Here is a 144179-nt window from a genome sequence, read left to right as displayed (position 1 = left end):
TATCTATCTTTCTATCTTTCTATCTATCTATCTATCTATCTATGAGAGAGAAAGGGAGGGAGGGAGGGAGAGGGAGAGATTATATGTACATGGAAAGGAGGAAGGGTGAGAGACAGAGTTTGCAGAAAATATTTAACAAGTAAAAAATCACTGTCAACATGTCTAAGCAATAACAGGTCCTTTTTTAAAAAAATGTTAAGACATTTATAGAGAAACAACTGCTAGATCAGTAGTTCCTTGGCTAACCAGAACCTAAATGAATGCCCATTATAGAAATCAACATGAGAAAATGAGAAAGTGTCACATTCAAAAGCTCATAATGGGATTTTCTCCTGGAAATCCAGAGAATTATTCTATAGTGGTCTGTTTTCTTCCTAATATAAAAGTACCAAAATATGAGGTGGGATTGGGAAAGGGGGCAGATCAGGAAGAAGCATTCATCATAGCTTCCAAAAAAGAAAAATTGGGAAATGTCAGACTCCTCTTTTCTCCAGTTAACTCCTTCTGACTTTTTCCTCGCTAAGGATGGAGGATGACGCCCTCCTCTGGCTAAGAAGTCCCTTTTCATCAATCATCAGATCAGGAATAAAACCTTCCTTTGAACACCGAGGCAGGGAACTGGAGGCAATTACTTTGTGATTGATAGTACTAAATATGAAACTTCACGTATCTTGGAGGCATATTGTTAGTGGGGGAAGATGAATGGAACTGGAGATAACCTTGGCAAATTAAGCATATGTTAGCATTAAGCTTTGTCAGTAAGTAGACTAAAAAATTACAGGCATTTTAACTCCGTAAACTCTTCTAATGAAGTGAATGACAGTGATAATTTAATGAAGAATGTTAACAGTCCTTTTTGGAATTTAGTCCAATTTCTGTTGTGTGCAACAAGCCAAATTATAGCACAGTAGATTGGAGATGGAAGTTCAGGACCTGGCTGGACATTCTAATCATAAATTTGTACCACCTTCTTCACATTTCATGCCTGTTTTTACAAAGAGCAACTAATTCAGAATTCCTTTTCAGATGACTTAATTAGAAAGAATGGAAAAATGGGGGGGAAAGTTTTTGTGCATTCTACCATTATTTTCTCTCCTTGTATGATTAAACTAAATATACTGAAGTAATAAGACACAACCTGCAGTGCCTTTTGTACTATTATTAAACCCAGTGTGAGGCAGTATGAGGCATGAGGCTAGAGGCCGACTGACTTTAATCACCTGAGAAGTGCAGTAATCCCTTCCAATGCACGGCCTGTGGTGTCTTATTGCTATTATGAAATTGAATTTATACATAAAAATAAGAGTCTTCTGTATTTATTGCCTGGTACTGACAGAATTATGACCGGAGACAGCTAAGCCAGATTTCACAAGCCATTTTCCAATTTATTCTCTATTTCAGTCAGACTTCCATTTGGAAAAGAACTAATAAATGTATGCTCAGGTAAGGGTAAGGTAAAACCTAAATTGGTCAATATGATAAAAATATTGGAGGAGTTATTTATATTGGAGTAACAGCAACAATAAATTGTCCTGGGGCAGTGAAGGGGCGGTCTACATATATAGGGTTGGCTCTAGAGTTTGAAATCTGGGTTTGCTTCAAGCAACTTATTTATATAGAATAGTAAAAAAAAACCCTCATCATTAAAACACATTTCCCCACTTAATACCTATTTACATTCTGCAGTGAGATGTAACTTACTGCCCATATATACTTAGAGTATAAATTATAATTTACTGGAGCATAAGTTTCGAGGGAACAAAAGCCACAGGTGGATTGAACCGTGGCATACTGCATTATTGTGCATGCAGGAGTTATGCAACCAAGGCTGAAAGAAGGTAGCAGAGTAAAACAATTAACCTGGATGTGCCTTGAGGTGAAAGTGGAAGCAACATCCAATTGAATTTACGCTGAAATAGATAATTCTGCTGCCCTGTGCTGGGTGGTTTCTGTACAAAATATTACCAGATCCTTCTCTTAGACTGGGAAATGTTTGTCTTGAGCAAGGTTTTAAACTACATTGACACTCAGGTTCTGAGTCCAAAGCTTACTTGATGACTTTGGGTTGAACATGATTAAAGAAACAAACTAACAATGTTTTAGCATTGCTAAAGTAAAAGGAGAAATGTATTCTCTACTCTACATACCTTAGAGCAGGGGTGTCAAACTCCCAGTCTGTGGGCCGGATGCGTCAAGTGCTGGCCCCACCCTCTCCTGGTTTAGCGAAGGGGGGGGAAAGTCCTGATACGTCATGTGATGATAACACGATGACTCGAGTTTGACACTCCTGCCTTAAAGAATGGGTGGACCCTACTACAACTACTACTACTATTAATGTTCAGAGTTCAAAGCCTTTATTGTCATTGCACATCATGTATACAATGAAATTGGTTTAGCCTCTTCTAGTATACTCCATACAAGAGTACAAGACAACATGAATAGTATAAAGAATAATCCTTACACAAGTAGTTAGGAAAAAAAACTAGTCATATGTTTCCAAATGTATGCCATATTTTGTGCAACATGTATATTATTACTCTGGTGTATGATCTTATATCATGGTATATACTGTACATATTACATAATACACCAGTGAAATTCATCATATTGTCTGTTTGTGGTGCTATATTGTGTTTAGGAGTCTGACAGCCCATGGGTAGAAGCTGTTTTTAAACCTGTTTGTCCAGCTGGCTATACTTCTGTGTCTTCTGCCCAATGGTAAAAGTGAAAAAAGACGCTATTCAAATGTGGTACTTTCAAATACTATATTATTTAAAAGATCACAGGGTCATATTTCAATGATAAAACAGCTAAAAATCTAAATCAAATAATACACCATAAAATAAATGTCTGACATATTATTTTGGGCTACGAGTGTCATGCAAGATGGAGTTAAGAATTTTATCAAAACATGAATTTGCATGTCTCCAGATTGTGGCAAAAACACAATTAAATAAATAAACACTGGCTGTAACAAATAAACCGTGGACTCAGTTAAACTTGAGCTATATTAATTGTGACCATAAGCACAACTTAGTATGGGTCTGCTGTACCTCAAGAATCACACACACATACTGGAGACAAACATACATACATAAAGCTATCTAGCATATAAGAAGGTTGAGATCTTTGTGGTACAAATATAAGATCCATATTTTTCAAGTATGCTTTCAGGTTAAGTGTGCTTTGTATTTTTAGTTTGGGGGTAACCACTGGAATGATATTACATCACTGGGTACATTTTATATATTGTTTCCTATTTTTTAGGATTGTGAAGGCTTTTTATAATTAGGACAATTATAGAAATATCATGTCGTGTATTTTAGTCAAGTAAAAGGCTTCAATGCATTTGTCCTCCTTGTACATCCAAACCCTGCCATGCATACTACCTGCTTCTGAAAAAAAAATTTCTAATAGAACTTCATTATTTGAGCTTACACAATTAATTTCTAAATTACATGTATGCTGACAAAGCTTTACATAAGAATATGACCTTTGAATAATATTAGTTCCTGTTTTGAAAAAGATTATTATGACCTCTTCCTTTCTATCCATTTTCTTAATGGTTTCTTCATGACAAAAGCAAAACTGAAAGAAAAATGCATGCCTTTGAAAGATTTGGAATTATATTTTCCTGATGAAAATCAATAAGAAATCAAATCTAAAAGCCTAAGTCTGTTTTTTACTGTCTATCTGTCTTTTGCAATAATCCATCATCAAATCAATTTTTATATTTAACCTTTGGAATATTTGAAGGCATTATATCTAGCTAGATTGATAAATGTATCCTATCTTGCACATTTTAATGCTTTGATCAGCAATGGAAAGAAACAATGTATACTAAGATGTTACAAACCATTTATATATTAAAGATATCCAAGTAGATAACTTATAAAGATCAGTTGTAATAGAGTGAAATAATGGTAATACCTGTAGTATGGTATGATCAGGCACATAAGTTGTTGTTGAAGTTTTCTAGAATATTATCTTTATTTTTGGTTTATCACTAGTTATCACTAATTAGCTTATGAAAAGTCTAAATTCTAATTAATTTCTCACATCATGAGAGGAGAGCTTTAAAATGCAATATAAGGAGAATTGAACATATTTTCTATTCAGTGGTTTTCTCCACGGAAGTAGCACTAATATCTGAAGATTACTGAATGTTAAATTGCATATCATATTGAACCTGAATATATTTTCTTGATGTTCAGTTAGTAATGGAATGAAAGCTCAATCCCTGAGATTTTACACAATGATTTATGGAATTTAAACCTAAACATTGAGTTTACTCAATAAGCTAATCCTTACAATAAACCATGGCTTAATGCAGCATGCAAGTTCAGCCCCTCAGTTTAGGAGAATGCAAGATAGCCTCCAGTAGTCCTTTAAGTCAAGGATGGACATAACCCTTGAGCTGCATCTAGCTTTGTAGCCCCCATTTGTACATTGCAGAGCCCTCAAGAGCATAGAGTCAAACCTGTACAGAGTCAAACTTGTACAGAGTCAAACTGTGTGTGTTTTATGGGTTTTATGGCTGAAATTGTACAATTAAGCTATGCAAAAGCTTATGATAGCATTACACTCCATTCATATAATCTCGGGCAATTTTCCCCCAATTTTGGAGGTTATAAAGCAACAAAATAGGTATCTTATGTCTATACCTATGTTATGCCTTAAAATTACTGTTAGATCTGGGAGGATGGTTCAAGAACGGAGGCAAGACTCAGATAACAATAACAGCTCTTTATTAGTGACGGGTGGTATAGCGCTGCTGGCCATGTCGCCAATGTTGCGCTCTGTCAGCCACGTGCTCCTTCAGCTAGCTTGAGTTCAGTAGACTTTGTTGCCTCTGCATCCCATCCTCGTCGCCAGTGTTAGATCTGGGAGGATGGTTCAAGAATGGAGGCAAGACTCAGATAACAACAACAGCTCTTTATTAGTGACTTCAGATCTGAGCAAACCATCCCAGCCACAGCAGCCCCTTATATAGGGCTGGCTGCGGCTAGGCAGCCAATGAAGGCGATTTGAGTATGCCGCTCTTGGCTGGGCCAATCGCGGCAGCCCGTTTACTAGCCAATTGCATCAGTCTGTAGTGACCAATCACGATCTGCTATTCGCGGGCCAATCAGAGTTGCAGGCTTTCGAGCCTGCTAGTCCGGAACACCCCTCCCCTCTCGGTTCCATTTAAGGGGTGGAGTTATATAGTCTCGCAGGTAGGCAGGTCTTCGTACCTGTCTACCTGACTTACGTAATTCCAATTGTTCGTGTTCAAATTCGGGTTCAGATGGACTGCTTGCTGGATCTAGTTGGAGCGGTGAACCGGTGCTATAGTAGGGACTCTCTCCTGATGCCCTCGGGGTGGTTGAGTCCTCAGCTTCGTTGCTACCGCTATGGTTTCCCGGACTCTCTGAACCTGTTTGGCTGCTGCTTCTTGGTGAAGAGTTCGTCTGTCCAGGTTCAACTATGGCTGGTGAGTATTGCAAGCTATGGTGTGGTGATCTCAGGATTAGTTCTGAGAGAACAGGTGTTGGTTCTATTTCCAGGCTCGCGGCTTCCCCTCCCCCCTGGTGTCGATGCTGGGGTCAGGGATGGAAGTTGTGGTCAATCTGGAGTGTAGCTGGTCAATGTGGCATTTCCACGCTCTGCCATCAGTGGTCAGTAGACGGTAGGAGCGGGGACCCGTGACTTGAGTTATTTGAGCAGGAATCCAGAGGGGATCCCCTGAAAATTTTTTGCAAATACAAGGTCTCCTACCTTAAAGGCGCGATGCTTGCTGCTGGAACCCAGGGGCTTTTCCGGGATGTAGGCAGGGTGTAAGTGGTCTAGAGGCGATCTGAGTTTCCTGGCCATGAGGAGTTCAGCTGGGCTCTTGTTAGTTGTGCTGTTAGGTGTGATGTGCTGGAGAAGCAGCATTCTAGTGACTTTATCGTGGATATTACCTTGTTCCATTTTCTGTAGGGTTTTCTTTGTGAACCGAACCATTTGTTCAGCCCTACCATTCGCCACTGGATGAGCCAGCGATGTGAGTGCGTGTCAGATGCCCCGTTCAGCTAGGTATTGTTCGAAGGCTAAAGCAGTAAATTGGGGCCCATTGTCAGAGACCAGGACATCGGGTAGGCAATGTGTGGCAAAGAGTCTGTTTAATTTCTTGATGACTGCATCTGTAGTGGTTGTTTTCATTTTATTGACCTCGAGCCAGTTAGAATATGCATCAACAGTTATTAGAAAAGTGTGTCCTTTGGTAGGACCCGCAAAGTCAATATGAATGTGCGACCAGGGACCTCTGGGTGTTTCCCATTCTGCTGGTGGAGCTTTTGGTGGGGCTGAGTGGTTTTCCTGGCATCTGTTACAGGAGGCGACCCAGGTTTCAATTTGTTTGTCCATATCTGGCCACCAGGCGTAGCTTCTTGCCAGCGCTTTCATACGCACAATGCCCAGGTGTTCATCGTGTAGCATTTGAAGGACTTTATTTTGTAGTTTAGTTGGTATGACGACTCGGTCTCCCCATAAAACACACCCTCTTTGTGAGAAGAGTTCTGTCTGTCTGTTTTTGAATGGTTTAAAGGTTTCCTTGGGCTCGTATTCTGGCCATCCCCTCTCCACCCAGCCAAGAACTCGTGCCAAACATGAGTCTTTTTTGGTTTCAAAGGCGATGTCCAGGGCTGTTAGTGGAGGTGAGAGAATTGTCTCGATTTGTAGTATTGGTAGCGTGGGAGCTGGGTCATCCTGCAGTTCGGGTAGTGGAGAGCGGCTCAAGGCATCAGCGTGAGGAATAGATTTTCCAGGGCGATATCTTAGTTGATAGTCATAGGCAGCTAGGAATTCCGACCATTGCGTCATTCTGGGGGAAAGAATGTGTGGGGTAGGTTTGTCGCCCACCAGAATGCCAAGTAATGGCTTATGATCTGTGATAATGGTAAATGATCTCCCATATACATATTCATGAAACCTTTTAATTGCAGACACAATAGCAAGGGCTTCCTTAGCTAGGTGGCTATAGTTTCTTTCTGTTTTTGACAAAGTTCTTGAAAAAAATGCAGTTGGTGCTTCTGAACCGTTTGGTAGGACGTGGCTCAGAATGGCCCCCACCCCAAAAGGTGAGGCATCACACGTAACAGTCAATGGGAGTGTCTCGTTATATTGTACTAGTACTGCATCAGAGGTGAGGAGGTCCTTTACTTGCTGGAAAGCATGTTCCGCCCGTCGTCCCCAAATCCAGGAGGCCCTTTTATCGAGTAGTCTATGAAGGGGTTCAGCAACAGTCGCCTTCTGGGGTAGGAAAATGTTATAAAAGTTAATGAGTCCCAGGAAGGCTTGAAGGTCAGTTTTGTTTTTGGGTCTTGGGGCATTTTTGATGGCTGCCAATTTCTTTTCTGTAGGGTGGATTCCTTGTTTGTCAAGAAGATAGCCAAGAAATTCTACCCTTTCTGTGCATAACTGGCACTTTTCCTTCTTAACCTTGAGGCCAACATCTTTGAACCTTTGTAGGACTGTTCTGAGGTGTTTCTCTAATTGACTTTTTGTTGGGGCTGCTATCAGTATGTCATCAAAATAGGGCATGACCCCTTTTATGCCTTGCAATAGTCTCTCCATCAGGCTTTGAAAAATGCCTGGCGCTACGCTTACTCCAAACTGGAGCCTGTTACATTTGAATGCACCACGACGTGTAACTATAGTTTGGGCTTCTGCAGTTTCGGTAACAACTGGCAGCTGTTGATACGCTTGGGCCAGATCTAGTTTTGCGCATATTCTGCCACCCCCAAGTGAATGTAGGAGATGCTGAACGACTGGTACGGATAGGCGCTCTGTTGCTGTGTGTGATTGAGGGTGGCCTTGTAGTCTCCACAGATTCTCAAGGACCCGTCAGGCTTTATGGGGGTGACAATTGGTGTCTCCCATCGGGCATGGTCAATGGGCTCTAACACACCTTGTGCAATTAATTTGTCCAGTTGCTCGTCAATTTTGGGTTTGAGAGCAAAAAGGACTCGGCATGGTTTTAGGCGAATGGGAGCAATGTCAGGGCAAAGATTAAACGAAATAGGGGACCCCTTGTACTTGCCTAACTTTTCGCTGAAAACTTCTTGGAAGTCATGGATGAGGGCCGCTTCCCAGTCATCGTCTTCAGTATGATGGATGCCAGCCATTCCGATTTCTAATGGCGTGAACCACTGAAGGCCCAGTAGACTTGGCCGCTCTCTGTCTACAATGGTGAGTGGTAGTATTGCATTATGTCCTTTGAAAGAGACCTGAAAATGGCTGGTACCTGCGACTGGAATCCAGTTGCCTTGATAATCTTTCAGTATGAGTCTCTGACTGCTGAGGTCTTGGCATCGGATGTTGGGAATCAGTTGCTTGAGGGTTTTCCAGGATACCATGGATAGTGAGGACCCAGAGTCGACTTCCATGATGCAAGGTTTATTTTCGATGGTAACTTTTACACACATTTTCTTTGCATCTAGCGATGAATCGTGGCCGATGGTGATGGTTTGATGAGCCTCTTCTCGTCTGGGTGTGCCATTAAACCTTCGGGGTCTGTTATACTGGTTCCACTGGTTGCTAGGGTGGTCCCTCTGTGTGGTGGGGTTGCCATCGGTTCTTTTCGGGCTGCTCCCTCTCCATCTGGGGCTGGAATTTCTTTTGTTTCTGCATACTTTAGCAATATGCCCACGTTTTTCACAAAAACGACAAATGGCGTCTAAGAATCTGCACTCGGATCGAGGATGGTTCCCACCGCATCCAGCACATTGGTAGTTGGGTTTATGACCCCGCTGGTCCCGTTGCTCACATTCTGACCGGAGCCTGTGGACTTCTTTCTCCTCGCTGTCTGAGGATGACTCGATATCTTCATAATGGGTGGCCGATGTGTACTTGTCTGAAGGCTTCCCAGCATCGTTGGTGGGTTGGCGGTTGGTTCCACTGGTTCAGCACATTCGTGCTGCTGATTTACGAGTGGCTTCAGCAGCGGTGGCATCTGCTATGGAATCTGCAAGTGAGATGTCTCCTTTGGCCATGATCTTGTTCTGGACAGTTGGATCTCTAAGGCCAAGGACAATTCTGTCTCTCATGGCTTCTTCGAGATTAGCGAAGCCACATAAACCACCCAGGTTTCTCAGGTCTGCCACGAAATCCCCGACGCTCTCACCTTCACACTGGTCCCTCTGATAGAACTCGTGTCTGCAAATGAGAGTCGGTACTGCGGGGGCGTAGAGGTTGCGCAGGATGGGAGCAAGGGTGTCCCAATCCATCGTTTTAACTTCAGCTGGTTTTGCTAGTGCTTTAGCCATTTTAAAAATGGCAGATCTGCAATGCATTAGAAAAACGGCTCGTTTCTTGCTGGGCGTGGCATCCTTGAGGTTGTTGGACTCTAGGAACATTTGAAACCTGTCCATATATGAGTCCCAGTCCCCGCTAGCTGGATTGAATGGGGCGGGTGGTATAGCGCTGCTGGCCATGTTGCCGATGTTGCACTTTGTCAGCCACGTGCTCCTTCAGCTAGCTCAAGTTCAGTAGACTTCATTGCCTCCGCATCCCATCCTCGTCGCCAGTGTTAGATCTGGGAGGATGGTTCAAGAATGGAGGCAAGACTCAGATAACAACAACAGCTCTTTATTAGTGACTTCAGATCTGAGCAAACCATCCCAGCTGCAGCAGTCCCTTATATAGGGCTGGCTGCGGCTAGGCAGCCAATGAAGGCGATTTGAGTTTGCCGCTCTTGGCTGGGCCAATCGCGGCATCCCGTTTACTAGCCAATCGCATCAGTCTGTGGTGACCAATCACGATCTGCTATTCGTGGGCCAATCAGAGTTGCAGGCTTTCGAGCCTGCTAGTCCGGAACAATTACTCCCAAATTAAGTCTTTTTTAACATATCATACTGCTGTGACCTACAGGTTCAGCAGAAAATTATAACTCAATCCCAAACAGATGTCCCACTCTTCCTGTACATAGTGACAATCTACTTATTTTTGAATGTATAGTGGAATATTATACCTGCAGTTGTGAATATCTATGTTGTATGTTGTACCCCACTGCATATATTTCCTTAGGAACATAAGAATCTTTCTTATACCAGATCAGATCACTGCTCCATTTAGCTTAGTACTATCAACATTGATTCCCAGAAGTTCTCTGGGGTTTTAAACCAGAATCTTTCCCAAACCTAGCAATACTTGTATTCTTTTAATATTACCTCTCCTTTCGCATACAAAGCATGTGCTATATCACAGTGCTACAAAAATAAAGCTCTATGTATCTTGGTTCTCGGCAAACTAATAATTCTATCATAAGCATTTTGCAACCACTCTCTCTTACCTTCTAGAACATATTTTTAGTTTTTTTAAGTGGGATTTCAGAACTATTGAAAACTGAAAAGCATATTGCTTCTATTTTAAAAACCACATGGAAAAAAAATAGCCTGTGGTTAGTAAAAAAAGGCTTCATTAATTAAACTAGGAACTACAGCTTCTGAAACAGCTTGTAAGAAATTAAGAAGAGTTTTGAACACATTAAATATTATCACATAGTTACAGGTAATTTTTGAGTCATGAGAGGTCTAAGAAGCAAGGTTAATAAGAGATAAATACAGAATATACTGTATGCAATTTCTTCCTATTTTCCCTTTCAGCATTAACAGTTACAAAGCACTGCTGAAAAATTGACTGTAAAAAAAGCAGTTTGAGTTACTGTATACTGAGCTCTATATTTTATTTATAACCATAATAGTTTCCACGCCTTGATCTTCTGCATGTTATAAGCAAAAAGTTAAAGGTGCCATATATAATACATTTTTGTCATGTGATTTTTTTTTACATTTAATATTTGCCTATTCCATCTTCGTATTTTAAAAAGTTCCATACAATTTACATTACTATTATTTACATATCTAAATAAATACAGCATCCTTAGATTGTTTCCTATGCTGTAAAAATTAGACAATGTCTTCATTATGAAAATATAAATTTATTTTTACTAAATGCAAGGAGGAAATGTGCATTGTTCCATATCATTCCAATTAGCTTCTATCAACTGTTTCTCTTAAACTTTTTTTTAATAAATGTCATCTCAACTAGTAGCTAGGCCAAACCCTTAGTTATGGAATATCATAACTAAATGATGTGTGATATCTTCATACTTAAAAACTGCATTTAGTTAAAATGCTTTTTAAGCAGATATCCTATTTAATTCATGGGTGTCACATTAGCCTTTTCATTTGTAGCCCTCTGAGTTTTCCTTTTTTTTTTTCTGAAAAAGGAAGTTCACTGAAGTGTGAAAGACAAAATAGCTGCATTAAGCATTTTGATTTGTAGTGATAGCTGTCATCCATCTGGAAACTCCTTAAGTTGGTTGCATGTAATTCTTAGTCAAGTCAATGTGACTAACATTCTATATTGATTTTAATAAAATCTAAGTGCAACAAACTTACAGCGGTTTTAACAATTATAGATAGATCTACAAAAATAGATATAGATAAATGAGTTTCTACTCTGGCACTATATTCATTCAAGCCCACAATCGTTAATGCATAGAAGAAGAAGAAATATATTGCTAAAGGCCAATGCTAGAACCCTATCAGTTTATAAATCAATCAGAATAGAGCTGGAAAAGTCCTTGGAGGTCATCTAGCCCAACCCCCTGCTCAAGCAGGAGACCTTATACCATTTCAGATAAGTGGCTGTCCAGTTGTTTCTTAAAAACCTCCAGTGATGAATCCCCTACAACTTCTGAAGGCAAGCTGTTCCAGGTTCTCCTTAATTCCAGGTTGCTTCTCTCTTTGATTAGTTTCCATCGATTGTTTCCTGGTTTGCGCTCTGGTGCTTTGGAAAATAAACTGAGCCCCTTTTCTTTGTGGGGGCTCCTCAAATACTGGAACACTGCTACCATGTCATCCCTAGTCCTTCTTTCCTCTAGACTGGCCATATCCAAATCGTGCAACCATTCTCCCATACAGTATGTTTTTGTCTCCGTGTATTCTTTTTGTGGAGAGAAGCATATATTTTTAAAGAAAAAAATGCCATAATCTGCCAGAGAATTGTACAGTTAACATGTTTTACATTGAGCTGGATGGTTGAAAGGATTCATACCTTAAGGGGCAGCAATGCTTAACTTTAAATTGAAGGGAATAAGGTTAATGTTATTTCATATTTCCTAATGTTCTTGATACTCCACTTTTACATTCTGTATCCATTTCTTTGTGCTTGGTACTAATTTCAAATTTTCCTTCAAGCCCATCCCTGGGGAGAAAAAAAAAATCAAAAATATCTCGTCTTCGATGGAATTTCACTTGATGCAACCAGATAATTCGAAATACTGAACACAAATGTGCAATTAAACAATTTGGCACTAAATCTCAGGTAAGATATTTATGGTTATTAATTAAAACAAATGGTCTGCAAAGAGTATCAGCAGCCTCTGTCTGAGCAGGTAAGAGCTGAATAGTTTCAGCTCTGCCGGAATGGTAAGTACGCCAGCTCTGGCAAGCACAGCCTGAAAAATTAGCTCCCAAACATTCCCATCAAACATCCAGACTCTTGAGAGTCTAATTATATAGTGCAAAATGTACATGTACCGTGTACATATCTTTAATCTATATGTCTGCTATCTCACTCTTTGCTCTCCCTGAGACCTATGATTTGTAGTCTACATCCATTTTGGAATGAAGTTAATCTTAGGCTACACCACTATGTATAAAACAAGTGACATCTTCAAATGGGTGAGAAAAATGAGCCAAAAGACTCTGAGTCATTAAGTGCACATTAACTACATCTTGTCACATTAACTATAGGGTGTAACACCAATTTTCTCTTCTTTGTCATGATCTAACACTATCCTTCTGTGTGTACACGCTATATACCCACTGTACCATTCAGGCAACATGGTAGCCTATTCTCCATTTTAACATTTTAACATTTATGGTTGGTGCTCTTAATGATTTGCTACAGAGACATGTTATCTACCATGCTACCTCTCACTGAATCAGAGATCATCAAGAAAATGCATCCAAATTATATTTGTTGGAGCAAAATAAATATCAAGTTTCAATTAACTGCATAGGAATTTCTTTAGGCTTTTACCTTTTTGTTTACTGCCTGCTTAGGAGTCACTTAGAGATAGCCCTCAACTTACAACAGTTTATTTAGTGACCATTCAAAGTTACAACGGCACTGATAAAAGTGACTTATGACCATTGCAGCATTCCCACGGTCACATGATCAAAATTCAGATGCTTGGCAAGCGGTTCATATTTATGATGGCAGCAGTGTCCTGGGCGGGGGTCACAAGGGGGTGTGCATAAGAGCACCAATGTGCCTACCATCCCTGTCCTATTGTTTCTTTTGTTTGTCTTATTCTTATCCATTTCATGTATTCATAATCATGTTTCTACTTATACCTGTTATCTAATTATCGCTTGACAAAATAAAATAAATAAAAATAAAATGATCAGCTTTTGCAACCTTCTGACAAGCAAGATTCACTCAACGACTGTGTTATTAACTTAACAAATGCAATGATTCACTTAACAACAGTGGCAAGAAAAGTTGTAAAATGGGGCAAACTCACTTAACAAATGTTTCCTTAGCAACATGAATTTACCTGTACAGACTTTTTGAAGGGTAAAATTACATAGAAAATGCTTACATACCATAGGGCTATTAGATGGGCTTCCAAAATCATAAGAGTCACTAGAATAGTCAAACGGACACATGAAGAGTTAATAACTCTTGGCTGTCAACTAGATGTCATTCAGATTCCTGCAGCCTAAATCTGGTAAGCTAAATGTATGGAGAAATACTTTCTAAATACTATCTCTATATAGTATTTAGATACTATACAGTATACTGTATAGAACAATTGTCACAAAGTATTTATTTAATGTAAAAATAAAAATGTTGATTTTAAACAGCTCCTGCCCAAAGTCAAATAAAATTACTGAAATCTGTTCTAAAAACCTAAACTGGCTTTCAATTTAAAGATGCCTTTAAACCTTGCAAGTTACCAAGGTTGAGAAACACTTCTCTCTCTCTCTCTCTCTCTCTCTCTCTCTCTCTCTCTATATATATATATATATATATATATATATATATATATACTCACAAACGAACACAATACAGAAGCCTGATGATGGCAGATGAGATTCTGCCGAAACGTTGCTACAACTTTAAATGCACAACTACAATGACGTGGGAAAATACCTGAACAAAGCTGAATGCCATATATATATTGTAGGCTATTGCAATTCGGATATGGCAGGATATATATATATATAATATAAGTGTGTGTGTGTGTGTGTTTTCTGAGGTTTTCGCGGTTTTCATGATCTTTGGTTATTCGGGTTTTCTCCCACGTAAAATTGGAAGCATCTAGGTGACGTTTCAATGAAGTCTCATTCATCATCTTCAGGCTTGTGTCTTCGGCTATGTGCTTCTTGGAGTAATGTGAGCTTGCAGCTGCTTCTTCCTTTTAACTGCTAGTGGGAGTGTGACTTGATTGGTGGGGCCTTGGCTGTGTTCTGATTGGCTGGGGGTGTGTTCTTATTGGTTGGGGGTTTGGCTGTGTTCTGATTGGTTGGGGGGTTGGCTGTGTTCTGATTGGCTGGGGGGGTGTTCTGTTCAGCTGGGGGCTTGGTTGTGCTCAGGTTAATCTTAGTTGCTGGGGGATTTGAGCTGGTGAGCTGTGATCCTGCTGTTTGGCTTCGCGTTAGTGGTCGTGCCACATCTTCATGGTGGGTGTCAGTTCACTTCATGTATGGGTCGGAGGGATTTGAAGTGGGTAGTGATGCAGCTGCAGTACGGCTTCTGGTCTGTGGTTGTGTCTCATCTTCTGTGTGGGTGTGAGTCTGCTTTCTACGTGGAAGTGTGGTGGTAGCATCTTGTGTGGCCCTCGTGCATGTGGATCTGGTGTCATTCTTCACGTTAGGTACTTGTTTGTTCATGAGGGCAGGTTTCCAAATGGCTGGTAGGCGGGAGGTATCATCTCATTTATTCATGCTGTGTGGACGTTTTTCTATCTCTATGGCTTCTCTGATTATTCTGTTGTTGAAGTGTTCAGTTTTGGCGATAGTTCTGGTATTTTTAAAGTCAATCTCATGTCCTGTGGCTTTGAGGTGTTGGACCAGGGAAGAGGTCGGTTCTTCTTTTTTGATTGAGTTCTTGTGTTCTTCAATGTGTGCACTTATTCTTCTGTTAGTTTGTCCGATGTATGTGGTAGAGCAGGTGGTGCAAGGGATTTTGTATACTCCTTGGTTTTCTAACTCGATTTTGTCTTTAGGGTTTCTTAGGATGGTGGATATTTTTCTGTTTGTGCAGAATGCTGTTTTAATGTTGTGTTTTTGGAGGAGTTTGCTAATTTTGTCTGTAGTGCCTTTTATATATGGGAGGAGGGCTTTGCCGTTCTCTTCTTCTCTGTCTTGGATTTTGGTTGGAGTTTCTTTTTGGATTAGGTGGTTAATCTTGTTTCTTTGGAATCTATTGGCTGTTAGTATGTTAGTGAGAGTGTGTAGTTCGGTTTTTAGGTGTTGTTCGTCAGCTAAACATTTTGTTCTGGAGACGAGTGTCTCAGCTACGGAATTGATCTGTGCTGGGTGGTGGTGTGAGAGTGCGTGTAGATAGCAGTTTGTATGTGTTTTCTTCTGGTAGATGGTGTGTCCTAGGGAGCCATTGGATTTTTTGTATACTAAGACACGGGAAAGAAAAACTGAACAATTTCCTCACACGCGTCAACAGCCTACACCCCAAAATACAATTCACCATGGAAACAGAAGCTAACAATCAACTTCCCTTCCTAGATGTCTGGAACACACTTCCTCACTAGTCCAACACATGAAAGCCACAGGTCATAGCATCAACTTCAATGGCACCAAAACCCTAGCCACTATAGAAAACCCCAGCCAGAGAATTATCAGAGAAGCCATAGAGATTGAAAAAAGACCTGAAAGCATGAATAGAACAGATGATTCCACCAGACCGTCAATTATTTGGAAGCCTGCACTCACAAACAAAAAAATCTCCACACCACAAGCCAGGCAAACACCTGGGCACAAAAAGATCCCCCCTGATACCTCCAGCTCAAACACACCCCAACCAGGCACCCAGATGAAACCTAGCTTCCTAACAAATGATAGCTGTCCATTTACTTGGAGCCAAGCTGCACTAAAAGCCTCCAATACAAGAACACAATGTTGCCAGCCAATCAAGACACAAAAAAGCCACAAAACAAACAGATGATATTAGAAACACCAATCAAGCAGAACACAGACCAAGACTCCCAACCAATCAGGATGAAGAAAAAACCATTCTGGCACAGCAGTAGGCTAGCCCCAAATTTAAAACTGAAACAACTGTAAAAATCTGACTCACAGACAAACACAATACAGAAGCCTGATGGTGGCAGATGAGATTCTGCCGAAACGTTGCTACAACTTTAAAAGCACAACTACAATGACATGGGAAAATACCTGAACAAAGCTGAATAACATACATGTAAGTACCTGCGATAACTTAAGAAAACAAATATATATATATTTGTTTTCTTAAGTTTTCGCAGGTACTTACATGTATGTTATTCCGCAATATATATGCTATATATGCTATTGCATATATAGCATATATATATGCTGTTGCAATTCGGATATGGCAGGCTTAATCCATAGAAATTGTCCTATCAAGATGCAACAAAGGAGAGGCAGAACCATGAATCTGCTTGGCTCATTTGGACTACTCCTCTTCTTGAATTATTCAAATAACCACAATACAAATTATGTGGAAGAGAATTTGGTTCATGACATGGTCATTTTTCTAACTTCTTCATCTTGCTTATTCTTTTGTGTCATGGGATTTAGATAGTAAACTTATAAGGAAGTTTAAATTTTCACTTTAAATTTTGTAAAATAATTCAAGGTTTCTTTCCTCCATTTTCCTAAAAAAAGTAAAAAACACCTGCTTATTTCCCTTGCAGCTTCTTATTCTCCAGTGTTTTGCATACTAGCAGGTAACATGAAACAATCGTCTTAAATAAGGATTGAAGGACAGTTTTCCAGGACTGCTGCTTATGGAAGATTAAAGTTCCAACATGGCACAACACATGCTAACATCATCTCTGGGTGATAAGTCATGTCTTTCTATTAGTATGTTCTTAAGTATGCACTAACATCCCTTTAAAAAGTAAATAAACTGTAATTTTAAAAATATTTTTTACATTTTTTTATCTTGGCTTACTTGTTACAGGCTTATTTGAAAGGGGAGGGATAGCTAAAGAGAAATTTAAATGAAGAGTACAGGGAACTAGAAAAACTCCCCAAAATATCACAAATAACTCACTAAATAATAGTGTAGTTTTCAATGCTAATAGAATGTTTTAACACCTGAATACATTCGCATGCCTGATTAAACATTAACAACATAAACCCATAAAAGAAGATTATAAGTTCCAATATCTCTTTTCAAGAAACAGCATATTAACTACTGTTGTGTACCTTTTCAATTACATTTCTTTAATTTATTTCTGTTGCAGAAAACATAATATTATACATTACTTCTATTTCAAAAACAAAAGATTATATTACATTTAGTCAATTGGAAACTACAAGTCGGCAAGTATATGTTCAAAGATTATCTCGGTGCAGCTAAAGTAGTAATGTTTTCATTAGTCTGCCCTTATTGTGAAATCATCTTTGCAAATATAGATTTCATAATTGTTTCTGCACTCGCTACTCCTACCTGATTTCTCGTCTTTTCTCTTTTTTTCTAAGCATATTTATCCTGTCTGATTAGATAAAGACAAAAGCCTCCTTTGACACCAGATAAGTTTGATCTTAATTGCAGAAAATTAGCTGAAAGGTTCCTTATTCCTACATATTTTATTTAGTGTTTTAAGCTATTTATGAATTATATCTGTCACTGTCCTCTCTCTGTACTGGTGCTTCATATTAAGGAGCATCTTAATTTTATACCTACTGTAATTTTCCACCATGAAAACCTAACACACAAAACCAGGTGAAGTCTAGATTTCTAGGAAGGAGGGGCTGAACAGCAGAGAACCAAAAGCAGCCAAATTTAGATAGTTTGGATAGGAGAAAGAGGGTAGCTCCTGTCGTGCCCTTGTTGGAGTCTGATTCTGAGGGAGATTGAACAACTGACAGGGAGTGTGAGTGTGGCTCCAGTGGATGTGGAAGAAACAGGGGAAGGGCACAGTCCAACTGGATACCCAGAGGATGACCCAGGGCCACCCGCTCTTCATCCTAGGGCATGCAGGGAGGAACGGAGAAGAGGGCAACATGGCTTACGGGAGAGAGAAAGACCTTGATCCCTTTCATTAGTTGCAGCTGGGAGAACAGGATATAAGAAGGGTGTTTGCACACAGCACCTTGCTGGAAGCAAAGCGTACATTATCTTTGTCAAGGCTTATCTGGGTTTTGGCGTCCAACTGTGTGTGCTTCGTTATCTTTTGGAAGTCTGCAATTTATTATCCTGGCCTGTCGTATTGATTACTTCCGCGTGGTTTGTGTTGGTTTTTTTATTTCTAATTTATCTGTACTTTGGGTTCGGACCGCATTTCTTCCCTTCATAGACTGTTTTTGGAAGAGTTTGATCTCCAGCCGAGGATAACTGGACATTGGGGGTCAAGTTGGAGGTATTAAAAGGGACTTTACCTATTTTTGTGACTTTGTTGCTTTTGTGCCATGCCCTGGGTCATCACAGCTCCTCCCTAGGACTTCTCAATGTATATCTTTAAGGATGCAGTATAACATTATACAGCAATAGTTCTTTAATGTTGCTTTAGTTTGTCAAGATTTCTGTCTATAGGAGAGGAACAATAAAGTAAACCTCTTAGAAGTAACTACACATCTTTCTTGATTTTGGAGGCCTGATACCAGGACAATGTCAATATGGTACTGGAAAACTACCATGGTCCTTGCCCAATTGGATATAATCCAAAGAATAGAAAGCAAATACAAGTAGCACTGGGGTTTACAATTGGACTAAAGCTAAAAGAACATCCAGCTGGTCAGATACCCAGAAGCAAAACAAAAGATCAGTAAAAAAAACTTTAAAAAAAAGATCTATACCACTGTTACATGGAATATCAGAACTATAAATCAAGGCAAACTTGATGACTTCAGAACAAAACTGTCAAAATTGAACATTACTGGGAATTAGCAAACTAAAATGGTTACAACATATGAGAGGAGCATGTTATGGTCTGCCAGCGGCCTGCAGAGCTGGCAGCAGAATCAGACAGTGGGGAGGAACATGGACCAGTCCTGGAGTCTGGGAAGGACTCAGATGAGGGACCTGTGTCTGACACAGAGAAGGGGCCAGGCTATCTGAGAGTTAGGTGCTGACTCCGGAGCCTCCAGAATCTGACATCAGCGAGGCAGAAGAACAGCATGTTCCCAGTGCAAGCTTGCGCAGAGCTGCCAGAAGGCAAAAACAGTTAAGACGAAAGGGGCGACTTGGGAATAAGGCTTGGAGATGATTGGCCCCTCCCATAAGACATAAAGGAGGAGCAAAGGGACATAAGCCTTTGCAGGAAGCAACTTTGTTCATTCTGGCTGGTTTAAAATTTGAAGCTCCGTGTTGACTTTGTGCTCTGTTTGGCCTTGTACAGCTAATTAGCAATTTAGTCATTGGCAGCATTTCAAGGGAGATAAAAATGGGTACTTCTCAGCCTTATCCTGAAAGACTGTGGCAGACTTCTGTTGGACTATTCAAAAACTGTTTGGGACTCCTTTCCGGCTGTGAATGCATATAATTCACAGCCATTGAAATAAAAACAAGGTTTTTGGGAACATCATGTGATTGTTACTGTTTCAGGAAGCCTTGGTCAGAACAGAGCATTACTTCTTCTATTCCCCCCCTCACACACAAAAAATATCACAGAATAAATGGAGTAACCATCATTATTAACAGAAAGGTGATAAAATCAGTGTATGGGTATAACCAAAGAAATGGAAGAATGATCCCGATTGGAGGCCAAGGCAAACCAATCAATATTATGGTAATTCAATCTATGCTCCAGTCAGAGAAACAAAGAAAACAAAAGCTGAACACTTCTATGGAGTCTTTCAACCCCTTATTGACCCAACAACATTGTATTAATTATAGGAGACTGAAATGCTTAAGCTGGAAGTTAGATAGTATCTGAAGTACTGCAGAAAATGAGAAACAGAAGTCAGACTAATAGAGTGAAGCCAAGAAAATTCACTATTTGTAGGAAACACCTTCTTCCAACAACCTAAGACAGGGATGTCAAACTCAAGGCCCCATGGGCCAAATGTGGCCTGAGGGGTGCTTAGATCTGGCCCACAGGGTCACCTTGGAAACAGCGAAGGATGGTCCCATGGTGCCTCTGCCATCGAAAACAGAGCTCAGGAGGGCCCCCACGCAAGCCCCCCCCGAACTCCATTTTTGCTGACAGAGGACTGTAGGAGGCCATCGCAGCAGAAAATTGGAGTTCAGGAGCCCGTTTTTGCTAGCAGAGTGCTTGGGCCACCACAAGCGCCCCCCCCCCCTACATAAGTGACATCAAGCTGGCCTCACACACCCTGGCCACACACACTCCAGCTCCCGAAGTCAATCAAAGTCCTGATAGGCCCTCAATGAAATTGAGATTGACATCGCTGACCTGTGATGGTTTTTCTGATGGACAACAATGAATGGAGAACACTGAAATCAACCTATGCAAGCAAAGATAGAGGAACAAAAACAAGACTAGGTGCTGACTGGGGCTGGGATCAAGAACTCTTTGCAAAGTCACAATGTAAAAAGAAAAAAAAAAACTATCAAGCCCCCCACAAAATATAATTTTAGCATATGATGATGATAAATATTTCATCAATATATTCTTTGTTTCTCACATTAAATGTGTCCTTTTAAAAATTAATGATGAGCCAAACAAAAATATTTAAAGTGCAAAAAGCAAAAAAAAAAAAAAGAAGGAAGGTAGTCTTTGATTTATGGCCACAATTGAGTTCAAAATTTCTGTTGCTAAGTGTTAAGTGAGTTTTGCCCATTTTACAACCTTTCTTGCCACAGTTGTTAAGTGAATCACTGCAGTTGTTAAGTTAATAACATGGTTGTTAAGTGAATCTGGCTTCTCCATTGACTTCGATGGTCAGTAGGTCACAAAAACATGACCTTGGGATACTGCAACTGTCATAAATATGAATCAATTGCCAAATGTCGGAATTTTGACCATGGGGATGCTGCAATGATTGCAAGTGTGAAAAACAAACATGTTACTTTTTCCAGTGCTATTATAACTTTGAAAGGTCACTAAATGAACTGTTGTAAGTTGAGGACTACCTGTATTAGGTTGTCCACTGATATACTGAGAAAAGCTGAAAAAAAAGTGGAAAACAAAAGGCAAAGGATATAAAGGACATTTGTTAACTTTCTGAGTTCCAACAAAAGCATTTGTTTGTTTGAATTTATTGGCCAACCATCTCCAATGGATGCTATGCTGTGTACAAAACTAGAAAATAGAGTAACAAAAGACAAGAGCTATCTAAGTTGGCCTCAGTCCAGCTGCCTCTTCTGCCTTCATTATATTTACCCCACTGCCTTAGCAAGTGAAAACATATAACTAAACTTGTCAATTTCAGCAGCTTAGCAATGACAGCCTGCTCAGGATCTGCATTAGGAGGTGGGAGTTAGGGGTAGGGAGCAATTTGGAAATACTCTGAAGGAGGTGGTGGCAGAGATGAATCCTGGCATGTATTTGCTGCTTCAAATAATTGCAACCCTATCCAGACCTTTCCAGCCCCCCAGCCATGGGCTATATCAATGTGTAATGCTTTCCTCTTATTGGGATTCAAGCAAAATCCAGCAAACTACAACATCAAGACACTGGCAAAGCATTTTCACTACCAAACCGGAGTTTGATGACAGAACGAATTAGACTGTGTGTCATTAGCATAGTGACAGGATCCAACCCCTGATCCTCAAATGATCTTACTCAGCTGCTTCATTTAATTGTTCAACAATAAGGATAATGAAATGGGACTATTTTAAGACCCCGTAGCTTAGTAAACAGGGAACTAAGCAGAAACCCCCCGAGGCTATCCTTTGGGGCTGACACTAGAGGTTAAAGTAGAAACAATGAAAAACAAAGCATCCGGCTTCAAGAGCAGATAGATGGCTAAGCAAAAAATTACAGCTGAGCAAAAAAGGACAGGAAACAGGAGTTGGCTAGTAGAGTTCAATAGGAGAAAGAAGAAAAGAGAAGGAAATAATTAGAGAGAACATGCGATTTCAAGGGTTATGTGCTCATTAGTGAGAGATTTTTAAAAATATTATTTAAAAAAATATTTAATATATTTATATGATCACCCATCTTGCAATTACAACTTTGTGCACAAAATATTAAAACTAGTACAAAAACCTATCAAGATAGAAACAGCCTGATGTAATTGAGGCCAGACCACAATAATTCTACATAGACCATTCCACCCTACTCTTAACACCTGTGGGAAAAGACACTCTTCAAGTCCCTATAAAAAGCCAGCAGGGCCAACACTATTCTGACTACTGCCAAATCATTTTATGGAGGAGACCCAGAATATGCCCTCTTCTTGGTGGGATAGGCAGATTCAATAGGGGACAGGTGCTCCTACAAGTAGCCTACACCTGTGCCATATAAAGCGCTTTCTATGTGTTAACCAACACTATGAAGTGCGCCCAGAAACTTACTGGGAACCAGTGCAGGTTCTCAAAGAGTGATGCTACAAGGGGGTATTATGATCTTACATATGCTACTGCATTCTGGACCACCTGTAGCTTCTAAATAGTTTTGAAGGGTATCTGCCCAATCCAATGATTTAGTCAGGTCTTCATTATTATTATTACTTTTTACTGTCAGAGTACAAGCATTTTCCTCGCTCTTCTAAGGCAGAGAGCCCTAGCGATGTCATCTAGTGGTATCAGGGAACAGCCCACAATGTTTTGTGCTGTGCTCACCACCCTCTGTAATGTCTTTCTATCCACGGCTGTCAAACCAGCATACCACACTGCAATGCAATATGAGAGGACGCTTTCTACTGTGGACCGGTAAAAGGAGGTCATCAGTCATTGTTCTACTTTATTCTTTCGCAAGACCCTAAGGAAATCTGTCTCTGTTGGGCCTTTCTGGCCACCTGGGTTGTGTTGATTTTCCAGGTAAGATCTTCGCTGAGGTAGACTCCCAGGAATTTAAAGAAGGAAACTTCAGGACATTTCTGCCCAGCAATGTGTATCCCCAGCCTAGGGTGGTACCTGAAGACCCCAAACTACAAATAGACACTTTTCTTACTAATGCTGCTTTCACCAGTAAGAGGGCTGAAAATGTTCTCTATCCCTACTAAACTGTCAACATACTGGGCATGCATAGCACTCCCCTTCACCTCTCACCCAAAGGAGAGAGGATCAGCATCTCAATGGAATTTCAAGGGTAACTATGGTTGAGCAAAAGAGAGACAGAGAGATTGCCAGAAGAAAGAAAGAAAGAAAGAAAGAAAGAAAGAAAGAAAGAAAGAAAGAAAGAAAGAAAGAAAGAAAGAAAGAAAGAAAGAAAGAAAGAGAAATGAATAAGAAAGAATATGTCTCTTGAAGCATTGTGTATTCAACAGTGAGAGGTGAAAACATCATCTTCCAAACAGTTGATAATAAGTTTGTTCTAAAACTATAGACTGCTCATATTACTAAACAACTTGTGCTGAGGAAGCAGAGACCGTACAGAAAATATATGGCAGCCGTTCCATAAGCAGGCATACTGAGTCAATGAACAGGGAAACCAAACAAATTTGCCAATGATGAGAAAAATTAAGTGGAAGTCTTTACAGATTGCCTTTTTAAGACCAGGTAATATAAGAGCATGAGAAGAAACAAGAAAAAATAGAAGTCTTGTTTGTAAAATTTTAAACAAGAAAAAGAATCAGTAATCATATCATAATTTTCATAATCAGACTGTTTCTGCCTTTGATTAAACTATCATACAGTATGTTTGAATTAAGTGCAGGTTTATGTTAATTCTTGAGGAAAAAGTCAAAGGATCTAAGCAGTAAGTTACTACACTTCAACTAATGAAGATGGTGGCTTCTCAGATTAAACAAAAGAGATCCTACAAAGGAATCTGATAAAAGAAGAATGCTCCATAATAATGCAGTGCAAGAAGAACGTCTAATGGGGGTGGGGTGGGGGTGTCAAACTCGATTTCATTGAGGGCCGCATCAGGGTTGTGTTTGAACTCATGTGTGTGTGTGTGTGTGTGTGTGTGTGTGTGTGTGTGTGTGTATGTGTATCCTCTTTAAAAAAAACACACCTTAGTTCCTAAACTTTAGGAGAAGAGAAAATACACTCTGAAACAAGAGACAATGTAGTAGATTCCTTAAAGGGAATACAAATGGCTAAGAGAAGAATTATGTTAGATATATTAGTTTTTTTAGACACTACTACAAGGAACTGGAACAAATGTGGGCCCATTAAATCTATTGGCTCATGAAGTGTGCTGTTGGCTGGGAGCAAGGATTAGGAATATCACAGAACAGCTTCTAACATCCACTGATAATTATCCCTTTTAGCTAATCCATGTGAAGACAACTGACAGTTACATCCATATCACTATACTGCATGTGTATCATGGATTATTTAACAGGTTTTGATGGGAAAAAGTGGTTTGTGGAAGATGCACTGTTTGCACAGGATCTACGTGTCACAAGATCTAAAATGTGTCAGCTTCACTAGATAGATCAGACCAGGAAATCAACTCCATAGATAGGCTACAAAACTTTTATTGGCTGCAATAACAGCACCTTGCAAGTCTGATTGTCCTATACTACCTTCTCCTTGTAGTTCAATGAACGAGGGAGGCATCTTCCTGAGTGCAATATTATCTTGCTATGGGCTTAAAAACTATTTCAGTCCCTTTTGCGTAAGCAACAGATCCTGCGGTGTATCTCTGTGAAGGTCATCTTCTTTGCTCCCTATGATTGTTTACAGCACAGTGAGTTTGAGCAAGAGGATTTTCCAATAAATCCTATAGGGAATGGAAATGAAAACTATAAAGAAAGGACCTCATTAGTACTATAGAAGGACAGTTCTCAATGGAATCTATTGTAGTGGAAAAATTAACCCAAACAACAAAATGGAGACTGCACCCTTTTCTTTCTCCTGCCTTTTAGATATTACCAAGGTCAGACTAGATTCTCTCTTTTCCTAATCCCATCAGATCCAAATTGACCCTCTCTGCTCCATTCAAAGCCCCCTGCATTCCCATCTAAACCAAAGAATAGAAGCCTCCACAACAGCCCAAGGGCAGCCCTTACATGGAAATTGCAAATCCAAGGTTAACCATTCATTCTCTATCAGTTGATGACTTCAGCATTCCATCTCTTCATAATGGACTTCCCTAGCTTTGCTGTCCTCTTGAAAGAAATCATTTTGCCCAATAACAGAACTCACCCCAAGTACACTGATTAGAATCTGTCCAATTTTTCCAAATTGATCAGCGAATCAGATCCCTAGGATTCCTGCCTTGTAGCCCTCAATTTTATATTAAAACATCTGCTTTCCCATTGTTCAAAGTCTCTTTTTCTTGTAAAGCAGGAACCCAGTGACCATTGCAAAAAACACAGGGGGCGTTTTTCTTCAGCGTTCTCATCCTTACTTTGGGAAAATGCACAGGCACTCTTATTGGCCATTTATTACTACTATTCTTTTACTTCTTTAAAGGATTCATATTACAACCAAACATACTCAAGATACTTTGATGAAGAACTTTGTCAAAGGCCTTTTGAACATTCAAATATATGAAGTCAGCACGTTCTCTCACCAATTTTCCACAATAGACATTTACCTGGCTGTCTCAAGATTATCTGGATCTCTCTGGGTCTATTAAAAAAATGATATTGGTTACCTCTGATTCTGAGCCCAACTCAAGAGAAAAATTAAATATATATTTGTTTATGTGATCAGAAGTTTGATATTGGGTGTGTACAATAAGTGTAATTTCTCAAGATGTCTTGAATATATAAATAAGGGGGCATACCCCATAGTCCCTAGCACTGGTGATGTTACCCAGTCAGGTAGTGAAACAAATGCAAGCAAAGAACCAACTTCAGAGAACACCAAGTTCTCCACAATTTAGAGTAGAGTAGAGTAGAGTAGAGTAGAGTAGAGTAGAGTAGAGTAGAATAGAATAGAATAGAATAGAATAGAATAGAATAGAATAGAATAGAATAGAATAGAATAGAATACTTTATTGGCCAAGTGTGATTGGACACATAAGAAATTTGTCTTGGTGCATATGCTCCCAGTATACATAAAAGAAAACACACATTCATCAAGAGTCAAGAATCATAAGGTACAACACTTAATAATAGTCATAGGGTACAATAAGCAATCAAATCATACTAGGAAACAGTCAATATAAATCATAAGGATACAAGCGACAAAGTTACAGTCATACAGTCACAGGTGGGAGGGGATGGGTGATAAGGAGTGATGAGAAGATTAACAGTAATAGTAGTGCAGACCCTGAGATACATCTATTGTCTTCTTTTAGAATTTATAGATATGCCATAGATTTTTACAAATTCTGACTTTCTCAGTATTAACAAAAAACCATGTCACTAAACTATCTGTTACAAAATTTTCAAGATTTTTTTGGGAGGGAAATATTTAACTGGTAGAATTTCCATAATGAATAAATAATGCTATGGCAGAAAGTCCTTTTCTTCTTATTTCTTCTTATTTAACACTGGCATAATGCATAAATGAATATGCATTGTTTGCATTTTTCTTGCATGTTTGTATGCATGAATTTATGTGTGAAGTTAAAATCATATCCCATGATATTTAGAAACCCAGACAGAGGGCAGAAAACCTCACCCTTTTGGAATCTGACAGAATACAGGATATTAAAAGCTTCACACAAGAGCCATTTTGAACTTTAATTACACTGAGAGTACTCAGGATATTCTTTGTTATTTAGCATTTGAAAATAGCTTTTGGTGCCAATAAAGTATTTGTGATCCTTGGTGCTTTCTGGGCTTGGTAAAAGAGCTTTCAGTAAAAATCAAGTTTGTCTAAAAACAAGTTGAAATAAAACATCATCCTCCACATTCTGCTTCTTCGGCAGTATTAGAATGCTTTTTTCTTTGTACACATCACTTACACAGTAATAATTGAAGGAAGAATGCATGCCTTCTCTTTTTCTAGTAGTTTTTCAATTATTAGAACCATTGATAAAGCAAGATAATATTCAGTCATCTGCTGGATAGAAGTATCTATTATGCCAATTTATTGCTGTAGGAGAAAGAGTTTTAAGATTAGAGGAAAATATTTTAGTCTGAGCAGCCTGGTCTATAGCTCTGAGGCAGGAAGCCGAGTGAAGCCAAACTCCTTCTTGTGCTTTTCAGGAGTATTTCAAATTTTCCAATCTTTCCAAAAAGTTTTGTTCAATCTTATGGTGAGCAAACAGTATTCAACTGCAGCAATTCTGGGTCTTGCTGAAGTCAGAAATAATTAATAACCGCTGGAGAGTCCCAAAACTGCTTTTTCAGGAGGCAACTGGACTTTCTTGGGTTTTGGTTTTTTTTTTTTGAAGACGTTTAACTTCTCATCCAAGAAGCTTCTTCAACTCTGGCAGGATAGTGGGGAATGGAAGGATTTATATTCCTTGCCGATCCTTCCATATCCCCACTATCCTGTCAGAGCTGACGACGCCTCTTGGATGAGAAGTGAAATGTCTTCAAAGAAAAAAACCAAGTCCAGTTGCCTCCTGAAAAAGCCCCTTTGGGACAACCATGACCTGGATGATTGAGACTGAGACTGGAGTGTCGTTTCTACTCTGGGTGTGTTTTAGAAGCTCTTTCTGCTATCCCGAGAAACGCGTTTCTCTAAGGGGGAAAAAAAACCGCCGCTTTCCAGCTTCTTCCAGGATCACCTTCGAGCTGAGCAGACGAAGAAGGGAGCAAAACTTCGCCTTTTCTTGGCTCCCACTCGGGCCGCCTGGCTCTCGCCAGCCCTATAAAGGCTTCAGACTGAGGGCGCCCTCAGCCTTGCGCTTCGACCCGGGCAGGAGAGCGCGACCGAGCGGCCTACGCACACGTGGGAATGAGGTCACAGAGCAAGCGAGGGTTCTGCCGCCGCCGCCCGCGTCTTAGCGACCGAACCCCGAAGAAAAGGAGAAGGGATGTTCGGAGACTTTCCAGGCTCCTACAGCAGGTGGTCGGCTGGAGACCATGGCGCGCTCTGGCACCGGTACAGCGTCCGCCTATCTTCTCCTCATCCTCGCTTTTCTGCCCAGCCGAGAAAGTCAGCCGGGGCTTCGACTGGGGGAACGTGACCCAGGTAGCGTGGGTCGGGCTCAGGTAGGGTGGGTCTGCGGATGTGGGGACCTCGTCGGCTCTGACGAATTGCTATTTCGGTAACAACTCTCCATAGTGCTTCGTATCACGTTATCGGTGCTCTTCACGATGAAATGGTGGGGTTTCCGTTCGCTGTCTGATTTGACAAGCAGACAATAAATTATTTTCTCAGGCTTGTAGAGTGAGGCCAAGCACGGAAGAGAACCTGAACCCAGGTGTGCAGAGCCAGAGGCTTGGTCTTCCTGACTGTTTAAACCAGGGGTCCCCAAACTTGACAACTTTAAGACTTGTGGACTTCAACTCCCAGAATTCTCCAGCCAGCTGGTTTAAACTCATCCACACTCTTTAGATCATGTACTGTCACTTTATGGTACATTAGATGCAATTGTGGTCAAAGACCGGAAAAATCCAACTTATGCTTTTTGGCATCCTGTGAGCCAGGTTCTCTGGAGCGAGAGACTCAATATTATTTTCTTAGTACACCATTTGTGTCTTATCAAGCTGAATTGGGCATACGCTAGTCACATAGTTTGATCCATCAGAACCAGAAACATTTAATGGTGTTCTGGTTTTTGCCCCAGGCAATGGGTTGAAAAAGAATCTACAAGTGATTGCTCATAGACTGATTCTTCCTGAAGTCTCCAATCATGGTAGCAAAGTTTCCTGGTAATTGCCTCCCTCCTTCTTACCCTTGGACATTGTCTCATGATGGCCTCTCATCTTATCTCCACCTGAAGCAGCTTAAAATCACCCTGACTTAAAATGGAATGTTTGCTTTTCTCCCAATATTCTTTGAGTTCTAGAATATGAACTGCTATTTTCCCCCAACCATTTGATGGCTAGACAGTCAAGGGTTTAGGACCTGCCCATGTGGCTTCTATTGGCCACTTTAGGCTGCTGCCAGTATGCCTGCTTTCTTCTAGTTACTGAAACTAAATCCCACCCTCTGTTACCATTTCGACTTGGCCATGGAACATGGCTGCGGGGTATCTGGCTTCCTCAGAGGCATTTGCTGGCATAATGCCTGATTGGTACTTTCTGTAGCACTTGTAAGGATTTAAGCAGGTTCCTTATAAGTATAGGTTTAGTGCTATTTAGTGGTGTTTTGAAAAAGCATTAAACCTATGTTTAAAAAGGAGGAAAAAGGGACAAGTGCTATGCAGCAGAGAAGATTAATTTAAATTGAGGAAGGAGGCTCAGTTTTGTCAGCAATCTGTTGCTAATTCTGTTATCTGATGAGCTCACAGGTTTTCTGCTGCCTCTCTGGACAAAGGGTTTCATTTTCTTTTATCATCACTTTGATGCGAGGACTGTGCCATTTTGCTTACTTCATTCTGGCTTGGGTGGCAGTAGATGCTTTTAGCATATGGTCGGAACTTGATATTCTGCCCATTTGCTGCCAACACTGCCATAGCTTTGGAGTACTAGTCAAAGGTGGACTTTCCTCATTATCATTGCCTCTTGTTTTACACTGCACATCTCCATGCCTACTGCATGTTCCCTTGGCTATTTATGAACACAGGTTTAGTGTTTTGTCAGAAAAAACTCTAGATCTGAGTCCAGAAAAAGCTCTACTGACAGATTACAGTTGTGTGTTAAGAAGTGGTTAACCCTGTTTTTCTAAGCACCCATCTACATAGGCCCAATACTGTCCCATTAAGGAGAATGATTGTTGCTTTTTCCTGCCAGGAAAGGGAAAGGAAAACATAGTTGGGGGAATATAGCAATCCCTTTACTTAATTTGGCTTGCAGTAAGAATGTAAGACAGTGTCCTTCACCAGTCCCTTATGTTTGCAGATCAGGGATCAGCAATGCAAACAGAACAACTCATGTCAGTACACTTATGTGCCAGCTCAATAATTTGTGGATAGCAGCTTAGTGTAGTTTTCTCGAAGAGCCCTCTCTTTGATTTAATGGAAACTTAGGGATCCAAGAAAGCAGAGAACAAAAGGGAGACCTGGAAAATGAGAAATAATGAAAGGTAGTGCTGAAAACCTCAGCTGTTTCTGTGCCCGTGCAGCACATAAACTAGTATTTCTCAAGCTTGGCAACTTGCAGATGTGTTTATTTCAACTCCCAGAATTCCCTGGTCAATGTGCTGCCTGGGGAATTCTGGGAGTTGAAGTCCACATGACTTCAAGTTGCCAAGTTGATCCCAGGCCTCGCAGGGCTGAGAGGAGGTGGGTACAATGAAGGTTGGTGAGGAGATAGCCTCGCCCTGCCTAATGAGTTGTACCAGTTGGCAGCTATTTAATTCAACAGGCAGAGCAAAGCGACACTGGAAACAACTCATCCATTTTGTGTGGCGTGTTTGCTCAACCATTGTGATTCTTGTCATGCCATCGTGATTATTGCTGTGGGTTGAAACCTTGACTCTGCTCCTGGAGTTGGACTTTGCTCTTTGGATTTTGAACTTTGCCTCTTGAATCTTGGACTTGGATTTTGGTTTTGGTGCTTCATGTTCAGACCATGGATTTGTCCTTTGATTTCAAAATTGGTGGGTAACCTACGGACTTCTATGTTTCTGGACTTGGGAATTGGACTCATTTCATTTTATGCTGGTTCCTGCTTGGGATGAATTTTGGGAAATACTATTCAGGGCTGGCGAAGCCTCAATAAAGACTTAAAACCATGTGGTGTGTGTGTTTGTGAGTGCGACAGGACAAGGACCTATGCTGTGGTAATACATGAAGCATAATACTCCCATTCACCGGTGGTATCTGAGGAGAGCTGCTACAGTTGCTATAGTCTTAATCTTAATTTAATTTAAGTAATTGGAGTCAATAATGGCCAACAGTTCCTAGGGTTCATTTCCCATTTTGAGAAACATGGGAGAAACAAGAGAAACAAGATTTTAGCATCATTTCTTCCCTTGCCATTATTACCAAAAACATCAAAATATAGTGTGATATTTACTACTTTAAAATACAAGCATATAGCTTTTACATTCCAATTTTAGAAGTAGGGATATGTTTATTTTATTGTTATACAATTTCTGATCAATAGGCAAAGAGTCTACTTCAGTTATTTTATTTGCATTTATTTGGTGGATACTTTATAAACTTGTCTATGCTGCAATCGCTAGCAATTTGATTAAATGTGCAATAGTACTTTAGTAACTATGTATGGTATAATAATATTAATATCATTGAATAAATAATAGAAGCTGGAAGAGTAATGACCAAGCTGACATTTGACAGTGCTGTTAAAAACCATATAGTTGTTTTAAAAAACTTAAGTATTTACCGCCTAAGCGTACTTGCTTCCTCCCACATTGTTTTCAATCATAATTATGGCACTGACACTGAATACAAAAAGAATATTTTTAACCAAGTGTTCAGATGATGCAGCTGTACTCATTCTTAATCACCCATTAATGTTTCCTCAAAAAAGTACTGTATTTTTTGTTTGTTTCATTTACCAAAGGTCAGCATACTTGGAAGCAATTGTCATGCACCATTACAGACCTTTTTACATATTTTTCTTGTATTGTTCTAAGCTATCATGTGCGCAAATGAGTCAATTGGTATGCAGATTGTCTGTCATTAAGACCATTTGAAAATCAGCTTTGTCATTGCTTTAGAGTTGGAACTTTGGATTCATGCATATACTTTTTGAATATGTTGTGGCTTTCAGAATCGCTCTGATGATGGATGGTCATGCCAGAGTGAATAGTTCTGTAGACCATAGCCAGTCTAAGTGACTAGTGATTTATTGTTCTTCTATCTCCAAGTAGAAGTAGGTTGGGAACAAATATTAGTTCTTAAAAGAATCAAATGTGGTATTACAGAGGCATTGTTGTATTTTAGTATATTCTCTTATTTCATTTTTTTTTAAGTTTGTGCCACTTTGCACCAAGAAGCTAAGACTGGGAGCCATACTAATTTTTCCAACTGCCATAGATACCCTGTTTCCCTGAAAATATGACCTACCTCAAAAACAAACCTTAGCCTGGTTTTTTACGTATGCACCTAATATAAGCCCTACCCCCCAAAATAAGCCTTAGTGAAGGAGGCATGGACAGCATAGGAGGTGGTGAGTGCATGTGGGCCGACGATGTCTGGCAGTAGCTGCAGCCCATGCAACACAGGTGAGTTGAGTACCTGTACAAGCAGCAGGCAGAAGCAGAGGCAAGGGAGGCACATGGGTCATGGGAAAGCCAAGTAGCAGTGGGCTGGAGTGGCAGGCAGCCACAGTAGACTCATCTTCATGTCTCTCGGCTTAACTGCAGCCTACATGGCATGTCAAGATCACCTGCCTTCCGTGCCGTGCCTTCTGCTTTGTGCAGCCCCAGAGTGCACTGACCAAGGGACAAGCACGCTCCAGCTGCTGCCAGATTGCATCAGTCCCCCTGCACTAGCCATCTCTTGTGTGTGTGCTGGGGGGCAGGGCGCCCAGCCAGGCTGATCATCCTGAAATCGTGTTTCCCCTAAAATAAGCCTGGGTCTTATTTTCAAGGAAGCACTGTAGTACCATGGTTGGACATCATGGTGTTATTAGCATAGGTTGGTGCTTATTTTAATTTTTTAAATATTTTAATTCATATTATCACATTTTTATTGTTTATTTCTATTGTTCTCATTGCTTTATTTATTTACATTTTAAATATTTTTTTCCGTTTTATTGTTGTAAGCCATGCAGGCCTGGTGACAAGGCCATATATTTAAGACCTTTTTTGTGGGATGGGCTCAAGGAACAAAATGGATGCTTTTGGCTTGGCTCAATTTTAAGGCATCTTATATCCCTGGTTGGCCTGGTTTTTGTTTTTAGGGAACAAGTAAGAGGTGAAAATGAGTCTCTTAGCCATCTACAAGATTTATTTTCAAAGTGCATTTTTGTATGTTCATTTAGTAGCCATTTTCTACATTCTACAGTATAAACAAAAACTGAAATCAGGGATCTATTGGAGTTTTATGGGAACCAGGTATCCACGTCATGAGTGCTTCTAATATTTCAATTAGATATGAAGTAACATCTTATTTTTAGTAGTTCTTTTTTTTCTTCTCTTGAGTTATTTCCCAACTCTTCCAGTAATGGCTCCATTTCAGAAAAGCTCTTAACACTGAAAATTCTCCGTTTTTTTTCCCATTAGAGGTTAATGGAACCTCTTTGTGGAATAACACACAAATTCAGGTTTGCTTTCTAGTTGTCCAGTTTGAATTCTTGAGATTTTCCTCACCTTTGCATGTTGCCCAGCTTAATTTACTATTCATTAGTCTAATCAAAATAATACCCATTTGCTTCAAAACAGTTTACACAAGAAAATATTTCCTTGTGCTCAATCTGGGGTGGGTTTTTTGGCAGATATAAACTGTGAATTAAAAAGTCACCCACTTTTATTATTTTGTTCCTTCCCCACTCTACCCCAAGACTTTGATTTCAGTGTTCTACCATTTCCGAAGGCTAGGAGACTGCACCAGGTCAGAATTTGTAGTTTGAATAAATATCACGAATCTAATCACTATCACACAATTTGCAATGCCATAGTTAAAAATGGCTTGAATTACAGGTTGAATAAACTATGAAAAAGAGGAGCTTAGAAAGAATATGGCGCACTTTTTCTTAATGTATCATGTTTCTCTCTAATCAGAAAATTTGATTCTATCTTCTGCCAAGTTCAGTGAGTACATATTTTGATATAACATCCCCAGAGTTTTCAGAATGTTTTAGTATTATTGATTAAACTGATGTAAAATAATTAAACATGAACTTATTGTTTATTTATTGCAGATGATCATGCTTCAGCAGATTCAAAAAATAATCTTAAAGAAATTATTAAATTCCTTGGTAAGCAGCCATTATCTGGAAGCATAATAACATGACATATTACAATACAAAAGTGTGTGGAATGTTTAGTTTGTATGTGTATTTAAAATATAACTCATAACCTGAACTCTCTTCCCTTCAAAATAATTAAAAATAATTAATTGTGTGTTAATATTTTATTCATTTATATTTATTTATTATGGATTTGGGATAGCTTTCATATTTTTTCTGACAACATCAACTACTAGTTTTTGTCAATGAATTCTTAACTGTTGTAATCTTATTGCTGCCTTAGTTGTTATTTTCCTATTTCTCTCCTTTTATTAAACAGAAGATTTCTGGAGAAAGTCCTCCTGCGTATTCAGTTTTTTTCCCATTTATTTTTTATTTATTCAAAGAAAAGTACAAAACTCCAAAATGTTTTTAAAAAACATACAAAAAATTAAGACATTAATAAATGAATTAACACCCCAACATATACACACATTATCTCCCTAATTGAATACTGATTAATACATTACTACAACTTAAGTTCCCACTCCTTGTAAAACAGCCCCTCCCCAAATTTTTGAACTAGCAAATCCATTAGTAAATTATGGACCTGTCATCTATATACTACAGTAATGACAAAATAATAGTTGTTAATAATAATTAATAATAATAATAATAATAATAATAATAATAATAATAATAAACAAACTGTTATTGTCATCCTCTCATAGAAAATTTGCCACAGATTTTATCTGTCCCAAATCATCCCCCGAATTAAGCGTAATTCATCCTGGATCAAACATCCATGTTTGCTTCTTAATGGCATCTCTTATGAATTGTTGTCTAATTAAATATAATAAATGCAGTCTCTATAGTAGGTCTATCTTCCCAACAAAGTCCAAATGGAAGTGGTTTCAAATTAAGGGTAATAAATCCATTCTCCAATCTCCCACAGTCATCCTAGGAAATACGATTTGTCATTTTTCTCTTCAGGCAAGCTTCTAATTCTAAGTTACTTCTCCGTTTGTGAAGTCCATATATCTCTGGTACGCAACTTTCATATTAGAGTCCTTTTGTGAATTTAATTTATTCAAAGCTGCATGCTTCTGCATATTTTCCATTATCATCTCATCAAACTTTTAAAAAAACTTTCAGCTTAAAGTTACACTTTACCAGAGAGTCTTTTCAGCCACCTTGCTTGTCTGTAATTGTGATACATTATTGCTCTGTGTAGTTTGATCTGGGAACAGAACACTGAAGATGAAGGAAACAGAAATATATTTTCTGGATATTTCTTTTTTTCAAATTTTAAAAATAAACTTTATTAAAGATTATATATATATATGCACACACACAATACATAATACAACACATTTCATTAAAAATGAAACCAATGAGAAAGACAAAACCAATAAACACAAAACATATATATTTCTAATTATTTAGAATAATTTTCTTGATATTTCAATCCAAGACTGAAAGAAAAATTCAAAAGAGATAAACTCCAAATATTTTGCAAATACAAAAATGCAGTAACCCTGTGGTGATAATTCAATATTAGTGTAAATCAAATGTAAAAACTTCACCATCCCAAAACATACTATGCTTTCTTACGGGGAAAGCAAAAGCTATTCAAAACAGCAATATCAATCAAAAAGAAGAAAAAGCAGTTAGGAGGTTAAAATAAATCAGCATTCAATCAGTTGATCAGCTTTTAAAAGCAAAAACCAAAGTAAAACAATACATTCAAAAAGTGAAAGTTAATACGCAAGTTCATTTCGAAAATAAATTGCTCAAAGGAAGATATATTTGCCCAATGGCTTTCCCACCCCTCCCACAGGAAACTGGAATCTTCAAGAATCTCCTTCCCAGCTGAGTCCATGGATGTCCAAAAGTTATCTTGGGTCATTCCTAAGTGCTCCCATTCAAATCCAGGGAGCAGCATTGCTAGAGAACCAGCTAAATCAACAGATTGTCAGCGAGAGAGAAGAAAAACTCTTACCGTGCAGCAGCCATCTTGGGAGGAGTCCTGCTGCCTCTGCAGTTTTTGACCATGAGAAATACAATATCCAGTTGGCCATCATGTGGTCTGTTAATACAGAACATTGCCTGAAACATACCATTGTGGAGATAGTTTACACTTCATACCCTACAGGCCACTCCAGAACTAAGGCAAAGCTCTTTGGGGAATGGCAGAGACCTTGCAATGCGTCTGTGGTGCATCAGAACAAACTATAGCAGCTATAGTTCAAAAATGTCTCCTCAGGAAATGTCAAGGCACCTGGGATGACCTCATGGCAGCCACACCAGAAGCAGTTAGATGATTAGCTTCCTTAGATATCAAATTATAACATCTATCCTATTGCAACTATGATACCATATTATAGCAATTTTCTCAGGGTTTTATCCAGTAGTGGGATTCAATTTTTTTTACCAGCAGTTCTGTGGGAGTGGCTTGGTGGGCGTGGCAGGGGAAGGATACTGTAAAATCTCCAGTCAGAGGTGGTATTTGCAGGTTCTCTGAACGACTCAAAATTTCCATTACCAGGTCTCCAGAACTGGTCAGAACCTGCTGAATACTGCCTCTGGTTTTACTCTAATTTAATAATTTATCTCATCTATTGTATTGTGCACATACTTTATATACACGTAATTGTTGATGCTTTGAACTTATATTTGTGTTTGTACTTATAATGTGTTTTATCAGTGTTGTATATAAGTGATTGCATGGCCTCTATAGATGCCATATACTAAATAAATAAATAACCACTCGTTTGGTGGCTTCCAAAGGGAATGATTTACATTCATGGTGAATGGATCCATCAAAGACAATAGTTATAATCACCATGGGTATCTTTCAGGCAGGATCTACACCAGAGGTGTTCAACTCAAGGCCCGTAGGACGGATCTGACCCATGGGGTGCTTACATCTGGCCCATGGGGATGGCCTGAAAATAGCAAAGGACCGCCCCGCAGTACCTCTGCTAGCGAAAACAGGGTATATGGAGCCCACACATACCATTTTGGCTGGCAAAGTGCTACAGGAAGCCATTCAGGCCAAAAATGGGGGGTGCAGGGGGGGCCACGCATGGCCCGCTGTGCCCCATTTGGGCTGGCAGGGTGCTGCAGGAAGCCATCCAGGCCATGCACAACCCCCACCTGTGCCCTGTTTTGGCCGGCAAAGTGCTGCAGGAGGCATCCATCTCGTCTAATCCCTCCTGGCCGGCCCATGGAGGAGAATTACAATGCTGATCTGGCCCTTGAAGAAATCTAGTTTGACACCTCTAATCTACACCAAAGTTCTTTTCAGTTCTGTGACACCACTAAGTTTTTTGTTTTTGTGAAAATTAACTCTCAGATTGCTTCTCTCCCAACTGCACAACTTGTTTAATATTATTATTTTTAAATATATTAAATTGTTTGAAAGTTTTCATGCCAGCTACAAAAATGCAAGCCTCTATCAACAATTATTGTTGAGTGTTTGAAGGTTTAATTATACACCTTAAACACTACAGCTAGGAATGGAAACCTATCATTTTGCATTGATGTGGTATTACATGAAATAACTGCCACTTATGGATGCAATCTTGAACAAATGGTATGGTTTTAATAATTCAATAGGACTCAGTACAAATAAATATATTTATGAGTTCAACTATAATTATAAATTTCTCCAGGCAGGGCATGCCCTGTATATTGAAAAACATTTTGTAAGAATACTTCCTTGAGTTTTATAATTTGCAGTTTGTTATTTTGCTTTACTTCGTACAAACCAGAAGTTGGTAACACTTATTTTTAGTATTCTTATAGCATCCTGGAAGACTTCACATGCATTATATTCAATATCTCATGTGCAAATTATTGAGTATGTCCTTATTAGAAAACTGATGAAAAGGGTATTCAAGATAATAACTTTCTTAAAGACATATTTAACAACAGATTTAAAGTAAATATTTTCTAGCCAATGAAAATATTTTTGACTAGAATAGTTATCAAATCATAACACTTTGAATTACTGTTATGCTTTAATTTGTATGTCTTCACTTATATGTATTCTTACTGATTATTTCATTTGCAGATCAACAAATCCAAGTTCTGCACCAAAAGAATTTGATACATGAACATGAAATCACAGAAAAACAAAGCAAAACATTCACTGAAAACCTGAATTTGGTAAAAGGCAGGTAGTCATTGTGGTGGGCATTTGTGATCTTTCTGTGGAAAAGGCCATTTATTCTCAGTAACACTACAGTTGTGTTTTCACTCTGGGACACCTTAATCTAAAACCCAATTACTGGAAACCTGTCCCTGTCATATGTTTTCCATGCAAAATACCCGAGAATCACAATATCAGTAATGTTTCATGAATTATATTTGTAAACTGCATGATTAGCAGAGAGTATTCTGCTGGAATTTTTAACATATACAACTATATTTTTTCAGGATCCTCTGTAAAAGAGAAGGCAAGTCCTAGTAGTCTAACAGCAAAAGAAAGACTCTTCCCCAGTAGCAATTCAGCACTGATGGGTAACAAGGCTTACAAGATTTCCCCAAATATTCTTATGGATACTCCAGTGAGACATAAGAAAGTGAAGGGTGGAGGATCTGAAGAGGATGGCAAGGAAGGGGCTTTGCTTCCTGACTTCAAACGGGACAAAACGGCTGGTAATAATGGTGGCAGATCATTAAAAACAAGTAATATTACTGTAAGATTTCATTCTCCCGACAATTCAAGTGAAACTCAGATTGACATTTACAATTTAAAAGATTCAAGAGAGGTCCCTGAAGTTCATGTTGTAGCCACCAACATTATTAACCAAGGCCTTAAAATGGATTCGGTAGCATTAAAAGACAATGGTATGCAAGTGATAGTAAATAGTTCAGTGGATAAGAAAATGAAGCATATTAAAGGGAGAAGAAAAACTCCAATAAAACTTCATGGTGGAATTACAGGAGAGAGCCTACCCAGGAGCAGTAAGACAAATCACCCAAGAACAGGTAAAGACTTCTTTTTTATTTGGATTCACCTTGAAGGGATGATAGAGTTGCACTATTATAATTGTTGCTATGGTATTTTGGGAATAAAATTGAGCTGAATGCAATTATACATTTTGTTATATAGCTTCTAATAGGAGTTCTTATTACAATATTGCTTATGTCATTCTTTTTTTTACAACAGTTTTATGAAGTATTGCATTATGATGACTCTTATTACTGTGGCATTGGATCTGAAACGGAATTGCTGAAAGTTTTGCTATCACCATCTGCTCACTAGGATCCTCAAAACACAACTTAAAAACATAAATGCAACAATGTAGTAAAATCAATACATTTCAAAAGCAAAAAGAGAAATCGACTCTTCCTTGAAACTAGCCAAAGAAAAACATTTAAATCTCAGCAAAACAACCATTTTAAATGCACAGAGCTGGCCACCATGTTTTAGTTATGCCTTCTGAACATTATTCAAGAAAAGTCATTTAACATGATTAATGATATATCAAAAATCATGTTCAGATTATGGTGATCTTTCAAAATTTACTTGTACAACCATCTGTCTCCTATGGTTTCTGCCCACCTTTCTAGATTTGACAATGTGGGTATGCTCCAAATCTCCCGGAGATGCAGTGTTGCCTAGTGAGCCCTTGGAAGCCTGACTTTTCTGTCATAGTACATGCCTTATAGAACAGCCTCCCCTTGACACCCCCTGGGTGTCTTAACTTCATTGAGTGCCACATCAGGGTTGTGTTTGACCTCGGGGGGGGACAGGGGGGTATGGCCAGGGGACGTGGTCACCTTGATATCACTTGTGTTGGGGGCGTTCAGCCCTCCCAAGCTCTGTTTTCACTGGCAAATTGTTAAATATATTAATTTATTTTTATTGATAGTTCATATTTTAACTAGGCAGTATTATCAATAACATGAAATGTTAAAATCAGGATAATTTAAAATTAAAAGTTTTAAAATGATAAAAACAGCATTATAAAAATTTCAGAAGGTGAAGAATTCGAAGATGGGGAATTAACAATTGTTAACAGGTGGTGCTGGTGGGTGTTTTTCATGAAGTCAGCCAGCCCCGTGGTTGTGTGGGCCTCTCTGTCCCCCCATGCAAGGTTACATAGCCAGATTTTGACTGGCCAGAAGATTGTGGGCTTTTCTCACCTCTGAAGGGAAGATGTTCTATAAAGCAGGGTCAATAGCAGAGAAGACCCTCTTCTTAAATCCCACCAGTTGAAATATTTTGACTGATGGAGTCTGTAGCCCATCTTTCCTGCCTATTAGGTAGAAATCCAGAAATCTCCACTTTAAATTCTTTTAGATGTGAGTTTACCAAATAGTCTGAGTAGAATAAGAGTTGGAAGGGACTTTGGAGGTCTTCTAGCCCAACTTCCTGTTCAAACATGAGACTCAGACAAATGACTAATCTCTTCTGAAAAACATCCAGTGATGGAGCACCCACAACTTTTGAATGCAAGCTGCGTCATTTATTATTTGTTCTCACTATCAGGATATGTCTCCTTTTTTCCCCTCCTTATTTCTAGGTAGGTTCTCTCCTTGGTTATTTTCTGTTCATTGCTTCTTGTCCTGCCTTTAGGTGTTTTGGAGAATTGGTTGGCCCCTTCTTCTTTGTGGCAGCCCCTTAGATATTGGAAAACTGCTATCATGTCCCCCCAAGTCCCTTTTTTTCATTAAACTAGACATACCCAATTCCTGCAACATTCTTCTTATGTTTTAGCCTCCAATCCCCTGACCACCTTGTTGCTCTTCTCCGCATTCTTTCTAGAGTCTCAACATCTTTTTTTAACATTGTGGCAATCAAAACTAGGTGCAATATCCCAGGTGTGGTCTTACCAAGGCATTATAAAGTGGTTCTAGCACTTCATGTGATCTTGATTTTATCCCTCTGTTAATGCAGCCTAGGACTGTGTACTTTTTGGCAGCTGTACACACTGCTGGCTCATATTTAAGTGATTGTCCACTTGGACTCCAAGATCCGGCATTCAACTACTGCTATTAAATGCACAGTTACTACCTATCCTATACCTGTGCAGTTAATTTTCTGTCCTGCTTTAAGAATAACACCTGATCTTATCAGCTATTGTAAAAGCTATTGTACCGTATTGTAAAACTGTTGAGATCATGAATGTGATGATTGTCCACTTGTAAATGATTTTATATAATTATGAGATTATTCTATGGCAGATATAACTTGCAAATTTTGTGTCTAAGACTGCATGTTCATCCATTTGAATAAATTTGCTTTGTATGAGTAGATGCCAAGTGTGTGAAATAAATATAAAATCATTTTTTCTGAAGAAAATGTAATGCAGTTCATTAATTATTACTATCTTTTTCCTGTTACTCTCTACATTTTTCATGCAAGTGCAGTGCCTTGAACTACATTAACAAGATCTTTAGTACAAAGAGTTTATTAGTGGTATATGTGTGTAGGATGAAGGTTACAGTAAATCTACTTGTCCTACATGTACATGTATTTGGAAACATTTTAGAAAAATATTCAAGTCTATTTGCTAAAGATAGCAAGTCACAAAGATTAGAAAAACATTTGAACAAGCATGAGTTTTATACTCATTTCTCTACCTCAATATAGTTCAATCACTCTTATAATTATTTTTAAAAGATGGGCATTTGCCATCTGATGGCTGATTTTGACTTGGATATTTCTGTGGCAGGCTTGGGAAACTTTTCAAGTGTTAGGCTATTTGTGTCCTAGATATAAATAATAAACAAATAGTCAAAATCTAATAAGGCATGGCAGATTGAAAAGTTTAACCCATTAACGTGTAAATTGTGCTTAATTGAAGGCAATTACAGACACTATCTACGGTTCTTGCCCATACCACATGTTCCTACTTTGGTCCTCTTTCTCTATCCCATATCTTGTACATATGATTTTATTACTTGTTATAACAGAAAAAAGATAGGCCAGACCAGTGCTTCTCAAAATTGTCAACTTGCTGACTTGGGAATTTTGGGAGTTGAAGTCCACATTTTTTTAAAGTTGTCATGATTAAAATTGTCATACACGTGCACATATTTTCTTATATTATTTTTCCCATAAAAGCCATATACAATTAATGGATTAGCTTGTGTTTTATTATGTAGTGTGCATTTCAGCAAGCAGTTAGTCATCTGCCTAGCTCAATTTACACTACCTTTTATCAGATCAAATTATTCTGTGTTACCTATAAGTTCTAGTAAGGAAACAATTTATCTGGATGCTTATAAATCTTTTCTATTTGTATACTATACTGTTTATATTCCTTTGCAGAATTATTTCCTTTTACAGGATTCTCAAAATGCCTTTCTTCATTATTAGTCAGTGTCACCTTTATACATTTCATACAATTATAGTATTTTTACAATTTACAAAAGTATTCTTTTTAAAAAAAATCCTTATAAGAGTGAGTCTTAATAGTTTATATTTATATTTTATTTTAGATGTCCCTGAACCTTTTACTTATCAGATGATGGTATTAAATCAAATTCTACAATCACTGAGAGGTAAATATGGATTCTATTGAGTAAATTTTTGGATATTTTGTGTAATCAGAATTAGACAGTTTTCATTTTTGCAATTTACAGCTCAAAATGCACACAGAGACCATTCACAAAGCACAATCAATGAACAGTCAAAAATCTCTGTAAAAGAACTGGAATATATATTAAATGAACAAAACAAAGAGACTGGTACGTCTTTGCTTTCCTTTGTATAAAAATGTATTCTTAGACCTGATTTTATTCTATAGTAAAATCAAATGGTTTTCCAAAGATTTTAAACTAGGATTTCATTAAAATATATATCAGCCATAAATTATATTTTGACAAGCAATTCAGATTAAGGGGCTTGAAGGTTCATGTTATGCAATACATTGAATTTCAGGACTAAAGACAATTTCTGATTTACTTATTTTGACTAGTTAGTTAGATCGGTGCCATTGAGTTTGTTTCATCTCTTGCTTGGCTCTGTGGACAAATGATCAACATTTAATCTGTTTTTAGCAGTGACAGGTTTCTGTTTGAAAAGATGTCCAGTAATCTCTTTAATTCTGACCCTAACACTAACTTTCTCCATTGTCTTCTCTTTCTTGTATTTCCTTTCACTTTGCCAAACATTTTTTTTCTAGCCAATCATCTGGTCATATCATACGTCCAAAGTATGAGTTTCTGTTTGCTGTTCATCACCTCAAAGGAGCAATCAGCCTTTATTTAGTCAAAGATTGACTGGTTGTCCTTGCAATCCATGATACTCTTAGTAATTGTCTCCAAATCCATAAGTCAAAGGCATCCATCTTTCTCTTGTTTTTTCTTAGTTACCAACATTAAAGGCCATACATTACCAAGATCATTGCTTTAACTATTCTGATTGTATTGTCATTGAAATATCCTTATCTCCGTGATCTTGAATGAGTTTGTCATGACATCCTTCTGCAGGACTAATGATCTCATTATTTCTCCATCGCACTATCCATTCTTGGGTAAGAAAACAAAACTATATATCCCCTTTATTTCTTCATTCTCAAATGTAAGTTCAGGAAGTATACTTTGGTATTATTATTTGACATTATCTTCAGTAGTTATTTTGTCTTAACATGGATTTAACTTTTTTTAAATTTTCATAATGAGCTTTTCTATTTTAAGCTGACAAGGTAGTCAGCTGACAAGTTGTATAATCTATATACTGTATAGTATAGCAATTTTTTCCTATCTACAATTTTTTATTTCAGATGATATCTCTTCCAATTCTGTTATTCTTATATTTATTATATAAATTAACCTGAAATGCATACTTTTCTCACTCCCTTTTCTATTCTGAATCCCCCTGTCAGAGCTAACCTCACAACTAGAATTAAACCAGATTGATTAAGAACAAACATCACCTCTATTTTGCTAGGATATAGTTGTAGACTATTAGCATGTCAATGTTACCTCAAAATCAATAAACAACCTTCTCCAACAGTTTCATGTAGCTGCTGAAAAACATGGAGGAACTATCTGAACCCTGTGGTATCTCACAATGGAGCCAAACACAACCTCAGTAATTTCATCCTCCCTAAATAAAGGAATTTAAAACTGACATTGGGGAAGATCGGAAAGACTACTAAGAGGGAAGGAAGAAAAGAGTCATTAAGGAGGGACTTGAAAAAGAGATTACACAATCTGGAGAGGGAAGGATACTGTAAAATCTCCAGTCAGATGTGGTACTTGCTGGTTCTCTGAACTACTCAAAATTTCTGCTACCAGAACTGATCAGAACCTGCTGAATACCACCTCTGATTCATACCGCTAATGCTCTCAGAGCAGGTGGTATTACTTCTGTCCTCAAGAAGGAAAGTATTCTTCTGATGTCCCTCTGCCATATTTGAAGCCTATTTCATTTCATTCTTCAGTTAATGGCCATGCTCTTTGCAAGATCTAAAACAAAGCTTTGCCTGTATGTGGAATAAACTGGCATTGTATTGTCCCCTTTTTTATAGATATATCCACCAATTTTGCAAATGCCTAGGCTATATTCCATTTAATTCTTCAGTTCTCTTACAGCTTTAAAAGAGTTCCGTGGGCCTAATATTTTCATATTTAATAGATGTCTAATTCTAGTTTTTCCCTAATTTTTGAGCAGAATCAGTTCCTGAATATATTCTCTGCTTACAAATGCTTGTCAGGTTATAATCCCATTTGTAAAGGGTTTTAATGTAGTCTTTCCATCTTTCTTTAATCTTCTTTGCCTCAGCTTTCTTTCATTATTTCTCTTGAGTGTTCCTAACTCTGCTATAAATTTTCTTCTGATTTTTCAGTTCTTAACAAGAACTCTTGTTTTCCTTTTCTGTGATAAATTTCTCTATTTGCTGACATTGAGTGAAATATATTTGGTTTGTCCTTTCTTGCTTGACATTGAAAGACGGTGTTTTTAATTATTGTATGCCATTTTCATTGCCCAGGGCTTTCATCTTCTGTCTTTCCCTGGTTATCATGATAGCTTTTTCTGAAAGCCACTTGGATCTGTTCCTTTTTAGTATTCTGAGAATATATTTTTCTGCTTTGGTATTCAGGATATTGATTTCTTTTTCTTTTTTACTTTTACCTTCTCCATAGCTTTCTTCACAAAGTAAGCTTACTAAATCTATTCCTAGCTTTGTCTTTACATTCCAAATGTCTTATCCAGGTAGCATCTTGCTGACACACTTATGTGTAAAATAATTCTTATTTTACAATCTGAACTTTGAAGTGTCCTGGCTAATTACACTGTGTCCTCTCTTTTCTGTCCCCTATTTTATAGGCTTCTTGATTTAGTTATAGCACATCCTGTTATGTCGAACTGTCAGATTTGTACTTGTTTCTGCTATGCATACTTTTTGAGTAAACCTGCTTAGGTTTGTACTGCTAAATTCTTATATATTAAGATACATTTTAAAGTTAAAATATTTGTAGAATATTTTTAGAATGTTTAAGTGTAGTGTCTGGTGTACTTCTGTATAGCAAGTAATATTTTAAAATTATTTATTGTTATAGGACAGTTGATGGCAGTTGATGCTTATTTAACTAATATTGTCATTCTTACTGAGCTTAATCAAGTAAAAATGAATGTTAATTTAACTTTTGATGTTTTGAAAATCGAAGACCAGAAGCCTTTGTCATCCAGTGAGGAAATGCAATCATCAGTAATGAAAAATATTCTTCAGGAATTAACGAAATATACAGGTAAATCTTATTGCACAACCTAATATTATAGATAATTGTATATTTTCTTACTATATGTAACATATTAGATATCAAGGACTGTCCAAATGATGAAGGAAAGGTCTACAAAGCAATATTTGTTTTGATGGTGGGAAGACGCTACAGTTATTACCTGTATATTTCTAAATGAGTATGGAAATTCAATTAATATTTAACAGTACTTTCTTAGCTTGTCACGTTAGTTTAAGCAAGCAAGTAAACACTTGGATACTGAGCTAACGTAATTGTACTGTTTTCTCTCCTGTTCACTGTGCCATGGTTTGTAGTTGTTACTTAAAGCCTGGTTTAACTAGTTAGAGCTATTTTCTGCTTAATACAGCTGTTCTCTGCCTCCATAGAAGTGATGGAGGTGATCACTTCAACTTGGATTTTATTTTTATTTGAGGTTGGGCATTACGTCTATAACTCACTCTGTTCATTTCAGAATTCTTTTCAAAATCTGCCTCTGATACACAGTTTAGGAGCTCTGCCAAGCTGCAAGGCTTAAGGCATCACCACAGCAACTGCAGGGCTTGTTTGTGTAAAATGCCTTGATGAGGTGTGGAAGAAAGGGGGTGTTATAGAAATCAGTGAACAAATCAGAGTTACCTTTGCAGTCAGACCACATATATCACCCCATTTGTAGCTTTTCGGATAGGTGTAGAGGTCATGGGAAGAAAAAGAGATAAACGATTTACTCTTGCTTGTATTTTCCTTCCTCCCCATTATTATCCAGAGTGATTTTGTGTAGTGACACTGACAACAGGGTCTTTTGTGAACAAAAGGTGATTGGTTTTTTTCGTTTTCAATTTCATAACTTCATTCCCCCTATACTTGGTTTGCTTATCCAACTTCCCTTTTTCATTTCCCATTCTTTCTCATTTCCATAACAGTAAATACTTCCTAAGCTTTCAATTGTATTCAGTTAGTTTGCATTTAGACCCCTTTCCTAATTAATGTTTCTGTCCTAGAGTTATAATTGTTCAGTAACCAGATTTAATAGCTGTATATTATTTTGTTCTTTCTTCTTGTCTTTTGCCCTTACAAGCAGTATTTTCCACCATCCTACTTTGTCAACTAATAGGTATCTTATATGGTATAAATATAGATTAGACAGTGCTATCTGAGATTTGGGATGGTTGCGAGCAGATGTTAATCACATGATGTTGCCATCATATAGATAGATAGATAGATATAGATATGTAGATATAATTGCAGTTTATTTTGCATTGTGAAATATTGTAATCCCAAGTTAAGTGTCACTATTGCAAAATCAGTAGTCATATAAATTGATTAAAATAAATGAGCAATGCCCATTAAAATTTATTGAGAGCACTGAGAAATGGAAAAGTGTTCAAAGTAAAAAGTTGATTAGAGCAAAATAAAGTATACTGGAAACAGCCAGCACTGATTTCTAATAAATGTACTTCACGCACTTATAAATTTTCCATATATTTTAATCCAATTCCAACAAAGAACAAAGCACTGCAGGCACTTTAATAACCCATTTTAAAGACGAGTGATTCAAGATCTACTTTACCAATGTCTATGAAATGTGAACAATTCATGCCCTTGTGATTGACTAGCTATTCAAAACACTTTACATCATTCTGATGAAAAGCAAAATAAACATTATTAGGCATCTGTGTTTTTCCATGTTGGATAATGGGAAGGAGAACTCTGAATCACATTCCAGAACTACTCTCTTGAGCCTGACTTTAAGACAAGCAGCCTACATAGGGGTGTCAAACTCAGGTCGTCACGGCAGCATGACTTAATGTATCGGGACTTTTTTCCCCTTCGCTAAACTGGGCATGGGCATGGCCACTGCATGACGCATCCGGCCCGCAGGCCATGAGTTTGACAGCCCTGGCCTACACAATTTAGAATAAAGTCACTGTTTCAGGGTTTCCAGGCCAATTTCTCCCTTTCAAGTGATCTTAACTGCAAATCATGGATTCCACATGGAGTTCCTGGTATTCTCTGAGCTTGGTTATTCGGTTACCCTTACAAAATATTTTTATAATATCTCTTAGAAAATACAGCTGAGCACTATCCACTATTTACTGATGAAAGGATTATTAAATATTGCTTATTTCTTTCAAGGGCAATGCTAGAACAAAATGAGACAGCTAGTTTGGTATAGTAATTAAAGCATCAGGCTAGAAACCACGAAACCATGACTTCTAGTTCCAACCTTTAGCATCAGGCCAGCTGAGTAACCTTGCGCCAGTCATAGTTTCTCAGCTCTAGGAAGAAGAAGGCAATTGCAAGCCAATTCCGAAAAACCTTGCAAAGAAAACTGTAGGGACTTGTCCAGGCAATCACCAGGAGTAAATCAACACTGACTTGAAGGCACCTAAATCAATCAATCAATCAATCAATTGGTCAGTTAGTCAGTCAATCAATTAATCTTAGTAACTTTCCAGAGTGGGTGCTTAAATGAATCACAATTTCATCTCTTGTTAATGCTGAAGTTCAGAATTCTCCACCAGCTGTTGAAAGCAAGGCACAGAGGCTTATGGAACAGATTCCATCAAAAGAATCTCAAGGTCCAGGTAAACTCATTTTACGGTGCTGCTGAACAGATTTCTAATAATGCTCAGTAGTGAAACGTTGTCATGTTATTCCCATAAAATGATTAGGGTTGGGGCTGGAGTTGCCAAAGCTAAAGAAGTGCAAGGGATGTACAAAAATGAAAGATTCCCACAGTCACATTGATAATTGAACATAATTTGTTATGCATGGAACACACATGAAAAGGGGCAGGGCTGCTGCCATCTTTTTGCCACCAGGATGATTTTGCCTCTGTGTGCAACTATCGTTTCAGTGGGAATTGTTTTGAAATATACTGTACACAGCTGAATATATTACATCTGCTGTACTCATACGGACTTTGTTAGTTCATAATCAATTTACATTTTTATCTTGACAAATCTCAAGATCCCCCTTTTGCATGCATGATCCAAGGGAACAGGGTTTGCAATGCAATGCTACAACACTGCTCTTATCATTTAATAAAAGTAATGAGAAACTGAGGCCATCGTTGCCAAGGGTTATCTTTATGGGCACATGCAAGAAACCTAGGAAAGCCTTCAAAGTAGCATGGCCATGCTGTGAAACACCTATCCCAAATGTCTACAATTATATGTTTGTAGTCCCAGGTTAAGACATTGCTTTTGTTCCATGTTTCAAATAATTTAACTCTAGAAACTCCACAACCAAATAGTTGACAGAAGCACTATAAAGAACCAAACATGAGAGCTGAAGAACACACCCTCTAAATCTTTTGTCATCGAGTAATATCTGTATGTTACACAAAAAAAAAGAAAAGCAAAATTTCTGTACTTGCCTAGAAAAATCCATTTTGTTGGCAAAAGCTGTACAAACGTGCAGATTCTAATTTCCCTTGTTCTGTTCAATCCAATGAAAAAAGATCTCTTTGGGTCTTTTCCTTGATATATGTAGATTAGATTTTATAAAATTGCAAATTAGCATTATTTTGTAGAGATATTGTTTAGAAATACTTCTACATTTCACACTAATAACTATAGTATTATTTAGAATTCTTTTTTTGGACAACGTTCATAGAATCTTCTACTGTCAATGTTTTGTCCCCTTGAATTAAAGAGAGACCATTGAGTGAAAAGGAAAACACACCGAAGGAATCGTCCTCAGAAGAAGGTCTTATTCTACCTGCTTCCAGTGAAACATCATTGATTTTCCCGCTTAAATCAACTCTTCCTCAAAGTAAAATCATTATCTAATGTTCTATGCCATTTTGTCTGAGGTAACATCTGCCCAAATTGGTCTTTTTAACTTCCTCTGTTCCTATTAAGAATGATTGAATCAAATTAGTCATTAAGAGCAAGGGTTTTCTACCCAAATCCACATTTGAAATTAATGATAAAGATTCCATAAATGAAGTACCTGAAATGGAACAGCTTATTTGGGTTATAAATAAGAGGTTATTTATTAGAATATGCCCTTGAGGATGGATGGGATAGATCATTTGTCAGAAATACTCTACTTTAAATCAGAAATATAAAAAAGCAGCAACTAGGAAGTAAGGTGGAATGATGTACTGCTAGGTCACAATTAACACCAGTTGAAATAATGTGATATTAAATTTAGTGTAAAATTGTAAATTGATACATTATGTTTAATGCAAATCAAAATTCAGTTTATGTGAGGCAAGTGTGTGTGCAGTTGCCATTGGGGTTTTAGACATCACCAATCTTTGTGTCTGTAAAATGGGAAAAAATGATCTCCTCAGAGGAAAACTCTACAAGCTCAAAAAAGATCGTTATTACATTAGAGCAAAAATTTGATGTAATTGAGCAACATGAATGTCATAGCAAAATTAAAATAGAATGGGATGTTGGAGTGCCTGAATGTACAGTATGCATTATTATAAAGCACACATGGAAAATAAAAGGAAAAGTTAAGGTTGCGCCAAAATTTGTCATGGCAAACAGTGGTGCTTAAATTTGTGAACTTGCAAAAATATGATCTAAAACATGATCTGTTCTGTACACAGTCATAAAATAGATTAGAACTCAATTAAACAAATGAGTAAAATATTATACTTCTTCACGGATTTATTGAGGACAATTATCTAAAGCTATACTGTATATTTGTGGGTGGCAAAAGTATAATCTTTGCTTTCAACAACTGACATGGCCCTCTCCGTAGCAATAACTGGAATTAAATGTTTACAATAACCTGAGCAGTCCTGCACATGGACTTGGAGGAATTTCAGCCCATTCATCGTAATAGAACAATTTGGATTTTGGGGAGCTTCCTCATATACACTGCCTGCTTCATCCTTTCACATTTCTCTAGAATTAAGGTCAGGACTTTGACTTGGCCATTACAAAATGTTAACTTTCTTCTGCTTTAACAATTCTTTGGTGATACAAACTCATATGCTTTGGATCATTGTTTTCTACATTATGCACTCACTGACTTGAGCTTTTTGTTCATGGATAGATACTCTGATATTTTCCTGTAGTATTTGCTGGTATAATTCATAATTCATAATCAACAAGCCATCGTAGTACAAATACAACAAAGCAAGGCCAAACCATGACACTCTCATCATCACCATGTTTCACAGATGGGTAAGTTTGTTATGCTGGAATGTAGTGTTTGCCTTTCACCAAACATAACACTTTTCACTAAAGCCAGAAAGTTCTATTTTGTCCTCATCTGTCCACAGAACATTCTCCCAATAGTCTTCTGGCTTATCCAAGTGATATTTCACAAACTGTAGGTGCAATTTATTTTTGGAGTATAGTGGCTTTTCTTGCAGCCCTATCATGTACTTCATTGTTGTTCACTGTTCTCTTGACGATGATTTCAGGAATGTTAACATTCAGCAATGTAAGACAGGCCTTTAGATCCTTAGAATATTATCCTGGAATATTTTGAGACCTCCTGGCACTTTGTCTGCCTCACTCTTGGTATGATCTTGATTGGCCAACCGACCTGAGGAGGGAACTGGTATTGAAAATCTCAATTTGTACATTTGTACATAGTCTGCCTGGCAGTGAACTGGTAGAATCAAAACTCTTTGGAAATAGTTTTGTAACCTTTTCTAGCCTGGTGAGCATTAACAAGCCTGGTGGCATGCTACCGATTCAGCCCGGTTCAAGTGAACCGGTTGTTGGAAAAAAAAAAAAAAAGCCTCCCATGATCAGCTGAGAGGAGGAAAAAAAATCCTTCAGAATCAGCTGAGAGGAGAAAGAAGAGAAAGCACAGGATCGAGGGGCCCACCCGCCCCTGCGCTTTTCTCTTCTTTATCCTCTCAGCTGATTGGTGCTGCAGGCCTCAGCTGGTGTGGGGAAAGCTGCACACGTGCGTTAGGTATGCATATACACACGTGTGATCACCGAACCAGTAGTGGAACACATAGGATCCCACTGCTGCAAGCAATGTATCACAGGCTCAGTCCTAGGCCCTGTTCTGTTCAATGTGTTTCTAAGTGATATAACGGAAGAATTGCTAGGTAAGATTTGTCTTTTTGCTGATGGCACAAAGGTGTGTAATAGAATTGACATTCCTGGAGTATACATAACATGGAAAATGATTTCACATTGCTGGAAAATAGATTTAAAAATGTGGAAATCCCTGTTCAGGATGCACTTTGGGAAAAAGAATCCTCTGGCAGGGGTTCAGTGTTAGACAAGACAACAGAAGAAAAGGATTTAGGTGTGGTCATAGCAGATGACTGCAAAATGAGGTAACAGTGTGGCCAGGCAGCTGTGAAGGCAAATAAAATTCTGGGATGCATCACTAGAGTTCTGGAGAAACCACTTAAAGGTACTAATAAGACTGAGGGAATTTGGAGACGGGCAACAAAAACGGTGCAAGGTCTGAGGGACAAAACATATGAAGATAGACCAGAGGAACTGAACAGCCTGGAGGACAGAAGGGAAAGGGGTGACATGACTGAAACCTTCAACTATATTAAGGGTGTGAATAAGGTTTTAGAAGACAGTTTTTCAATGCTTTCTAACATTACATTTGAACTTCCCTCCTGTCACTTTGAGGTTATGTCCTCATGTTCTTGATTTTTGCTTAATATTCTGGAGATTAAAAAAATATTTTCAATATTAAGCAAAAATCAAGAACACAGGGACATAGCCTCAAACTGACAGATGGAAAGTTCAAATATAGTGTTAGAAAGTATTACTTCACAAAAAGAGTAGTGAAAACTTGGAACCAACTTCCAGCAGAGATAGTGCATCAGTGGTGGGATTCAATTTTTTTTACTACTGGTTCTGTGGGCATGGCTTGGTGGGCCTGGTGTGGTTTGGTGGGCTTGGCAGGGGAAGGATAGTGTAAAATCTCTATTCCCTCCCCACTCCTGGGGGAAGGTTACTGCAAACTCCCATTCCCTCCCCACCCCACTAACCTGCTTTCCAGCTCTGTTCTCCTGTGCAGGACAACAAAACAAGACTCAGCCAATCAGCTGGGACTCGAGAGGCAGAGAATAGATAGGGCGGGGGCAGTTAGAGGTGGTGTTTGCCGGTTCTCCGAACTACTCAAAATTTCCACTACCAGTTCTCCAGAACTGTTCAGAATCTACTGAATACCACCTCTCTAGTGGATCAATCATAAGTCAACTGAGTTTAAATATGTTTGGGATAAATACATGTCCATCATTTGACAAAAATTTAAAAAAGTAAAAAAAAACTCTGAAAAGGCAGATTTAATGGATCACCAAGTCTTTTTCTGCTGTTAGTTTTCTATGTTTCTATTTTGTCAGTATAAGCTTACATTTAGGAATGATATTTAAAATTTTATTTGTGTTTATTTTGCTTTCTATAACTACAACTTTGTTAACCATAACTTTAAATCATAAGTATATTAATTTTATCTTTTACTGCAATATTGCATCAATATACATATACACATTTATGTTTAAAATTTTTCATGGCTTATTTTCATATAGCTGGAACCAATGACCACTTTTTCCATAGAAATATCACTTTGAATAATGCAAATTCAAATAAAGCAATCATTTTGTGGAATTCATTATCTGTACTAATTGAGACCTAGCTGTACAATCAAATGCCTTCTTAGCTGTCAGATCAGTCTAATATTGCAGTTCCATAACCCTAATCCTTGAGGCCACCAGGTTCTTTATCTTTCTATTTTTTAAATGTTTCTTTTAATGAAAAATAAAAGCTAGTATGCGATAGAGCAAAGCCTCCAGAATCTACAATTGCTATACTGATGAAGTATGGAAGTTTAAAGTGTAAGATAAATGTTTAAAACAATAGGAATATAATTAAAAACTACTTAAAACCAATTTGGCACATATCTTTCTAGCATACTTCAAGTAGAAAAACATTGTTTGGGGCAATTATTTGGCTGACAAGCTATGATATTTCAAGATAGGAAGATCCTTTCTGTGTAGGATTCTATGTCTTACTTGTTAATATTAAAAGGCTTCAGTCCAATGTAACTGAAACTGGAATTATATTATGAAAGATTCTCTACTTGCAATTAATGTGTTTTTAGTTAGTTCTCTCTGTGCCTGCTACATCAAAAGTTGAATTCATTGGCTAAAACAGATTAGGAAATCTAGTATGCATGGTGGTTTATCCTACTTATAAGACTACTGGACAGGTAGTCCTCAACTTACAATAGTTCATTTAGTGACTTAAGTTAGTAAGCACTGAAATAAGTGACTTATTACTGTTTTTCACACTTAAGACCATTGCAGCATCTCTATGACAACTGACTCATATTTATATTGGTTAGAATGTCCCAGGGTCATGTTATCTCACCTTTTATAACCTTCAGACAAGCAAAGTCAATGGGGAAGCCAGATTCACTTAATAATCATGTTACTAAGTTAGCAACTGCAGTAATTCACTTAATAATTGTGGCAAGAAAAGTCATAAAATTGAGCAAAACTCATTTAACAAATGTCTCACTTAGCAACACAAATTTTGAGCTCAATTGTAGTCCTAGGTCAAGGACTATCTGTATAATGAATATTCATGGACAGAACAACTTGATGTTTCCCTGAATTGAAAAGATTGCTTACTACAAAGATAAAAGAATCCCATCTCTTTGACTCTATTTTTATCTCTTCTTAATCCCTTTGCCCACTCCGAACATAAACATGACATTTTTTTAAGAAGCGAAATGATAGATGTTAAGAAATCCTATATAACATATATAAAACATGTTATATATCAAGGGTTAAATAAGCAATAAAGAACACTCAACAAACCCCAATTAGCATAATTGTTTTAAAAGGCTCTTTGAAACAAAATAAAATATTTTTATTTTCCACTTAAAAACCAACAGGACAAAAAACTATTAAATCTATTTTTTGGTTTTTAGGTGTAAGAACTGAAGTGACAAATGAAGATGTGAATGATGCTAGAAGATTTGAATTTTTTGAGAAGTATGAAGGTAAATAAAATAAGCTTTTAGGTAAGGTAAACTTACACCAAGTTAAAACAAATGATATTCCCTGTGCATCTTCTGGGTTCTGTTGTTTGGTGAAAAAAAGAGTATTACCTAATACATCAGGACTATAATTTCAGCTCTGTTGTCCTGTGTTTGTTGACATAGCAAACTGCAGCTATCTCCATTCTATTTTTAATCACTTGATTTATGGTTTTCTGTTAGGTTTGTTCTACTAAAACCTATTTTGTGTGTGTTCAGCTGAAAAGAAACAAACATTTTTTCTATGGCTGTGGCAATTTGTTTGTCTAGACCTCAATTACAAAATTAACAAGGCAGGGTTTGTTGCTGTTGTTTTTGTTGGATTCCTTAAACCAAAGTTTAAACCTCTAATAAAGCATGACATATAAAGCTCCCAATAACAATATGCAGATAACAACATAAAGGTACTTTCTTTACTTTTTAATTTTGTGAACCAGTGATGAGATGTAGTTTCAAAATTCATTGTTGAAAAACGTATTATATGAAGATTTTTATTTTTCAGATCATTATCCATTAGCAGCACTTGATGTGGTAATTAAAAGAAGCAGATAAATAAAGCAATGGATTGCTCTATGAGACACTAATGTATAATAAGACAAGGAATTTTGTTCACAGCCCAGTGAAACCTAAAATAAATGGCAAAAATGGCTTAGCCCTAACAGAAATATTTCATCGATATAGTCAGCCTCTAGTGAAAACATATTTTTAATAGCATTAGTATTTTTGTCATGAGATAAAAGCTACAACCCCCAGTGTAAATGCTGGTTTTTGGATGCCAGAGCAATGTGGCAGTACCATTCAAAGGCTTAAGGGCTGGCAAGCTTTGGGGTATTGCTACTGCATGCCAGATTTAGTGAATATATGCCCAGCTTTGTGTGTGCTGGTTTCTCTGGGCTTCTGCTGCTTGGATCTGAAGCCAAGTACTCATGGAGTACTGTTTCCAAATTCTAGATGAAGCCTGCATCCCTTGGCATTATAGCCGCCAAGTTTGGAATATGGGGAATCAAGCACACAGCTTTAAGAATAGCAGGGTATCTCCTTAACTACCTTTTCCTAAATACTTAATACAAGTGATTACTAGGGGAGAATTGCCATTTTTAACCTCTACCCAGAAGAGAAAAGTTAACATGGATTTTGGGGGTTGGAGGGAAAGCTTTTTTTCTGCATAGTGACTGCATCTTCACTTTAGGAGAAAGAAGGAGAATATAGATCAAGAATGGGAGGAAATCTGTTTGGGGATAAAGGGGAGAGATACTGATGAAAGGGCAAAGTGATGAGATATTGTAAACTACATGTAAGCCAGCAGCTTTGCATCACCCGGGGACATTGCTAAAGTGAAACTCACAAATTAATTGCAAAAAGCTTCTTAAATTTAAAATGTTTTCCCTCCATCTTGAGCTGGAGAAAACTTATACTATAAGTTTACTATAAGGTAGTTTGGATGGATGGTGAAAAGCAATAAGGCACGCACCTGTAGTGTTGCCAGTGAAACTGCTCTTAACATCAGTCATATATTATTCTAACTCATTTTTAGAAAGCTGAAAACAACAGATTTAGATTATCAAATGATCACTGCTGGCTACCTGCATGCTTTCAAGCAATAAGTGTGATATTTTATATTAACTGAATACAAAAATCATGCAAGCTCTGTTTATGTTCTGTATAACATCAGAGACTCAAACCTTCTCCATTTGCTAACTGTATTTGAAGGACGAAGTACAATCCTGAGCAGTGAGTTAACAAGGAATTTAAATTTTTTAGATACTTGCAACATGAAATGCGAAAATCAGGACTATAACCAATGGAAGATATTTAAAGCTTTTTTCCATTTCAATAGAAATCAAGTGTAAATTTAAGCATAAAGGGTGTCAGCTTAAAAATGTAGAATTTGTAAGAATCCAGAATTGAATAATCTCTTGATCCTTGTTTATGTACAATTTGTTGTTAATATCCAAATATTTGTGTACTGCCAAAAGAAATGTAGGAGTTCTTATAATAAATTGTGCATGGTAAATGTGTTAAATGGCAAATTGTGCATGGTAAATTTATTGTAATAAATTGTGTATGGTAAAATGGACAGTTGTTTATAGGAGGCCCTTCTGAACTCTTTCTCAGAATGCCACAATTGTTCAACCTTATTGGCACTGCAGTGATTATATTACAATTCATTATGCATGCTGGCTTAAGCTTTGGCTCAAACTTCGGCATAAGCTTCTGAGCTTCCTAATGCTCACATAACAACTGAGATGAGCATCAGAATTCTGATTCTCTTCCCTTCCCCTATTCTTTTCAAACTGTAAAAGACTTTGCAGCTAAAGAATTCATCTTAGAAAAGTTCAGTAAAACCAGTCCAATAAAAGACAGCATTAAGTCTTTCCAAATGACATGTTTTTTGGCATTAGATTGTAAAAGAAGCCTCTCTTTACAGCATTTCTCAGGTAAGGCTACAGAAGTAATTATGGTATTTTGTGAGGAACTATTGATTTAACTTAATAATGAAGCTGTTATTGCTGTGGAGATAACTAGTAAAGTTGACTTTTCAATTATACGCTACTTTAATGCTACTATTCAGGATCCAAGCTTTTAAACTATTCTTGGAAGCGGAAACATCTGAGTGAATACTGCAGTGACTGATTTAGAAAAGAAATGGTTTGTGTGCGGGGGAATCTTAAAATAAGCTTCATTCCTCAATCATTGGCCACAATTGGGACTGGTAGCTTCTCTAAGCAACTTGTGAAACAGTACTTGACCATGCACCCAAATTATGACATCGTTTCTAGTTGCAGTTGTGAAGCAAATCACTCACAATGTCACATGATTATGACTTGTCTTACGCCTTCCAATTTCTGCATTGACTTTGCTTGTTGGAAGGCAGCTATAAAGATCACAAACATAAGGCTGCAAACTGAAGAACTGATTATAAATCTTTTTCAGCACTGTTGTAACTGTTGAACAATTGCTGAATGAGCAGTCAGTAAACAAGGATGGTTTGTACTATTTTTCATAGCTGTATTTAATAACAAAGCAAAGAACTGATACCATAAAGCACATTGCTTTACATCAGCAGTCCCCAACCTTTCCAGCTTGGTGAACCAGCAGGAGTGAGTGGCAGATGCAGGTGTGAGCATGTGAAATTCCATTTGTGCAAATGGAGCTTTGCATGCCAGCACCTACCATTCACACAAATGGAACTTTGCACACATAAGCACCCATCGCTCATACAAATGGAGCTGCACATGCTCACCTGCCAAATGGGCCATGACCCAGTTTTTGGCCACGGCCCAGAGGTTGGGGGCCATTGCTTTACATGAAGTGAATCAAATGGGTGATCTAACTTCTAATGCTTAAATGTATCAGCACGTTTTTTACAAAAAATGTTTTCATGAATTACAGCACATGTATGATAGCTTATGTTACATTATGGAAAATATTATCTACTATTCTGTGTAAACTATTATATCCTTTTAGGTATTCAGGATAAAAAAAGAGCAAAGGCTGCAGATCTTAAACAACTACTAAAACATATCATTGTTGCCTGTGTAGCTGTTTCTGGTTTGATATTAGCAGTGATAGTCCTTGTACACATATACAATTCATTGTTTATGAAGAAGCAGTAAGTTATTGTTTCATTCTCTTCTCCCTTCCTATCACTGTCATTCTATATCATAACAACTTCCATCCTAACAACTTCTTACCATTTATATATTTTTAACATAGTTATAACATGTTAGGTCAAATTAATGCAACAGTAGAGGCTGTCGATTAAATGCAATTAGCCATGTAAGAATCAGACATTGAGACTGAATATCCTGTAGAAGGAGGACATCTCAGTTCAGCCATGATGCTCCCTTCTAGGGCCTTGAGTCTTGTCTCTTGGCCTAAACTTCATGATGTTAAGTATATAAAGCTAAGTCTCATGAGACACGGGAAACAAGTATTTTGTATGGGCTTATTAAATGTTTATCCATCCATCATATAATTCTTGCATGTCAAATGCAATAATTCCTTCTTCCTTATGGCTGATAATGAAATGGGGGAATCGGTAAAACAGCAACTTGATTAAAGATTACCTCCCTTTCTTGAAAAAGACAGGGAAAGATAATGTTTCATTATTTGTAATCTATTCAATAATGGTCTTTTAGCTGAGGTTGTTCCAAAATTATTATAAGAATTATTTATAAATAAGTTTTATTTAAAATTATTCTTTTACCATTTTAGGAAACCAATTATAGCAAATGCTAACACTGACAAGAAGGAAGAATCTGTCAAAAATAAGGAATCAGACCAACATAAAGAATCTGAAAAAATTGAGGAATCAGAAACAAGCATTATGATACCACTGGAGCCAAAAACATCCATCTCCAACACTATTGACATAGAAAATCACAACAACAATAACTGTCCACCACCAGGAATTTTTCTTTCAACACATGGTGAAGATGTTACAAACTCTTTAGAGATTCAGTCTGTTTCTTCCCCTAGCTGCCCAGCAAAACAAACAGAATTAATGCCCCCTGCTGAATCATTAGAGGAATCACATAATTATAGTACACTTAAGAATTTCAAACTACAATCTAAACCTTCCAAATTGAATAGCACTTCCTATAATAATTTAGAACAATATAATACACCCAGGAATCAGGACTATGAAACATATCAAAAGAAACATAGTACTTCTCACAGAAAAAAACCTGACTATTATTTATCCTCCAGGAGAAGTCCAAAATCCACACAACCCAAAAGAGCATACACCGCTTACTTATCTAAGCATCAATATTACAACAGTTTAAATTGGGTTCATGATCCTTCATCAGATAATTTCATTGCTCCATATACAAACAAAAACTTTAATGAATCAAAAATGTCCCAGTTTGATGGCACAGAGTGTACATGTTTTCAGCATCACAAATACAGTTCTGGTACAGATTCATACTCTGACTAGAAAAGCAAATTAATAGTAAGAAGTTATTTATTCAATTTAACCAATGCCCAGAAGCATTTAGACTAAATGTTTTTACCAAGAGTAATCATGATGAAACCCTACAGTATGCTGATCAATCATACTGCAATCATGCTTAGGAATAATAAAAGTAGATTTTATACTTTTGAGTTATAGGAGTTGCTAATCTAGCTTCTTGGGTTTGCCCAATTAAAGCAAAAGTTAAGTTTAGTATTTGCTCAAATTCTTTATCTGGCATTTTTCAAATTCCTAATTTGAAAAAGTGGGCTTAAATAGTGTAATGCACTCTGCAATGACAAATAACTTTTTGTGACATGTAAACCAAAGTAAAACTGCACACATATTGAACACTTTGGACAAACTGAAACACCTGTTGAACAAAAGATGGATATTAACACATCTGATAAATGTGAGCTGGAAAAAGAATTGGAAATATAAGGAATACAAAGGTTTTTTTCTATTTAAAAATACCCCTACTATGAATAAAAATAATTCAGGAAAAATACTTTTTTTCAGAGAATCAAAAATAATAATGAGATACCCTTGGCTCTGTAGCCTGTGATACTGAAATTCGACTCATCTAGGAAACCCATACAGAGGCCTCAATATGAATTCACTTTGGAATCAGGCATTCCTATTTTTGAGACATATTATGTATTCTGAAAAGCTATCAGACAAGGTAAAGAAAAGAAGGGCCTATACATTCAAAACTAATTTTATTATATAATTACTTTTTTAAGAACAGGCACTTTTCCAGTAGAAGAAACAGATAAAGTGTTTGAAAGATAATTGTGTTTATTTTCTAAGATTTTACTTGTGAATATAACAAATGGATAATTGAATGACTTGATATATAGTGGCTTCTTTACAAAAGTGTTTCCCTGTAATATTTGGACAGCAATATATAAATATTTACAATGAAAAAATAGGCAAGGAAAGAGAAATAAGTAGTCTTCAATATCCAAATTAATTTTGCATACATCCGATTTGAACACAAAATACTTCATTCACATCTATTTTATATTTACAAGTTTAATTATTTGAGAGCACTGAATTCTTTATTTTAGGATATTTGTGCATGTTATGTGTCTAATGTTTCTGTATAAGTTAAAAATTTTCTGGAAAAATAAATCATTGCTTTGAAAATGTTGAAAATATTGATGTAAGTAATTTATGTGACATATTTTCCCCACTTAAAAAAAACCCAAACAAACAAAAAATACCTTGGATTTTTAACCACCAGCAAATTTTCATAAAACTGGTTTCCAAGTTCAAATGGAAACCTGGGAACACTGCTTACTATAAGTGGAAATGATGTCCTAAAGACAAATATAAAATTACAGTGGATAGTTCCTCAGGAGGTCCAAACAAAATATAGTGATTTTTCAATATCTTAACAAAACTGAAACAATTTAAATCCATTTAGTTGTAACACTTATTAAATACAGGAATAAAGGAAACTTTTTTGCTTTCTCTACTGGTGTTGCACAACCACATGACTGAAAACAGGTTGTTTGCAAGAATGACAAACACTACTGCATGCCATTTGGTTTCATACTGTCAACCATCACAGCTACATCCAACAACAGTTACACTTTGAGTGATCCAGGTGAGTGATCCTGGTTATGTTTGCTGCAGAAAAAAAAAATCATATGTGTGAATTACGCCGCCCTCTAGTGCCCAAAGATACCCGAAGTCTCGGTTCTCTGGCTTTATAATGTTCATTGAAATCCAGTCTAAAGCTAAGAAATTGGAGGCTTTCATCAGAATTGGTGGTCAGGAGCACCAAGAACTGCTGTACAATGCCCTGAAAGGAAAAGGGGGAAAAGATCAGAAGAAATTGATAATTTTAATGTCATAGTGGTTGGTACTAAATACTACCCTAAAGCAGGTCATGCACAACTTTTCAAATCAAGGGCCTTGTACCGAGTGTCAGGTTAATAGTCACATTTCAAAAAGTATTAATCACATTACAAAAATCATAAAACATAAGCTCATTTTAATTTATTTAATGAAAGCTCATTCAATTCCTTTCTTTACTCATGAAAAACCAACTGTACTGTTCTCTCTCTTCCCCACCCAATTGTGTTACCTCAGATCCATATAAAGAAATAAAGAGGAAAAAAATTATTTCCAAGTTAAAAAACGGATTGGTGATGGCTGTAAAACCAATAACTCCTTCAGAGAAATCCCTGGCTAAGAGGATTTGGTTTTATTTTTTGAAATGAGAAAGAAAAATAAGGAAAACCAGAAAAGAGGGCATGCAACATGTGGTGACTTCCACAGGGAGGTTTTGAGCTGTTAAACTAGACATTAGTGACCCAAAAGAAGAGCTCAGTGGAAAACAGATTAATTGCACAATTTGTGAGAGAAAACTTGTTGGAGACACTATAATTGGAAAGGACAAGGACAGAAAACAGGTCCTTGACATTCGACCTAACAATTATGGAAGTCTTATCTTGGAGAATGACCAAGGCAGCTAGAAGGTGAAGAGAAAGGCTTCCTTTTTCAGAGTGAGGGCAAAAGTGATGAGGCTTTTTCACCAAACAAGCAACATTGCTGGAAAGTGTACAGAAAGAGGTGGGGAACTGAGAGAGGGAAGTGTTTAGGATATCCAAAGGAGAACCAGCATAGCCACAGCCAGTCGGATTACTTCCAACAAAATAGAAAAGCTGAAGGAGCCAGAGGAAGAGATATGAGAGGGAAGTGTTTCAATTAGAAGCAGAACATCCTATTAAAATCACGCCTTAAAGACTTTATCTCATACTTTCCTGAACAGTATTGAAAAAGCTGCTAAGAGAAAGTTCAAAAAGAGGAATTTATGAAATTTATTCCATGAGAGGTTAGCAGAAATCTGCGAGGAAATCTAAAAAGGAACAAGCTGATTCTTCAGTATTCAAATTATCAGTTTATAAGCAATTTAAAATGAATTTTGATTTCTTTAGAACAGTGGTTCCCAAACCCAGCTATATTAGGATATTAGGTTTGTTTATTTGTTTTTGAGGTAACAACACATGAACACATTACACAATCACAACAGGGACATTTAAACTGACTTTTACCTACATTGAGTAAAAAGAACTTTCTAATAAGTGGTTTTGGGTAATGAAGGAAAAAAGCTTGGGAAGCACTGCTTTAGAGAAAACATTAACATCTTACATATAATCTAAAGTCAGAAAATTCATCAACTGTTGAAAAAATGGACAGACAGGGCTAAGGAGAATTTCCTTTAGAAGACAATGAAATGTGGGCCTAGATCAGGTCTACTCATAGCTGCCTCAGGAGATGGAAAGTTAAAGAGTCTGTTCTAAACGCTATTTTAAATGGAGCCAAGATAGCAGATTAATTTGTTTTAAATAATCCCCATATTAAATTAATAGGAGATGAAAGATTATCTCAAAGAAAGAGGGTATCTCAAATAAATAAATAAGCCTTAAGAAAACATGTAACTTTTTTGGATAGGGAAAAGGGCCAAAACAGTGGTTAAAGAAAAAGAAAGAAGTTTCTTTAGTGAAGAAAAAAGAAGCCACATCAAAACTTACTGTTACTTAAGAAAAACTCCAATGAAAAGAAACCAGAAATGAAAAAAAGAATTAGAAGTTGAAGAATGAGAGCAATGTTCAAAAGTATCTCACCAATGTTGGAAGAACAAATGGTTCCTTAAGAGAAACAATGAAGGTTGGTCAGAAGCCATTGGTTGATTATAGTAGATAGTACTGCTAAACTATGATTTTGATAAAGGTGGTTTTGATTGATTAAAAATAATTCCATGGTTTGATTATTTGGAACATGGAAAAATATGAGAGGATTGCATGAGTGACAATTATGGAAGATTCCTTTACATCCTTCATTATGGTAAGAGATAATGGGATCTATTTTTTCAACCAAGGGCTCAAAATAAAAAGAATAAAGAAACAGAAAGGGCAGGGATATGTAGGATTTAAGACTGGTTCTGAAGTTAATTTAGCATATCATGATTAACTGCCATCAAGCATCTGAATATCATTTCTAAGGCCTTCAAGTTTTAGAATATGTTAGTGTTAGTTTACGGCATAGTTCTTGATTTCTTGTTCTTTTATTGTTGATGGCTGATCCTACAAGGCAAAAACTATCCACAACATCACTGCCAACATCAAGACTGGTTGCTGTACCTGTTGTCATTAGTTTTCTCTTCTTTATATTTAATTTTAGTTTAATTTTTTCACTGTGTTCCTTATTAGAGCTTGCAGATCATTTACATTTTCATTATCATTGGTATACTATGTGCAGATGAAAAATGAATATCTAATGCAGTGGATATAAAAAATCTACACACCCCGTTAAAATGCCAGGGTTTGAGATGTGAAAATTCAAACGAAGATAAAAATTTCAGAATTTTTTTTCACTTTTAATAAGCTTTATAATAAATGCCCATCTTTAAACTAATACTCTGTTGAAGCGCCTTTTGATTTTATAAGAGTGTTCAGTCTTTTGGGGTAGGAGCCTATCAGCATAGCAATCTTGCCTTGGGAATCTTGGCCCACTCTTCCTTGTGAAAGCGCTCCAAATCTGTCAGATTGCATCTACTGTGCTCTTTAGATCTCCCTACAGATTTTCAATTGGATTCAGGTCTGGGCTCTGGCTGGCCAGCCCAAAACTTTGATCTTCTGGTGAAACCATTATTTTGTTCATTTGGGTCCTTCGGGTCATTCCTCTTCATCTTCAGTGTTTTAACAGAGGTTTGAAGGTTTTGTGCCAAAATTGACTGATATCTGGAACTCTTCCCTCCGTGTTGACTAAAGGACCAGTTCCAGCTAAAGAAAAGCTGTCGAAAGCATAATGCTGCCACTACCTTACTTCAAAGAAGTACTTTTGGTGATGCATAGTGTTGTTTTTGTGCCAAACATATTTTTGGAATTGCGGCTGAAAAGTTTAACCTTGGCCTCATCAGACCATTACACATTTTCCCACATGTTTTTGTCAGACTTCACATAGGTTTTTGTAAAACAAAAGGCTTCTGTCTTGCCACTCTACCCCACAGCCCAGACATATGAAAAATACAGGAGATTGCTGCTGCATGTAGCACAACCAATACTAGCCAGAAATTCCTGCAGCTGCTGTAGGTCTCTTAACAGCCTCTTGGACCAGTTTGCTTCTTCTTTTTTTCATCAATTAATCCAAAATTTCTTCGTAATGTCACTGTTGTGCCACCTTTCCTCCACTTGTTGAATGCCTTCATTGCATTCCATGGTATATCCAATGCCTGCAATTTTTTATACCCTTTTCCCGCTGATATCTTCCAACAATGAGATCCCTTTGATGCTTCATAAGCTCTTTGTAGATCAGGCCTTTTGCTGTAAGAGGCAACTGAGTAAACGTCAGAAAAATTCTACTTGAATGGCTGATCTTTGTATGGTGTTGATCAGAATTGCTTTAATTGATGGCAGGTATGTATTGACTATTATTTGACATCAGTTTGAGTGTGCTTGGTTAATTCTGAACAGAGTTACATCCCTAGTTATAAGAAGATAGGCAACATTTTATTGTACATTTTTCTCCCTGCTAAAATATTTCAGCTTGTAGGTTATATTAAAGGTGGACAAAATTTGAAATGATTTATCTTAGTCTGATTTTTTTTACATCTCAAAACCTGGCATTTTAACAGGAGTGTATAGACTTTTTATATCCAGTGTACTGTATGTATGTATATATCTATATATATCTATATGAGGTCAGAAATATCTCCCTTTTATATTGAAAAATTCACCATGACAACCAGTCAAGTTTTGAAAGTTGTCAGAGGATTTTAAATATGAATTACAAATTGAAACAAGCCATAGGTGCTATCTGAGAGATTCAATGGAATTTTAAAAACTGTGATAAAGATTTATTTGGCATAAGGCTCAATGACTAGCATGACAATTTTTAATGGTTTGCCAACTATGAAGCACCTCAAGAATCTATATATATTTCACTTTTTGATCTGATGTTTGGAAGGAAAGTGGTGAGCTAAGAAATAATTTACAAAACTGATTCAAAAAGCCAAATGCGTATTTCAGCTGATCAAAAGATCGGTCTTGGGGAATTCCAGGCAAGGATGAAGTTATTTTATTGGTTTCCTCTTAAAGTCAACAAAATGAAGATTGCATGGAAGCCCCTTGCAAGAAAGAGCTGATGGAAGAACAGCAATTTGGGTAATTACTGATCTACTGAGATTTGACCACACTATATCACTATTGCAGGAACAGTTAGCTTTCAGGTGCAGTTGGAAGTTGCTGGTTGTTGCTTTAAGCCCCTTAGGGCTCAGGGCATAGATATCTATATGACTGCCTGCCTGGATGGAATGCCATCTTCAGGAATTCTAAGTTCAAGCCTTCTTAATGCTGTGATGCCCTAAGTACTTTGGAACAACCTATTAACAGTTATCTTAACCACCTTTTGTTATCTAAACCACCAGTTATCTAAACCACCATGCGTAAAAGCATGCCTCTTCTGAAAGGTGTTTGAGGACAACATCATGCTGCTCTGAAGGGGTGTGTATGAATCAGACTGTTTGGTTCTATTTATTTTAACTGATTTCCCTCCTAATCTTCTGTATCAGCATTGTTAGCTATTTAAGAGTCCTGAAATGAAGCTGAAGTAATAAGCAAAGTAGTTTAGTAAAGTGAGAGAAGGTAAATTGTAAAATTAAGGAAATCCGATTTAAGCCATTTTAACTTATTTAATAAAAGTCAATTCAGTTTCTTCTTTGCATATTGAGACCATGACTGTTATTATTCATCCTGTTATGTTTCTCATTCATTCATCTCTATTCATATTACATGAATGCAGGTATATATGATTGCATACATAGCCTCTGTGTGTATGCATGCACGTGCAAAAAAAGATATTTCAATTGAGGGATCTAAAGCATCTGTTGGTTTTATTATTTACTGATTTTGAAATTCTTCCATACATACATGCATCTCTCAAAAACTGTGATTTAAATTAAATTAAATTGTGATTTAATTTTAAAGAAAGAAAAACAAGGAGTTCCATAAAAGAGTAGAAATGTGTATTATTATATTAAATACCTAAATACGCTGAAATTTTCCCTTTTTTCACATTAAAAATTATATTTTTGTGCCAACATCTGGAATGGCTCTAGAGGCTTCATTCAAAGTTCTTAGTGAGTGACACAAGGCCCTCTGCATTAAAAAGGTGCACTGTTTGTCAGCCAGCCACATATATACACCAACTCTACCCACCTTATTCCCCAGTTTCCTCCCAATGTATTTGAGGGGTGCTGGGATGAAAAACAACAACACTTCATTGCTTCCCAGAGAACTGCTTATAGATTTCTGGCTTCTAATGGGAGAAATCCCACACTCCCTAAACTGAACTTACGTCTCGTTCAAGCAATTTTGCTCAGGTTTGCTGGTTTCCTGCTACAAGTAACTGCAGCGAATCAGCAATCTTGAATAGGGTCATAGAAAGGAGGAGCATGCAACAAGATTTTTTCCTTTTTCTAGCATCTTCATGGAGATTCCCCATTTTCTGCTATTATAGCAGTGGAAATCAGCTATTCAGCTAACTGAAAGATGGGGAGGATATTTTTACGCTAGTTGATTGACCATCTAATCAAAAGGAGCAGACTGCTGGTTTCACACTATCATTAGATCTCAGAAAGCTGAGAAACTGTTTTCTCTGGGCATGGTTGCAGAAGCAGCTAAGGGTTCTTGTGAGATGCAATTTATTCCTATTTATTCCTATTCTACAGCAATCTTTGAAAATTCCCCTCTTAAGCTTTAACTGGAAACTGATAATCTGTAAAGGACAGGTAAATATTTTATGTCCATGCATTACAATTGGAACAGTTGTACAGTTTTTAATGTAGAAAAGCAATTCAAGAAATAGCAAAGTTAACTCAATGAAATTAGTGCCATGGTGGTTATGCTATCTATTCCAGGAAAACACTACAAGGGTGATATAGTAATGTCAATCTATGGCAGAAATGATCTGATGTAAATCCATAATATAATGAGTTATATAAACAGTCAGATATATGAACAATCTCTGTGATGTTTTTGTGTACTCTTCTAAAATATCTTGTTTACCAATTTTATCAGTCATCATGGAATTATATAGCATGAAGTTTTACTATTTCCATCCAATTACAAATCATAAAATGGTCTGAATAATGCTGCATTAAAATATTATTTTAGGCAAAGATACTTAGTACTAATCCATTCATATCAAATGTTCTTAATTTAAACAAAAAATACCTGATAGAAATGAGTAAGTAGCCGCAGCTGTGAGCACATTTTCGGTATTGAGTCTTCAAACTCTTTCATTCTTTTCATCTCTTCTTCTTGTTCTGAAGCTGTTACTCCCCATTCACCCTAAAGAATGCAATTTTTTAAAAATGGGGTGATAAATCAACAGGTGCACATTTATTCCTTTGTATGCTTTGTTGCATAAAGGAGTATGCTGATTTTTTTAAGATTAATTATTACGGGACAAAGTCATAGATTTTCTTGATGGTTTCTGAACCCTGGAGGGCAGAAAATCAGCAGAAATTATCTGGAAACAGTTTAACAATCATGAATTAAAAACACCAGATACATATTTCTTGTCAAAAGACTGATAAACCTACACGAACAAATTTTGTGGGAAATTAAGAATTAAACTTCTAGTGCAATGCCCTTTGGAGTTTCCAGTATAATAATTTGCATTTAATTTATAAAGGTATATAAGTTGCTTAGTATAGCATATTTTAAAAATTCTATTGAATATCATGGATTTACTTCTGAGTAACATACATACATACATACATACATACATATAATTACATCTTTCTATATTGTGTTTCTCCTTTTTGTTCATTACATTCCAGGAAAAAGAACAGAGGAAGTTTGTTTTACTTGAGTATCATTAAAATACAAGCATATGCCATAGAATGCCATAGAAAGGAGCCATACCACAGCTTCTCGCTCCTTTTTCTTTTCTTCAAACTGCAAGCGTAGTTGCAATTCCTCTAAGGCGGCTCGGTACATTGTGTCTTGCACATTTTGAAATTCAAGAATCTGATCAAAAACAGCTCGGAGCTGATTGAGAAGCATCTATAAGAAATTGTGAAATGTAAAAATAACATCCTTTACCCACAAATATTGCATTCAGTGCTAAGATAGACACAACCCAGGTGTGCAATTCTAAGTTCTGTTATTATGGAATAGTGGGATTTCACTTCTGAATAAATATTATACTGCACACATTGCTAAATGAAGAAAAGGGAGCGATGATCATAATCATCACAGAAATAATGTTTAAATAGAGAAAAGGCTTACTCTTGAATCAGCGTCCAGCAAACAGCGAGATATGATGGTATCTAGGAAGACCTCATGAGCCGCAATGATGTGATCTAGGTCCTGAGCTTGTTGGACCTTGTTCCACAGTTCATCCCATGAACATTCCAGGACCTAAGGCATAATTTTAAGAATTCAGTATAATGATGTTCTTCCTTCAGAAACACTTCATTTAGCACACTCTTTACTCTGCACGGCACTACACACATTTCTCCTCCTCAAAACAAAAACAAAGCAGACTACAAAATGGTTGGTTGAAGGGTACCTCAAATGTAATATAATACTGCATTTGATGAATGAAATGGACCATTTCTGATGCCAAAACGTGACACTGATGCAGCACCCCAGAAAGCTCTGTAAGAAATCCAAAGTATTTGTATATTAAAAATTAGAAGGGATTGATTTATCTAACATTTTTTTTAAGTATAACTGAAGTTGACAACCTGCACCCTTTCTGAAAGGAATACAATATAATAACTGATACTCAAAGAAAGAAAGAAACATAATATACTATATTTATACAATCATCTTTTTAATCCAATAAATTGAAGCTAGAAATTCTAATAGCCAACATTGTTTCCAGTTAATGATAATATGACAACTCCCAAATATATCAAGTACAATCAAGTGAAAGTTAACCATATACATTCCATATAATAAATGAAGTAATGCTGCTTTTTTATTAAGATACTTGGTTCATTTAACTTTGCCCCGTAAGCCCAGCAGCACCGCTCCATATTTTTTTCTAACCCCCCATGTAGATTGAACTTGGCATGTTCAAAATGTAAAGCTCTGGCTTCACCACTGAGCTACAACCCTCTCCCAAATTATTAGTAAGAATTTGGAAAGGAAAGCATTTCAATTGGCAGAAGAACAAAAACCAAAAAATAAGAAATGGTTCCTCAGAATTAGGGATGAATTTCTTAATTCCCACCTCAGCTTTTTCATTTCCTCTTCAGTGCAGCTTACTTTAAAAAGGTGGTACAGAACAATGAAAGTTATATTGCTTTTCATTAAAGAAATGAGAAATATTGCCTAGGTTCTAATAAATCTATTATTTTAGAGGAATGTTCATGCTTGGCCAGGGCCAATACCCTAACTCATGAGACTCCTTCTTGCTTATTAATGAAAGAAAGGTGACATTCCTATTAGGTGGATTGACAAGTGGTTTCCAGTAGCTACTATGCCCAATGCAGGAAGACAGAGACTTATCCTCAGAGATTATAATACTCTTTTGGGAGAGAGCTTTGCTGAAATGTTTAGGCCAAACTTTGTGAGGAAAGGAGATAAGGCTTTCTCAGTCAAGGGTACCCAAATGTGGAACAAGCTTCAAAAGAAGATAAAGCCATGCCAAAGCTTTGCTTTTGCATACTAGATGGCAAAGCCTACTTGGTTGCCATAGTCCACTTGTGACAGAGAAAGGTCAAAGAAGTACTACCCTGCACCTATTCCTTTCTATACAGTAAATATTTTATAGTACTTGAGATACACAAAAAACAAAAGCCACAATACCTAGTATAAAAGGAGTCATACCAGGAATACGACACACTGAAACATTGCAAGAAATAATTGCCAGAAGCTGAATGATTTTCAGCATTCTTATTGAATTAAGACTATTAAAGTTGTTGAAGCAAAGGACAGACAGAAGTATGAATACTATAGCAGAAAACACTAAAAAAAAAAAAATTTCAGATCCACAACCTGTGATTCAGGGCTTGTATTCTGAACTGTTAAAGCAACCTTCCTATTGCCTCTCTAATGCAGGAGTGTGAAACTCATGTTGTCACGTTGTTGTCATGTGACGTATCGCAACTTCCCCCCCCTTCGCTAAACTGGGGTGGGCGTGGTCAGCACATGACACATCCGGACCGTGGGCCATGTGTTTGACACCCCTGTTTTAGTGCAATGCTCTATGATTCCCAGCCAACGTGGCTAAAGAGTGTATTCAGTTACTTGAAGGATACCTGTAACCATAGTTGCAACTTATGGATAAAGAGCCCAAGGATTATAATTTCATAGGTTTACTTAGTTCTGCTTGAACTACTGATTAATATACAATATATAAAAAATTCAGAAACTACTGAAAATCTTATAATTTGGCAGAGCACTCTCTGAAGATAACTGTTTCTAAGACTTGATCTCCTCTAATATTTATAAGGTAGCAAAAGTTTGCTTATTACTTAAGATAACAGATAATCAGAGTTGGAAGGTACCTTGGAGGTCATCTAGTCCAACCCCCCACCCAAGTGAGAGACCCTACACCATTTCTGACAAATGACAGTCCAATCTCTTCTTGAAAGTCTCAAGTGATGATGCTTCCACAACTTCCGAGGGCAACTTCTGTTCCATTGGTCAAAAAGTTTCTCCTTATTTCCAGATTAAATTTCTAGGTTAAATCTCTCCTTGTTCAGTTTCCATCCATTATTACTTGTCTGGCCTACAGGTGCTTTAGAAAATAGCTTGACCCCCTCCTCTCTGTGGCAGCCCCTCAAATACTGGAATACTGCTATCATGTCTCCCCTGGTCCTTCTCTTCACTAGACTAGCCATGCCTATAATCTGATAGCCTTATAACACAGATAATGTGACAGTCTTATATCACAGATAACACTAAAATTGGGTCCCATGAACCAGCATGGCATAATGGTTAAAGAGCTGGACTAGGAGCATGGTTATGTTCTTTTATCAGGGAAGCCAGCTAATGATTTTGAATCAGGCACTTTCTATCCGTTCTAGATCAAAACAAAAACAAAAAAACCAGCTACCAGACTCTATCTTGTTCATTAACTCTCAAATGTGTAATAATGGACAGTTTACATTAACCACATTTAATTGATCAAAATATTGAATCAATTATACTAGTATTTATAAGTTCTCTGATGTTTAGAAAAAAGTTCACAAAATTAATTTATTTTTATAATTACCTAACAATCGCCAGTATGGTTGCTTATAAAATAAATACTCATTTTATCTTCAGAAATTTAAATTTCACATAGACTTGAAGAAGAATTACTCAACAAACCTATACAGGTAACCTTACTTACTAACAACCTTGTTTAGAGACTGTTCAAAATTACAATAATGTTAAAAAAAACAACATGCAACTAATCCTTGCATTTACAACTGTTACAATCATGAGGCTTCATACAATCATACAATCATGAGACTGCCATTCAAGCACTTGGCAAATGGTGCACATTTATGATCACTGCAAGGTCTCATGATCACAGGACTGCTTACTCACATGCTTTGCAACCATCTTGCGATAACCAGAGTTAATAGAGAAGGCAGAAGTAAAATGGTAGGCAGAACTAAGTTATAGCCATATGATGTTTCAGTTAACAGCCATGAGGCTTAGTGACTTAGTTGCTGTTCCCAATTGAGGTTACTAAGCAAGGACTGTCTGTGTACCTCATAATTAACTTTAGGACTGCAGTTCAGAAATCTGTTAAATTGATTATGATTTCTTTCTGAGAGTTTCCTTGCTTTGCTGTTGAAAAATACTTCTATAAAATCCTGTCCTAATCAATGTGTGATCTTTATGGATTTTTATTTGCATATTAATTAGATTTTTATTTGCATATTAATTTGTATTCCCCTTTTATGAAAATTCAAGGAAGCTAATAATATTCAGTAAGCAATTATAAACTAAAAAGTCCATAAAATTCTATTCACCTAAAAAGAGAATGAAAACGACTTGGTTTTGAGAAATATACAGATTAATCATGTAACTGTGCCCTATGGACCTCTAATGGTTATTTCAAAAATTTCATATTCTTATTAAACATACTTTATATAATTTCTCCCTCCAAACCCCATTTCATTATTCATCTACCCTTGTTCCAAGCAAATAACTGGCAAGTGAGCCGCATTCTGATTACTATGCTGGTTGTATATGGAAGTCAGTCCTTTGATATAGGCCAGGTCAGGAAATAAACATCACAAGACATACTACAACTCTGTAGTAGACTATAATAATAGAGTCTTGAAAGCCTGACAGAATTCTACTTTCCCTCTTATATTAAAGTGAATCAAGATGAGACAATCTTGAGTTTCTTTCTCATGCTTTCCTAGGCTAAATTCATGTTTTGCTAACAGTCGCTACATATTTTCTTCATTTCCATCTCTGAATTACTGTAGTGTCATCAATCTTGAGTTAAAAGACCTATGTTGTAAATTAAAACATGAAAAAAGTCAGATCCCAATATAATCACAATAACACCTTGTTTTCCCCATATATTTTGAGTATCTGGCAAATTGCTTGTAATTAAGACAAGTGATATTATCCTCATTTTGCAGATGGATAAAATAACTCAGACTAGAGAGCTGCCAGTTTATAAAATAAACCTAATAAATTATAAACATAATCAAAATAATTAGATTTCGATATGAGATTTCAGTGGAAGAAATGTCTAGTGTCATTATATACTGCAGAAGGCACTCTCCTGATATTAGATAATAAAGAAGTAAGAATATTCCTATTCAGCATATCCATAGTTGCGGATAATACACATATTCTGCCAGCCCAGTGTCTTAAACCCTTTCTATAAATGGCAATGTCACAAATGGTAAAAGTGAAAAACTGCATCATTTTTTGAACAGATGCCTTACAGGTGAAATGAACTCTAACTTAGCAGTCCCTCTACCACATCAAGGCTGCCATCAAGAGACCTGCAATGCCAGGAGAAGTTGAAAAACGAAAGAAGGATTGACATTAAAAACTCAAGACTGTAAAGTATACTCACAAAGGCTTGCTTGCTGATGTCTATGGAATGTGGTAAGCTTTACCCCCATTATGTTTGGTTTACAAATTAAATAAAATTTATATAAATAAACATTGGGCTAGTTTGCAAATATTGCCCCCTTCTGGTAAAAAGAACTACTCAAGCAGTCAGTGTTATGGGTTTCTCTGTGCAAACAGTGGAAGGACAGAATTCTGTTTTTGCTCAGTAATCCTTCAGAACAGAAAATATACAAGGATAAATTATTACCCACGTGGAAACTCTAATTAATAGAGTTCTACATTTATTCAGAATATAAAGATTAGAAGGTAGCTAATTAGTAAAAAATAATAATGTCCATAATTTTATATACTATGTATGCAATCGGGTTTTTTCTGTTATAATAACAGGAGCAACTAACGTTTATCTAAACCTTACAGACAGAACATCATTAGAGCCTATTCATTTTGAATTTAACTAAATCAGTTCAATGATCACAATGTACCAGAACTTACTCTAGGAACATGCGCTAAACTTACTCAAAGTTTACTTTAAACTTCCAGAATAACCTGAAAAATATTCCCTTTTATTGATAATCTGAAGAATTATGGATAAAAACAGCAACTAATATAATTATGCACTGAATTTAATCCCTTACCGGGCATATTTTTTAGAAGTTTTGCATTGCACATATGTCCTTTCCATATGTCAGTAAGAATATATTCCATCCGTTTTGCTCTCCATAAGAAGTTAAACACCCTCAGATAATGGCTCATACACTCGCGTGTAAACATCTGCAAATAATAGAAACATTCGATCATAATCTTTAAAAACTCAAGTACTGCTGCTTCCATTGTTTCAAGAATCTCTATTAAAAGATAGCTTACGATCATTGTTGACTCAAGAAGCTGAGTCTGAACACAAAGACTTAGTCAAATTACAGTCTTATTATTAAGAAGTCTGACATTAGTACGTAAGGATTTCTCTTGTTCCTCTATGCTACAATAAATACAAGGAAAACAGCATGATGGGGATTTGTGTTGTGCAAAAGAAGCTCTGGGTCCATTTATCTCAGCTTCCCTAGATTGAAGTGCTTTTGTACCTGCTCCGCAGAACATCTTCAGCTCAAATATAGGAGTTATGGCAAACATTTACTAAATACACATATTCTGAATGCACCAAAAGTCAAGGTCTCTGCTGCAATCACGATTAACTACTGCTTCAATTCCTCATCTGAGTGGATAGGGAGGGGAGAGTCCCATTAATTCCCCCCCCCGCCTACAATTTTTCTATGCTGTTTCATTGCTAGAAATAATTGGTGGTATAAAAATAACATATTTATTGGCTGAATCAGTCTTTATGTTGTAACACATGGCTAAGATTCAGCTGTTAGAATCCTCACAAAGTAGTAAAATATCCCTTTCCTTGGACCTTACTGCCTCACACTATTTTTAATGACTGTTAAAATAATGGTTTTTGTTCATTAATTGAAAAATCATTTGAGAAAATCGGAGAGAAGTTTTTCTATCTAACTTGATAATCAGAAAATGTTTAGAAAACAGTTTTTGCTTTTTTTTTTCATCTCTTATCCATAGTCAATCTGAGAAGTGCAATTTCAAAGGCCAAGGGCATATTTTATAGCTTAGAAAAAAATTAGTCATTTGAGTCAAATGTTCTAGATTTTGACACCTTTGCCTAGTATAGAAAATCAACTAAATATTATAATTCTAATCATAAGGTAGTTTGTTTATTTTCATATCTTAGTTGACATCATAGCAACCTTAAACAATTAGATTATGAATGGGGGATGGAAACTGAAAGTGGCTTATCAAAGCCAGATATATATGGCCATAGTTGTTTATATTGATAGATATTTATATACTTCTCTTGCCCAAGATTCAAATATCTACTGGGTTTCTTTTTTTCCATGATAGCTTTAAATTCTGTTCCTTGTACAGGTTGGGTTGATTTGTTTAAGGAATAATAACATTACAGAATATTTTATTATAAACTACAGCTATAATAAAATCCTTCCATTACCCTTCAATTCTCAACGTCTTAAAGGCTTAGTATAATGAAAGGAAAATACATTAAATGGTTAACAGCATGCTACAACAAAAATTAAATATTAAGGAACTGATTGCATAGTCCTGCAACTTTCATAACTTATGGAGAAGGATACAGAATATACAAATGGCTTAACAAATGTTAAGTTAGATATTAGATATCTTCCTTTGATTAAACTATATGTAGCAAATATCTTCTGACCAAAGTTTCATTTTTGACACCTTGTTCACAGAGCACTGTTATTCTTTACATATAGTAAAAGCATTTTGAACAATGGTGCTATTTTCTCATCTGTTTTAATGAATACTATATACCAGATTTATTTAAAGAGTACAAATAGGTTCCCTAAAATACATTTTACAGTTCACACAAATTATCCCAAATTAGTTGCTACAGTTTTAGAATAATGGCTGAAAATGAAAATCCATTTATTAAGTACTTTCTAAAATCTACAGCAGAGCAAATGAATTATTTATTTCAAATAATGAAGGTCTTAAAATGTAGCATTTTAACACTCATTAATAATTTAGGGAAATTGAGATTTTGGCTACACTCTTAATACAATGGGTACATCAAAGATACCAAGCAATCTCTTTAATCATGTACTTCTAAAAGTACAAAAGCTATTTTAAAACAAGTATTTAGAGAACTAAATAGGTAATTCTAAGTAGGAGGAGATCAAAAATGGACAAACTCAGCTATACATCCTTACCGTTGCAATTGGCCCATCAACGTGATAGTCTAAACTGAAAACATCCCATCCAGTATCACCTGGAGACACCTTTAAAAAAGTTATAAATATTGAAGCAAATCGGTTACATAGTTATTTACCTATTTTCCCAAAGTAATCATGATCCTGCATTTAGTAATGATCAATTGCCAACATATAGTGGGTAAAAGAAAGACCAACCTTATTTAACAACCTAAACCAGTGGTTCCCAAAGTGGGTGGTCCCCCCTAAGGTGGGATGCCTTAGGGGGGCGCTAAGAGGCAAGGGGGCTGGCAGGGAGGCGCTAAGAGGCAAGGGGAGGCGTTCGAGGTGCCGGCCCTGCAGGTTCACTCATTGACTGTAGCACCGCTCCAATGCGGAAGCGGTGGCACATTATGTGCGGCTACAGAGCGTTCGATGCGTCGCCCTCCTGCTGCCTCTTAGTGCCCCTCTGCTGGCCCCCTTGGGGAAGCTATGAGGGGGCAGGGGGGTATTTGAGGCGCCGGTCCTGCAGATTCACCCATTGACTGTAGCACCGCTCCTGAGCTGGCGCCTCCAATGCGGAAGCGGTGGCATGTTACGTGCCGCTGCGGCAGCGTTCAATGCACCGTCCCCCTGCCACCTCTTAGTGTCCCCAAGGGGGCCGGCAGAGGAGCACTAAGAGGCGGCAGGGGGGTGTTCGAGGCACCAGCCGGTCCTGCAGGTTTACCCATTGAGGCGCTGGCTCTGGAGTGGTGCTACAGTCAATAGGTGAACCTGCAGGGCCGGCGCCTCGAACACCCCCTGCCACCTCTTAGCATCCCCAAGCGGGCCAGCAGAAGGGTGCTAAGAGGCAGCAGGGGGGCAGCGCGTCGAACGCGGCCATGGAGGCATGTAACATGCCACCGCTTCCTCATTGGAGGCGCGGAGCAGTGCTAGTCAATGGGTGAAACTGCAGGGCCAGCTGGTGCCTCGAATACCCCCCGCCGGCTCTTAGCCCCCTCTGCCGGCCCCCTTGAGGATGCTAAGAGGCAGCAGTGGAGCGTTCGAGGCGCCAGCCCTGCAGGTTCACCCATTGACTGTAGTAATGCTCCAGAACCGGTGCCTCGAACATGGCAGCACGTTGGGAAAAGCTGCTGCCACCACTTTCCCAAAGTGCTGCCGCTGTTGCATTCTGTCTATCTGTTCATCCATCCCTTCATCCATCTATCCATCCATCCAAAAGGTCTGTCTGTTTGCCTGCCTGCCTGCCTCCTGCCTAAGTACCTGCCTGCCTGTCTGTCTGTCTCTTTCACTCTCTATCCATCCACCCATCCCTCTATCCATCCATCCATGTTCGAAGCTCCGGCCCCGCAGACACATTGGGAAAGTAGAGCAAAACTAGTCTGAGAGGGAAGGAGGGAGGGACGGAGGGAGAGAGAAAGAGAGAGACCTGATGCATCAGATTGAATGAGGCCTAGTTTAGACTGAGGCCCTTTTCCACATTGAAACATCTTTGCCAGCACATTGAAACCTCTCTGGCTTCTATTAAAGGTTTTGTGGACAAAACATGGTCAAGACTATCAGGAAGCTCTCACATTTTGTTGAGGCTTTAAACAGGATCCATTGGACCAGATCTCCACCCTAAAAATTACTTTTCCCCAATGTATTACAGTGCCAATTCTGAAGAAGGCAAAACCAAAATGTACTGGTAAATTACGAGAACACACACACACACACACACTCCCTTCTAACCCTGCTGGAGCAGGTGATTGGACTAGAATAGATATCTCATTATCCTTCTCCTCCCTCCCTCCTTCTTTCTTTTTCTTTCTGTCCCTTCCTTCCATTCCCCCCCCCTTTTCTTTGTCCCTTTTTCTTTCTTTCCCTTTTCTCTTTATTTTCTCTCTCTCTTTCCCTCTCTCAGGCTTATCCCTTTGGATCAGGGGTCGCCAAACTTTTGGACCTCAGGGACCACCAAACTCATAATTTTAAATCCCGGAGACCACTAATATGAATGTGGACTGACGGTTGCTTTCTGGAGTTGGTGGGAGAGAGAGAGAGAGAGAGAGAGATCGGATCCAACCTCTCTCTCTCCCTCTCTCTCACACACACAGGCAGGAGTGGGATTTAGACCCCTGATCTAAAGCTGTCAAAACTCCAAAAACTGGTCAAGTAGCTCTGGGGAGGCCAGTCATAAATTAGAACAATTGCTAAACAACCGGTCATTAAGTGAGGACCACTTATTTGGTTTGCCAGTCACCAAGCCACGCCCACTCAGTCACATGACCAGCAAGCCATGCCCACCCAGTCATGTGACCAGCAAACCACACCCTCAAATTAGGCCACACCCACAGAAATTTGAATCCCACCCCTGGGTGGGGGGCACCGAGGTTGAGTTTGTAGCACCAAGGGGGCAGTGGACCGAAAAAGTTTGGGAACCACTGACCTAAACTGTTAGTTTTAGGCTAGAAGATTATGCTGTGTGTTTGTCAACGCACAGAATAAAGGAAATACAATTGTGACATTTTTTGTTCAGATAAGTAAAGAGAAGAATAGTAATGAAATTAAAAGTACCAAAAATCAATCTGCACCTTAACAAAACTGTATCAGAATAAATTCAGCAGAACTATAATTTAGGCCATAATACATCACACAGTAAGCCCATATACATTATGAGTATGTTTAATTTGGACTGTAGCCTTATATTTTTCTTATCCAGCATACCGTTCTGTAATATCTATAACTGTATGATTATTAGAATTCATTTTTCAATGAAAGAACAATTAGTGTAAGGTCAAGAAAATCTGAAAATCCAGAAAGATGATAGTACTTTGGATACTGCTGACCTCAAAACATATTTTTCTTACTTTTGACAAATCAAATCTAATGTTATTATGAGATACTAAAATGGTTCAAAAATACCTCCAAAAGTCTAACATCCAAGCGTTTGAGGATCTCAGGATTATCAAACTGTGCATTAGTTGCCCTGACAGCTGTTTCAAGGATTCCTGTTAGATTATGCTGATATAATGTTGTAGCTGGTCTCGCAAGTTCTGGCCTATTTTTAAATAATATAAATAAAAGACAGATACATCATCGTTACTATAGCCCATTTTCATCCAGCTGCAGATGCAATAGTTTTACAATCAGTAAACAGATTCTCTTAGTGAATTCTTTAAAAAAAAAAGAAAACCACAATACTGGGGTGATGCTTATATCAGAATTTGGCAAACTGCACAAAAGAACATTCACATTTTCAAGTTTTCTATATCCCATTATTTTTTCTAATTGCAAATACTTGAGATTCAAATGTCAACAACAGCAACAATTCTAATCTACCAGTCATTCCTATTTCAGTTCAGATCCAGGACCAAGATCCATAAGTCAGTGAAGAAATTTAGCACAGCAGTTTCTTCCATTCATATTCAACTGAACTCATACAGAAACTGCCTGTTTTCAAACCTCAGGTTCATATCTGAATTAACTTAGTAGCAATGCAACACAATCTTTCCTTTAATATAAAATCTTTTTAGTTTAGATATAATCTGATGTTATTCTTTCCTTCTGCTCCTATTTTTAAAGGATTTTCCTATTTTCCTCTTTTTAAACAAGCATACCCTGTGAGGCAAGGGAGAGGCAGTGACATAAAATGGCTAACGAAGACTGTTTCCAAACAGCTACAATATCTACAGATTGGGGAAATTGTCTTTTATAATAAAAGATAGTTGTCCTATATATTGTAAAAATTGATAAGAAAACATCATTTTTGTATTCCAAAAAGTGTTTTAGATGCTTCATTTTAAATTTAGTGACAAAGACTATGCAGTTGTGCTTTTTGCATTAAAGAATACTTAGAACCAAAGCTTATTTTCCCAGAATCTGAAATAGCAAATTAAAAATTATATGTCAAAAAGTATTTATTTCCATTAATTCACAACTCTCCAATGTTTGACACACCAAAATGTTATGCCAATTTTCTGTCTCATTATCATTCCCTGCTGCACTTGAGTGTAGAGATGTTACATCAATTCAGTTCTTGGACAAATAGATGCCTCTTTGATGTCTGGCAAGCAAATGGAACCCTTTGTAATGAAAAATTGGCATTATTGAAGGAAAAGAAATTTAACATGTAGGAAGTCTGCCATTATACTGTTGAAATGCTATTGTAGAAGAAAATCCAAGATGCTTTTAAAAATATTGACACGAAGGGAAGTAGGTGGGGTGCTGAATTTAAAAGTACAGGATCCAAGAGTTTTAAAAGCTTGGGATTTGAATAGACATTTAAATAAATATATCATGATATATTCATCAAAAGGTAGTCTTTATTTTCTCTTTGTCAAAATATTATTCAGTGATGGCAGCTTCCAAATAGTAAAATCCAGAGTGCAGAATTTAAAGTTTTATATCTTCAGGATTTATTTGGTAGCCTGCATGCTGTGAGGCAATAAATAACTAGAAGATACAATATAAATTTAATATCATGGCAATTCTTATTCTCAAATTTACGATGTAAGATGCTGGAAAACAAAACAAGAAGAACAAGAGAATCAATTAAAATTAATGTAGGGACAGGAGCAGAATTTTAAAAGATTTGATTGACACTATTAATGACAGTTGCATAATTAAGTCAAATAGTGCAATCCATTCTCTTTTTTATAATGTATATATAAAATCTAGTCATGTCTGAAGTTATCTTAGTGAAAAGGTAGAATGTAAATTTAAGTAAAGCTTTGAACACAGAGAATGAGGAATATATTTTAAATTAATAAAGCAATCTTATGAATATTTACTATGCAGTAAATGTAGCCATTTAACTAAAAGAAATGTAATTCTGAGTGTACACAGATAGTTTTGTACCATCAGGCTGTAATCCTATGTACACTCACTTGAAAGTAAGTTTAACGCATGGTTAATATCACATGAAGAACTTTCAAAAACTTTAAAAGAACAGGTACAAGAAATCAGCTTTTTAAAATTTGGGAAAATTTAAAAGAACCAAATGTTATCCAATAGAAACTTGAAAAAATAGTGTTAATTCTAAAGTAAAGTGATATATCACTGAATATGATAATAAAGTAATAAAAGACCAAGAGATATATTATAACAAAATTTTAATATTTGGCTTCACAGATACATTTCTTTCTTTGCATTTTTAACTAAACAAAAATAAGGGGAAAAAGAAAATTAATGTGTATGCACACGCTAAGACACACAGTCTCTCAAATGTCTTAGTGGAGCTCTTGGTTTTCAGCTTCAAAGGCATAAAGCTGCACTTTTGTGACACTTTATATATGGGCTTATCATACATATAAATAAACTTTTTTTTTTTAATAAAGTTTTATTTGGGTTTTCACACACACCAAATACAAGTAAAACATCTTTTTTGAAAATAGCATAGTCCCGGTTGGAACTTCTTTATACAGACACAAACTCAATTTCATGCTCATTTTTGTGTTCTTTTCCATATCTTATACTATTCTACATTTTCTATATAGTTTTTCCCCCTCTTTTAATTTTCTCAATTTTACTTTGATTATCTCATCTCAATTCAAATCATTATATTTATACTTTTGTCTGTTCCGTTTCAATTTCATATTATCTTTTCTCATAAAACAAATTTTCTCCTGTAGTTACTAATTGGAGTATGACACTTTTATATCTTTTAATTATATCCATTCAACTCTTATTTAAACTTCAATATATACCTTAAGGCTATGACCTTCTATATAATACATAATACATAATTTCCAATCGAATTCTGCTTGGTACATTCTTATAATACACACTATATTCTTTTTAAAAAAAGGATTATAAATATATGTAATTATAAACCCTCATTCCATTCCAATTCAGTTCTATCATTAATAATCATTAAATCTTAACATCTTTAACATTTCTTTTCAATTAAGTATCATACTTCCTTAAAGACACATATAATCTCCATAATTAATTTTTCCCTTATTTCTCTTCACATATGTTTTATAAATCATTAAATATACTTTTTATTACATTTATTTATTGACAAGCAATCCACTAAGTTATGATAACTATTTTATCAAACATTTTAATCATACATTATTTCATATTTTCTGAAATTATTTCTATTTCTAATATAACAATACTATCTTATGTACCTTTGCAGGATCCCTTTTTCCCTCACTCATTATCTCTAAATAGGCCGTTTCTCTATATTTTGTTTCTGTTCTTTATAACTTCTTTTCCTTTCTTTCTTCCCTCTCTTCTTCTCCCTCCCCTTTTTATCCCCTTGTCTCTCTACTTCTAATTCTCTCTTCTGCATTTCTCTCTTCTGTTGCTTTCTGATTTTATATTTATTTTTCACTCTATTCTTTTTTGGGGTTGTTTTTCCCAGTCTTAAACTTTCCATTCTCTTTCCCCGCTTTCCTTTTTTTCCCCCCACCTAAGATTACTTGTTCATTAAATATGGCTTCTTCTTTGTCCCAATCTTCTTGTTCTGCAGGCATTTAACCTCTCCCTTCTTGTGCATCTTCTTTGTACTTTTTAAGTTCCATTTTCAGTTCTTTTAAAAGTGGAGCCATTTTAAACAGTTTTAAACAACCACCCGATTGATTTTAGTCATTCAAATGCAATAACCAAGAATCCAGAGATCACCAAGTAATACAAATAGTCCCAAGCTGTTTCTTCTTATTTCTCTTTTCACTTTCTCTTCCTGGGGTTTTACTATTTTGTTGCGATGTTTCAGTTAAGATGTATCTTTTGGAAGTCTTGTTGAGATTTTGCTGTAAGTTCTTTTTAATTCCAGGCAGTCTCCTCCCTTCCAGATCCTGCCCTTTTATTCTTTTTCTCTCCTTTCCTGTTTTCCAAAGCTTTTAATTATCCAGAAATCTTTATTATCCCTTTGACTTCTTATTTTCAGCATTAAATGCCTATTAATGTCAAAGTGAATTTTTTTCCAATTTCTTGCTTAAGTCGCTTAGCTGTCAGTATAGGAAGAGGAGAAAAAAAAATCAAATCCTTTCTCTTTTCTCTCTCCTTCACAGCTTAGAAATCTTCTTAGGGAACAATGTTATTGTTTTTTTTTAATAGTTTGAATTCCAGGGTACCTTATTTGTTGCTTTTGCTGTTTGACCCAGTCAACCAAAATTTTCTTTTCTTATCTTCCTCCTGCAAATTCTTTTCCGGTCGAGTTCTTTGTGGTGGCCATTTCTGACCACCGCTACAACCCCCTTCAGGAAAGGGAGTAATGGCCAGCTGGGGAGGAGAGATGCAGCTCTCCTCAACACTGCAGGCAGTCTCCCCCTTCTCCACCACCTCTATGGGGTGGCTTAGCCCCGAAACCAGCCAGCTTGGGGCGCTCCAGCGGTGAGCACGGATCGAAACCGCGCAAATATGCAGTTTCGGTCTGTCACCGAAGAAGCTCAAACCTGAGTCAAACTTAAAAAATTTTATACAAGAGTTTCAGTCAAGATTTTTGTGCAGAACATTCCTATATTGACCAGTTGCTCTCCTGTTTTAATAAGGAAAATGATAATCATCTACAAAACACTATTCAGTACATCCAGTGAAGTAGAATTATCTCATAAAAGCATCATACCTGTATTAAATTTTAAGGTGACAAATGACAATTTTTAACAGAGTCATCCAAAATCTGCATTTACTTACTTTAACAAGTCCATTAAATGTCTGATAAAATCTCCTTGACCAAGGAGCAAGTAACGTCTCATGGCTTGCATATGCTCCAGTAAATTGTACTTCTTATTGAGCACATCTAGTAAGTATTTGCTAGTCTCAAAATATGCAGCATCTATTTTTCCCTGAAATGCATTTTCCAAATCTGTGAACATTTCAGCAGCTGTTACAGAAAAACAAGAAGTTACCAAGATTGCAAAAAAGCACAATTTATCAACTCTTGCACTACATGTAATTATTTGACTTGAATTCTATAAAAATGAATTGTTTCCAGGTAAACTAAACCATCTGATGGTGAATAGAATATTATATACTTGCTTGTTTAATGGAATTATAGTGAATTTTCTAGAGGTATCGGGGAAATTGACATTTTGAGTGTGTTAAGCATGTTCTCTCTATTTTTTTTAGTACCAAACCATGTAGCCTAAGCTAATCACTGGAAATTCTCTGGAAGGACAGGTGAAAGTTAAAAAGTTGAAAAGAAATCTATTCCAGAAATGTAGAAATGTGGGTGACTTAGATGGGCACGAGCAATTGGCACTGCTAGATTTGCTTCATCATTAAAAGTCTATATGCAGAGTTTGGGGCTTTTCCTTGACCCTACAGCAGTAATGGCTAATCTTTTTGTCATTGGGTCCTGAAAGTGCATGTGCACGTGCATGAGAGCATACATGTGTGCCTGCACCCATAAAGCAATGCATGTGACCCCGCCCATGCTCCCTCCACCCCTTTGCATATGCACACGGAACCCTCCCTGTGCTTCCCGCCACCCCTCCGCACATGCGCACGCATCTCCCACATGCAGCCTGCCTTCACGCATAAATGGCAGATACCTGAAAATCAGTTGGCGGGAGGGAGGTGCACGCGCATGCGCAGTGGAACTGAACTGGGGCGCTGGCTTGCGTGCCTGCAGAGATGGCTCTGCATGACATTTCCAGCATGCGTGCCATAGGTTTGCCATCATGGCCCTATGGTATATGATGCAAAGGATGGAAATGGCAGCTAGTTAGCTTTTTATTAACTTAAGGCACCATGGTGCTGTGGTCTTACCTACACGAAATAGAATTTGCCTTGTTTTTCATGTCCAGGTTACACCCAGGCTAGCCTATCACACTGACCAATGTGTAAAGCTTTAATGAAAATTCCCTTTACCTACAAAAATGTTACAGGAACTTAAGAAGGACCTGAAATCCCAGACCACGGGCTCACCATTAAAACTAACAGACAAAATAGATGCTTAAGAAGAATACACGAGTTCATCATTTTATTGCAATGACTGAACTAAACTACAGTTCTAATCAGTTTTAAGAAGGTTATGAGAGTTATTAAAGGAGCCCCCAACTGGGTTTTCCCCGGGGCCACGGTGATGCTACCGGCTAATCCTGTCAACCTGGAAACACTTTGGTGCTTCTGACATGAATACGATAAGATGTAAATTAATATAGTATGGTGCTTTGAGAGTTCAATTCCCCAAACTGCACAAATAAATGAATATGCAGTGGCAGTTTCTGAGTGATCTGAAGGAAAAAAATGCAACTGCTTTAAAGAGCTGTACACTTGTGCTCCTTCACATTGAAGAATCTTTTTGGAAGTAAATCAAAAGAAACAGTTTCTTATATATAAATGTTCAAATAATAATACATTTGAAATTGTAACTGGAAAAATAATTACAATTATGTGAAGTTTTCAATCAGAAATTCAAGGCTATGAATTTGATCATATCTTCAAATTAGCTTTCCAAAATATGTACCTTTAGATCAATTCAATTGTTTAAATAAAATAAATACAATAAAATATATTTTTTTAAAATATAAAAGCCACTTTTCCAGTTAAAATCAGCTTTCCAAACTTGACTGTCCTGTTTTGATTCAAGGCACGAACTAACCTGATTTCTTTAATCAAACACATAATTAAAATCATATTTAACAGACTAATGATTTGAAGCCATTTTGCATATAAGCTAAAATGCTCAACAAGATTATGGCTTTTGTTATTTAAACTTCTGCAACAAAAAACAATGACCTAGCAGCATCATTATACTTAACCACATTATATATGAAAGCGCACTATATATTTAGAACCACACAGCCCACTGTTCAGATGTTTCTGCATCTCCTAAAGAAAGACTTTATGGTGCCATACAAGCCAGAAAACTTTTGCTCTTGAACTTTTTACACCATATTATGATCAGATAATGATAAACTGCAAAATACTGAAGTAAAAAACATAGCACGTGCTGAATTTCTATGTAACCTTAAGACAAACTTCTCTATGGCAAAAGTTAACAAACAACCTATTATAAACTGGTAAAGTAATTTTATTCTAATTCCATACCATCTTTTGGAGATTCTGCGGATCTAGGCACAGCTATCATCTTTGATGATGGACTTTGGTCATGACAAACCTGATGTAAGAAGTTTATGGATTTTCCTATTAGGAGAACCTAAACACAAAAAGGACATTATTTCTGAAGTTTTTAAAGAGCAGAACATTTCCCTTTCAAAACATTTTCCAGGGAGTAATCTTTACTTATTAAAATAAAGGATACAAAAAGCTAACAACAATAAATGTACATAATTTACTCCAGCTTCAATGATATCTTCCAATTCTATACTATAAGCAGACTTAGCAAATAAAGAGGGGCATTCACCTCGGTTTAATGATGAGTTTACCACTTTGGATGCCAAGCTTAGTAGAATATTTTCGCCATTTATTGTTAAAAAAAAAAGTTCTATGTTCCCAATTTTGGAGTCTAGTCTGAAAAAAAAAGTCTCTACAGCAGTGGTTCTTTGACCTAACTACCCCATGGCCCAAGTCCCAAATAATGTCATTACTCCCCACCAGTGGTTATTTCACACAAGTGGCTTGGCAGTAGCAATTCCAAACTGGACTCTCACAAAAAAGCAACTATAAATTGCCTCTTATGCACAGATCATGCTAAATTATCCCCAATTTAAGAATCACTGCTTTATAGAATATCAATTTTTATAAGGTATGCTTCCATATTATGTGCATCTGTATGTATATGTATGTAACAGTCAATTTTAAAGTGATCAGAATTTTCTACCAGGTTTATTTTTTCATACCTTTCTGGAGTGTTCCATTGTAATGAAAGAAGGAATCATTGATTTTCTCAACGTATATTTGTCATGCCACAACCGATCTGTTTTCACTGTTGGATCTGAAGCTACAAAGAACTGTGGATAAATAGTTTTATAATAAGCCTAAATATGATACACATATCATTACAGATATCATCACATATATTTTATATATGTAAAAACTATCACATATGTACTATAGACAGATAACAACTAGAAGGTACCTTAGAATTCATTTAATCTAGCTCTCTATTCAATGTATCATAATTTATATTTTTATCAGAATAATACCTTTGCTGCTTAGGCATAACCTCTTGGCAAAAAAAGTAAGGCATAGCTAGCTAGATAAGACAGACAGACAGACAGATGCATACACTTATGTGCTGTCTTGTAAAATGAATTTTTCTCATATTTTCTCATGGTAGCTTACTATAAACTCATTTTAAAAAATTCATTTTTAAAAGACCATCAATTCACAGCAAAGAGATATGAATACATGCTGCACAAAATTTTAAGTTTTTAGCTTTTGTGTTAGCCTAAAACATTAAGAAGAAAAGAATCGTGTCATCATAGCTCATCACAGTTCGTTCAGAATCTAGTTAATTTTGAGCTTTATAGGGCACAAAATCAATTAAGTATAACCTAGAGAATTTTTATCTTTTCAAAAAAAGAAAATACGTCCATCTATTTAAGAAATACATCTAGAGAAAACTAAACCATGGTGCAGAAAATTTTTGTCCTCCTCCTTCCCTTTTGCTTGTAGCCATAGGTTCCTAATGCACATTAGATCATCTGTTAAATAATTTAAAAATAAGAGCAATCCACTCATTTATTATCTATTTCCCCAATGTTGGAAACAAAACAGAAGAATCCAAATGAGTGCAATATTTTGAGATTAAAGTATATAGATCCAAAGTGTCTATCCCACAGTATATAGATCCAAAAAGTGTCTATCCCAGAGCCCATAGCCCTCAGCTTTTCTGATCTCACGGTAGAAAAATTCAATAGACCAATATAATATAAAGTGAATTAAAATATATTAATCATGAATGTCAAAGAAATCTACAACAATTTTGACAGAACATGTAATACTCAGGAAGGGTTCAAATACAATTTGCTATTAGTATTAACATCCCAGTTGCCTAGCCTGAATTCGGTTAGGTGGTGGATTGGTTTGTAGCTGGGTTATTCATATGAATTCAGGTTGACACACTTGGGAAAGCTGAGATGGATGGAGTTCCAGTCAAAACAACATAGCTGGATGATGAATCAGCCGCGTTCCAATGGTTGCCTGGCCAGAGGAAGGAGGAGCGAAGTTGCCAGGAATCCTCTTCACATCCTGGTTGGACAACGTGACATATTCTTTTCGAAAATTTAGAGAATTCTAGTTATAGTGATGTGGAAAGCCGGGAAACTTTCTGTACTGGTTTTCCACTAGTTAATGCCGAGAAGGTGTACAAATAAAATAATTCTTTGAAGAACTGAAATGCCTCAGAGTTCATTTTATAATGTTGCATTACTTGGAACCTGACACCAGTATTGTAAGTAATATATGCATTAGAACTTAATTCTGAAATGTATCCCTTAACAGATACAGTACCAACACCTTGACCTCTTCCTTCCCATAGGATGAACTTTGTTCTTTCTTTTTCTAGCTAAATGCAGTAAATAAACTCTGCAGTATCTTGAGGAGACTGGGCGTCAGGAATGACCTCCTATCAGTTTGAACATTATTTCCCTTCTGAAAAACAGAGCTTCTCCAGAGGGTTTCTGAGGTCTAACACCATGTATTGCTTTCAGACATTTATTCCTAAGGTATTTTTATTTTGGCATGTTTATTTTATTGATATGAGCCATCAAGAGTCTTCAACAATTGTGAAGAGTTAGAAATAGATGAATATTTTTTTTACTTTATTTATTTATATCCTGCCTTTATTGTTTTTACAAATAACTCAAAGAGTGACATTCTCAAAAATTATCAATAAATTTACACATTTCTCTGTTGGTTCTCTACAATTATGGCTGGACACCTCATCAAAGGAAAGCACACAAAATTCAGGTATTAAGACAAATGTAAATTAGTACCTATCACTGCCTGTTTATCACCATGTCTGGTTTAAGCAAAGTAATTTATTTCAATCCTGATTTGGTCACTTGCCTTGCTAAATACCTCCTTTCCTCCAGGCCAAACTGCCCCTTTCATTTGCCTGCATATTCATCTTATATCTCAATTATATTTCCTTGCTTTGCTCATTCCCTCATTCTCTTTGCTGTGGTAATCAGGGATCCTAACCTTACATTGCCCCTACTAATATATTACACAAAATGAAGGGGAGGATCTTTGTTTATTAGCTCCTCAAAATAAGTACACACAAACCTATATATGCATATAGTTTTAATATTAGCATTATTAAAGTATTAGCATTGGTACATGTTATTTATAAGGCTATTTTAAATCCATTTGGTTCCCAATGAAATGGAAGAAAAAGATAAGATTGTTTACACAACAATGGAAGTAGGCACATTTAAACAATATTGGAACTTCTATATACAATGTAATAAATCTCATTATATCCATTCTAATGCAAACACTTTAGTTGTATGTCTTTGATTATTATCTTCATTATGAGCGGATTGCAATTTCTGAGTTGGATGTTTTGGCTATTTATATGCATACATCCTAATCCCATGAACCAGACCTTGTCTGAAAGTAGATTACTCTGTTTTTATGTAAGAAGAAACAATAAGAACTTGTAAAGACATCCTATTTTCAATTTTTTAAATTTATTTATGAGTAGACAAGATTAAGGCATCTGTCTATAAACCACATACTCGGTATGTGCTATACAAAGAAGTACAAGCAAAAAAGGAACTAATATGAATATGTGAAAAGGGGCGAGGGGAAACAGACCCCAAAACATAACAATCAACCACCATCCCATATACACATTTGCAATGGAACATAGTAGTAACTCATAAATATGTATACCCAACAGATATACTTACTCATTTAGGAAAGTATATGTTTTAAAGGACCATTTTGTAGAATTTACTATAGCTACTCTGCTCTACAACAGGCATGAAACCATAATTGAAGTATTCATGAAAAAATATATTTTTAAATCCCTCAGACAATTAAATCATCTTTCAAATCCATGAAAACGTTCATTTTATAACCAGGGCAAAGTAATATGCAATTAGTGTATTTAGAAAACACTATTTTTATATTTAAAAAATACAAAAAGCAAGAAGAGCATTTTATAATAATCCTATGGGGAAAAAAAGATCTTGAAAAGGGTGAAGGAAACCAAGGTCAGAACATAATTGCAATATAATTATTTTATTGATTCAGTTTACCCATTCAAGGTTCTTTGAGTTATGTTATTATATCTGGCACAAAAAAAATTGCAGGAGAAATGAGAAATCATAGTACAATCTAAGTGATGAATATATGCCAAGGCCTTCCAACCAACAGATAACAAGGGTGATTTTCTGCTGAGGAAATTAAGAGCCTGTTTACAAAAGCAATCAAAGTCCTAGAGGAAAACCCACCTTTTCATTTGCCCCCGTGTAATGAGGTCCCTCTTTTCTTCCCAAAAACACTATATGACAGGCTTTTTGTAAGGGTCATATTCACCAGGATATTCATATTTGCTATAGTAGAATGTTCATGGGGTTTTCACTCGTAAGATTTCTATGTCACATGGAACTTTATTTTACTAATTAAAGTTCCAAGTTTTTAATGGATGTTGTACACTTATCCTAGTACATAACCAAATTAAAATTAAATGCTGACTGTTAATGGACATCCTCCATATATTTTGACATTAACTGAGAAAATTTCTCAGCCAACATGGCTGCTTTTAAAAATTTGAGAAGTTATTAAATTTACAATTTACAATCTATTTCAACAAACATTAAGAAATGTTAGATTTTTTTTTTAAAAAAAATCAACTATTGCATATTCATCTTAGATCTCTGACAACTATGGGGCATGGTTCCTTGGATCCTGGTCATTTTACCCTAATACAAAGATATGCATGTTTTTTTACAGCCAAACCATGCAGGACTAATTTAAAAATAATTTATTGGTTGGTTTATGGGATATAGACATTGGACCTTCAGAACAGTACAGAACAGAACAGCTTTATGTGACTAAGTATAATTAGAAACACAAAGAATTTGTTTCCAGTGCAGAAGCTCTCAGTGTGCTTGCAAAGCAACAGAGTAGTAATAATCATAATACCAATAAGAGGGGGTAATAAATAAGATAATTAGGATAATAATAATAATACTAGAGCCATACAACATAGATAAATATATTTAGACATAAGAAAGGATTGTAAGAATTAGGTGTTCAGCAAAGTGTTGTCATGAGGGAAAAACTGTCTCTGTGTCTAGCTATTTTGGCATGCAATGCCCTATAGCGGCATCTGGAGCGGAGTAGTTGAAACAGTTTATCTCAGGATGTGAGAGGTCTGTAGTTATTTTCTCAGCCTTCCTTCTGAACTGTGCAATATGCAGGTCTTCTTTGGGAGGCAGGCTGGTTGCAATTGTATTTTTCTAACTAACTATCCATTGGAATCTGTACCTGTCCTGTTCGTTTGCTGTACCAAACCAGACAGTTATAGAAATACAAATGATATTCAGTAATTCCTCTGTAGAACTGTATCAACAGCTCCTGGGGCAGTCTGAATTTCCTGGATTGGTGCAGGAAGAACATTTTTCATTGTGCCTTTTTAATGATGGTTCTAATGTTAGATGTCCATTTTCAAATCCTGGGAGATTATAGAACCCCAAAATTTGAAGGACTCTACTACTGTTATTGTGCTGTCTAATATAGTAAGAGGTGATAGAATAGAAGGACTTCTCCTAAAATTCACTCTTATCTCTACAGTTTTAACCATGTTCAGCTCCTGATTGTTCCGGCTGCACCACACAGCCAGTTGTTCAATCCCTCGTCTATATGCAGACCCCACACTGTCTCGAATGATACCAGTGACTGTTGTATCATCTGCAAACTTTAGTACTTTAACAGAAGGATCCCTAAAGATGCAGCCATGAGTATAAGAAAGAGAACAGCAATGCAGAGAGCACGCAGCCGAGAGGTGCCTATGCTAATTGCTAGGGTATTAGATGTGATGTTCTCTAGCTTCACCTGTTGCTTCCTATCCGTCAAAAAGTTAATAATCCACCTACAAGTATGGAGAGGCAGAGCTAACTGAATCAGTTTAGAGTGACGAATTTCTGGAATGATGGTATTAAATGCCGAGTTGAAATCTACAAAACGGCCCTGTAAATAGGTCCCTGGGGATTCAAAATGTTAAAAGATGTAATGCAGTGCATATTGAGTTATTTAAAAATTAAGTTATTAATTAAATTAAATATTAAGCTCATTTTTAAATTTTACTAACAATTTACTAACATAAGTTGAATATTAAATTTATTATTAAATAATATTTAGTTATTTAAAAATAACTTAATTTATATAACTCACTTCATGGTATGTGTCTTCCAATTCTCCATCATAAATCCAACGATAAAGAAAATTCAGGATAGGATGTGATACAAGGCCAAGAATATGTTGCACCAAGGATTTCATGTAGGGATCACCTGTTTTACTGTAGGCATGAACAGCTGATGCAAGTTCACCTCCTTTTCTTCCTGGAAAAATAGAGTGTATAAAGTTTGATTGATGGAGAATCTACTAGATTACTAGAATAACGCATTATGATATGGGATACCTTCAATACTTCTGTACTAAGGCATTCCTAAGCAAATAGCTAGGAATGAAATTCTGAACTGACACCATAGGCTAGAGAATGAAGCCACCGTTTCTCTACCTTTACTTCCTGGTGCTATTAGCTTCTTATGTAGCTGCTTGGAACTTGGCAAAAGGCACCCAATGCAGCACAACCAGGCAAGAATGTTTCCTGAAGCCATTTAAGCAATTGATTGCCCTCTGCAAGGATGAGGGCAAATTTCCTTCTTAAACCCTCTGCATTATAAATCCAGCCTGCTTCCCCCCACCCCGATCCCTATATAACTCACACAAATATTGACAGAATTATTCCTGGGAAATTCCAATTCCCGATGTACTTTCCACACAGTTATTCTCTCCATCATCCACACCCTTTCATTCCATGTACAAGAATATCCGGAGCAACAGGAAAAAGAAGAATATCCCACTCATATTGAGAGTGGAAGGCATGAGCACAGACACCCTCAATTTTCATAGCAGAGCATTCCTCTTCAACCAAAGATGATAGGACAACTGAATTTTCAGAATTCTCCCTGTCACCTTCTGGAATCTCCTACAATCCAGGGGAAGGTGAATCTTGGAGACAATCCAGGTATCTCTGTACCTCAATCATTGAACAATTAAGAAAGATGCCTTGACAGAAGCACAAAGAAGTTTATTAAAGCAAAAGGAGCTGAAACAAGCTAACATTTGGAAGTGGTTCAGGCAGAGGCCTCCCTGGTTCAATGGAGTATAAGAAAGGGAGGAGACACAATACAATTAGATTTGCAAGATTTTGTTATTTTTGCCAGTTGCAATAAACATAGCTTAAGCCTTCCTCTGGAGTAATTTCTTGGTTTCTCAACCTAGCGGGGACGAGAGTCATCAATACCAGGTATTCCTCATCTCCAGTAATTGGAGTTTCTAGCAGAAGTTTTTCATGTGGCCTATTCTGTCTTTTGATTCACTTGCTGAATATAAAGACAGATAGAATAACTCTACAAATTCTTCCATTCAAAGTTTCTTTTATTGCATTATATTAGGTATCCTCAAGGTAACTCAGTTATGTCGAGATGCATCTAACATCAAATTCTTTGCATAGTTTAAATCACAGTGTAAAATGAGAGTAATCTTTCTACCCCATATTTCATCCCATAGTAGTAGAGATGCTAGCACAAGGCTGAGTTCAGGCAAGAGTGAAGAAACCTCCCCCAACCCATCAAGGGTCAATTCAGTGACCAATCAGGGTTACAGATGTGGCCACATGACATGAACTACATTTTCCAGGATACCTTAACTACATTTACCATGATGCATTTCCTTAAGGGAACAGCTCCCAATTCCTAACAAACTATCCAATTCCCATTAACTCTAAACTGACTGGACAGCACATGGCCAATTATTGTTTCACTGGAAACAGTAAAAGAGAGAAGGTGTAATGGTTGTCAGAAATGGCTGCTGCCGCCCAAAAAGGGGGCGTTTAGCAGCAGATGCGGCTAGCTCAAGTCAAGGGAAAGTGGATCGGGAGAAGACGAGTTAAATAAGACGCCGCCTCCCACCTCCAGCCGGGGCCACACGGGCTCTCAGGGTCACCTCCACCCAAATTCCAACCGGAAAGGGGAAAAGAAATAGGTCCACCAGCAAGGAAAGTTTAAAAATTAAATAATAAGCAAAAAAACACAAACCAGAAAAAAAGGCGCCAAAAACTGAAAGTGCTAAACTGGCAAGCTGGCTAGCTGTCAAACCTGATCTATGCCTCTCTAAGACAAAAAGCTTAATCCAGGGGGTAAATATTCTTCTACAATCCTAACTATTCAGACCCTTAAAGGGTGATCTGAACACGCTGAGACCGAGTGAAGAACTGGGGACCGTTACCAGAGGGTGTGTCCTCAGTTTTTCCACACAGTCTGCAGAGCTAGGAAACTAGAGACTACCCATCCTGGATTCTCCCTTTGGCTCAGTGGAGAAGGGAAAGGGGGACATTATTGAAACCTTTAAATACATTAAGAGCGTGAATAAGGTTCTAGAAGCTGTATTTTGAATATTAAGCAAAAATCAAGAAAACAGAGACATAACTTCAAACTGACAGGGGAAATTCAAAAGTAATGTTAGAAAGTATTATTTCCCAGAAAGTGTAATGGAAGTTTGGAACCAGCTTCCTGTCAAGGCAGTAGGTCAATCATCAGTAACTGAGTTTAAACAGGATTTGGATAAACAGATGTCTATCGTCCAACAAAAAATTAAAAATTTAAAAATTTCAAAGGGCAAACTTGGTGGACCACTAGGTCTTTTTTGCCATCAGTTTTCTGAGTTTGTTTCTGTACAAGGGAGGTAAGAAGTTCAGTATGTAACTGTCTGGATCAGACTGCTTTTGGGAAGTGTCAAGAGTGGGTTCTTGGGAAGGAATGATCACTGAAGAAAAGGGAAAGTATAAGTGAATGATGATAGTATAAAATAATTTTTTCTCTATTTCCCTTTATTATTTCATTTTGATTATTATTCCTTATTCCCTTTCTCCTTCCACACAATGTTGCTTATCCCAAAATGTATATATATGTAATACTATAGTTCTGACAATTCATCTAACTGGGAGCTTGTGGGGTATCGGTATTATTTTAACATTCATTTTTATTTTATACGCAATTGGAAGTATTGTATTACCATGACAGTGATCAACTAGAGCTGCAAGAGTTTTCAATCTTATTTTAGGATCATACGTCCAGACTAGCAGACGGCGAAGGGTTAAACTGCTTTCAACCCCCAAGTTGACACCTTGATCATCTTCTACCTGCAACTGAAAAATAATAATCAAGAGATCAAAAAGAAGTTTTATACCAACATTCTACGCATACCAACTCTGAAATACATTGCACTGAATTTAAATGGGACTTAATCTCTGTTAGTAAGATAAAATTATTTCTTCAAACCTTCCTCGATCAAGAATGAAAATCTCGTTTTATTTTAATCTCAGTTTTTAATCTCATTGAAATTAATGACACATGCATTTATATATTTTACTTGATTGTTCACTTTCTGACTGGAGGTTTATGTGGAAAATGTATGTGTGTGTATAAAAACATGCTTGGAATAACACATTAGAGAATAATCCGAACTGGCATTTGTGAAAATATATAAAAGAAAACCTGTGCTTATTAAATAAATCAGAAAGCACATATACGGGAAATTATAGATAATGAGAAATAAAGTTTTAAACCCCAAATGTTATAATGATTTGCTATAAAATAGTTGTTCAACAATGTTTCTGTAATAATAGCAACATTTAATTCTGTATACATTTCATGTTCTATAAATGCAAGAAAGAGTATAAAGTGCAATTATTAGTTTAATAGCTCAGAAATAATATTCTAACAGAAGTGACCATACACAACAAAGTGACCAATATGTGATACAACAGAAAATGGATAGTGGGAAATTAGCAGAATTATGATATTTTGTTTTCTTGTCATTCTTAGGCAACACAGTTTAACAACTATTTATGAATCTATAATAGAGGTTATAGCTCTCCAGAGATTATTGTACTACAACTCTGGCTATAGTTGCCAGGAACCGAAGTCTCAATTCCTCTTAACATGTAACAACCCATTCCTGAAATACAGATGCACAATTGTCAAATTGTGTGGACTTTATTTACCTGTGAGTGTAAAACAGACAATAATCTGTAGTATTCTTTAAGTTCTTGGTTTAAGGCAGCACAAAAACTCTAAAAGACAAAAAGAATCAAAACAATTATTATACTTCAATTATATTAGGGCAGTATGAAGGATTATATTCTGTTGATTCAAAATTCATTGGAGGAAGTAAAGTACCTTGATCTCTTTCTGTCAGATTTCACACCTGTATGTCGAAGAAAATGACACCGTTCAATTCTAAATGACCTTCAATGTAACCTGGACAGAAGGAGTACAATAACCAGCCTAGGTGATCTTTTCAGTTAGGATGGAAGAAATTAACTGTCCTCAAGGTTAGGGTTGATAATTGCATTGGTTGGGTTGGGTTTGTGCAACATATGTTGGGAGTGTTAGGTAGGCCATTCTAATGGAAAAGTGACCTCCAATTTGGGACTAGCTTCTTACTTACCAACCTCATCCTAAAGAAGAGGTTGCTAGATTGCTGTTGCTTAAAAGTGCTGATTGCGTGTTGCAGATCTGTTTGCAATAAATCTGTCATCATCTATGATTTAACAATGAATGAGGCAATGTGACAATGTTGCCATGTCCATTATCAGGTTCATCAGAATCAACATCATGACCGTTATATTAGGAATGGCTCTGATAGTGGTAGAAAATTTGACTATGACCAAGCAACTGTGTAGAAATATTGTGATGTAAGGGCCCATATGATGCTGTTGAATGAAAACTTTCAATAGTTTGGTTATAACAATGATATTAAATTGATGATTTTTTTAAAAAAGTGCATTTTTATGTGAGTAGTTTTTGATTGCAGTAGCCACAAATATGTTAAAAAAATAAAACAAACCACTTCAAATCCATTGAATGGAGTACAATCTGTAATGTAGTAACTGAATAACAGAATGTTTATATGCAATAGTCTTCATCAAGCAGTGTAATGATTCACTGAATACATTCAGGGACTGTGGATACTGGGTTGATTGCTTGATTGCTAAACTCGATATCAGAAATGCCACAGTTCAATCCTCGGATACTTCACCACTACTATCTGTGTGCTGAAGGGATGTGCCAATTCAGTATCTTTGGTTTCCTCTCTGAGAATATCAGGGAGATATTCATGAGGGACCATGTATCCAAACAAACCATCCTAGACTCCTCCTGCTCCCCTGGATTCTTCTAGTTGACAGTTTTTATTTTATAAGTAAGTAGCCAGCAGGAGGGCTGGTTGTCTCTCAGCAGAAATCATCAAAGAATTCTCATTTTTTCACATACCTGACCCACCAGTCCAAATGCACGGTCCATGCTTCTCTGGTCGGTATATTTTCTTATTTTATTATGCAGCCATCCTAATTCAGCAAGCCGGCTTGTGGTGTCTCTGAGAGATTTACAAAGATTTGCCTAAAGGATTAAGGTACAAATTCTAAGTAAACAAACTGCAAAACTTATGTCACCAAGCACAGTATAGACTACTCAATCTACATACCAGTATCTGGGTTTTTCTGTTTTAATCTACCCCATCGTATTATAATCACAATGGCTTGCAATAGGGCAGATTACTTTAAGAACTTGCTCCTGTATAAACCTATATGTAACTAAGATTGATTATCAGAAACCTTTCCACAAGGTCAGCCAACTGTAAAAATTTGGCGGAGAGCAAGTTTAAAAAAGGCCATTTCTATCTTTGCCTCTATATTTGGATGCCAGATTTTTATTCCAAGGTCAGATAATATTACTTCTGAGATTGAATTTTGTTGCTCTTTTAAAAATATCTGTATATTTAATGCATGTCTGATATTTAACTATTGTTTTGTGGTCTTTTTGTTTTATTATTAACCACCTTGGATATCAACAATGTAAGATTATCGAGAATGCTTTAAAAAAAGGTTAAATGAATAATGCATTACAATCTATGCACACAGGCATATTCAAGTTTGATCTTCCCCTTCTACACTATGTCTAATAAGTTAACACAGTACCTTTGCATCTACTTTGTAACAGTTTTCTGAATTAAACATCTTAATGATTTTGCCATCTATTCCCTGGAAAACATATAAAATGTCTCTCACAAGGTATGCCTCGGTTATTTCAATAGATCCTGTAAAAACAAAAAGAGATCAAGACAGTTCAAAGATTTGTTTAAATGTATTTGTTCATTTTTCTTTCATAACAAAACAGTATGTTAGCATCCACAGACTAATTTCAGTTTGAATGTGGTGCTATCACTATTTTAATAATCTTTGATATATATTAAATTGTAAAAATACTAAATTCTAATATACATGAACATGTATCTATTACAAAATAAATTAAACTCAGGAAATACTAAGATTCTGGTGTTTTTTAAATATTCCCATCACTTCTTTCTTCATCCATCCATCTCACATTTCATTCTGGAAATTCTGTGCTCAATAAATCATCATATTCTTTTTAAAAAATCTAGATTATTACTGAATGTTTCAAATTCCAAATATCTACAGCATAGATTTAAAAATTAAACAACACTAAGACTTGTAATTTTCCCCACAACATACTTAGTAATCATACTATTCATAAAATCCATCCGTTGTCTTTATAAATATTCTTTAACTGGGAATATGAATGGTTTCAGAAACAGTTACAAAAATAATGGCAGATTGTATCTGTTTCTTTTATTGTATTTGCAAGCTAGAATGGGCTTTTTTTTTTTACTGACATAGTATAAATCTAGTAGGAATGGTCATCCATGCCCAAGCAGGAGACCCTACACCATTTCTGACAAATGGCAGTCCAATCTCTTCTTGAAAGTCACAACTGATGGCACTCCCACAACTTCCAAGGGCAAGCTGTTCCATTGGTTGATTGTTCTCACTGTCAGAAAGTTTCTCCTTGTTTCCAGGTTAAATCTCTCCTTGTTCAGTTTCCATCCATTATTCCTTGTTTGGCCTATAGGAGCATTAGAAAATAGCTTGACACCCTCCTCCCTGTGGCAGCCCCTCAAATATTAGAAGACCGCTATCATGTCTCCCCTGGTCCTTCTCTTTACTAGAGTAGCCAAGCCCAGTTCCTGCAACCGTTCGTTGTATGTTTTAGCCCCCAGTCCTCTAATCATCCTGGTTGCTCTTCTCTGTACTATTTCCAGAGTCTCAACATCTTTTTTATAATGTGGTGACCAAAACTGGATACAGTACTCTAGTACTCTACAGTACTCTATAAAGCCTTAGTCTTACTAAGGCTTTATAGAGTGGTATTAGTACTTCCCTTGATCTTGACTGCATCCCTCTGTAAATACAACAGGATTGCATTAGCTTTTTTGGAGGCTGCTGCACACTGCTTGCTCATATTTAGCTGGTTGTCCACTAAGTCTCCAAGATCCCTCTCACAATTCCTGCTATTGAGCCTGGTTTCACCCAGTCTATATGTGTACTTTTGGTTTTTCTTGCCTAAGTGTAGGACTTTACTTTTCTCTATATCGAATTTCATTTTATTAGATATGGCCCAGTGTTCTAGTCTGTCAAGATCCATCTGGATTTTGAGCCTACCTTCTTGGGTGTTAGCTATTCCTGCCAGCTTAGTATCATCTGCAAATTTGGTATCATCTGCAAATCCCTCATCTAAGTCGTTAATGAAGATATTGAAGAGTACTGGGCCTAAAACGGAACCTTGTGGCACCCCACTGCTTACTTCCCTCCATGTAGACTTAGACCCATTAAGGACTACTCGTTGAGTATGGTTTGCCAGCCAGTTGCGAATCCATCTACTGGTGGTACTATCTATTCCACTTTTTTCTAGCTTACTAAGAAATAGGTTGTGGTCTACTTTATCGAATGACTTGCTGAAATCTAAATATATTATGTCCACAGTATTTTGCTGGTCTACTAATTTAGTCACTGTGTTGAAGAATGAAATAAGATTAGTTTGGCATGATCTGTTTCTAACAAACCCGTGCTGACTGCTAGTTGTTACTCCAGAGGACAAGATGTTCCAAAGGGCAGGAGGGATGGCAGAGAAGGCAGCCGGAATACTCTGGTCCATGGGGCGGGCCAATCCCATTTGAATGACACAGTCCCTCAAGTAACCTGGACCTATGCCATAATCCTTTGCAATTAATTGGAATAAATTCAACCTTATTTTATACCTAGCAAAATCCAACTGCTGGATAGTACATAGTTGTTGGCTCCATTTCTAAAATTATAAATTGAGTCATGAAATAGGCACTTCATACTTTAACATAAGCAATTTATTACAACCACATTTTAAATGATGCAAGCACACACAAAGCTTAGGATGTTAACCTTTAACACAACTCCTGAGAAGGGTGTGTACTTTACCCACTCAATTCTTTAAGAAACATACAAAGACTAGAAGGAGGCAAGATTAAGAGAAAGCTAATTAATGACATCATCAAATGATATCCTTAGGAGGGAGAATCACTATTTTACTGAGAATTATAAATATAGGTTTTCAAACAATGAAAGAATCTTTTGGGGGAGGAGGAGAGAGATTAAGAATAATATAAGCCCTTTCCTAGCTAGTCTTGAAAGTGGCGATTATGAAGAGTTGTTTCTATTTTAGAAACAACCTTATTGTGTCTGTGTCATTTTGTTGATATTCTGCAAGTATTCCTTCCCTGCTGATAGGTATATATACTAGCAAATTTAGCTATTCTTCTATAGAATCTATACCTTGGTCCTATACAACTCTCAGGGGAATGGTGACTTTTCCTGGATTAGTATAGTTTCTTGCTTTATCCCAATCTGCTCCTCAAAATGTTACTATGACAAGCTATTTCCCAGAATTCAAATACAAGGCTTCCTTGGCTGTACAAAATTACAGCTGCATGTCTGCTTGAAACATAGTTGATGAGCTTTGAAATGTACATCATAAATGGCTTATGCTCCCAAAGAACAATGTACTGTTTATATCACAAAAGGTAATCTTCCCTTAACAACTGGTCGCTTAGATGCCATTTGAAGTCATAGACGCCTCCCCCCAAAGGTACTTATGATTGTTTCAAAGTTACAGTTGCTGAAATCATTTGCTCTTGTGACTGACTGCAGGGAGGCTACAGCAGTCCCTCCAGCTCTGTTACTGCATTCAGCATTGGGCCTGCTTCCCAACCACCCATTATCCATCACACACTTACCTTTTGAAAATCTCCAGACCTTATTTCGTGGACAGAGAGTAGGCCATTCATCCCTGGGCCACTTGGCTGCTTCACAGATGTAGCTGCCATTCTCAAAGTGTCCACAATTCCTTGTGGTTGCACCAAAATGGCAGCCATTTCTGGGAGGACGCCATGTAGCCAAGGGACAAACTGCCCCATTTTGCTTCCCTAAAGGGCTCTGCACACCAGAGGAAACCTCCAGAGCTCTTTAAAAACTAACTGTGCGATGGGTGACGGGGGGATGGGGGAGTTGGAAGGAGGCACAAGCCTACTGGAATCCAGTGTGGGAGAAAAGACCTGTGGGGACCCAGTTGGGGGTTAAAATAAGCCCAAGTGTTTTGGGGACCCAATGGGTGAGAAACAGATCAAAGGGAAAGAATATTCCCCTGGCAGGTGGACCTGGGCCTGCACTATGCCTCCCAAGACTTCTCCCACCCGACCTCCCCCATTCTGGGCTCCACATCAAAGGAAACAGGGAATGCGGTCATTAAGTGAGGCCATCTTGCTTAGTGTCCATTACCACTTGCGACCAAAATGGGCAGTCTCCATTAGTCATAGGTTAAGGACTACCTGTACTTTCAAATATAATTATGTCATTGTAATAACTTATAGTTCTTGTTTTTTCTTTAATTTAAATCCAAAGCAGGCTTATAATGCTGTAAAAAGTCAAGTGGGATAGAGTGAGGGGCTGATTATATATTACTTCAGACAGTCTTCTGCAAGAAACTATCTCTTAAAGTCCTTTTAAAGTCTTTCTTCTTTAGACTACAGCCCTGCTCCCTAGCTGGGGATGAGTAAAGCTGTATCAATTTGGCTCCTTTTATTGTTAATAGAATAAATCAGAATTCTATACCCACATTCATTTGTCTAAGGCAGTTTTTTCATCGTCTTTCAAAATAGTTCTGGATTGGAATGTAATTTCCCAACATAGTTTTTCCACAACCTCAAATATTCTATTTTTTTTCCTGTAACTTTTTGTCCTGGGAAGTATTTGTCATTGAAGATTAAGATCAATATAGGAGGTTATGCATGTTTTATTATATTTTAGCTTTTAGTGAGAGTGCTGTACTCAGTCCATTTATTTATTATTTACTTATTTGCAATATTTGTTGACTGCCCCAATTGCTGGATTCTCAAAGGAGAATCAACAGAACAACATATGTTTAAGGTGATCAAAACATACATATCAAAGTGGGACATCCACAATCAATTAAGTCCAATGGCATAGTGGAATAAAAATATTTTGACTGTCACATGGAATGCAAGGAGAGAGAATGTGGCACCTATGTCCAGGGGAAGCATATTGCAGAACATAGGGGTCACTACAAAGAAAGCTGGCTGTCAGAGTCAGATATCTCATACCTCCCAAGGGGATAAGACACTTATCAGACCTTAAGACATAGATTAGACTGCAAAATCCATTTTGGAAAGATGGTGCGTTGAATGTAAGCTGATGTTACAATGCATAGGGCTTTATCATTTATTACCTACATTCTGAATTGGCACCAAAAATTATCAGTGCAGCAACCTCAAAATCTCAGTCTGGTTGCTGCAGTCTAGATCAATTATATCTTCTGTATCATTTCCAAAACCTACAGTGCAATTCAACAGTACCTTATGATTCTTGACGAATGTATCTTTTCTTTTATGTATACTGAGAGTATTTACACCAAGACAAATTCCTTGTGTGTCCAATCACACTTGGCCAATAAAGAATTCTATTCTATTCAGTCTGACCACATGGTGATCGAGGTATAAGTTATTGTTTCTACATAGCGTTCCAACTGCTGCACTATAAGAACTTAGCAAAGGACCCCTTCAAGTCATGTTCATATCTAAGGGGAGCCCCAAGTTGTGAGCCTGCACCTACTTCTACTCCTTGGGAGAATGTAATCCTAGATAGAGTAACTATTGGGACCAATTTTACTGATTGTCCCAATGCTTATTGGTGAAAACGTATTGATAAAATTTCATCTGAGTTTCTTTCACTTCATCCAGATTTTTAACTTCCAAATTTAGATAGTCATCAACTCATAACCATTCATTTAGTGACAGTTTGAGGGTTCCAACAGCATTGAAAAAAGTTGATTATGATCAGTTTTCACACTTACGACTGTTGCAGCATCCCCATGGTCATGTGATCAAAATTTGGGTGCTTGGCAACTGGTGTGTATTTATGACAGATGCACTGTGTTAGGGTGATCTGATCACCATTTGTAATCTTCCTAGCTCATTTCTGACAAACAAAGTCAGTGGGAGAAGACACATTCATTTAACAACCATATGATTCATTTAACAATTGCAACGATTCTCTTAACAACTGTGGCAAAAAAAAGTCATAAAATGTTGTGCAACTTATTTAATAACTGTCCTGCTTAGCAAATGAAATTTTGGGCTCAATTGTGGTCATAAGTCGAGGACTACCTATACCAGTTTAAGTTTTTGAGTGAAGATTCAGTCTGAGGTGGAAATGTGTAATTGAGTATAACCAAAATAATCTCTCCCTCAGGCTTCATACAAACATTAAATAATATGGGAAGAACACTGAATCCCGTGGCATCCAACATTTCTATCCCATGACTGGGCCTGAATTCTGACTGGCAAGAATTCACATTATTCCTTTCTTCTAGGAATCTCTACAGTTAGATTCCCACTATCTTCTCCACATAGTTTCCCCAAAAAAAGGGAAATTGAAGAATGGGATGAAAGCGTCAAAAATGTCTTCAACCTACATTTCTTTTCAATTAATTAGCTCCATTAGCGCCAGTGCTGGGAAAAAAATGTTCTCACTTTACAAGAACATACACCAACTCCTCATTTAGCGACCAAGTTCTTCAAATTTGGCTGAGTGCTGCCATCCGTTCAGATAAAGTTCTCTCATACAGCTGGGCCAATGTTACTCTCTCTGCAGGGCATTGTCAGGCACTTGAAATTTGGTTGTAAATGTGCACAATAATCAGAAACTGAACTTTTTATTATGTTATTGTATTTCAGGATGATAGTTGCTAAATAGTACCAAATTGGATGTTTTAGTAATGAGTGAACATAGGTGAACCTGGATGGTCCATTGAAAAATCATTGGTATTCACGGTATGAATCTCTATGAAAGAATAGAGACAGAAATAGCAAACGAAAAAGGTTTTTTAAAAAGATAAGGAGATCTAAGAAAAAAATCATTAATATTTATATATAGTTAATATCTTATCCAACATGAAATGATAATGGACATAACAAGAAAGGAGGCTGATTTATTTTTGCTTCTCTATTTACAATAAGGGACCTAGTTGCTCTTTTTAAAAAATTTAAAGAAACAAGCTACTGAAAAAAATAACTTCAGAATATAGAAAGGGAACAGCAGATCCACTTGGAAGACTTGATATTGAAGGGCTCAGCTTCCAGGGCAACCTAAACTATATCAAAAATCTTTCTGCTGGTTCAAGAGAGGAAGAATACACATTTACAGAGCCATGATGATTCAATATCTGGAAACTATGGGGTCAGGATAGAAAGGAGCAGATCCATGCTCAATCCGAGCATAACCAAGTGGCAAATGAACTTTGAGGCCTACTCTATTCAAAGATTTCTATATTTAGTTCTGACTGGGTAGCATTCTTCAGAAAGACTTTATGTGCAATCTGGGAGCCTCCAAGATTCATGACTCCTGCTAGAAAATCAGATGGCAGCCATGGCTCAGAGGGCGTTTGAAGTATTACTGGGCCTATTGATGAACCTATTAATGGATTGGGAGACCAAACACACAGTCACTCATGCCTTAAGTCACCCTTGTCTGGATTACTGCAATTCATTCTACTTGCCTGCCCTTCAAGATTCCCTGGAAGCTACAACTGGTGCAGAATGCAGTGGCACAGACAACTGCAGCTGCATCTCAATACACCCATGTAACATTGTTAGCTGGAGAGCTTTGAGGCTTGGAGGTACAATTCAAAGTGAAATACCTTAAATATTTAAAGCTCTTTGTGGCACAAACCCGAGTTTTGTGGGACTATTTCTCTCTGATTATCTCTACCTATCCAGTAAAATCTCATACAACTGATATGTTCCAGGGCCTGTCTCTTAAGCAATATTCTCTCGTGGAACCCGTGATTCATACCTTCTCTTTCACTATAATTGCCCTTTAGAATAGTAATCCCACTCAAGATCAGATGGTTCCAATCCCACCTGGTTTTTCCCTAGACATTGGATCAGGAAGAGTTTGAACCCATCTGGTTTGACTCTTCTGATTGTTGAATTTGCCTCTTGCACACTCTGTATTATGTTATCTTGCATATTATTTTTTACATCTTATTATTATAATTATATGTGGAGTCATTTCAAGAGGGCAGCAACAATTTAACTAACTAAACATTACCAAGGCTGCAAGAATAGCCCTTCAACTGATTCTGAGCCAAACAAAGACTAACATCTGATTAAGGAGATGATAATCAAGCAGAAATTCACATACTTAGGCAACTGATATGAGTGAAGTAGAAGAATATGATTATATGTGCCAGACCGATGGAAGCTGCAAGAGGAAGGCAATGGATGTCATAGAACGGTGTTGGCGAAACTATGGCACGCTGAGTCAGAAGTGGCACGCTGAACCACCTCTGCCGGCACGCGAGAGCTCGCCCAGAAGAGCTCTACTGTGCATGCATGTGCACCACTGCCACCCGACAGCTGATTGTTGGGTATCTGGCGCACATATGTGGGAGGCACAGGGGGCATGGGAGATACACGCACACGTGCAGATGCACAGCGTGGGGGTCGTACACACATGAACAGAGACACGCAGCAGGGGGGTCACGCGCACATGTGCAGATGGATAGCATGGGGGGGTGATCGCACACCCATGCACAGACGCATGGCATGTGGCGGGGGATCACAGGTGTGTGGAGGCGCAGCACGCGTTGCCTTCTGGGTGCTGGCATGCGAGTGCAAGATCACGTGCACAATTATCGGGAGTCGAAAAAGGTTTGCCACCACTGCCATAGAAGTACCAAAAGACAATGGAGATTATGGAAATATCCTTCAAAAAGATATGAGTTGCTGCAGGAGATTAGTCAAGATGCCAAGCATTTTTCCGTGCAGTCGCCAAGAACAAACATAATGCAGTGGCACCTAAGCAACTAATAAGCACTCTATCGTAGAACATTTCCAAATAAAGTTTTTAATATGAGAAAATATACGAAGCCCCCAATTTGATAATTGGTTTAGGCTGTTTCAACTTTGAAAGTTTACACACACTGCAAAGTCAGTGAAATACATTTCTCTTACCACTTATGTCACCCTCCCGCCTTGATCTTGGCTGATTACGTGAAACCGTGGTTGAAAGGCCTTTTGAGGTAGAATTCTGTAATGTAGGCTGGCCTGCAGTTAACGTCCAAGCAAGCCGTGTCCCCAACTGTTGTCGGAGACAATCTCCTACTCCCGCACGTTGATAGGATTGTCTAAGAAAAGAAATCCTAGGTATTAATATAATAATGATAAAATGGCAATAAAATACATGAAATCTTTCAAATATTTTTACTTTTCCATGACTGCCCAATGATGTTCCAGCTAAGCCTAATTCAAGCTTTGCAGACAGAAAATAGATACAATAAATAAATATACAAATACTTTAAAAAATACCATCACTATAAAAGCAAAGATTTCTTATGTGTTTCTGCCATATATAACTCCTAGCTGTACAGCCCTATAGTGTAAGAGGAAGCATTAAACATCTGTAATGTTCAGCAGACATCTTCTCTAGTATATTAAATACAGTATGGAAGAAACATATTCTCATCCCTTCAGTTGTTTGCTGCCAAAAATGTTATATAACAAAACAATGTTCTTTAATGGGGCATTAGAGTCTGACATTTCAAATGCCTTTTGAGAGAAGCTATCTTTCACATCGAATTACTAAATTTAGACCCTGCCAACGTGAGCTTTAAAGCTTTGTTTCAATCATTACCTGACTTTTTTATATGGCTACATGGTTTTTATTTGTAAGCCACCAAAAATCATTTTTGGGCACTGAAGAAATTTGATAAATAAAAAATAATAAAATAATTTATAGTAGATCTCTAATATTTTAGTAAACTAAAAAACTACATTGATATTTTATTTCAATCCTACAAGAAAGCCTATTCTTAGCAATGGAAATGTCTCTTTCCCAAAAGTTTGTGTATGGTGCTGATGAGAAATAGTCCCCATACCAGGGACACTTGTCTCTTCCTACTATATTCAAGGTAGGTTGCTAAGCTATCACGGGAAACAGACTGAGAAATTCTCAGGTTCTCAGACAAAAAAAGTCAGCTAAGTACAAGTAGTCCTCATTTATCAAACACAATTGGAATGAATCAGCAACATGGTTGTTAGGTGAAGTGGTTGCTAAGTGAACCTGTGATTGTACTTATGATTTTACTTCAGCTTTGCTTTGCTTTTAGAGACCCAAGAGAGACATAAAGGCAAGGTCTGGTTGCAAATTATTTTTCATACCATTGTAAATACCATTGTTAAGCGAATCAGTAGTTAAATGAGAACTAACTATAAGTACCACACCACTTACCATAGTAAGTAATGTATTACTGAAGAGATTTATCAAATACTGAAAATTTTTGTCTGTTTCTAAATTCTGCTCATAGGCTTTGAAACTTACAATGCATTCAACAATAAGCCTCATTGACCAACGAATATATTTTAAGATAATATACTGAAATACAAGATTTTGTACATTACTACTATGGAATCATTCTAAGCGCTTAACAATATAGACTGCATCTTAAAATAATTCCTGAAATATATCCTCATACACAATCCACAGCAATTTAAAATACAGCAAAAATCTCAATCTGAAATAATTATAATAAATTCTTCTTCTAGAGCTAAAGAGGTACCTAAATAATAGACTACATACAGGTAAGTCCTCAAGTTATGATTGATCACTTAACAATGTTTTGAAATAACAACGGGCTCAGAAAGCACCTACATCTGTCCCAAGATGTCACACAGATACCCCACAGTCAAGAGATCTTGATCTGGGTGCTTGACAATCTCACTACTCACGTTTCAGTGTGATTGCCAAATGCCCTGAGGCCATGAGACCACCATTTGTAATCTTGCTGGCTTCTCCAGAAAGTCAATGAGGAAGTTGGCAAGAAAGGTTGCTGTTGCTGCCGACTGCCGAACTACTGTTCCTGCAACCCACTGAATGATTTCAACTCTCCTTCATGAACAGAGCTGAAATTCTTCAGCTGGCAGCTCTTCCAACCAACTCTCAGAGATGAGAGGAAGCTGAAATCTAAGCAGGATTTTCAACCCCAGAGCAGAGAGACAGAACAGTACGGTAAGGAGTACAGGGTACTTCAGGCAGGTGGGAGAGGTTCTGGAAGGTCTACCGCAGACACAAGTGCTCAGCGCTGAAAATTCCTGCTTGAATTTCAGCAAGGAGGAATATCAGCTCTGGAGCAGGAAGACAGTGCAATAAAGTAAGGAGTACAGAATGTCTCGCGGAGGGGGGAAAGAGAAGGGGGAAAGGAGAGGTCAGTGCAGGCTGGTGAGTGTGAGAGTCATATTTAAAACATATTGCGACTCCAGAGTCACTCTGAAGTCAGGCAATCCCAAAACTGAAATAAATAAAAGAATAAATAAAACAAGACAAACAGATTTCCTTTACCCTGGAAGAAATGTTGGTGGAGTTGGCGTTGGCCCATTTGGGGCATATATCCCTATACTACTGATCCCACTGCTTCCCATACTGCCAGGCTGGACATTCCGGTCTTGATAATTCAGAGGAAGGCTCTGAGGTCTAGCGTAGTAGTAAGGAGTTGAGTGAGCATCCCGTGGTAGAGCTTGAGCAAAGAGGGTAGCAAAATTTGAAACCTTGGGGGAGGAAAAAATGCCCACATTTTAAGGATACCTCATACAGTAATCATAGTCCAAAGCATCATCCAAATCAGTGTTTCTTAAACTATTCTATCTAGAACACCAATGGTAAAGATGAGCCATGAATGACCCCATAATCCGACAACATGGTTTTTATGTTTTATCTTATTAGCAAAACATTATTTTATTGATTTATTATATTTTGTATCACACCTTTACTACTTTATAAGTAACTTAAGACAGCAAATATCACAATACTCCTTCCTCTTCCTATTTTCCCCATAACTTCTCTGTGAAGTGAGTTGAGCTGAGAGAGACTGACTGGCCTTCAGCTGACTTTCATGACAGGACTAGAACTCATAGTTTCCTAGTTTTCAGGCCAACACCTTAACCAATACACCAAACTGGATTTCTATTATCCTATCAGTAAATAAAAATGATATTACTGCAGCTAATGCCAAAACTAAATCAAAAAGAAAACATATATCTGGACTTTTTGAATTAAATTTCAGAGAATGTCAGCTTTTTTCATCTGAAAATAGATTTTCAGCAACTACCAAAATAACCAGTAACAAAACTGAAATAGGTTGAATGTTACAGCTTCTTAAAAAAACAATCTCATGCAGACAATGATGAAATATCTCATCAAGTCAGAATATAGATATTTCTCACTGAAGAAAATTCTGACCCTGAAATTGTTTAAGAAATTACATCTGACAGTCAGATACATGGCTATTATTTGTTTTTATTAACTATGCGTCTAAAATAAGTCAACAGTAATAAAACATTTCTAGAGCCAAATCCAATTTTTCCCTGGATATTTTCATTATATTCAATACAAGAATTCACCTCAATGAAAACTGACTAAATATCTACACTGTAGACTGCAGAAATATCAAACAAATTTTTGTTCCTCATATATTTATTTGCTAACATAGAGAGAACAATTAATGTGTTTTGCTAGTTACTATTAGGACAAGATTTCTTGTAATGAAAAAGAGCCATTTTTTTTTCAAATATGACATACGTTCAGAGTATTACTAGCTTCTAATTTCAGTGAAGTTTTTAGGCAGCAGCAAAATATATTAAATGATTTAACCAGTCATCTAAAAACATTTTAATGTTCTTAATCATTTGAAACTGATTGGCTTGCCATTTGGCTCATAAAAATGGCAAATCAATGAAATTCAAATCTTTTAAGAAAATTCAGTGTTAAATTTCATAAATCAAAAGTTGATTTTAAAAGCTAAATCTACATAAACACATACATACACATGTAATAAACAAGATTAAAAATGCTATTTGCCTTGTTTGACTGCTTACGCGGATCTTCGCTGAGACTAAGCAGGAGGTAGAGGATTGACCATCTGTTTTTCAAAACGCTCTATGATAAGAGGCAACAATTAGTTATGACAACCTGAGTTCAAAATATAAAAGTATTACTTATTCAGAGCAAAGCAAGTATTGTCTGCCTTTTCATTTCAAAATATCATAAATAGATAACCCCAAGTGCCAAGAAATCTATCCAGCTGTTGTTCACTTCTGGAGAACTGGTCTTTAGGTTCCACAGCAGCAGCCAAGAGCTTCAAAGAGAATAAACCAATCAGCAGTCAGCTTCAAAAAGAATAAACCAATTACAGACACACAGATCTATTGTCACAATAATTGTATGTATATATGTGCACATATGCATGTATACACACACACACTTTAGAGTATCAGCAATTGCCCACTTGCCTCTTTTGTACGTATAAGGTTTCTTTGTGTTTACACAAGGCATTGGCTTCAAATTATTTCATTTCCACCATCTACTTTCCCACATTGGATGATGCTACTAAAACCAAGTGGATAGACTGTGTGAACTGAACTGTTTCAGGGTTACCCTTTTTACTTGGGTAAAAAGTTGGGATGTACACGCGACAGATTGGTTAACCAATTCCATAATGACTTCCCTGACAAACCAAAGGGTCCTCCGGGAGTGGGGGAGAAGGGGTTAAGGGCATTGCATTAACCCTGGTTGAAATTCCTTTATTATCTCTTTTAGGAGGCAATTTTTCAAGGGGGGATGCCTGTCAGTTTTGCAAGCCATATTCCACGCTGCCACGCATCCCCCCCTTGAAAAATCTATCATAGCCACACAAAGAAGAACTGATATCAAGCATCAGTAATGGAGGATTCCTATTAAAATAAGGCATGTCCTTTCCAGGACCTCCCAAGTTTTCTTCAGGTTTGTTTAAATGATTTGATTCTGCAAGATAAATTACGAAAATTGGAAAACTCAAGAAAAGACTGATAGTTCTCTTTGAGTCATTAGCTACTCAGGAGCAATTGCATTAAGCAGCCTTTTAATTATTTTCAGAATCTCAAAATATTTTAGCAGCCTCCTCTAGTGAAAGAAAGAATTCAACCATGCCAAATAATAAATTTGCTTCCGTGTGTGTGTGTGTGTGTGTGTGTGTGTGTGTGTGTGTGTGCGTGCGCATGAGGGTTTATTTGCATAAAATTAATATATTGTAAATTATCATGTACAGTCTATTTAAGGAACCCTAGACATAATGTACCAAAAAAGAATTAAAATAAATCCAACATTATTTAAGGGACTGAAGGAATGTATGATCAATTAATCAATATACATTAACTTAAAAATAGAGCAGGCAGATAAGTTTAACATAAAAAAGCAAAATATACCTTGATGATCTAAGACCTTTCCATAAAAAATCATTTTGGGAAACTAAAATAATTGCTATTCATTTTATTTTCATAACTAGAAGAATTCATTACAGTATTATAGAACATGAGGGAACGCAATACATTTCCATAAAAACTATGATCAAACTGATATCGCAGGGGAACAAGGCTTTGCAAAGCAATGACATTAGTACAAATGATGTATAGGCAGTCCTTGGACTGTAACCCTAATTGGGACTGTAGTTTCCATTTTTAAGCAAAGTGATCATTAAGCAAAACACCATGTAAGCACACCACCTAGCAGTAATGGCAGCTTGGCAATCCTGGTTGCAATTAGTAGGCAAGAACCACATAATCTTTGGGCAAGGACCTCATGCCACTCTTACCCTGCCTAAACTGCTGTTGCTTCAAATCTCTCCACCAGCCTATCTCCCCCCGCCCCATCTCAACCCTTTGGCCACCCTGCATTCTATCACCTACTCCTACCCTTGACATTCACTGTCTTCCTCCTTCCACTGCTGATCCAGGATTCACGTGCTAAACAAGGACATAGTGCCAATGAGTGCAGCAGGGCAGCGAAGCCTCATCTGCTAAGGGGAGCTCAATGGGCTATTGCTGCTTGTGCCGACAGTGGAAGTTGGAGGTTCTATACCTGCCCTGCCATCCTGCCTCCTCTACATCCCATTAGATGGGAATTCCTAGGTGGGCCCAGCTCTGGAGGCTCTGCTGAAGTGGCAGCAAGAGTAGGTGGCAGAGAGCAGGGTGGCCCAAAGGATAGAGATGGGGGGGTGGGGTGGAGAGAGATAGGTGGGTGGAGGAACTGAAGCAGAAGTAGTTCATGCAAGGGTAGAGAGTAAGAACATGAGACGTTGCAACTGGTAGTAAATGTAGGTCAGTTGCCAAGTCCCCAAATATCGATGGTTTGACTGCTGTTTATCTCTGCGTTCACCAATATCATAACTTTGAAGGGTCAATGAACAAATGGACCTAACTCAAAGATTACCCATTCCTCTCTTGTCAAAGGGAGTCAAAGGAGCCTTCTCAGGCTTCCCAGGGTTGTCTGTATATGCTTGCACAAACCACATTTCTGTTCTGCAATAGCAAATGGGAATGTGAGTCCTTTTAGAAGCTTTAAAACTTCAAGAGAGGTGCTTCATTTTGCTAATAGTTTTGTAAAGTTTTTGCACAGCCCAAGTAGAGAGTTCGTTCCTTTACCTGTGAGTAAAGTTTTCTGTATAGCTCTGAAAATACAGCAGCATGTTCTTCTCTTCCTTGGCGCACAACTGTAATAGAGAAAGGCACTTTAGGGGCAGTGTTGTGAAGCAAATTGTGTTTTACTCAGCATTGATACCTCTCTGAAGGCAAATGACAGTGCTATTGGGTGTTTTATTGCTATATAGATTTCTGCTGGTTTATATTACAAAGTTGGCCTCCAACAATTCCTTTTCCATCATAATTTGTTTTTTTATCTCAATATTGTTCATATGTAGAACATCTACTTTTATGTTGTTTTAAGAAGCAAATGCATACATCTATTCATTCTTCGTATAGAACAACTTTTTACTTAATATTATATAAGTGATCTAAATACAAGGAAAAGGTTTTCTGCATAAAGATTATTATTTCTTCAAAGAACTGCCTTGCTTACATAAAAATGCAATATAATGTGTAAATGAATGTGAAAACACAAATCCTTGTTACACTAGATTTTACTTGCCTCTATTGCATCGGTCCCCAACTCCTGGGCCATGGCCCACTACTGGGCTGCAACCCATTCAGAACTGGGCCATACCAGCAGCGGGTGAGCATGTACAGCCCCACTCACACGAGCAACAAGCACTCACACACGAAGCTGTGTGTGTGTGTGTGTGTGTGTGTGTGCACGAGCGTGCACCAGCCCCTCACACAAAACCATCCCCTCTCCTCTATGGAATGGCCGCCAACACAGTTGGGGAACGCTGCTCTATTGTATCCTCTGTGGTACTGATTTGAAGAATCACATTTCCAAAAATATAAATTTCCAAAATGGAAATGCAGACATTGCTTCTTCACCAACATTAAGAGTCATTGTGAATAAACTCCTCCTAATTCCAACACATTCATCTGACATTGCTCAAGATAAATACAACAATATTTCCATACCAGGGCTTAAAGTGAGGAAATGGTTCTAGGGTACACAATTATGACTACTATATACCCATGTAATGCTTGGTTTTTCTTTTTCTGAAAACTTTGAATTGTTTACCTATCTACATGGTTACAATAATAGATAGTAGCTATATAAATCAAGCACAATTTGATGTCATACAAGAGTTATAGTTTACAAACTATGTTTTATTAAACACTACCCAGAGTCACATTTGTAAGATGGGTGACTTTACACATTTAATAGATTAATAGACAGACTGACAGACACATAGATAAAAGATAACCCAAGCACCAAGCAATTGTATTGTCTCCAATAAAACAATCTTACCCTTGGAACATGAATTTTTTAAACTTTCTATTAAATACTCTACGTTTGCCAATATAAATTATGGTCAGAAACACTTGCTGCAAAAAAGACATAATCTCACTTATACACGAAGTAATCAAGAAAATGATATTTTAAATTATTCTACTTCTGATTTATAAAATTAATTGATGTTATACTTTGTGTTCAGGATTATAAACAATGCATCTGGAAGATCAGATCATCCTCACTCAAAGATATAATAAGGTGGATGTCATAAGATGGCAAAGCTGTCAAAAAAGTAACCTCTTCCCCTTAAGTTTCTTGTCTTGTCCATGAAAGGAATAAAGGGGCAAATCCCCACTTCCTGCTGCAGAGACAAAACTGTCCAACCTGCTTTTAATGCAGCATTTTTCTATACGCATCTGCAATTTAAAAATGGCTTGCCCTATTGTTCTGCAGAGAAAACAGTGGACTATATAGGATGAAAGAGGATCACTGCTCCCTACCTCACATCCCACAACCAATAAGTGCATAATAGCCAAAAGCAACCCTTCCAAAGTGCTTGTACAGTATTTTGGCAACCTCCACCTTTGTGAAATAACAGGATGACCACCGTAGAAAATTTCCTGCATCAGCAATCTATAAAGGAAATGGGAGCTCAAAAGAGAAAGAGAAAGAGAGGGAGAGGGAGGAGGAGCAGGAGAGGGAGAAAGAAAAAAACTCTACATCTGAGGTCTTAAACATCTGATAAAACATACCTTAGAATTGTTTTATGTTCTTAAAGGGGGAGCCTTGGGTAGGAAGGATAACTGCTTGCGACACAAGTAGTCAAAATACATCCACTTGTTCTGCAACCGTTCAAAATTATGATGCCGCTGAATGAGGGTAAACCAGTTTGTGAAGTTGCAGCCATAGCACTGACCCTGCAGTTATGTGATCATGCAATTATAATGTTGCAGTGAGCTGAGGTCCCATGATTGCCATTTGTCACCTTCCCTGATGGCTTCCCAGAAAGTCAATGGGGAAACCAGGAGGGAAGGTTGCAGTTGCTCCTGAAAAGCAATCCTGTCCCCTTGTTTTCCTGAGGAGCCCTACTATGCAGTACAAGATCCCAGGGCGAGGATCTCATACTTTACAGTGTGCTCAACAATCTGAGCTCCCACCAACCTGCTTGCGCTCATCCTCATCCTCTCTGGTGCCTACTTGCATCTTTTGCTGGCTTGCCAGTGGCCCTCACTGTTCCACCCGTGCTCTCCAGTGTGCTCTCCAGTGCCAGCTCACAGAAGGCCCTCACTGGCCTGCATGCATTCCCTAGTGCCCAACCCATAGCACTTACCCACCCCACGCTTCTTACTCCCACCTCTTAAATGTTATATGGTGCTGGGATTAAGATGGCAACTCGGGAATGCTAGGATTGCCTTTGCTAAGCAATGTGGTAACGGACATTGTGCTTTATGACATTATCACTTAATGACAGTGATCCCAGTCCCGATTGCTGCTGTAACCTGTATATGTGCCATACCATGAAAAAGCTTGAAAAAGAACTGGGAGAAGCAAAAACTCAGATTTAGAATCCTAGACTCCGTTAAAGTCTATAAGTTTGTCTATCAGTTATCTAAAAGTTTGGCTAAAGTTTGTAACTTCTTTGAATTGTTGCTAGCCACCTAGAGTCACTGAGTTGAGTAGCATGCAAGTTTTATTTTGTTATTGTTAGTAAAATCTACTCTAAATTCCCTCAAGTTCAGTTGGATTTACTTTGAGTTGCAAGCCAGCCTCTTAATACTTGTTATCCCCTTACTCAGATCTTTTTGTGCGTTATTGACAATAGTCACGCAAATACTACCTGAGCCAGACAATCCACCTGATGCCCTCAGAGGTTGATACCAATCATGGTGGGATTAGCAGAGGAAGTATAGAACTCTGAGACTTATCAGGAGTGCATAAAATCTAGAATATTGCTATGATGTCATTTCATATTTTCTTCACTACGGTAGTTATAAGCAATGTTTAAAAGAATTGAAAAAATGCATAAACCCATCCGTTTTGCATTATGTTTTCTATGTATTAATTTCAGCTAACAGTGATATGTTTAAATTCATATGAACATACTAAATCTTACTTATGTTTATAAAAATTACTGGAGTAATAATATAGCACTGACAAGAAAGCGAATCTAATCAAGTACAATTTAGTAGCAATACGAACTTTATCAAAAATAAATCTAAACACCATTAAAAAGCAAATTCAAAATAAACTTACATTCTTTTTTAATTTTTTCTGCCACAAGAAATTCATCTCTCTCAACTGTAGGGGCAAAGTTGCTTCCAATGACTCGCACTGCATACTGAAACTGCTGAGCTACATCAGCTGAAATGAAATCACAGTTAGATGGCAAATATTTCATTGTATTTATTTATTTAATCATTTGTATCCTACCTTTCCCTCGAGGAGTTCATGAAAAGGCCTGTTCCCCCGCCCCCCATATTATCCTCCAAATAATCTTGAACTTAAGTCAAATTGATAATGAACAACTCAGCATGAATTGATAAAGTGTGCTCCTATACAGTCAATAATTTTTTATCTAAATGAACAATTCTCAAAGTATGGTCTGGTGGTTTTTTAAGGGGGTCCAGGAAGTCAAATCAATATTTTTAAATTTTTCATTTTTAACTTCTAATATAGTAAATATTGACAGATGTAACTCACATTAACCAAAGCTCTCTTGGTCCTCAATCATGTTTAAGTATATAAAGAGGTCCTGAGACCAAAATGTTTAAGAACCCACTGATATAAATCATTTTGGAAGCAAACATCACAAACCCAAGAAAGATAAGTTGCATTTCCTCAATTAAACCCAAGGCTTTAGAAGCTTCTAAAATCTAATCTATTAAAAAAAATTTCAATTGTATAGTGCCTATGGCTAAAGCAGGTGACACAGATTGACACATAAATTCTGTTTATTTATAAGATAACTAATGTAATACCATTTGCAATAGGGCCAGATTAAGTAATTAAACAAAACAACCCAACTCTAAAAAGCAAGATGAGATTTTTCACATAGCTTGTCATGGGAAAACATCTATTTTCTGACTCAAAAATCAACTAGCAAACACCTAGAAAACCCACTGTAATTTTTAAAACAATGATTCAAAAATTACAATGGGGTTTCCAGGTGTTTGATTCAAGCAGCCAGCTTCTTCATACATTTTTCAGTTGTTTCCTTTCAGTTTCAGTTGTTTCGTCTCTCCTTAATAAACAAGACATGTGTATACAACCTTGTAAAAACAGGAGTCATTAATTCACTCCCCAATCAATTGAAGGCTGCCTTCGCTGGAATCCTGACAGTCACAAGGAGAGATGTGAGGTCATTACAAGAAAGCTAATTTTAAATTTTTGTTTTTCCTCGGAGGTCAAGATATTTAAGGATGGAAAGCCCCAAGAAATGATTTTCAGAGATGCAATAGGCTGATGGTTTAAGAATGGAAATTTAGAATAGTTTGCTCATAGAAGTACTGACTTCTATTTCCATCTTTATTTTGAAGAGAGGGAGGAATTTGTGCCTTCAACGTTAGCAATTTTTCCATTAATTTTATTGTTGCAATCATGGACCTGGGGACAACATGGTACTTAAAAGCTACACGTTGTCTCCTCCTGGTTGAAAAAAAAAACAAGGAAAAAATAGCAAGCATAGAGCTGTGCTGAAGGCATTAACTGGAATTTCAGTTGCAACTAGAGTGTATAATTTCAGTTTAAACTCGTAACTTCCAATAGCGATTCCAATCTAAGTCAGAACAAGGTTGCATTTTCAACCATTCATACTTCAAACAATGTCTTGATTTTTCAGTACTGCTCACTTGAATCTTTATCATTAAACAATATATTATTCCTTCTAAAGCTTATTTCTCAAGTCAAAAGCTAATGGAAACAAGGAAACCAGAAAGCTAGATTTAAACAGCTGTATATGTTGGAGCACGCATTTAAATCCAATTTTGGATAATTCTAAATGGAGGCTGGACATGTACTGTGTGTTTTCACCACCAAGTATATCATTCAGTTTTCCCAACTGGCTTAGCCCTGAAGAGTCACCAGGATGGAGTGTATTTTACGGTTTTATTTTCTCCATCTGTATGGATTAACCGATGGCAACTTTAGTAATCATCATTATAAAAATGCAATCATACACACTTTTGATAACGTTCATGTTATTCTGTGTACAAGCATCTATAAGTCTGTAAACATCATGGAATAGCAAAAGAAAAATACTGGGGGGGAAACATATTACCTCTTTCCTCAAAGTGATTGAGACATAGTTTGTGAAAGCCATCATGGTTGATGTCATATGGCGTGTAAATCAAAACCAAACCATATTATGGCTTAGTATATTGTATTCTATCAATGTCCGGTAAGATTGTCAGCTATTGCCTTCCATCGCTCGTGGAACCCAATAATCAGTTCTTTATTCTACCCCTAAATTCACTATGAACATTCAGTATTTAGTATTTAGTTCTTTGTTTAAAGAAAACTTTAATTCTGTGTCTTCAAATGGTTGGGCAGAGAGATGCAGGAAACTGATAAAATATTATAAAAATGCAAAATTAAAGAGATACACAACTGGAGCCTGCATACAATAATTATTTCTTCAGTAGTCAGTATTCTATTCTCACTGAAAATTGTGATCATCAGAACCTTGGTCTTAATATGCTTATTGTTTACTTATTTGTTTTGATATATTTAGAAAAAAACAGTAGCATATTTCAGTAATAAAAGTGCCAGGCTGCAGATCTGAGGGGAGAAAGGAATATCAAAGCATTTTTTTAAAAAGCCTAATGTGATCTTTGAGATGCATTCCTTTCACCATCTGGTCTTTAAATTCTTTATCTTTCCTAGAGACTTCATTTCATATTTGGCAAAACTAGATTAGCAAAATGAAGAGTGCCAAGTGCAGTGGGGTAAATGCCAAATGACTTTGCCAAAAGCAAAAAGAAGGAGCTGATATCTTGAAAGCCAAGCTTTCATCCTGCAGATTCTAATGGACTTCACAAGTTGGCACAAGCCAATAAATAGAAAAGATTGCAAAATTAAGATCTATTCTGCGTGTTCTCCTCTATTTGTTACCTTAATTTTCAAAACACTGGGCCTTAACTATATCCCAATAACAAAAATTAAACAGTAATCTAATCATATTAACATTCACAATAACTATAATTAGAAGAGAAACACCCTCAACTACCCCTTAACTTTTATTACCCAGAAAACTTATTTAAATGAATTAATTGCACCTCATGAATATACAACACAACAAGGCAAGAATATATATTTTCCATAGAGCTGTCTCGAGTGTCCAGGTTGGGAGGAGCTCCAGTCTCGGCTCTCACAGGCTGAGCTTGAGATTGAGGAACGCCCCTCACCATCACGTGGTCCTCCGGGCACGCCCCAGTTTTTTGCTCAGCCTCGTGGCAGTCAGGCTGGTTTTCCTTTTGCTCCTGGTCGTTCTAGCACCTCGTGTTTTTTTGATCAACTTGGACTCTCAGACAGCGCAGGAAACTGAGGTTTGAGCTCCCTAGGGAGCCTTTTTCTTCTAAGGGGAATTGTTTCACTATCCTTTTAAGGGAGAATCCAGCGCTTCGAGCGCTGCCCCCCCCCCTCCAATTGCCGCCTTTTCGCTCCGTGCGAAGCTGCATCGTTTCTTTCCTGCCTGGTTTTGTTCTTTCGCCGTTTCCCCCCTGCGAACGCCATCTAACCCAGGGAGATGCTTCCCTGCCTCTCCCAGGTACTTCTTTGTGGCCTCCAGGCCTTTTTAACTTCTCCTGGGTGATAGCCGCCGCTGGGGATTGCCTCGTCATTGCGCCCTCCATTTTGGGCTCCCTGTGGCGTCAGCCATCTTGGGAGTGGCAGGAGTCGCCGCCATCTTGTGTGTGGCCGCATGGCCGGGCGCCATTTTTCAGAGGCCTATAACAGGGTTTTTCTTAATGTTTTATAGGCAGAGCTCCAGACTGCCTATATCCTTGCCTGTTTGCGCTTAGTTTCTATCAGGCTAACCAGGGTTAGTTGGCTCTGTAGCCCTTCCCCCAGCAGGCGAGTTAGCAGCTCTGCCATCCCCTTCCCCGGTCCGTCCGGCAGGGGTAGCTGCCTGGCGTTCAACTTTTGGCTAATTGGCTTCTGGCTAGGCCCTGCTGTGCAACAGCCTCCTATTTTAAATACAAAAAAATTTTTTTGATCAAAAGGGGGGTGCGAAACGTGCGCTAGGATCCCCGGCCTCTACGTAGGCCGCATCCAAACGTGCAACTGTCCGAGGACCCGTGATGGCACTTTACTTTAAAATTTTTGGTTGGTAGCCCCAGGGACGCCTGCCACTGCTCGAGGCCTACCTGCAGGCCGCATTGTGTTTGATTCCTGGGCAGATCCTTGGAATGTCCAAATCCCTGCTGGTAACTTGCAATCCTGCCTTGGTATTCCTCTAGATATAGGAGTCTACTGGCTACACAGTCTCTCCCCAGCAAGGGAGGTAGCAGCTCCGCCATCCCCTTCCCCGGTCCGCCCGGCAGGGACGGTTTTTTGCGTCCATCTTTGGCAATTGGCTTCTGGGCTAGGCCCTACTTCTCAACAACGTGCAAAGCACCTCTGTTGCCCTTGATCTAGGGGGGTGCGAAACGAGTACTGGGTTTCCCGGCCCCTGCTTAGGCTGTGTCCAGACTTGTTAATCACCTCACATTAATCAAGAGCTTTTCCTCCTTTCTCCTCTCCAGATGGCAGACGACAATGCATCTCGTGGCACTTCCCTGAAGGCCAAGGCTAAGTCTCACCACCTGCGCAAACAAGCACAGGAAACATCCAAAGCCTCTCAAAGGGATGCCCTTAGGCGACACAGGGCCCTTGAAAAGGAGATTGACAGACGCTCTAAGGAGTCAAGCTCTGTGCCTCTGGACCCTTCCAATCCCACTCCCTCTACCTCCACCCATCCTCCCTCCTCCCCTGCTTCTGCCTCTTCATCGCAGCCTGGACAGGCCCCTGAGGCCACCTTCCCCCCCGCTGCTGCAGGTCTGCGCCTGGAGGAGCCTCACCCACCCCCCATGGTGGAAATCCCCGAAAATCTCAAACAAGCGATGGAGCTGGCCATCCGGCACGGGATAGCACAACAGTTTCAGCAGCTGACCGGTCTGGCCCCTAGGCCTGAGGCCCCGAGGCTCGAGGATCAGCAACTTCGCATGGTCAGGTAGCTCTCCACGGGGACTTGACCCTGCCCTTGGAGATGGAGGAGATGGAGGCCCAGGAACTCGGGGACCCTACCCTCTTTGGGGACGAAGAGGATCTCGAATTGGGGTCTATCGTAGACAGTGAACTCCTCTTGGGAGCAGGCCCCCCAGAAGGGGACATGTCAGAGGACGAGGGCCTCTCTCCAGGCCAGCCCGCGTTTCTGGGGCTGTTTAAACCACATCTATTTAGGTCCCTCCTGTTCAAGGCCAGGAATACCTCGGGCCTGAACCCTCCTCCCCCACCCAACCCAGCGGCATCGGGGGTTCCTCCTGACTCTATTTTCTCCCAGCCTGTGGTGGAAACCGAAGTGATTCCTGTCCCACCCATATTCTCTGACATGGTCTCAAGGCAGCTAGCCTCCTCGGGGCCTCCTCCCCCTCCCAACACCCAGGACAAGCGGTTTTTCAATCTTGAACCGCAGTTCTCTATCTTGCTCGATCCCCCCACTGTGGACGAGCCCGTAGTAGGTCTGGCCTCCCGCTCAACTCCCAGCGAGTCACTCGAAGCTCTCCAGCCCGAGGACAAACGAGCTGAACTGGCCCTGCGCCGCGCTCATCTCTCTGACGCCTGGGCGGTCAGGGCCTCCACGGCCGCGTCTTTTTTCACCAGAACCTCCATCAAGTGGCTCCAGCAGCTCAAGCAGCACGTCCCCGCAGCTAATCTCAGAGCGCACCAGGATATTGCCAAGATCCTGGCCGCGCCGAGTTCTCTGCAGACGCCACCTTCCAGGCTGCAAAATTCTCCACCAGGGCCATCTCGTCCCCAGGTCACTGCCCGTCGCTTTCTGGCTCCGCCACTGGCAGGCGGACGTAAAAAACAAGGCTAAGCTAGCATCAGCCCCCATCTCTGGGGGGAAGCTATTTGGACCGGTTCTCGACCCATTCCTGGCCGAGACCCGCAACAAGCGCAAATATCTCCCTTCTCTTGCTAGGAGGTCTGATTTCAGAGGTTCCTCTCCCTCTTCTCGCCAAGGTTCTTCCCACTCTTCCTCCTTCTCCAGGTACTACCAATCCTCTCCCTACAGGCCTCCCGACCGATCGGAACCAGACAGGTCCGGAGGCACTGCCCAGGAAGCCCTCCCGGGATCCGGGAGAGGTTCGCTCCGTCGCTCCTGATAATGCAGTCGCCCCCAGGTGGCTGCCCCCCAAAAAAAAAAAAGAAACAAGTATAAAAACGAGGAGAAGGAGAGCGAGAAAGCCAATCCTCCTCAGGCTTCTCGCCTAGTCTGGCTCCACTCTGACACTTAACTCCTGCAAAATCTCTTTCTCTTCAGCCTTGCCCAAACCGTTGGGGAAGCCTAATCCTCATATCTGCCTTACCTCTCCATACCAAGACTCCCGGTAGACCATACGGCTCCCGGACGCAGGCTCATAGCCTGGAGCACCCTTGTCCTCCTCACCTTGCCCCAGGGCATCTGGCCGGCAACACATTTATCCCCACCCCTTGTTAGCTGGGGTTCCTCTCTGGGCCCCCGGCCCACAGCCTCATAATCCAGATACACGGACCCCTTGCCCTGGTCCTCACTACTACCCTTAGTTCCCTCTGGGGCGGTCCTCGGTCAGTTGGCTCTTGAGCAGGGCCGACCGCCTCGCTCTGGGCGGAACCAAACTTGGTCCCCACTAGCACAGGTCACAGTTTGGGAACTCCTCACGTCTCCCCTCCACCACTCTGACCTGGAGTTCTCTCAGGGGGGTTCCCAACAGGGTCTATCCCATAACACCCTAGGGCGTCCCATCGCCACCCTCGCAACGGTGACCCTCCGGTTATTGAGGGCGCCTCCCCTCACTCTGGCTAGGTCTTCTCAGGGGAACTTCCATCCTCGCCTCTGCCCGGGCTCCTCGTACCGGGTCCCTAACAAGGTTTTGGCCGCTCTACCTAGTCTCCTTGCCCCACGGTCTCAGTAAGCATCCGTGGCGTCCCTGGCAGGGCTACCTTTAGACAGCCCCGTCTCCTTCATCAGGCCCTCTCGTTGAGGCATTCCAACCTCCGAGGGGTTCTCCTGTTGGGCGTGTCCTCCAGCGGGTCATCAGGGTTCCAGGAGAGGTCCCATTCCAGACGGGAGCCCGCCCGCAGGACTAGCCAAGCTTTGGTATGTCCCAACCTGGACACTCGAGACAGCTCTATGGAAAAGGGGCGTTGGTTCTTACCTGATACGCTTCTTTTCGTAGAGCTGTTGAGAGTGTCCAGCCCCACCCATAGGCCGTCTGGTGGGAAACCCTGCTGTTCGACCGAGCAAACTAATATTTTTTTCCTGAGTAAGATGAGAACAGGACCTTCCTTCTCGTCTTCGCAAAACTGGGGCGCGCCCGGAGGACCACGTGATGGTGAGGGGCGTTCCTCAATCTCAAGCTCAGCCTGTGAGAGCCAAGACTGGAGCTCCTCCCAACCTGGACACTCTCAACAGCTCTACGAAAAGAAGCGTATCAGGTAAGAACCAACGCCCCTTTTAGAGTTAATAAGAAAGCCATTTAGAATATGACCAAAACTATTTGCCTATTCAAAGATTTCTGAAACTTCACTTTAGGACTGAAAAAAACACAAAAACTTATGAGAATGATAATAATGTTAAGATTATGTCTTTGTTTGACTATCCTGGCAGAAGCTCTTAATGAACACATTTACAGAACATTCTCCAAAAATTAAGTATATTATTATATGCTATTCTGATCTCAAAGTGCCTACAGCAAAAAGCATACATTATTAATTTGATGAAGGCATACTCCTAACAATTTTTAGCAATTGAAATCATGTGTGCTTTTATATTAATTGCTATAAAACCATGTTTCCTTAATGATTAGTGGTGATTGTTCTTTACCACCTATTATGCAATATACATTTCCTTCTGTTCCATTAACGTATTAGAAGAATTTACACACCATTATTTAATATATATATTTCAAAGCCTAGAAGGAGTTCTTAGCAAATCCTCTGCAAAATTGGAAAGGAAATAGTATAGAGACTACAGTATATAAAGTTAAAATGGAAAAGAATTCCCAGAATAAAATATTCTAATTGTCATAGTTGGAGCTTTCTAGAAGCTTTCTAAAAATATGAAAATATGTAATTAAATTAAATATAAGTCGACAAAGACTTCGGGAGCAAACAAAAAAAATATTAAAACATTTAGCTGAATGGTTTTCCCATTAATAAGATAATTAGTAATACTTAAACAAGTATTTGAGGTGAAAATAAATTTAGAGAGAAAAAAAACAACTAGAAAAATCTGAGCTTTTGAATCCAATGACCTAGGATTTCAGGCATAAGTTAGGTACTCTTTAAAAGAAAGATGAGATGCTTCATTTTGTGCAATAATCCATTTTGCTATTTCTGACAATAATTTTCTTAAGATTGTATTATTTCTCCTATTTTGATATGCTTTAATCCTCTGGTTTGCTGACCTCAAACTTCCAATTAAGGTGAACATTGCACTTTCCCCTGGACTTCCCTTGTTTCATCCTTGTTCCTCATTTTTATCAATGTTTCTACCACCCAAATCATTTTTTAATCGCATCTCCCTTCCTGCTTATATTTCAAAATCTATACACAGCTTTTCCTGCTTCCTCTCTGCTTTTGAGTCTAGGTATAACCTTGTATCTTCACAATCTCCACTTTCCCAACCCTCACCCCCTTTTCTTTCATAAAACAATCTCCTCTTGCATTCTGCAAAGTTCTAGGCACACAAATATTGTTACAATAATTTAAAAATATTATGATATACTTTATTCATTAAACATGAAACTCGGTCAACTGAACATTAAAAAATGCATCATAAATACCACTGACTGGTGCTAATGGTTGTTATGGGTGGCTGCCAGTGTCCTAGGTATCAACCAAGTACCTTCTTAAGATATATGATTATTATTTATTTACTTACTTAATTTATATTGCTGCCTATTCGCCCATGGCGACTCAAGGCGGCTTACACAATGTAAAGCCATATTTAAAATAAAAAATAAAAATAAAAAACAATAAAAACTAACAAAAAGAATCAAATAAATTAGTAAAGTACAATAGAACAAAATTTTAGAAAACAAAAAACAAAACACAAACAAACAAAAAAGGTCAAGTAGAGCAAGGACGGGTGCACTACCCCATCCCGTTCCCACCAGAGATCATCCAAAAGTGCAACCAATGCTTTTTCTGTCCCAAATCCAGGCCTGAATACCTTTTTAAGATATACAATTATTAATTATATTACTATTATTGTTGTTGTTATTATTATTATTGAATGTCCAAACATTCAAAATAAAAATTCAAACATGGCTCAGGTCCGGGTTATCTGAGGAAACATCTCTTGCCAGTGACATCTACCTGACCCATCAGAGCGAGGAGGCAGGGACTGCTGCGAGTCCCACCCCTGAGGGAAATACACCGGATTGGACCTAGAAGAAAGGCTTTCTCGGTGGTGGCTCCGTCTCTCTGGAACATCATTCCCCCAGAGATTAGAACGGCCCCCTCATTAATACTATTCCATAAGGCACTGAAGACCTGGTTTTGCCAGCAGGCTTGGGGAACCCAGAGAGGGATGGAACCCATCAAATGGCTAGTGTGATCCGCTGTCATCAGGGTGGGGAGGTGGGAGTTGGTTTTTGTTTTGTTTTTTGTTTTCCCAAATTTTGTTCTATTGTACTTTACTAATTTATTTGATTCTATTTGTTAGTTCTTATTGTTTTTATTTTTATTTTTTGTTTTAAATATGATCTTACATTAAGTAAGCCACCTCAAGTCTCCGTGGGCAAATAGGCAGCAATATAAATCAAATAAATAAATAAATAAATAATCTTCAGATAATCTTCTTGAGAGTTGTGTTTTCTCATCTGCCTAAAATATATATTCTTCTCAGGTTTGACTTGCCTCTTGCCTACTCACATATGCACTTACTTCAGCAGCAGGACATCGGACACAAGTTTTGTGTTTCAGTCTTGCTGTACAAAATCAAACTAGGATTTCAATGAAACACATTTTGGCAGCAAATCTCACCCTTGAAATATCATCTCCAAATCTGAATTAAATTTGAATAAATATCATCTCCGAATCTGAATTAAATTGGAATGTCTGCACAATTTGAGGCATCTCTGAGTGGTTCCACTCCTCTCTAGATGAGTACATCTAGTCAATAATGGCAGGGGGAGATGTTGGCATCTTAAGTACTCTGTAATGGAGCTTTAGAAAGCTAGATACTTTTCCCACATCCTTTTAAACATCTATACAATGCCATCAGAAGAGGACCATTGTTGATTGGGGTAAGACATCATCAACACACCAATGTGCTTCTCTATCCAGTTCCAATGAGGGATGCACTGTAAGTCCTAACTTTGTGTTTGCAAGCTATCAGAGAGGAACAGATCCAAGACTCACGTCCAAGATTCTGTTACTATTACCTTTTAATAAAGGTAGTACAATATTAATATGCATGACTTTTGGTCTCCTAGTCTGGTTACCTGGAAGGGGAGACATCAGTCTTGCAAGTCTCAATGACATTAATCCCCCCATTTTGTGAGAATCAGGGAACAGCTTCAGATACTTGGATTAAGTTCTGCCTGGACTGAGATTTCTTTTACTGAATGCTGTGTTGATTTCATTTTTTTCTTCTGTCATTTCATTTCGTTTCAGGAACCCACATTGTGGCCTCTGATCTTCCAAACTGTCTTCTCTACATTATATATTTCCAACAAAAAAGAAGAAGAAGAAAGCTACTTATTTACTGGCAACATTTGTAAGAGAATTGGCTCCAGGCACCTCATGATGTAGGTTTTTAGAGGGTGCTTGGGGAATCTAATGATCTAGTAGTTGGCTTCTAGGAACAGAAGACAATCTGGGCTCTCTGACAAAATTGCCCCTGAGCAGTTTATTTCTAGGCACCAATCCTAGGGCCTACTTTAAGTTCCTCTGGGAGACCAAGGATAAGAAATGACATACAGTATATGCATGGATAAGGATCAAAAGCCAAAACTGATCTAGAATAAGTTCAGGCCTATGCCATGATGATAAGTAAGGGAAACCATCATATAGCTCACCAGGCTGTCAGCCAGCAGCTTTCTTTAGGATGGTAAATTCCTGCCCATCATTTTCTGGAGCAGAAGTGTTTACAGTATTTCTGTTTATGAACCTGCAAAATATTTTTTTTCTTTATAATGGATGTTTTATTATATTTTAGTATGTAGATGTAAGCCAGTGAAGGCAGTCTGCATAACACAAAGCATTAAAATACATCATCATATGATATGTACAACCTGTTGTTATACATTTAAATGAAATGCAGGTAGTCCTCAACTTATAACCACAACTAGGACTGGAATCTCAGTCATTGAGCAAAGTTGTCATTAAGCAAGATGCCCACGACTCACCTCCTTCTGTGCGGTATAGAAAAGAAGCAGAATAGATCTTCATGGTTTTAGTTTCTACACCTGCAAACGAGGGATTCTCTTCCATTCACAGAAGAGACCTCTCATCCTTCTGCTGGGGGGAGGGGGGGGGAATCAGAAAAGAAGCTTAAATCATGATTTAAGCTTCATTTCTGTATACCAGGGAAGAATATTAGCTCCCCTTAGCTGGCAACTCATTCAGCCCGTCTCCAAAGACAAAGAGGGAGTCCTTTCAGGAGGCGGCGGCAGCAGCTTGCAACCTTCCCTGTCAGTTCACATTGACTCTCTGAGGAAGCTGGCAGAGAAGATTGCAAATGGTGATCACTTGATTGCAGGGAGGTTGTAATTGGTTGTAAGTCTGAACAGATTGCCAAGCACCCTAAATGTGGTTGTGTAACTGTGGGGAGAGCAGGCAGTGCGACACTTTACTATGACCAAAAGTGTTTTCCAAGTCCATCATAACTACAAATAGCTGCTAACCAACGGGTCGTATGTTGAGGACCATTTGAGATGCTCATAGCAGATCCTAAAGGCCTACTGAAGCAGCAAACGAACAAATTAGTGCCTTCCAAAACAACTTAAGGGTTAGAGCCAGACATAGTTTCACAATATTCCACAATGTGGACGTCTTTGCTCCTAGTCCATTTCCCTTTTACCTCTAGCTGCCTGAAAACACCATTTTACCTGAAGATAATGATTAATTTATTTAAAGATCTTCAAACAAGTTTTGAAATATGTGGAAAACAAACCCTATAAAAAGCTTCAGGTAATTAAGAAGAACATTCTTCCTAAAGGTCATTACCCAATCATAAGTACTACCCTTACCAGGACCAACTGCTGGTATGTCTTATTCGATAGCATCACAATGCAAGAGAACATAACAGAATTATCTTATGCTCAAGGCTTTTTAAAAATTATTTATCCCACATCTCTCAATGATTCCTGATCTTTGTGCCAAGCACACACCAATTCCATTACATATATAAATTGCACAACAGGTTAGAAAATCTGCACTGTCTAGCAAAAATTAGCTGCCCTTCACTTCTGAAAATGGAAAGAGTGATTTATAACGACAGTTACAACTTATGCAATGCAGCAAAAGATGACAAGGTAAAGTACATTGATCAGAAATCTTTTTTTATATACAGATATAAGGAATCTCAACTATAGAATTCTGGCAATGAGACAGCTAAGAGGACAGATATGATCTGTGACTATCAAGAGACTTTTATGGTCAACCTTAAGATTAAAGCTATGCTCAGCAAAAAAAATGGCTAAGATAAGGTTTTTCATAAGAGTTTCCAGAAGGTCTAAGCACTGAGGTTGCCCACCAGTTTGCATGATCCAGAATGAATGCAACCAAAATTGCTTTCATCATCATTTTCTCCATTTCAACTGGGAATTTAGAAATAAAGCTGAAAGAAGGGAAAGCCCTTTTCCTTTTAGTTAACTGATACGATTCCATCTGAAGTAGATTCCATCCGAAGTAGATTACAACTTCCAAGTTACAACTAGCATGAAAAATGTTTGTTGAACAATAGTAGTCATCACAACAAAAGTTTTGGACCAAAACCTTCTCTGGGTATTTAACCTCAAGAGGAAAGTTATTTATGGATGAACTTAACTAAGTGTCCTTTCTGGGTTTCCCTACTCGAGATAAAAACATGCTCTCAATTATGGACAGGCAGTTGGATTATTAAGCCAGTCTCAGGTACATGTATTGTTTAATAGCTAGCCTCGAATAAGGTCTTCAAATATTTGTGTCATTTCTTCTCCAAAGACTGTAGCCACAGCTGGCCATACTTTGATCTGGACTTCTACCTTAAAATCTAATGGACTGATTTCTGACTGTAAGTAGCCTCTTCTGAACTAGGATGTAGGTTTAACTCTGCCAAATAGCCTGGCAGAGCTTCTTCATGTGCCTTTTACGCCACATTTGAAAGATTATGTCAGAGTTGGTCTGCCCGCTGACCAGACCCTTAGTAGTGACTTCAATAACTGTTTGGGGTGGGTTGGGTGTATGCCTTTTGGCCTACATTGTCTATTAGGACATTTCCCCTGACATGCCAGTGGCTTTTTGGTATCTCTTGTGCAGTTATCTCCCCAAAAGTGGACAATTCTGGATCTTCTCTTGATTTCTACAAATCTCTGCCAGTTGACTTGCTTCGAAATCCATCCTGAGCATTTGATGTTTGTTGGAGCCTTTGGCAACTGTTGTAGGGACACCTCTACTAATGAAAGTCTTCAGAGTAATGAAGTAATGATGTTCCTGAAGATCTTCAAATGTTTGTTTTTATAAGTTTTAATCCATCTTTTACAAAAGTGATTGGGATCATGTTGTTTTCTGCATGCTGCTAGTTAGTTCTAGCTAGAGTCTTGAAAGTAGTAATATTTGGAATCCCAAGATCCCTATTCTTTTAATATATCTGTCTATGTATAGTATCACTGCATATAATATCTCACTATACTTTGGCTTTGAATTCAGTTAAGCAGCACGCCTGTACCTACCAAATCATGTCTGAACCAACATATATGGAAGTAGTAAACAATCATATGTATTTAATCTCTTGTAATATTCTACAAGAAACTGGGCCCTTAGGGGAATCCTTTTGCTGCTTGCTATCAATATTCCCACAACAGTCCATCAGCCTAATAACTAGGAACATTTTTTAAAAAAGATATTACTTCAAACATAGGTCAGCACTTCCAGCTTGCTATCTGACCAGCAGTAAACAAAAATCACCTTTCAACCAGAGCTAACGGGCTCATATAATAAATCTTGTTTACCATGCAGGTAAGTCATGTTCGCATGCAGTTTTACAACCACCACATTAATTTGCCTTCCACACCTGATCCTTCTGGCTTCTCTTATTCCTTTAAGAAATTCAAATTAGAACGAAACACGATTCCCAAGACCATAACCCCTAGACCGGGGATGATTGGTTTCAGATCTGAGGCACAACTGTGAACTGGACCATTGCTTGGGTTCGCCGGGATGCGAGGGGAGGAGTAAGAAGAGCGCATAAGGTAGCCGCCACCACTCTCTTCACTGCCAGGGGACTGCCGGGGCACGTGAATCAGCCTGCTCGCCCCGCTCGCCCCCCCCCCCCCGCCGCGGTCCGCTTCGTCCGTATTCTGCAACAGCATCGCCGTCCTCCTCCTCCTCCTCCTCCTTCTTGAGAAGGGGAGCCCGAAACCCCGGCTGCTCGGAGCGGCCCTGACAACTACAAAGGAGCCGCTTACTCTCTTCCTGCCAGAGAGCAACCCTCTCTGGGGGGGCCCGGGGGGCGGGGGGACAGACCGTTACCTTCGCCCTTGCCCAGGATGCGGCAGCAAAGGTTCTGCAGCAGAACGTTGGGGGACTTCTGGTCCGGGCTCGCCATCCTCGCGCGCGGAGGGGGGGGGGGAGCGGGGGCGGGGAGAGCGCCCTCCTTCCCTCTCTCTTCGCGGGGCCACTCCCCGAGCCGCCCGACCCGGTGCTTGACTGGCCCGTGCCTTAGGGCGCCATTTTAATCAAACCCGCCGAACGGAGAGGGAAAGGGGAGGAAAGGAAAAGAAAAGAAAAGAAACGGTTTTTCAATCGCAAGCCCCCATAATGCCCCGCAGTCCGGACGGCGCAACATTGAACACCTTCCGTCGGGCAACAACCTTTTCACAAAGAAGAGGTTCCGGGGACGCAATGGAATAGCTCCCGAGAAGCCCCCAAGAGGAATGTCACGTTGCGGTGTTTGGGTTTTTTTCTTTTTCCCCTTCACTTCATGCAACAACAATCGGATTCTTTTCTCGCAGGAAACGAACATAAGTTGCCCCTGATTTGTCGGACCGTATTCAGTTGCGTCATCTCGTGACATCATTTTTTTTAAATGACTGGATTGTGGTTGCGTCTTTTCAGGTTAATAACAGTAATCGTTCATTTGAAGGTTATGTCTTGTTCCCCATACAGCACGAGTCCTCAAATTTTTCATCGTACCCTTCATCAATTGCAGACTGTTCATTGACCCCCCATGAAAATTATTTAACAAATACTATTTTAAGCAATAATTATAGTAGTAATAGTCTCGTGAACTCCTGTGAATCGATATTCACCACTCTGGGGAACCATGCCATAGGGTATCAATTATTGGGTTCTTTTCCCGCAGAGGATACACAAGAAAAGGATGGCAATTCATTCCTTGTTTACCATATGGTCACTTAGTTACACTGTCTCTTTACTAAATCAATTCTAAATCATTGGAGTTTTTTTGTTAGCTTTTTTTTTATTTTTGGCTACCAGACTTAACATGGCTCTCCTATTACAATGTCTAAATGGTTAAGATCTGAGATATCTAAGATACTTTTGATATATATTCTTGTCTAAGAAAGGATACTATTTGTAACTCAGAATTGAAATGAGGGATCCTCTGAGCTTGTTTTCTTGCAGATGTGCAAAAGTGCTGATGATGTTACCTAGTTTGAAACATCTGCAAGAAAACAAGGTCAGAGAGCAGGATAACAGGATAATGTTAAACATATTTTCTGCAAGTACAGATAGTCCTCGACTTACAACCATTCAAGAGTGTTTGAAATTACCATGGCACTGAAAAAAGTGACCACATTCCACACTGCAGCATCCCCATAGTCACATGGTCGAAATTCAGATGCTTGGCAACTGGCTCATATGATGGTTGCAGGGTCCTGAGATCATGTGATCATCTGACAAGCAAAGGCAATCGGGAATCCAGACTTTACAATTGTGTTACTAACTTAACAACTGCAGTGGTTCATTTAACAACTATGGCAAGAAAAGTCGTAAAATGAGGCAAAACTCAACAACTGTCTTACTTAGCAACAGAAATTTTGGGCTCAATTGTGGTCATAACTTGAGAATCACCTGTAAACAAGTATACGATAGTTTTAAAGGAACTATTATATTAAAAGCTATTTATTAAATTATATCAATAGTATGTTCTAGCTAGTGACTTTTATGTGTACTTACTATTTTTTACTCTGAGTTCCTCTCTCTCGCTCTCTCATTCTCTCTTTGTTTCTGTGCCTGTTTGCAGACGTGTTTTCTTTTTAAAATGTTTTAGTTTTAGTCCTTGCAAATATTTTTTTCACTTGTGCCCACAGAGGCCATTGTGTGGTATCCAGGTTGAAAAATCCAGGTGAATGAAATTGTTATTTTTATTATCCTCATCTTCCAGAAAGCAAGAAATCTTGCATAGCATACAGAAAAGTCTTGTTTAACAACCACTCGTTCAGTGACAGTTTGAACTTACAACGCTGAACAAGTGGTATTTATACCAGTCTTCAACGTTCCAGCCATTACAGCATCCCCAATTGTGGGGATCATGTTCCAAGCGGCTGGTAACTAGCTTGTAACTATGATATTGCAGCATTTATGATCACATGATCACCATTTGTGATCTTCACTGCCAGCTTCCAACAAGCAAAGTCAACAGGGAAGCCAGCAGGAGGTCACAAATGGTGACCACATATTATCACTCTTAACGACGGCACAGGATTCAATCTGGTGGGATTCAAAACTTTTTGCTATTCTATGGGTGTGGCTTGGTGGGCATGGCCATGTGACTGGGTGAGCGTGACTTATTTTTTTTGCAGCTACCTGACCCACCCATTTTCTGGGCCTCAGGCAAACCTCCTAGGGGCAGCATTTTTGCTCCCAGGAAGGTCCCCTGGGGTTCAGGAAGAAAAAAAATGGAGCCTGGAGGGGGTGCAGAACACCCCACTGTTCCATTTTGGGGCCTTCTGGGCCTCGGGAGCCTCCTGGAGGGGTGTTTTTGCTCCCAGAAGGCTCCCCTAAGGCTCAGGAAGGGAAAAAATGGAGGGGGGCTGTGCCCCTCCCTCCATTTTTTTCCTTCCTGGGCCGCAGGGAATCCTCCTGGGTGAAGCAGTAAGACAAGCTAGGGGAATCCCAGAACAGCTGATCCTATGAACAGCTGATTGTCGAAAGGGGGAAAAAAAAGAAATACCTTAAGGGGCAAGCGTCAGGCGAGCAGGATGAGCAAGCATTTGGTGGGTGGGGCAAGTGAGCCAGTGGCGACCGGGCGACCTGCTCAAGGGCTTGGCTAGCCAGAACTCACTACTGGTTCAGAGACCAACACCAAATCCTTGCTACCAGTTCGCTTGAACCATTGTGAACCGGCTGAATACCACCATTGGATTCAATTCACAATGGTAACTGGAAATACAAGGACTTCTGTTGCTAAGATGTATGGTCATTTAATGACACGCTTTATTACCAGGTCACTTAGCAATAGAAATTATGGTCCCAATTACCATCATTAATGAAGGATTACCCTTGCATGTCTTATGCTTTCATGGATGCACTTTTCCCCAATTTTATGTTTTTTTAAAAAACAGGATTATAAAAAAACAACAACAGTGCAAACATACAAAAGAGCAACAAAAATACTGAAGACAATGAACATCTAAAGGTACAAACCTAAAAAAATAGAAGAATCCACTTAAACAAAAAAAAAAACCCACCATCCAATTTAAAAAATAATCCAAACAGTAAAATCTAAAATGTATATTTTAACTAACTAGACTTAAATGGTTTACAATGTTTACATTAATTGTTAAATTTTATATTTGGACAGAAAGAACAGCCAGCCCATTGAAAAATGAGTTACAAATTAGCTTATTTCCTCCAAAGCTCTAATGTAAACACTGAAAGCACAACTGCTAAGTTCTTAATTAAGGCTGTTGAGCTAAGAACTTGATACATCCTGTTGTAGAGCGGCGGAGGAACGAGGCTGAACCAGAGTGAAACGTAAAAGGCTTTATTGCAATGAATAAAGGGTTGCCGCGTCTGCCTTCTCGCTAGGCAGGCTAGCTGGCGGCAACGGAGCTGGCACTGCTCGACAGCCGCCTTTTATAGCCGGCTGTCAAACAGTGCCAGCCAATGGGAGCGGCTGGTGCTCCCGCTCAAACAGCGGACCTGGTTGGGGACTCCAACCAGTCCCAAAGACATAGCACTCCTTTCCCCCAGCTGGGAGCATGCGTAGTCCTTCAGGTAAGTTGGTTGTCTGCGCTGGCGGCCAGAACGTCGCAACCCGGGCAAGCTGCTGGCTGGCGTCAAGTCCTTGCCCCCGGGAATCGTCTTGGAGGTTGTTGGGAAGTGGGTTCGGTCAGGTGTGGTGCTCTGTGAATTAGGTAAGTCCCCATGTTCGGGCTGACCTTGGCGAGTCGCTTGGTCCGGCTGGCAGACAGGTTCGCTTGGCTGTTGGTCCGGTGTCCCTTGTTGACAGCTCGGGCCCTCCAGCAAACTCTCCTGGTCGATGGGGTAGATCGGATCCTGCAGGGAGTTCCCAACTGGGTAGGCTGGTACCGGCAGGGAGTCCTCGGTGCTAGGAGGTTGGGCTGGGTTGGTATCAGCTGTGCTTCTCCATCGCCTTCTGAGCTGGTCCACGTGCCTACGCCACAGGCGTCCATCTTCCAGGAGGACCCTGTAGGATCTAGGACCTGTGACTGACACAACTTGACCTGGTACCCACAGAGGATCCCCTGCATAATTCCTGGCGTATACCAGGTCATGCAAGGCAAAGTCCCTGACCAAACTGTCAGATCCTAAACGGGTGTCCGGGCAGTAGTGGGGGTGCAACCTGTCCAGGGTGGTCCTAAGGCCTCTCCCCATCAAGAGCTGGGCAGGGGATTTATTTGTAGCGGTGCATGGCGTCGTATGTTGGCTCAGGAGGTAACGTGACAGTTTGGAATGCCAGTTTTCCTGGACAAACCTGGCAAGTGCCTCTTTAGCTGACCTGACTGCCCTCTCAGCCATCCCGTTACTAGCGGGGTGAAAGGGGGCTGTAAGGATGTGTCTGATGCCCAAGTTGGCAACGTACATGCTAAACTCACATGACGTGAACTGGGGGCCATTGTCAGACACCAGTGTGTCAGGGAGCCCATGGGTAACGAAGAAGCGGGTCAGGGCCTTAACAATTGCTTGAGTGGTTGTCGAGGGTAGTAGGGCCAAGTCTATCCATTTGGAATAAGAGTCTACTACAACCAAGAAGGTCCTGCCATGTACTGGTCCAGCCAGGTCGATGTGCAGGCGAGACCAAGGACCACTAGCACTCTCCCACTTGGTAGGCATGGCTGCTGGTGGGGCAGCCCTGGTTTCTTGGCAAGGTTGGCATGAGCTTACCCAGTTGGAGATTTGGGTATCCATGCCGGGCCACCAAACGTAGCTGCGGGCCAGAGCCTTCATCCTTACGATGCCCGGGTGGCCCTCGTGAAGTACCTTCAGGATGGGTACACGAAGAGTGGCTGGGATGACTACCCTTGTCCCCCACAACAGACATCCTTGTAGTTTCGACAATTCCTGCTTACGGGTTTTGAAAGGAGCAAAGTCAGCGGTGTATTGTGTTTCCGGCCACCCCCTTCCCACCCAGTCCATAACTTGGGCAATTATTCTGTCTTTTTTGAGTGCGCAGCAATGTCCTCGGCTGTAACCGGCAATTTAAGTTCGTTAACTTCAAAAATGGCATGAACAGGTGCTGGGTCTTCGACTGGGACTGGTAGGGGGCAGCGACTAAGGGCATCGGCGTGACTCAAGTTTTTTCCAGGGTGATGCACCAACTTGAATGAATAAGCGGCCAGGAACAAAGTCCACCTGGTCATTCTAGGTGATAGTACCTGTGGGGTTTGCTTATCCCCTGATAACAGCCCCAGGAGTGGTTTATGGTCGGTTATAAGTTCAAAATGGTGCCCAAACAAAAATTCATGAAACTTTTTTACTGCAGCTACTGCAGCCAAGGCCTCCTTATCAATTTGGCTGTAGTTCCTTTCTGCAGTAGAGAAGGTCCTAGAGAAGAAAGCGATTGGTGCCTCGGAACCGTTGGGAAGCCTGTGGCTCAGAACAGCCCCAATCCCAAAGGGGGATGCATCAGCAGCTAGGACCAGGGGAAGTCGTTGATCAAATTGGATTAAGACTGCCTCAGATGTGAGTAAGGATTTGACTGACTTGAAGGCATGGGCTTCTTTGGGGCCCCAATGCCAGGGGGATTCTTTGTCTAACAGTCTGTGTAAGGGTTCAGCAATAGATGCTTTGTGCAGGAGAAATGAGGCGTAAAAGTTTAGTAGCCCCAGAAAGGCTTGGAGCTCCGTCTTGTTAGTTGGTGTAGGCGCCTCATGGATAGCCTTTACTTTGGATTCGACTGGGTGAATGCCTGAGGCATCTATCCTATACCCCAGAAAGTCCACTTGCCTAGTGGCGATGGCGCGCTTCTCCCTTTTAAGTTTGAAGCCATGCTGCCTAAACTTCTCTAGGACTGCTCTGACCCTCTGTATGAGCTGAGGTCTGTCAATTGCTGAGACTAAAATGTCATCGAAGTAAGGGACAACCCCTGGGAGACCTTGGAGAATCCTTTCCATGAGGGATTGGAATATACCCGGGGCTACACTTACGCCGAATTGGAGGCGTTTGCACTTGAATGCCCCTCTATGTGTGACTATGGTTTGTAACTCAGCTGTCTGATCATCCACAGGGAACTGTTGGTATGCCTGGGACATATCTAATTTGGCAAAGATGGTGCCGGGTTCGAAGGTGTGTAACAGGTGTTGAATGACAGGGACAGGGTAGGCGCTGACCTGTAGATAACGATTGAGGGTGGTCTTATAGTCTGCGCAGATTCTTAAACTGCCATCTTTCTTGAGTGGGGTGACTATGGGGGTCTCCCATTTGGCAAAGTCAGTTGGTTCTAACACCCCTTGCTTTAGTAACTTATCTAATTCTAAATCTAACTTGGGACGGATGGCGAAAGGCACTCTGTGTGGCTTAAGGCGAAGAGGAATTGCCTGGGGGTCCACAGAGAAGGAGATGGGGTGCCAGAATAACAACCCAGCTCGCTGCTAAAAACATCAGAGTAATCTGAGAATAGGGCGTCTACGTCAGAAGTTGAGACAGCATGGATCCCAGTTACACTAAGGCCGAGGGAGGGGAACCAATCTAGCCCCAACAGACTGGGGAGGGCACCATTAACAACCACCAAAGGCAAACGGCCTTTAAAGGCTTGGAATTGAACTAAAAACTTGCCTTTCCCGAGGACAGGAATGTTCTTGCCCTGGTAGTCCCGCAGTGTCAGGTGGCATCTCTGCAGCTTCTTCTTCACAAATCTGGGATGAATCTTCTTTAGGGTTTCCCAGGAGATGATTGAAAGTGCAGATCCCGTGTCTACTTCCATCCTGCAGGGCTTACCTTCTAAAGAAACAGAAATACTGATTTTATTAGGAGTCTGGGAAGTTTGGTTAGCGTGGTAGCAGGTATAGCAGTCCTCCACTTGCCTTTGGAAAGTATTAGGTGGTGGAGGTCTTTGAGGAAAGGTTCGCCCTGCTTGGCAGATTCTAGCGAGGTGGCCTTTCTTTTGACAATTCAGGCAGATGGCGTTCTTAAACCTGCAGGATGCCCTAGAGTGGGAGCCCCCGCAAGCTAGGCAAATGGGAGGTTGCTTGGGGGCGAAGTTGTTTCTCTGTCCTGCTCCTACCTGTGAAGGCTTTTGTTGCTTAAGGCGGTTAATGTCTGTTGAGTCTATGGGGTCTTCTTCAAGGAAAACTTCCTCTGAATGGATGGTGGAACTGCTGGGTTTTACAGGAGTTCCTTGAATTTCAGCTGCTGATTGGGCAGAGAGCTCAGCAGCTTGGGCTTCCTCCATGGCTAAAGCTAGGTTTAAGTCCTTTTTTGCTAGCAAACGTCTTTGAAGCCTAAGATCTCTAACCCCACAGACGATCTGGTCTAATAACATGTCTTCTAGGTAGTCTCTGAAACCACACTGTAAGGCAGCTGTCCTCAGAGCTGCCACATACTCATTAATTGACTCTCCCTCAGCCTGTTTTCTGGTTCGGAAAGCAAATCTCCTGGCTATCTGGGATGGCTTAGGTGAGTAGTGGTTGGAGAGGATCTCTTGGAGTTCATCCCACGGAATGCTCCTGATAGCGCGAGGAGCAACTAGTGCTGTAGCGGTGTCAAAAACTGCAGCCCCACAGTAGCTGAGGAAATAGGATTTTTTCCTGTGCTCAGCAGCATCTGCTAAACTGATGGCATCGAGGAAGTAGCTGAAACAGTTTTTGTATGAGTCCCACGTTTCCTCGGCTGGCTTGAATGGCGGGAATGTCGGATTGGCATTCATTTTGGAAACGGCAGGGCTCGTCCCTTCAGTCTTGATTCAAAATTCTCGCTCTTAGAAGAGCGCTTGCGGCTGCGCTTATCAGGCGGTGTCTGTCTCTCCGGCTGCGGAGGCTTTTTTGAATTTCGCGCCCTTGTGAGCACCGGCGGCTGTGGCTTCAGCGCCCGTGACTTCGCTCTAGTGACTACAGCTCAAACCCGGAGGCTTTTTGAATTTCGCGCTCTTTGTGAGCATCGGCGGCTTCAGCGCCCGTGGCTCGCTCTATGTGGCTTCAGCTCTTCGGAATCGCACTACTGGTAGCCTCTGATTGCATCCTGCCCTCGTCGCCAGTGTTGTAGAGCGGCGGAGGAACGAGGCTGAACCAGAGTGAAACGTAAAAGGCTTTATTGCAATGAATAAAGGGTTGCCGCGTCTGCCTTCTTGCTAGGCAGGCTAGCTGGCGGCAACGGAGCTGGCACTGCTCGACAGCCGCCTTTTATAGCCGGCTGTCAAACGGTGCCAGCCAATGGGAGCGGCTGGTGCTCCCGCTCAAACAGCGGACCTGGTTGGGGACTCCAACCAGTCCCAAAGACATAACACATCCAAACAGAGTTACCATGCAAGGAAGATTCACTTATCTGATTGCTGACTCCTTGCATTATCACATATGTATTTTATCACTGCATTACCTATTTTATTCTGAAAGCAGACTATATATTTTATTTTTTATTTTTATCTCATCAATAAGATTGCAAGACTAATCAATTAATAAGCTATTCTAATTTGGGCATTCTTCCTGTTGAGAGACGTTTCTCAAAGATGTATTGTGTGTGTGTGTGTATGTATGTATATGTATATATGTATATGTGTATATGTATATTTGAATAGGCAAGCCAGGGCAAAACTAGGACATCCCTTGATTTTGTTTTTTCATTTCTGTTTTAATGTACATTTTTGTCTTATTTTGGCTTTTCTTCTTCATGAGGAAAAGATGCTGTGGGATACTGTACTTGGTCCTCCAAATTCTGCAGTAATAAATCTATAAGCTCTACTGTTTAAAGGAATCAAGTAAGATGCCAGTTATACTTCACTTGGATTCTTTTATTGATGAAACATTTGAAAACAACATAAGTCGAAAACAACTCAGTGAACAGAGAAATGATAGAAACTCTTTGTCAGTCTGCACAATGGTAATGCTGGAGCTACGATTTAATTCAGAGAAATGAAATAAGAAGGAATAATGGATCTGTGAATGTCTGCAGAAAGCTTTGGCTGAACAAATGGAATAAAACCATGTAAGCACATATGGGGAGAATCTTCAAATGAGCTATAAAGAATAGAAGCAGAGATCAACAACTCTAGACTTGGTGTACTAGAGAGAAGTATATGCCCCAGATTCATTTAGAATGGAGTACTCAATCTCAAGAATAGCTTTTCTTTTTTCATTAAGAAGATTCAATAAAGAAATGTTTCACTTCTTACCAACCTTCTTGCCAATTCCATTTCCTAACAAAGCATTTCATTTCTAATATTTGTAGGATACTCTACTCACTATGGCACTTGTATCACATAGGAACCATCACTTTGAAGGTCAAGGAGGGGAAGACATTGTAAGTCAGGTTCTGACATCCAAGCAATCTTAAGAAATTGAATGCCGGGAAGATAGTTGAAAATGGAAGCAGAGGAAGTAATAAGGCAAGTTATAGTTAATTCCAATGTCCAAAGGAACTTGCTTAACTGAAAATTTTTCAAGAGTTCAGAAAGGAGCTTATGTCTCGTACAGTAAAAGAATATAACATTTCTGAAATAATTTGCAGGGGAGCAAATGCAGCAGTTATCTGCAACTTTTAAATAAAAGTATTTGATTTTTATTTTCAAAACTGCACAAGTGCAAATGATTGAGTTTATTTTCAGTGTTTAACATATCACAGTACAGTATTTCTCCTAGACCAGATTCCAGAACAATTACTTGGAAAACTTCTACTAGCAATAGTAGTGGAAAACAAGTATTGTCCTTTTGTTGCTATCCCAAACGATGACCAGTGCTTTGTGTTTAATCAGATTTGAGAAAAAGGTTTCCTCTAAACATGTTTGAGTTGTTACTCAATTTCTTTCCTTGTCTTTGGAAAGAGTTCAGGGAGCCAAATTTCACAAAGGGATAGAACACTCTTAAGTTATTGTGTCAGCTGCATATATCATATTTATACTTCAAAAGATGATGAACAAGATTTCAATATCAGCATCCACTTTATTGATCAGAAAATTTCCCAGAACACACACATTCATACCTCTATGGTGGACCATTGGTGTCCAAGCCTGCAAGAGGAATAGTTGCAATTTCAACAAAATAATCTGATCGGGAGAAACATCCAAGAGCTTCATTTCACCATCCTTTTGCTTTGTAAAAAAAGATTTAAAGGTTCAGAGAGTGAATCTCTGACTACATGAGTCTTAACTGTAATAAATTGGGATAGATCCATAATTATTATGGCTGCCCATAAAATATTGAGGTGCTTCAACCATTTGCTATGGACACTGAAACCAGAGGCAACAGCATTCCATTAGCATTTGGTGCACAGCCATGCTGGCCACATGATCACAGAAATTGTCTTTGGACAATGCTAGCTCCCTTGCCCAAGAAACAGAGAGGAGCACAAACACACACACACAAATATACACACACACACAAATATACACACACGTATATACTGGTGGATGTGTGTGTGTTTGTGTATGTGCTCATCTCTGTTTCTTGGGCAGAGAGAGATGGGAGGATAGTAGCCACTTTCCATTGTCATTTCGCAGCAACCAGAGAAGTTTGAATGCCCAATAAAAATTACTAAAGGTAACATTTTGAGAGAAAGTAAAGAAGTAAAGCCAAGGTCCTCAATGGAGCATATATACATGCAAACACTAAGAAAAAAGGAAGCAAAATATATCCAATAAAACTTTTAAATTTATTCTAGATAACTTTTTGAGGAGGAGGAGACAGAAGAGGTAATGATGGTGGCAATTAAGACAAAGACACAACTGGATTTCTGCAGCTCAGATTAGGCAACGCTATTGTTATATAGCAGGCTTGTCCAACCCGCGGCCCACAGGCCGCATGCGGCCCAGGTCGGCTCATAATGCGGCCCAGTGCCCACCCCAACCTTCGTGCAAGAGGACGAGCCAGCGAGGAGAAGGAGGAGAGGCAGGCGCGAGGTGGGGCGAGGTGAGCGCCACGCCAAGCAGCAACAGAAAAGGCGGGCGCTGTCAGAGCGCTCCTCGTGCCGAGGCAGCCGCAGCCCAAGAGTCCCGCTTCGCCACCTCCTGCTGTTGCCACCACTGCCACCACTGCTGCCGCCGGAGCTGTTGTAGCGGCTTCTGCCCCTGCTGCCGCCGCCACTGCTGCTGCTGCCGCACCGAGCCTCCCGGTCCTCGCCTCCCGGTCCTCGCCTCCCGGTCCTGCCACATCCAGCCGGGCCATTTGCAGGAGGAGAGGTAGGCGCGAGGCGGGCGAGCTTTCTCCCCCCCCCCGCATTCCTTTCTCCCTGGCTGACTATTTTTTATGATATCTTATGAAAAAAATGTTTTCTATGTTTTTTTTGGATGATCAGGTATTGTTACTGTTTTTTTATTTTATGTGCGGCCCAAACCAAATTTTCATCTTCTAATGTGGCCCGGGGAAGGTGAAAGGTTGGACAAGCCTGTTATATAGTAACTGGATTCTAACTTCATCTTCTAGTCCTAGAATTATTTTCACAACACTGTAGAAATTAATGGAATGTCTGCAGAAATATGGCAAGCAACTGAAGAAGAATCAATAAAGGTTTTATGTCAGCAAATCTGTAGAATAATACTTTAACCAACCATTTGGGAGAGGTCAGTCTATGTGTACCACCAATACCAAAGAAAGGCAACTTTTAATGGTTTTCCTTTGACGTTCTATAGAAATGAAAGCTGGACTTTGAAATAGCAGAAAAGAAAAAGTATTTATTTTTTTAAAAAAAATAGTGCTAAAGAAGATTCTGTCTGCAAAGGTAGGATATCATGAATGAAAGTACAGATTCTTGGGGAAAGTACAAGATTTTCATTCCAATAAAAATCCTAATAATATCTTTCCTTGGCTATAATATTTTTAGCAGAAATAGCTTGAATACATGGACCTCAGGACAGGAAGATTTCTTAATGACTAATTAGCCTATCCTTTTTCTTTACATTGTAGCATCAAAAAAATCTCCAAGTTGCAATTACGTTTATCTTCTATTTTTCTTTTAATAGAAGCTATATCATTTACCCATTTCATATTTAACTATCAGCGGTTTATAAAATATATGTAGAACTTGTATAGGCAGGCCATCTTAAGAAATAATAGAATTATATAAGTAAGGCTTTTACAATATACGAGGAACTCCAAAATGAATGGCATCTGCTTTTCTGGTGCAAGGCATAATGCTAAAAACATTTTCAGCAAAATGTGCATTAAAACAATTAACCAGTATGCTATAACTGTATTTACAGATTGTTTACACCAGGTGGCAGTGCAGAGGTTTCACAGACCAACTAAAGAGCAAAGTGTAGACTCATAATTTTACAGTATATACAGGCAATTATAT

General features: G+C 38.5%; 2 protein-coding genes across 3 annotated transcripts; one reads left to right on the top strand and one right to left on the bottom strand.

Annotated features, from left to right (window-relative positions):
* Positions 1–38180: 38180 nt before the first annotated feature.
* LOC113441377 (uncharacterized) lies at positions 38181–60912 on the top strand. Of its 2 annotated transcripts, XM_087938557.1 has the most exons (9): positions 38181–39095; positions 42558–42620; positions 42702–42806; positions 45735–45815; positions 48311–48391; positions 49464–49583; positions 54699–54770; positions 58275–58419; positions 59025–60912. In XM_087938557.1, the coding sequence occupies exons 1-9, from the start codon at positions 38483–38485 to the stop codon at positions 59746–59748; spliced, it is 2004 nt and encodes a 667-aa protein (XP_087794683.1). In that variant the 5' UTR covers positions 38181–38482; the 3' UTR covers positions 59749–60912. The 2 variants fall into 2 exon arrangements, with proteins under 2 accessions (XP_087794683.1, XP_087794684.1); XM_087938558.1 differs by lacking the exon at positions 48311–48391.
* Positions 60544–132127, bottom strand: TUBGCP3 (tubulin gamma complex component 3). Its single transcript, XM_026708377.2, has 22 exons — positions 131784–132127; positions 117117–117224; positions 113618–113685; positions 111021–111098; positions 109506–109711; positions 107123–107295; positions 98682–98800; positions 97978–98103; positions 96708–96776; positions 95717–95849; positions 92813–92979; positions 87301–87411; positions 86549–86657; positions 84188–84377; positions 79469–79604; positions 76589–76657; positions 74468–74603; positions 69355–69443; positions 69072–69203; positions 68706–68846; positions 68010–68126; positions 60544–61573 (listed from the first exon to the last, which is right to left on the bottom strand). The coding sequence occupies exons 1-22, from the start codon at positions 131857–131859 to the stop codon at positions 61415–61417; spliced, it is 2712 nt and encodes a 903-aa protein (XP_026564162.1). The 5' UTR covers positions 131860–132127; the 3' UTR covers positions 60544–61414.
* Between the last annotated feature and the right edge of the window lie 12052 nt (positions 132128–144179).

Source organism: Pseudonaja textilis, chromosome 8, assembly GCF_049901715.1.
Source record: "Pseudonaja textilis isolate UNSWEBS1 chromosome 8, rPseTex1.2, whole genome shotgun sequence".
Classification (NCBI taxonomy): Eukaryota; Metazoa; Chordata; class Lepidosauria; order Squamata; family Elapidae; genus Pseudonaja; species Pseudonaja textilis.
This window is presented reverse-complemented; position numbering and strand designations above follow the sequence as displayed.

Excerpts from the sequence above, each read along its gene's own strand:
- LOC113441377 (XM_087938557.1), top strand. The coding sequence starts at position 38,483 with ATGATTAGCAGAGAGTATTCTGCTGGAATTTTTAACATATACAACTAT. Across the intron at positions 45,816-48,310 it reads GGAATTAACGAAATATACAG|TTCAGAATTCTCCACCAGCT; the intron begins GTAAATCTTATT and ends TTAATGCTGAAG. Across the intron at positions 49,584-54,698 it reads TAAATCAACTCTTCCTCAAA|GTGTAAGAACTGAAGTGACA; the intron begins GTAAAATCATTA and ends TTTGGTTTTTAG.
- TUBGCP3 (XM_026708377.2), bottom strand. The coding sequence starts at position 131,859 with ATGGCGAGCCCGGACCAGAAGTCCCCCAACGTTCTGCTGCAGAACCTT. Across the intron at positions 111,099-113,617 it reads ACAGAAAACTTTACTCACAG|AGCGTTTTGAAAAACAGATG; the intron begins GTAAAGGAACGA and ends CTCTTATCATAG. Across the intron at positions 69,444-74,467 it reads ACTTCTAAAAAATATGCCCG|AGCTTTCTGGGGTGCTGCAT; the intron begins GTAAGGGATTAA and ends GATTTCTTACAG.